This window comes from Chenopodium album, chromosome 6 (assembly GCF_948465745.1).
Source record: "Chenopodium album chromosome 6, dcCheAlbu1.1, whole genome shotgun sequence".
In the NCBI taxonomy this organism is placed as follows: domain Eukaryota; kingdom Viridiplantae; phylum Streptophyta; class Magnoliopsida; order Caryophyllales; family Amaranthaceae; genus Chenopodium; species Chenopodium album.
The window spans coordinates 44696207-44840385 of record NC_137839.1 but is presented as its reverse complement, the minus strand read 5'-3'; the positions used below and the strand labels follow the sequence as shown (position 1 = coordinate 44840385).

General features: G+C 39.9%; 1 long non-coding RNA gene across 4 annotated transcripts; it reads left to right on the top strand.

The window, feature by feature from the left end:
• Positions 1-29417: 29417 nt before the first annotated feature.
• LOC145634858 (uncharacterized) lies at positions 29418-32636 on the top strand. 4 transcript variants are annotated; one of them, XR_014113639.1, is made up of 5 exons: positions 29422-29562; positions 29756-29877; positions 30467-30690; positions 32115-32282; positions 32410-32636. It is a non-coding gene; the product is annotated as an uncharacterized LOC145634858 (long non-coding RNA). The 4 variants fall into 4 exon arrangements; XR_014113638.1 differs by having other exon boundaries at positions 29425-29562; positions 29750-29877; XR_014113640.1 differs by having other exon boundaries at positions 29448-29562; positions 29753-29877.
• Positions 32637-144179: the final 111543 nt, after the last annotated feature.

The following is a 144179-nucleotide window of genomic DNA, read 5'->3' as shown; positions in this document are numbered from 1 at the left end:
GGATTTTTCTTCAAGTATAGAAAACCGCCAAGTAGTCGGCTTTCCTCAAGCATGGAAGGCATTATCGGTAGAATTCTTCAAGCATAGAATGACACCAAATTCATACGTCGACTTTCCTCAAGCATGGAAAGTGTCATCCGGTAGGTTTCTTCAGGCTTAGAAAGCTACTAAACTCATCTGTCGGCTTTCCTCAAGCATGGAAAGCATTTCAACATACGTCATCCGGTGGATTCCTTCAAGCTTAGAAAGCTGCCAAATTCGTTTGTCACCGATACACTGGTGCCAGATACGTATTCTATCCCTTTATTCTTTTATCTATGGAACTAACATTTTTCTGCAGGTATCGGCGTATACAGAGTGATTTAGGATCGCAGAACGTCTTAAATCATTCTCCGTCCCTATCGGCTACTTTGACTATCGTTTTCGAAACTGACGTTTCTACAAACTCAGTCAAAGTGGGGGCTTCTGTAGACACCTAAAAATGTCTCCCCAAAACCAAACCCGATGATGAACAACCTTTCACCGTCACTATTGGTCGGGTTTAGTATTTAATCCCGAGAGTGCTTAAAAAATCGTATTTTATTAAATTCATATTTTTGGACAGTCCATGGATTAGTCTTGATGTTTGGTAAAAGCATAGTTTTAATTTCAGCCCAAACTTATTAATTAATTTTAAGCCCAAACCTTTTTTATTTTATTGTTTTATTATTTATTTTTGGCCTAAACCTTTTATTTATTTTTATTTAATTATTTTCTTATTTTAGCCCAAATAATAATAAGTCAGAAAAAGCCCGAAATTATCAATCGGCACTTATAATACCGAAAGAAATTAGGGTTAAAAATGTATTTAGACGAAAAAACGGGCTGGAATTTCCCGCGCCACGGCAGGTACCTACCGTGTCACGGGAATCCTTCCCGTCTGACGGTGGGATTTCCCGTGACACGGGAAGTCTGCCGTGACACGGGACATTCCGTGTCTTTTCCGCGTAAACCCTTGACGCGTTTTCTATCCCGTTTTCTGAAAATTTCCCGCGTCACGCCAAAAGTGTACCGTGTCAGGGGAAAGTGTGTCGTCTGACGGTGGAGCTTCCCGTATCACGGTACAGTCTGACCGTGTCACGGGATATTTTTTTAGGGTTTTTATCATTTTAGGGTTCCGTGTGCTCCCTCAGCACATTTTCCCTATAAATACCCCCTCATTTCTGATGTACAGGGCACCGAGTAATTCTCTAATTTTATTCTCCTCTCTTCTATGCTTTAGCCTAAACACTAGCCTACCCTTTTCTACTTCAAAATTCCTTCTTCAAGTACTCAAAGGAGTCCATATTTTACTTGAGGTTCTGTCCTTAAACCAAGGCGTGAAAGGTAGAATTGTTTGAGGGTTTGGTCCCAAAATCAACTTTATTTTATTTAAATTAATTTAGTTATTGTTTTATTTATTTCCTTGAAGTTACTAACTCGTTTATTATTTTGTAGTTGCAAACAAACAGAATCAAAGTAAGGATCATGCTCCTTTTATTTTTATTATTTTTCTAACGATTTTATGTTGTTGGAATTGTGATTAATTTGGTTTTAATATTAATGTTATTCTATTGATCACCATGTTGCATGTTAAAGGGAATATGTAATTGAAAATCACGCCTAATAAGATAATTTGGACAACCGGTTTAGGATCCTTTTTAATCTTATTATTAATTGAAGTGATCACCAATATTTTAGAATTATGTTTGCATTAATATTAAACCAATTTAGTTAAATAATAGTTTGGAGCAAATTGAATTATTGTTTGTATGCCTTTGAGATCGCAGGAATCATTTTTCACTATAAGAATCGAGTAGAGGCCAATACGGGCGAATGTGACTCCATGACTCACTTCGTACCATCATCCCCGATCCTCCTTTCGTGGTTCCGAACCATATGGAGTTAGTAATCTCATGGATTATGAATGGGGTGTAACCTTCACGGGTCAATCGTTGTTGCCTATCGTTGTCCCTTATCGTGGTTGCCTTTTATGATCCGTGAACGGTTTACAAGTTCCTTAAAAACTTGTTGGCGGATCCCTACTTTATTTGTCCCTAATCGTTGTCCCTAATCGTAATGTCAATTCCCAATTCCTATAAGTGCCAAGCATATTCACAACATGCTTTTATCGTAGGCGCACTTCGAGCGACGCCTACAATGACTTTTGGGTTGAAGAAGATTCATCAATAGACATCCTCACAAGATCCGGGAGAATGCAACCTCCTGTTTCAACACAATCCATGCTAACCACAAAGCAAGTTCCCATGCCTATCATTGAAGATAATCACATCGTCAAACAGTTCAAGAAGACAAAAGTTGAAATGAATGTATGGAAGTTTCTGGCAACATCTCGAGAACACAGGTTGGCTATAATGAATGCCTTGGAAAAATTAGGGATAGATTTAGTCACCACTCCTGAGGGGTTGGCTAACTTCCTCACGAGTGATCTACCCAGTCCCATCAATTTGATCACCTTTTTCGACAACGATTTACCCCTAGAAGGTGACAAACACTATAAGGCATTAAACCTCACAGTAGTTTGCAAGAGAATGAACGTCCCTATGACTCTTGTAGACAATGTATCAGCCATTAACGTCTGTCCACTTAGAACTGCGAGGATGCTAGGCATAAGGGATGAAGACTTAACCCCGTCAACACAAGGAATAAAAGCCTACCACAACACTCGTCGTAAAGCTCTTGGCAAAATTACCATGAATGTAACGATGGGAGCGATTGAACATGCTACTACTTTCCAAGTAGTATATATCAAAGCTTCATTCAATTTATTGTTGGGACGCCCTTTGCTTCATGACCTAAAGGCCGTCCCCTCATCTCTCCACCAACAAGTAAAAGCCATAGTTGGGGGAATTCCTATCACCATCGATGCTTCACCTATGAGAATCAAGTCTATAGAAAACCCAATAATTAACATGGAGCACGATGAGGATGATGAAGATTTACGGGGCTTTAACGAAGAGGTCTCCTTAATCCAGGAGGATGAAAGGACCCCTCTCTGCCACGACCCCCATTCTAACATGATCGTGAATGTTATTCTGAAGAAACAAGGACATTTTCCTGGGATGACCCTAGGATAGAAGAAAGGAATAGCAAAACCGCTTGAGTCACCTGACCTCCCTAAATTAGATACTTTCGGACTTGGTATCGAACCGACTCAGAAAGATCTTAAGCTAGCCGAGGAAAAATCGAAGGCACGTAGAGACGCTCGCATTCAAAAGAAAGCAATCCAATTGGATCAGTACCCTCTTACACTTAATGGTCAATTCATAAAAGAAGGAGAGGATTATCCATGCTACGAATTTCCCAAACCATTTGTCATAAACGGCATAAAGCAACCGGGATTTGAAATTTTCATGGAAATCTATTTCACAGATGAAATCCCAACTCATGTCCATAAGGAGAAAGCACCCCCATGCTTTGACTTTAATGTCATGGGATTATTATTTGGGCGAGAAAAGGATGAGCCGATATACAAAGAGGATAACTCCTTGCTCATTCAAACAGTCCTACAAAGTGAAAACTTCGATCCATCGAAGCTAATCACTCCAACAAAAGGATCACTACAAGGGTGGCGCAAGACCGTCAAAGTGACTACTCCAAGTGGAAGAAAGATATCCATCACGACAGGGCAAGGACCGATGTTCGAAGAGTCGTCTGAGTCAGAGTCAGAGTCAGAGTTAGAGTCTCTCCCTATAGAGTCATCTAGGTCTTTAGTAGTAGCACCTTCCCCTTCTATCTCTTCTCCTAGAATAGTTAGTGATCAAGTCCCTGAAGACATATCACTCTTTGATGTAATGATCTCAGAGTATAATAATATAATTTCTTCTCCTTACTTCTTGTGTTCTTCTTTGACCCAAGATGACGAGAATTGCTTAACTAACAATGAAAAAGACAAAGAACTTATTAAAGCAATGGAAACACTTGAAAAGAAAACACCGATAATTGAAGAAACTGAGGCGGTTGATATCTCAAATGATTCAACCAATAAAAGAGAAGTTAAAATGGGACTAACACTTAATGAACAAGAAAGAACCGATTTAATTAACTTACTTAAAGAATTCGTAGATGCATTTGCTTGGTCATACGAAGATATGCCAGACATTAATAGAGAAATAGCTCAACACACTATACCACTAATTTCGGGAATGTAACCTGTAAAACAAAAGTTACGTCGAATGAAACCCGACGTAGCTCTTTAATTAAAAGAAGAAGTTCAAAAACAAATAACTGCAGGTTTCATCAAGGTATCAAAATACCCTGAATGGGTCACCAACGTTGTCCCAGTTCCGAAAAAAGATGGAAGGGTAAGAATGTGTGTCGACTAACGAGATCTAAATAAGGCAAGTCCAAAGGACGACTCCCCTTTACCATACATCGATATTCTGGTGGATAACACAACAAATCACGCACTTCTCTCATTCATGGATGGATACACAGGTTATAATCAGATTCTCATGGCAGAAGAAGACATGGAGAAAACAACCTTCATAACACCATGGGGCATTTACTGCTACACGGTAATGCCATTCGGGTTGAAAAACGTGGGTGCCACTTACCAACGTGCGGCGATTGCCTTACTCCATGACATGATGCATAAAGAAGTCAAAGTGTATGTGGACGACATGATTGTAAAATCAAAAGACCGCCCAGGCCATCAACTAGCCTTAAGAAAATTTTTCGAAAGGCTAAATCTAATATGAGGTTGTACCCATCTAAATGTGCTTTTGGAGTCACCTCAGGCAAGCTTTTGGGTTATGTCATAAGCTCTAAAGGAATAGAGATAGACCTAACCAAGATCAAAGCAATCATGTCAATGCCACCGCCCAAAACCGAGAAGCAGATTCGAGGATTTATTGGCCGGTTGCAATACATAAGTAGGTTCATATAAAAATTGACAACGATATGCGAACCAATCTTTAAAAAGCTTAAGAAGAACGTACCGGTAATATGGGATGACGAGTGTCAAAAATCCTTTGAAAAGATCAAATCCTATCTCGCAAATCCTCCCGTATTAGCACCAGCACTTCCCGGAATACCTCTTAGGTTGTACTTAACAGTTACCAAAGAGACAATGGGAGCTATGCTAGCACAAGAAGTAGAAGGCAAAGAAAACGCAATCTACTATCTAAGCAAGAAAATGCTCGAATATGAAGCACGTTATACACCACTTGAGAAATTGTGCCTCGCCTTGGTGTGGGCCACAACCAAGTTAAGACATTACATGCTAGTGCATACCATCTTTGTAGTCTCCCGATTAGATCCACTCAAGTATCTATTCGAGAAATCTACACTCAATGGACGCATATCGAGATGGATAGTCAATTTAGCCCGATTTGATGTAAGGTTTATGCCGCAAAAAGCTATCAAAGGATTTGTGGTGTCAAACTTTCTAGCGGACTTTCCAATAGAAGACTCGATGCCAATTCAAGACAATGAATTTCCAGATGAAGACTTGATGGTCACTGAAGATGATACTTGGACCTTATACTTCGACGGAACCTCAAACCAAAAGGGATGTGGCGTTGGAGTAATACTAGTATCACCTAAGGAAGAGCATGTTCCAATCTCCATAAAGCTTGATTTCGATGTTACCAACAACGCTGCTGAATACGAAGCATGCGTGGTAGGCCTTGAAACAGCTTTGGCATTGGGAGTAAAAAAGTTACGGATATTCGGGGACCCTTCATTAATCATCAACCAAATATCCAAAAGGTGGAAAGTAAGGAGCGAAAGTATGGCCCCTTATCAAACCTATCTAGAAACTCTTACTAATCAGTTAGTGAAGGTAGAATACACATATCTACCTAGGGAATAAAATCAATTTGTTGATGCCTTGAAAAGACTAGCCTCGATGGTTAGGATTCCTACGGAAATCAAGCAAATGACTCTAACTATAGAAAAAAGGCACAAACCAGCATATATTCAAGCTATAAAAGATGATGAAGTAATTCAAGACGTAGAAGAAGAAGAAGAACCGTGGTATACGAATATACTCAATTATGTCACCAAAGGAGAATACCCTCCCCATGCTGACAAAAGAGCAAAACGAGCATTAAGACTCTTGGCTTCCCAATATGTACTCATAGACAACGAGCTACATAAAAGAATACCTAAGGGTCGAGCTCTCTTTTGTGTAGGAAAAAAGGACGCCCAAAGAGCAATGAGGATAGTCCATGAAGGAATCTGTGGAACCCACATAAATGGCAAAATGTTAGTCCAAAAGATAATGCGAGAAGGATATTATTGGACTATAATGAATAGGGATTGCCATCAATACGTAAAAAGATGCCCTAAGTGCCAAATCTATGCCTATTTACAACATGTTCCTCCATCCTTGCTCTACACCTACACGTCGCCATGGCCATTCTCTACAGGGGAATTGACATCATCGGCAAAATCACTCCCCCAGGAACAGGAGGCCATGAATATATCCTAATGCCAATTCATTACTTCACAAAGTGGGTCAAAGCGCAATCATACGCTAAACTCACTACAAAACATGTAGCACTCTTTGTCGAGAGAAATATTATTTTTCGATACAGAGTTCCACATGAAATGATAAGTGACAATGGAACTCACTTTCAAGCCGAATGTAAAGAATTGCTACAAAAATATGGCATTCAACATCATCATTCTTCCCCTTATGGGCCTCAAGCAAATGGAGCAGTCGAGGCAGCTAATAAAAATCTAAAGACTATCATCGAGAAAATGACGGAAAATCATAAGGATTGGCGTGACAAACTTCACTTCGCATTGTGGGGTTACCGCACGTCAATTCGCACATCAACATGAAATACGCCGTTTTCCTTGGTTTATGGAATGGATGTCGTACAACCTGTCGAACTAGAAATTCCATCTCTACGCATCGCGTTAGAAAGTAAACTCGATGAAGTCGAATGGACTAGAGCAAGATATGAAGAGCTAATTCTACTCGATGAAAAACGACTAGAAGCTCTACATCACACTCAATGTTACCAAACTCGTATGGCTAGGCATTTTAATAAGAAGGTCAAGACAAGAAACATCAAAGTTGGAGACTTGGTGTTAAAAGCATTAAGGAAAAATGTTTTAGATCCAAGGGGAAAATTTAGACCTAATTGGTCTAGACCCTACATTGTCAAAACAATCCTGTTAGGAGGTGCAGCAAAATTAACTGATATGGATGGCAATGAGTTCTCGAACATGACAAATCTTGACCAACTTAAGAAATACTACCCATAATTACTTGAGTAGGATACTCAAGCGAGCTACGTTTGGCCTGATCCTTAAGAAAGGATACGTAGGCAACCCTTTACGTGTGCGGCCACTTTATTTTTTAAAAAAAATCTCGCATCCCAGAATTAATAAAAAATTCAACAGAAGATCGACGAAACATCGGCGTCACAAAAAACATTCTGCGGCCAGCCGATGACTGTTAGCGCCAGACGACGGCATCTGTCGCCTGACACAAAACTGCCGCAGCCAGCGCCAGTCGCAGAAGTGTGGCGCCAGTTTACAGTTAAAAGTCTGGGAATATTTCGGTGTTTTTCGGAAAATTTTCGACTTTCGTACTCGAAAAAATTTCTGGAAAATTAATTCTTCGGTTTTCATTGCTTTAATAAAATAAATTTAAAGTAAATAATTTAATTAAAAAGCTGGAATTTCATTAATAAAATAAATTACATTATTGAAGGAATTTAAATAAAGCTTTTATAAATTAACTTTAAATATAAAAAAAAAACTAAGTCTAATAATTGGAAATTAAGCAATGCTCTTAATCTTCTTTCTCTTTCTTAGCCCTTTTCCAATTTTTGTCTGCTTCTTCTTCCTCATCCATAACCTTAGCTAGTAGGCATTCTTTAGAGGACCTACATTCAATATTGGAGTAAATAGTTTCCCCCTCAGCTAGGACTCATGCTTCTTTTCTACCCAAGCTTTCTTTCATGTGGTGTCAGCTTTCCTTTTTCCTTTATCTTTTGCAGTACTCTTCTTCTTAGGCATTATAGGTGTTTTGAACTCGATCCTTTCACCCAAGCGTTCCTTAACAGGAATCACCTTGTCACCTAGACGGCTCTGCACATCAGTTTTACTCTGATTTTTCTTCACGTCCTTTGAGGGCTTCTTCAAAAGCCACTTTTTCACATCATTGGGCAAAGAAGGAGGAACCTTTTGGGTAATTACTTCCCATAAAGGTCTGGCATTCCAATAAGCATCAAATTTGTCTACTTCCTGGGAGACAGGGAACTCGTAGGGACGACGAAGATCACCAGAAGGAATAATCTGAAGTAGGTCGTATTGTCTTTTTACCCTGCAGGGATAATAAAAAGTCATACGGGACAAGATTGGAAGACAGAAGAAAGGTTGCTTGTTGACACCAACCATCTTTTCTATTTTCCACCAAGGGATGACCCACTTGATCGCAAAATTACAAGACTCGAAGACCTTCTTCCATTCATGGCGCCCCATCTTAGAGAAGCGTTTCTTCCTTCTCACGAAGCAATTTGGAGTATACTTCTCAATGTTGTCTGGAGGGCTAATTAACTCCAATCTTTCCATTAGCCACATCTGTAAAAATTACAATGCAAATAAATCATTATTACAGTACAAAAATATATTTTTGATTTCTGTAATTAAAAATATTATTTTTCTCCATGTAATAAAATTGGAGAGCCCTAAAAGGTGCTTTTGGATTTCTCTTTAATTCATCAAGACTAAGGATAGTCTCTCCAACTATTAAAGGCATTGGATTTCTCTCTGATTCAATTTGTTCTAAAACAGTGGATATAATTGATTAACCCTCATTATTTTTACCACTAGTAAGGAAAAATTTATTAAGCATGCAAAACAAGAAAGCCCTTCTTCTAAACACATGGAAAGATTCAGAATAAGGCCTATCAAAATAATGGCGAGCAAATTCTTTCAAATTAACTATGCTACCATCTACTATTTTTGATAGATCTTTGTCTTTTAAATTGAAAAAGAGTTCAAAATCCTTATTAATATTCATTTATTCTAGGGATTACTACAAGATCTAGTGCAGGGAAGCCTAAAATAGCACCAAATTCTTCCGACAAAGGGCTAATTTAATTTCATCATACCCTATTCTAAAGCAATGAGTATCTACATCCCAATATTCTAGAGCGGTATGAATAAAATCAGAATCAAGATCTACCCCTTTGATAACATAAATACCCCCCCAAGTGAAACACATCTAATTCTTTTCTCTCTTTGGCATTAAGAGACCGACACCATTCATGGGTGTAGTTGGTAAAACTTTTGGAGACTAGAGACATGATGTTATTTTTTCTAAAAAGCTAAGAAATATTTTATTTGCTGAAATTATGAAGAGAATCGGCTGGGCAGGGGGCTATTTATGCACAAAATCGGAGCAGTTTTAATCCAGGAAGGATTTGGAGTCAGCGCTCTTTAGCGCCAGACGCCAACTATTGGCGGCTGACGCCAGAGCCTGGCGCTAAACGCTAAGTGTAGCGCCTGGCGCTACACCAAAACGCGTAGTCATCGTACGCGCTTTCTAAAAAACCGCGTTTTCGACTTGATTCGAGTCTGCTAATGACTTTACGGTTTCCTTAACTTTTTCTAAATATTCATTTATTCCTCCCTTTTAATTAATATAGCTATTATATTAATTATATTATTTTTTGATTTTATTTAGACTAACTTCCAAGTTTTTATAAATCCAATATTTTATTTAACTTTTCCTTTTTTCCTTTTTTCTTTTTTTTTTGGGGAAAAAGTCGGATACCCTCCATCAATAATAAAAATGACGGAATTTTTGCGCAAAATTATTTTTTACATTTCCTTGCACACACAAACATGCACATAATAATAATAATAATAATAATAATAATAATAATAATAATAATAATAATAATAATAATAATAATAATAATAATAATAATAATAATAATAAATGAAAAACATGATAAATAAAGAATAAACTCATAATAGTATGAATGTACAAAACATGTCTAATAATGAGCCTAATAAAAGGCAAAGTTCTATACAAAGTCAAAATAAAATAATAAAAAGCACAGGAATAAGCTATGGCGCCGGGGGACGTACACCCATCATCTCATAAAAATGCGTCGTACGAGGAGTAACCTCTCCACCAGCTCCGACTCCAACTCCAGTCTCCTCGGGAGGAGGAAAGCTCAACACTGGACCCGTTCACCCAAGATCAACCTGAGGCTGAGGCTGCGGAGACAGCTGCGATGACGAGCCAACCTCGTACATCCCACCACCTCTAAGAGCCGATGTAGCCTCTCCTTGGCCTACAGGCGCAGCATGTGCACCCTCAGAGGAAGAGCCTGAGCCCTCTACCGCCTCGGTACGAGCAGCCTCAGAACGACCGCCCCGACCTCCCGAACCAGTGCGGCCACGTCTCGAGCTAGACCTCGCCGGATCCCTCCGCGCCTTAGGTCTCGTGCGAAGAAGGAATGAGCTGACCCTGCAAAAGAAATTAAAATCAGAAACAGGCAAAATAAAAGCGGTAATACAAAAATATATGAAGGGAAGACTACCTCCTGAACGGCGTCGTCTCGACGGCAGGTAGCCACGTTCCTCATCCGGACAAGCTGGAGAACTGTCAAAGAAATAAGTTAGTAAACATGCATAACATATATGGACAAAAAGTTGCAAATAAACAAGCTTACCCGAGTCTGGTGACGAGGAATCGACCGCTCCACAAAGCGCTCGCCCTCAGGAGCCGGAGGAATCATCTCCTCAATCGGCCTATATGTCCCATATAGTGGATAGACATACGGGGTGGCACGAACTCAACAGGATCATCCTAACAAGGCAAAAACAAAATCAGTAAAGCTTTACTTGGGGGCTACTTAACGAAAGGTAAAAGCTGAAAATCGTACCACCACATCCTCAGCAAGTACAAGAACTGGAGCTAACAACGGCAGTAGCTCCTCCCCATAGCATCGCCGAGGGATCGTGTAAGATCGCCAAGGGGTACCAGCTCCCTCTGACATGCTCACCAACCTCGTAGCGTTAAACATGTGACGTGGTGGAGAAGCAAGAACGACAAAGGTGTCAGAGGAATGCTGAATAGCAACCCTCTCTCGAAGATACGCAGCCGCTGCATAGGTCCCTAAGAAATAGGGACACTCCGCAGAATACTGCGCGGCTAGCCCAGGAACTGCCAAGTCGACCCACGGTCGGTACATCACCTCAGGCTCCTGCAAAGAGCGTCAATCAGGAAGAATCTATCTAAGGCATCACAAAATGTCAAGTAAGAAAAGAATCATACCGAGATGATCCAATCTCGGACATAGGCAGTGGACATCCCCACACGGCAGCTGCCCCAGGAAGCGCTAACTGGAAGCCTGCGCAGCGACGGTTTGCCGGCGCAGCTGAGGGGAAGTACTCGTAGAACCAGATCTACAAGAAGCAAAAGTTATTAGCAAGTGCTAACTAAAATGTAGAGCTAAACTTTATAGGGAATAAAGTATACCTCTACGACCCTCCAAAAAACCTGATAGAGCAATGTTTCCCGCAAAGGACTGATGCCGACACGAGTCCCGCAACGCTCGAATGAAATCAGCATAGGCCAAGCTGGCCCAGTCGTAAGTCCCGATCCGGTGTAGATCGCGGACGGCAAGAAGGTAGTAAAGCAGCGCCCTACTACCCTTGTCAGGAGAGAACGTCCCTGACAGCAAGATGAGTGCAAAGATGTGCACCCGCTGCTCTCGGGTAGTCGCACCATCGTCAAAAGCCGCTGCTAGAGTCGAGCGGCGAATCCCCCTAGCACTTAACTGAGTCGACTCTACCTCAGCTCGAGCCCGAATAACGATTGAACCCAACAACTCCTTGACCTCAGGAGAAAATACGTCGATCCCACTGTCGAACGGCAGTGGCACGGAGCTAAACTCTAGTCCTGTAATGAGACTGAAGTCGGTAGGAGTGACCATCATCTCACCCTAGGGGAAGTGGAAAGTGTTGGTGGTGTCCCAAAAGAACTCCACCAGAGCGCAGACTACATGATGACCCCCGCTAGAGGCAACCATGGCCTCGGAGGTCTCGAACAGTGCAGTAAGACCGCAAGACTCCCATAGAAGTCTCGTCTGATCGTCTCTGGCGATGTACATCTTGTACAGATCGCCCAAGCCGTCACAGCCGGAACTATGACAGCGTTTCCTCCCAACTGTGATGCCCCGTTTCACCCTCTTAGAGATATGGTGGACGGGGGAAAAGTACAAGGTCCGCTCATCCCACTCAGGGAGTCGGCTGAGCGAAGTGGACGGTTCGGCATCGTCCTCTACGGGCTCATGCTCCCGTCGAACCTCTCGGGACCGTGAACCAGAGCCTCGTTGTCTAGGCATGCTACCTTGTGCAGAATTATCATAAATTAAGGTTCTATGGTATCTAAGGTTCGCCTAGCCGCATGATACTATGTTCGAAGAAAACAGAGCACGTAGTACTAAGATAGAGCATAAATTCAAATTGAGCATGCACGTCATTTTTCAAGCAATCAAACAATTTCTTGCAATACTATAGTAATTATTGTGACAAATTGGACAAGAATTGCTAGTAAAAACATCAAGAACAAGCCACATTGTTTTCCCGACCTTAAGAGGTTCAACAATGGTGATTTTTTTATTTCTTCACCAAATTGAGTCAAACAAGTCTCAAATTACTCCCAAGGAAATATATAAATATAATCAAGCCATTTCATGGCATAAAATTTGATAAACAAAGAGAATTTAGCATTTTAAATTTTGAATTTTCAAGAAATTTGTGGATAAACACATGCAAAATTCATTAAAACCGGTGTGAGTTTGAAGGAAACTTACATAGATCGGGAAAATGGATAGAATGAGCTTTGATTTGCAACAAATTTGAGAAAATTTGGTTGAGAAACGAGCAAGAACAAATCAAACAAAGTTTTGAGAATTCTCGAGCAAGAAACACGAGCAACAGTAGCGGAAATGAGGAAGAGAAGGATATTTAAGGAAAACCCGACTCTAGCGCCAAGCGTCAGGCCTTGGCGTCAGTCGATAGGCTTTAGCGCCTGGCGCTAGCTCTAGCGTCTGGCGCTACATCTAGATAAGTGGCGCTGATGTTATTTCAGCGGCGCTAGAACGTTCAGCCACTCTGTACGGTTGTTCCAATCTTGTGCAGTATATTTTTGGGTTCCTTGGTACGCCAGTTAGCCCCTCTGAGCAATTTAACATGATTTTTAGTAATCGGTTTGGTTACATAAAGTGATCGACCTGATGGAAGATCGTCTCACTTAGCTTAAAGCGCCTAAGCATTGGCTCATCGCAAAAGGCACCGACATACTGGTTCATTCAGAAAGGCACCGACATATTGGTTCATAATTCAGCAAAAGGCACCGACATACATGTACACAAGCAACAAAAGCGCCGACGTACAGGCATAGGGGAAGCAAAGTTCAAGCGAGCTTTTAAAGATCGACAAGCGTAGGTCTTCGGTAATTTTCTTTGGAAAATTATCGCAACAAATGAGGATAGCTTTAAGAGAGGATATCTTCGGCAGCGTTCCCTAGCTTGCGGAAAGTTGTCACAAACAACTGAAGGTGATTTCAAGAGAAATTGTCTTCGATCGTGTTCCGTAAGATGTGGAAGATGGTCACAAAGCGGAAGAGGATCGTTTCAAGCGAAGCAATCTTTGATAGTGTTCCCTGGCTTGTGGAAGATTATCATGATGGAATTGGAGGCAGTTACAAGCGTAGCAGTCTTCAAGCGGGATGGCATTCTCTAGCTTGCAGGAGGTCATCAATACAACAAAAAGCAACAACAAATCGGTTACTTTCAGAGACGTGTGCTCGACGGTGCAAGATACGCATTTCTTAACTCCTCTCTCTGTTTTTGAAAACCTATTTTAAGAAAACAGTCAATCTAGTTTGTTTGGTCCATGATATGGGTCCAATAGTGGTGTAGTTGGATAGGGCTTTAAAAGAGCTTTCCAACGATATATTATAAGTCTAATTCCTATGAATTTTGAGGAAGTTATGGCCAAATTACTAAACTGGGCCAGGTTTGAGCCTTATATGCGGCCCAATGATCTAGAGGAGGGCCTAATATGGATTTATCATTCCTAATGCAATTAGGAATGGTTTTAGTCTTCTAGATTCTTTTAGAAGGTTCTTTTCATTCCTAATTCAATTAGCATTGATAAATTGACTTTTGTTGACTTTTTAGAGTTTTAATCAGAATAAAAGAACGTTTTTGAGGAAAATACGATTTTATCCTCATGTACGGCAATTTCTATCTGATTTTAAGAAAACGCGTCAATAATTAAGTTAGCGGCAAACGCCAGCATTAGCGCCTGACGCTAAGCTTGGCGCCTAGCGCTAGCGTTAGCGCCTGGTGCTAATGTCAGCGTTAGACGCTAACCTCGTTTTACGTGTCAGAACTCTGTTTTGATTTTTTATCTTTTTGGCTGATTTTTTAGCGTTAGCGCCTGGTGCTCTGATTCTCTTGATTACTCTCTCTCTTTCTCTTTTCTAAACTAGCCTTTTCTCAAATACAAAATTCCGCATTCGCAAGACTTAGATACACCTAGCCATATTTGAAGTTGCCTTCGCCCTAGACGTGAAAGAGGTACGAGGCATCCAAGTAAGTACTTTATGTTGGGGTTTGGTGAGTCCGACTCACCGCGGAAACAAACCCAAAAACAAGACCGCACTCGCAATAAATAAAACCATAAACATAATTAAATTAATCACAAGATTAAGATAAGCTAATTACCTTTGACGCGTGCTTCGCTCCAAAATGAGCTCTTACTTGAAAGCTTCAAGTCCCGCTCACACGGAGACCTCCAACGAAGTCCACCCGCACCAACAAAACAGACTAGGTCCAATGTCTTGGGGTTAGCAAGACCCGACTAATAAAATCCGAGTAATTATATTGAGTTCAAAGGTTTTCACTAATTGTGATGCCTTTTCCAACTCTTACTCAAGCATCATTCCCAATGCCCATACTTGGGTATTTATAGGAAATGATGGGAGTATCATTTACTCTCCCATCAATGTGGGATAGTATGATTTTTCCATTTTATTTTAAAGCTAAAAAAAAATTAATAATCAAGCTAGTAATAAATCAACAAGTGGCAAGCTCATGTGAGTGGTTAGGTGAGGACCACTTGGAGAAGGGGGGGACCAAACTTGCTCCCCACTCCCTCTCCCATAACCGGCCACCTCATTCCACACACACTCAAGGACCACAAGCCACATGGCACCCACCCTTGGGCACTAAGGCAGCCAAGGTGGGCTGCCATGTGCTGCTGTCCGTGGCAGCCACGCCCAGCAAGCCCAGCAGGCCCAGCACTCGCATGCGGGCTGCCAGGCGCTGCTGGCTAGCAAGTCCAGCATGCTTGTGCGGGCTGCTGCTGGCCTTGTGCCTTGGCCAGCGCTGCTAGGCAGCAAGCAATGGCCTAGTCATGCTGCCGCTAGCTGTGGCGAGCTGGCGCGCCTAGCGTGCTAGCTGCTACAGCTTGTTGCGGCATGGCTTGCTAGCCATTGCGCGCACAAGGCTATGCCTAGCATGCTAGCACGCACTAGGCAGCGCCTAGCCTTGCGATGCTAGCATGGGTGCGCTAGCACGCACCAGCCAGCCTAGGCTCGGCTTGGTGCGCATGCTAGCCACCATGCTAGGCCATACGCCCTTAGCACTTGGTTTGTTTGGGCATTTCGATGCTAGGAGTATTTTGGTCTTTTGTTGATTTATTACTATTTCTCGTCTCGTCTTTCACTATTTTTCGACTCGACTTCCGACGCTCGGTTTCGACGCTCTAAGCTCGAATTTCCGACGTCTAAATAAATATTACTCGGTCGACTCATTAATTCCTTCCGAATTAATTTGTCGTTTCGGTTTGTTGAATGCTTGGGTGTGACCCGAAGGGTTCAGTCAAGATTAAGCTGTAATATTAATTATTCATTAATATTACTGATCGGAAGCGGCCTCCACCCAGGCATTCTGATCACTTGACCTCACTGAATATATTAGCTTTCTAATAATTCTGAACCCACTAACGGAATAGTACACTTGTTCGAAGGACACCATTCCTTTCAATCTCCCACTTTTCCTCCCGGACAAGTGCGCATTTTGTGTACAGCCTTTTTTCTATGTCGCTTAATGTCTCTTCATGAACTATAAGGTAAGATTTATTTTGTCATCCTTATTACGTCCAAAAGTGTTTCCCGATTCCGAGTCCGACTGTCAATAAACAGATGATTTCTAAAATTCATCCGAGCACGGCCATGCATTTTACAGTCTCGCTCTACGAGAGGCCTTGTATACAACAAAGACATCTTCCCTATTTTAGTAGGGGGACATTCCCAGTCTTGTAATGTAGCTCCTCTTACTGAGAGGACCTAGTGGCCCGAGTGTTGCCGTTATAATCCCCTATAACAGCAGACGTTTGACAACATCAAAGCGAACTAGTACTCAAACAAGAGAACTCACAATACTCATGGTCGAGGAAATAGGTTCCGATAGCCATAATGAGAAGTATACTTATGACAAAATTTTAATTTCTTAAAGTATTCTCATAGGTCGATCCAGTATGGTTCTAAACCAATACCTGTGCAAATGATTTATGACAATCATGTCCTTGTAGCACATGAAACGGTGCTATAAATCAAACTACACACTAATCTCAATCGGTCATTAATCGTCCATCGTTTAAATGACCTTGATTAGGGATAATTTTCGATTATAATATTCAATGTTCACTTAATAGGTGTTTCCTTACCAAGACTGGTCTTTATACCCTATTTTGAATATTCTCATAATCGAATGGACTCATTATTTAATCCTAAACCACAATTAAATAGCATAACGGAGTAATAAAATATTGCATGAAATTTTATATTACTCCAAAACTTGAAAGGTTTTCCTTAGCGTCTTACATTAATTTTTCTGAAAATTAACTAAAACACTAAACAAGGAAATCAAAGCCAGTCTCCTACATGCTTGATTCCCATTGCCTCAACGTGCTTGTTGTGCTTCACTTGAGGCAAAGGTTTAGTAAGTGGATCGGCTACATTGTCATCCGTTCCAACTTTGCAAATTCTGATTTCACCCTCTGATTTCCATTCTCGAGTCATGTGAAATCGCCGCTTGACATGTTTGACCTTCTAATGTTCCCTAGGCTCTCTGGCCTGAGAAATAGCTCCATTGTTGTCACAGAAGAGGGCTATTGAACCCTTTATAGAGGGTACAACATCCAGTTCACCAACGAACTTACGAATCCAAACAGCCTCCTTAGCTGCTTCAGCAGCTGCTAAGTATTCAGCTTCAGTTGTAGAATCTGTAGTTGTACTGCTTTGCGCTCTTCCAACTAAACGCCCCTCCATTTAGACAGAACACATATCCAGATTGCGATTTGAAATCGTCTCTGTCTGTCTGGAAGCTTGCGTCGGTATAACCTTCCACAACTAAATCCTCTGCACCACCATACACCAGGAATTTATCCTTGTTCCTTTTCAGGTACTTTAGGATATTTTTGGCCGCAGTCCAATGCGCCTCTCCTGGGTCTGATTGGTAACGGCTCGTAGCACTCAAGGCATACGATACATCTGGCCTAGTACATATCATGGCATACATGATCGATCCAATAAGCGAAGCATATGGAATCTGATTCATTCTTACCCGCTCATCAGGTGTCTGTGGACACTGCTTCTTGCTTAGGGTTATGCCATGTGACATTGGCAGGTGACCTCTCTTGGCCTCCTCCATGCCAAATCGAGCAAGTACCTTATAAATATAAGTACTCTAACTCAATTCAATCATCCTTTTTGATTTATACCTATAGATCTTGATGCCTAGTATATACTGAGCCTCTCCCAAGTCTTTCATTGAGAAGCACTTTCCAAGCTAGGCCTTTACAGACTCTAACAACGGAAAGCTGTTTCCAATGAGCAATATGTCATCGACATATAAGACTAGGAAGGCGATGTCACTCCCACAGACCTTCTTGTAAACACAAGATTCATCCGGATTCTTGATAAAACCAAACTTACTGATGGCTTCATCGAATCGCAAATTCCAACTTCTGCTTGCTTGCTTTAATCCATAAATGGACTTCTTAAGCTTACAAACTTTCCTAGCATTGTTTTGGTCGACAAAACCTTCAGGCTGTGTCATATACACAGTTTCTTCCAAATAACCATTAAGGAAGGAGGTTTTGACGTCCATCTGCCATATTTCATAATTGTAATATGTAGCAATCGCTAGGAGGATCCGAACGGATTTAAGCATTGCGACTAGTGAAAAGGTTTCATCGTAATCAATACCATGAACTTTTCTGTAACCTTTTGCCACCAATCTAGCTTTGTAAATGACTACATTTCCATCTTTATCGGTTTTCAACTTGAAAATCCACTTACATCGAATAGGTGTATAACCTTCGGGTAAGTCAACCAAGTCCCAGACTTGATTTTCAAACATGGAATCCATTTCAGATCACATGGCCTCTTGCCATTTAGCAGAGTCGGTGCTTGCCATCTCTTGCTTGTAGGTTGCCGGTTCATCTCCATCCATAATCAGGATGTCTTGATTCTCGGTTAATACTAAACCAAGATATCTATCAGGTTGAGATCTCGGCCTCTGAGACCTACGTAGGGTAATGGATTGAGCATTTGCATTGTCGGTTCGACTTTGCACATTTTGATCATTTTGACCTGCGTCAACAGATGCTGTTTGAGCACTTTGACTGTCATTATGATTTTGTTGCTCATCCTCACGAACTTCGTCGAGTTCGATTTTCCTCCCACTTGTCATTTTGGAACGGTGCCCCTTCTCCAAAAAGACACCATCGCGAGCAACAAACACTTTGTTCTCCGATTTATTGTAGAAGTAATACCCTTTGGTTTCTTTTGGGTAGCCCACAAAGTAAACCTTGTCAGATTTGGGATGAAGTTTGTCAGAAATCAATTTCTTGACATATGCTTCGCATCCCCATATCTTTAGAAAAGATAACCTAGGAGGTTTCTTCGTCCATAATTCATATGGAGTCTTTTCTACAGCTTTTGATGGAGCACGGTTCAGTGTTAGTGCCGCAGTTAGAAGTGCGTGTCCCCAGAAAGAGATAGGAAGATCACTAAGACCCATTGTTGATCGTACCATGTCTAACAAGGTTCGATTTCTCCTTTCGGATACTCCGTTCCATTGTGGAGTTCCTGGAGGTGTCAATTCTGAAAGTATACCCTTTTCTTTCAGATGGTCATCGAATTCTTGGCTCAAGTATTCACCACCTCAATCCGATCGAAGGGCTTTGATTTTCTTGCCAAGATGATTTTCAACTTCACTCTGAAATTCTTTGAACTTTTCAAATGATTCAGATTTATGCGACATGAGGTAGACATAGCCATATCTACTATAGTCGTCTGTGAAAGTGATGAAATATCGATGTCCATTTCTTGTGGTTGAGCTCATTGGTCCACATACATCGGTATGTATAAGACCCAATAAGTCACTTGCCCTTTCTCCCAACTTGGAGAATGGTTGTTTAATCATCTTGCCTAATAGACATCCCTCGCAATTCTCAAACGATTCTAAATCGAAAGAGTCAAAAACACCTTCTTGTAGAAGTTTCTTGATGCGTTTGATGTTGATGTGGCCAAGACGACAATGCCACAAGTAAGTCTGATTTGACTCTATGGTCTTAGCTCTTTTGGTATCATTATTCACATTATAAACGTGTTTGTCTAAAGAAACCACATAAAGGCCATTTTCAGAATGTGCAATACCATATAAAAAATTATCGAGATAAAACGAACATTCTTTGTCCTTTACTCGAAATTCAAAACCTTTGGCGTCCAACGCCGAAATTGAAATAATGTTTTTGGTAATGTTAGGAACATAATAAACATTATCGAGTTCCAAAACTAGCCCGGTGGGCAAAGACAAACTGAGAGTTCCTACAGATACAGCACCAACTCTGGCTCCATTGCCGACCCGGAGTTCAATCTCTCCCTTCTCTAGCCTTCTAGCGTTCCTTAGTCCCTGAGAATTGGAACAAAGGTGTGAGCCACATCCGGTATCTAATACCCATGATGTTAAGCTAGTGAAGTTAAAGTCTATAACGAATATACCTGATTCAGAAGCAACGGTTCCGTTCTTCTTATCTTCCTTGAACTTGAGGCAATCTCTCTTCCAATGTCCCTTCTTCTTACAGTAGAAACATTCGGAATCAGATTTAGAAGACGCTACCTTCTTATCCTTGGTAGCTTTAGACTTAGGCGGAAAAGTTTTCTTCTTACCTTTCCCCTTAAAGCCTTTTCTTCTTCTTGCCCGAAAATTTGAACGGCTTTCCCTTTTTAATCATGAGCATATCATGCTTTCCCTCATCCTTGAGCGTTTGCTCAGCTTGCTTCAACATACCATGAAGCTCGGTGAGGGTTTTCTCCATGCTGTGCATATTATAGTTCATCTTGAACTGATCATAGCCTTTGTGCAGCGAGTGAAGAATGATGTCAATTGCCATCTCGGTTGAATACCCCGCATCAAGCCTTCCCATGTTTTCAAACAATCCAATCATTTTGAGTACATGTGGGCTGATTGGCTCTCCTTTCTTGAGCTTGCTCTCAAGGATCTGCCTGTGGGTTTCAAACCTTTCAGTTTGGGCCTGCTCTTGGAACATATTCTGCAATTCAGAAATGATCTCAAAAGCCGTCTCTTTTTCAAAGAAAGCCTTTTGAAGCTCAGGAGACATTGTGGCCAACATGATGCATTTGACATCTCGATTGGCACTTTGCCATCGATTTAGGGCAGCTTGAGTCACCTCCTCATTGGGAGCCTCAGGCATTTCCTCATCAAGGACATATTCCTTTTGCTCTTGCATGAGAACAATTCGCAAGTTCCTTTGCCAATCAAGAAAATTTGGCCCACTCAGCTTCTCCTTGTCGAGAATTGAGCATAACGAGAATTGGTTGTTTGAGTTATTTGAAGACATGATTCTACAATTGAAAGAATTTGAAATGAACATTCATTATACTTAAATAAGATTGAATTCATGCATTTTAATCAAACTTATTTAAAACGTCTTATTCACACATTAAAGATTGTCCCCATTTTAGGTGAGAATAAGTCGATTCCAAGATCCAAAGAAACAAAGAGTGGTTAAGCATGCTTTGGCTTGTCTTAACACTCAATCTCCTAAGGTAAGCAACGCTTTGCTAATGGCTCCAAGCCACTCTTGGTTGAATAAATCGTCGCATCCAATGCTCTCTAAACAATTTATTCACTTTGCCACGACATGTTAGGACTCCATCACTCATATCGTTGAGTATAACCAAAACCACCTTGCATACCCGGTATGCCTTACGTTCCTTGGAGAAGTAGTGATGCCTCGCTTTGGCGTAGCCCACCACTACCCTCGTTCGGTTGGTAAGTGTATTTTGGAATGGCAAGTTTTACTCAATATTTTAGGGACCTAGGGTTTCTATGTTGGTTGATTTAAGTGAACTTAATTAATCATCTCAACATTCGAAATCCTAAACATGCATCTAACATATAATTCATATATATAAACATAAATATATATCGAAAACATAAATAGAGATGCATTTGGCAACTAGCATGACCCCTTGAGATCTTCAAGTCTTCAAAAGGTCTTCATTTGCAACTTCATGGCTTTGTCTTCTAAGAACCCCGTCTTCAAGACTTGACCAAAATATTACAATTGCTAGTATCTACGATTAGGACTAATCTAAATATTAAGGTACAAAAATACTCAACGGTTCGCAGACCGTATTTAGATTTACAAAAAATACATCACGAATCACAGTCCGTATTTTCTATCCTAATCGGGCCCCACTAGTTGCCATTTCATAAAACCTGTGAGAGAATTTACATTCCATTCATCCATTCACTATCTGTGAATGGCCCATGCATTTTACAACGATAAACAAGTAACAATGCATAAAACGCGCGAGAACTAGTAACTAATCTAGGTGGTTAATCCAATTAACACGCCTAATTAAACTAGTCAAAGTTGTTTTAACCGGTTATGGAAATAACTAAGAGACGCTCCCACTAAATTCCGCATCCAACTTAACTAATCCAATTAATTAAGTCGGTGAACCCAAATATTTACCAAAATTAATTTTGCAAATGTCGCTCAAAACCCGAGGCCTAGCCTCCAAAAATTTTAATTAAATAAACAAAATAATTAAAACGACAATTTAAGCAAAATACGTATTCCAAAATGTCTAAGTGCCTAGCACTAAGACTTGGAGTCCAAAAATTACCTTTACTTACATATTAAGCAACGCTAAAATTAACTTTAAAATAGCATCGCCTTAATAACCGGGGTTATTGTGCCAATTATGGGATTGTACGTACCGTACAACAAGCACGTAGTATGCCCATGCGCACCCCCGCAACACCAAGCATGCATGTGGGCTGCTTGTGCTCGCATGCGCTATGCCCAGCCCAGCCAAGCGTAGTAGCACGCACAGCGCGCACAGCCTTATGCTGCTACTGCGCCATGCTGCTGCTTGCTGCTGGCTGGCGCGCTATGCTGCTGGCAGCGAGCAGCAGCCCACGCCCTTCCTCGCACACACAGACGCACAGCACCACGCACCTAAGAACGAAGCGCCCAGCAGCCTCGGCAGCCACATATGGGTTGCGTGAGCAGCCCAGCTGGCCGAGAGCTAGCTCAGGGCTCTTAGGCCTCGTGTTGCGTGCTAATGTTTCGAAAATTATCGATTTTGTGTGTGACATTATAAATCAATTCTAAATTAATTTTAGAATCAATTTTGAGGAAAAATGAAAAATTACAAGTCCATCTTAAATAATTCATCCAAAAGCAATTAACCAAATTTATTTCCAAGAACCATTCTTTAATAAAATTGGTTTAACTTGGTGTAATGAAATAAATTAGGGCAATTCTCACTATTAATTTAATCACTTTAAATTAATCTTGAGATTTTGACAAAATAAAAGGGAGTTGGAAAAAATGAACATAAGTTCAATAAAGACTCCAACTTTAATACTTGTGACTCCATGAAAAAATTATATCTTCCAATATGAAGATAAACCAATTTCAATCACAAGTTTTAAACTTTATGATTCCAATCAACTAAAAAATGATTAAATCAACAAAGTTTAACCAAAATTCATGGAATTTAGTAACTCAAAGTTTCAATCACTTATCATAAATAAAGATTGAATCTTTAGTACTTGGAAGCAACAAAGAACAACAATTTCACACTTAATGCAATTAATTTGCAATTATGTGAAAAAATAAAACCAAACTTTCAAGCACCAATTACTACCAAGTAATCATGCTTAAAGTGGTCTAAAATTGCATATAAATAAAAAAAGAACCAAATACATAACCACCATAAATATGCAATCAATTTTCAAGGTTAGAAAGACTTAAAAATTTTCGTCAAAACGAAAAATCCCTCGAAAAATGCATTTCTGGTCGTTTTTTGGCTAAAAACCGAGTTCTAAAAGGGTAAAACCATTTCCCGAACGCCTTTTCCACCCAAAATTCACTATTTTTGGGTCGAAATCTGGGTTCGAGAGCTGAAGACAGCTCTAATACGAGGTAAAAATTAGAAAAACGAGTTACTAATCTAATTAGCAACTTAAAACCAGAAAAATTAAGCCATAAAAACACCTTGAAAATATTATGATTTTAAAAATAAACGAGCGAGGCTCCGATACCGCTTTTGGGGTTTGGTGAGTCCGACTCACCGCGGAAACAAACCCAAAAACAAGACCGCACTCGCAATAAATAAAACCATAAACATAATTAAATTAATCACAAGATTAAGATAAGCTAATTACCTTTGACGCGTGCTTCGCTCCAAAATGAGCTCTTACTTGAAAGCTTCAAGTCCCGCTCACACGGAAACCTCCAACGAAGTCAACCCGCACCAACAAAACCGACTAGGTCCAATGTCTTAGGGTTAGCAAGACCTAACCAATAAAACCCGAGTAATTATATTGAGTTCAAAGGTTTTCACTAATTGTGATGCCTTTTCCAACTCTTACTCAAGCATCATTCCCAATGCCCATACTTGGGTATTTATAGGAAATGATGGGAGTATCATTTACTCTCCCATCAATGTGGGATAGTATGATTTTTCCATTTTATTTTAAAGCTAAAATAAAATTAATAATCAAGCTAGTAATAAATCAACAAGTGGCAAGCTCATGTGAGTGGTTAGGTGAGGACCACTTGGAGAAGGGGGGACCAAACTTGCTCCCCACTCCCTCTCCCATAACCGGCCACCTCACTCCACACACACTCAAGGACCACAAGCCACATGGTACCCACCCTTGGGCACCAAGGCAGCCAAGGTGGGCTGCCATGTGCTGCTATTCGTGGCAGCCACGCCCAGCAAGCCCAGCAGGCCCAGCACTCGCATGCGGGCTGCCAGGCGCTGCTGGCCAGCAAGCCCAGCATGCTTGTGCGAGCTGCTGCTGGCCTTGTGCCTTGGCCAGCGCTGCTAGGCAGCAAGCAATGGCCTAGCCATGCTGCTGCTAGCTGTGGCGAGCTGGCGCGCTTGGCGTGCTAGCTGCTGCAGCTTGTTGCGGCATGGCTTGCTAGCCATTGCGCGCACAAGGCTGTGCATAGCATGCTAGCACGCACTAGGCAGCGCCTAGCCTTGCGATGCTAGCATGGGTGCGCTAGCACGCACCAGCCAGCCTAGGCTCGGCTTGGTGCGCATGCTAGCCACCATGCCAGGCCATACGCCCTTAGCACTCGATTTGCTTGGGCATTCCGATGCTAGGGGTATTTTGGTCTTTTGTTGATTTATTACTATTTCTCGTCTCGTCTTTCACTATTTTTCAACTCGACTTCCGACACTCGGTTTCGACGCTCTAAGCTCGAATTTCCGACGTCTAAATAAATATTACTCGGTCGACTCATTAATTCCTTCCGAATTAATTCGTCGTTTCGGTTTGTTGAATGCTTGGGAGTGACCCGAAGGGTTCAGTCAAGATTAAGCTGTAATATTAATTATTCATTAATATTACTGATCGGAAGCGGCCTCCACCCAGGCATTCCGATCACTTGACCTCACTGAATATATTAGCTTTCTAATAATTCTAAACCCACTAACGGAATAGTACACTAGTTCGAAGGACACCATTCCTTTCACTTTAATGGTTTAATTGATATTATGATATAAAGATCATGCTTAGATTGTTATTTTGATTCCTAGTATCATGTCTAGGGTAACTTTAATATCAAGTATGATTAAAAGTATGGTGCTTTCTATATATGTTCTTCCTAATATTTATGATTTTAGTATCATGTTAGGTTTAAAGCTTTGATTTTTATTGCTTAGTGACATGCTAGGGTTCGTTATTAATCTTGTTAGTATCATGCCTAGGATCTTGCTATCTTTTAACATGATTATGATTATTTTCATTAATATTATTATTTTTATTATTATTATTATGTTTCTTGATATATTTTTATTTATTGCTTGATCACGCCTTTTATGCATGTTTAAAGGGAATTTGTACCTGTAATCACACTTAATAGGATAATTAATAATCTTGTTAGGGTTAATATGATTATATAGTTCAAGTGATCGCCAATAATAGTTTTATTTGTGCATTAATATTCAACCAACATAGATTAAACAGGTTTAGGGTAAACCTATTGATTGCATGTTAGTCAGAAAGCGCACAGGAATACGATCTGAATAAAGTAGAGGCCTATTATTAGGGCAGGTTCAATCTCTTTTAGGTTGGATTTGTACCTTCATCCCCGAACTACTAGTCATGGTTCAAGACCTATTGGAGTTAACGATCTCTTGGATCGTTAAGGGGTGTAACCTTCACCTCGTGAACGGTTTACAAGTTCCTAAAAAAAACTTGTTGGCGACTCTTTTGCTCTATCTTCTTTCCCTATGGATGCCACCGTACTTTAGTGTATGATATTCCTTACAGCAGGGCTGCTGTAGCCTCTAGGGAACCATTTTCGACCAGGAACTTGGAGAGAGAAGGCCGCGGGCGCGAGTTTGGGGGTTTTCTACTCCACGGGCGCGGGATCTGGGTTTACTTGCGATTTCATTTATTTTCTTCTTTTGTATATATATTGTACGGCCTTCTTTTATTCTATACACATGAAATACTTTAGCTTAGAGTAGTCTCTCTCTAGTATTAGGTTAGATTAGGAGGTTCTCTCTCTAGATTAGGAGTAGTTTTAGAGAGAGAAGGTGAAGAATATCAACGGTGATTGAGAGATTGAAGATACAAGTGTGATAATTGTGTTCAAGATCTCCTCTATTATCAATTAGAATTCTTAACTCTATCTCACCTTATTGCTTTGTTTAATTTCATGTTTGTTTTGTTTAATGTTGATGTTTGATGCTTGATTAGTGTAATTGTTCTTGATATATTGTTGTTTCTTAATTCCTTTAGTTGATTGTTGATAGATGATGATATTTAAGTAGTTGTTGGCTAGGAATTGGGTGAAACTTGAATGATTTTTTAATTGTGATTAATTTGGGAATTGTGTTGATTGATTGTTGAGATTAAAGTGATTAATGAAGGTTTGCATGTGTGTAATTCGATTAGGCCTTGAGAATTATGCTAGATTGCATTGTAATTGCTAATGACACGAACAATCAATTTAGGAATTGCAATTATCGATTGGTTTTGATTGTGATTCTCTTGGTTTTTTATTCATACTGAACCCTAGCTTAACAATTAGAAGATAGCTCTTTGATTCCAGTTAATTGTTCTTATCATTAGTCTTCACAACCTTTGATTAGCATACTCTTCTCAAGTTGTTGCAATTGACATGATTACTTGTTGATCCCCGTTCCTAGTGTTTTATTTCCTTGGTTACTTGTTTAGTTTGTTATTAGTATTCTCTCTTACCTTCGTTTTTTACCTAGCTTAGGCGCATAATTGAAAGTGCTTGAACATTACCGTTCCTTTAGGTTCGACCCTTGACTTGCCTCTATACTCGTATTTAGGTTTGTTAAGTGTTTATAAATTTAGTTTGACCGAGGGAAGATATGATAACGACCTAGTTTTCCCCTTGTTAACTTCCAAGGGACGTATGTTGTTGTGGTGTATCTAGGCGAGAGAATATCTATTTAGCACTCCTTGGAGGCTTTTGTTGTTCCTGCTCTCCCTCCTCGGCATATGTTTGATAAGGCACACCTTAGCGAGTAGGGCGCCAAAGGGCACACCTTGGAGGACTCATGCTCGTCAGGAGCTATGCTACATAGAGGCATTACTGCCTCTTTTGGCTTCATCACCTTCTTTGCTACGGGGAGCAGAGGAGGTATTCTTCATCTTCTGCATTTGTCCCTATTATAGCCCCCGAGTATTGTTTACTCAGTTTATTTTGTAGGATGTGCACGTGGAGTTTGTTGCTCCTCCCGTATCCATCCCTTATAAAGGGATGTATGGCCCCGTTGAGGAGATGATTCCTCTGGCTCCTCCCGATCACCGTTTTATTGAGCACTCGATACCTCGGCACCAGACTTGGGTGAGTCATTTATTTGCCCTTTTCCTTGCACATATGTCTTTGATTGTTACTGACTTGTCTCTTGACAGTTCTCTCCCGAGGTGGTAACGAGGATGGCGAGGGGTTTGGACGCCTTTCGTTACCAACTCGTGAGATTGAAGTTTGAGCTTCCTATCAACGTGACGACATTTCAGAGGTATTTGTCTTATCATTATCTCATTTTTTATTTACACATTTAGCATCTGACATGGTTTACTTTTGTAGGGGCAACCTATTCCTCCTCCAAACACTCGGATGAGACCTGAGGCTAGGAGAGAGAGGTTCGAGTCCAACTCGAGGTGTTGTCGTACCTCTTCCAAGGGTGAGGGTGGACGATCGGAGACGGCTCAAGCTGAGAGATGGTAGGGTTCAGGCTCTTCGTCTGAGGCTGCATACGCTAGGCCAACAGACCAAGGAGGTGTGCCATCGACTCCTTTAGGGGGTGGTGAGACGTACGAGGTTCGCTCGTCGTCGCAGCAGCTGCCGCAACCTCAGCCGTTGGCTATTCAGCATCAGGGTGAGCCTAAATGGGTTGGTCCTACTCTGTCAATCCTAACAGTTGGCGATCTTGGAGCCTGTGAGGGACATACCCCACGATCTACGTTGTTCTTTGACACTTTGGGAGTGCCTCCCCATTTGCGTCCTCGGGCACTATAGTTGAACCTGTATTAATTATTTTTTTTACTTTTAGGACTTTGCTAACTTGTATTATTGTAGGGAATATTTCAAGCATTAACCCCTAGCTTGAACCACACTGTGATCATACACTAAAGTACGGTGGCGTCCAAAGGGAAAGAAGATAGAGCAAAAGAATCGCCAACAAGTTTTTTAGGAACTTGTAAACCGTTCACGAGGTGAAGGTTACACCCCTTAACGATCCAAGAGATCGTCAACTCCATAAGATCTTGAACCAAATAGGGTTCAGGGATGAAGGTACAAATCCAACCTAAACGAGATTGAACCTGCCCTAATAATAGGCCTCTACTTTATTCAGATCGTATTCATGTGCGCTTTCCGACTAACATGCAATCAATAGGTTTACCCTAAACCTGTTTATCTATTTTGGTTGAATATTAATGCACAAATAAATCTATTATTGGCGATCACTTGAATTATAATCATGTTAACCCTAAACAAGATTATTAATTATCTTATTAAGCGTGATTACAAGTACAAATTCCCTTTAAAAATGCATAAAAAGGTGTGATCAAGCAATAAAAATAAATAACTATAATCAAGCAACATAATAAAAATTATAATCATAATAATTATAAATATAAATAATTATAATAAAATAATCATGTTAAAGTATAATAATAAGAGCAAGATCCTAGACATGATACTAACAAGATTAATAACAAACCCTAGCATGTCACTAAGCATCAAAGATCAAATATATAGCCCTAACATGATACTAACAATCATAAATATTAGAAAGAACATAAAAGTTATCATACTTTTAATCATACTTGATATTAAAGTTACCCTAGACATGACACTAGGAATATCATAATAACAACCTAAGCATGATTTCTAAATCATATTATCAATAAAAACCATTCACTAGTAGAAAAAATGCTATTTGTAACGCCCTATTAGTAACTGACATAAATTATGTTAGTTACTACAAGGATATTAGTAACTGACATAGCTAATGCAGGTTACAAATAAAATAACATCAGTAACTGGCATAACCAAAGTCAGTTACAAATATTAGGTTAAAGATAGGCTGACCAATTATTAGTATGGGCATTAAAAAAGCTAGTTACAAATAGCAAGTCAAACTTTATTGACTTAATTAAATGTAATGGGTTTTATTAAGTCCATTTACTTTTTTTTTTTTTTTTTTTTTTTTTTTTTTGAGAGATTAAGTCCATTTACTAATGCAACTACAATTTTCTTTTTTTTTTTTTTTAGAAATTAGGATATTTTTCCTCCTACGGCATACAACCTACCTTATCAATTACTCCATTTTTTCACAACCACCCCTTTTCATTCTCCTCTGAATTTGCTCTGAAGCTCCTCCAAAACTCAATAATGGAAGTTATCAACAAGGTACGTCCTCGATCTCCTCCTAATTTATTTATATTATAATTAATTCTGATCTAACCGATTATTCAAGAAATAAAAATATGAAATTCTAGGGTTTATTTTCGCTTTTTTTTAAAAAAAAATTTAATTTATTGGGTATTAAGGGGTTTCATTACATGAATCTTTCAAATTTGAAATTTGGGTTTCATAGTAGCAGATTGGGGGCGAGAGTTTTGAGCGCAAGTGAGAGTTTCGAGTAGTGGGATGATTCCGAAATCGTAATTCCTCACCATCATTTGAGTTTGCTGGAATTGCTCTTTAGATATGATACTACATCAGGTCAGCCAACCTCTTAGCTATAATTGAGTTATTTATCTAGTAAAAATATTTATAATTATTAGCTGTGTACTTTTGCTCATTATTAGACATGTAATTGTGGTTGACTTATGTGAATCTAGCCTCTGTAGAATTGGGAATTTTAGGTTGCTGAAGGTCTAAATATAATTTTGATTGTGATGAAATATCATGTGAAAGGTAATTAGATGCCGAGATCTCATCGGGGTAAGGTTTGGTTGAATACGTGCACTTTTAAATGATAGGTATAATTATTATGTTCCAAAACATTTATTAAACATGTCTAATAATGTTTAATAATGTTCTTATTTTGCTTATGTTTTCACATCTAATGTTGTATGTTGTGTTTGCACAATAGAAATATAAAAACATAAGAGACTCTTGAAACTAAAACACCCGAGGGGACTATTTAACAGAATGTACCTTTTCCTTCTTACAAGTCTACACAAAATTTCAAGCATTTAGAAGTTCTCTACTTAGACCTCCCAGTTTTGTGTTGGCTAGGGGCTTCCACTTTGATGTCTATTATGTTGTTTTCTTAATGCTAAGTTTGGTATGTGTTTGTTCCATTCAGGGTTTTATGGGAGCAATGATATCAAATTTGGCATTTGTCTTCCGCAACATATTTTCCAAGAAAGGAATGAAAGGGAAGTCTGTCAGTGGGATGAACTACTACGCTTGTCTGTCGATTCTCTCTCTTGTACTTCTCACTCCATTTGCAATCACCGTGGAGGGACACTAAATGTGGGCTGCTGGATGGGAGAAGGATGTTTCTCAAGTTAGACTCAACTTTATTTGGTAATTTATTTACTCCCCATGATTTTCCCCTTATGTTTGCCGTGTGGTTCCTATTTGGTTATGTATGTGATATGGATCTTTGTTTTTTCTTTTTACTCTTCTTGTAGTTAAGAATCAATATTTTGTATTGTATCTTAATTTTTTTGCACATAAGAATTGATTGGTGTAAATACAGTGGAACTTAGTTGTCAGCATGGTTTGCCTTTGTCTCAACATCTTGGCACTATTAACTTATATCCTAATCAAGTACAAGGACTTTGTAGACCTTGTGTTTGCACTGGTTTTGCCCTCTATAGATTTCTACATGTCCTGGTAAAATATCCAGAAGATGGACAAAAGGGTTCTGTAATCGCTCCCTCAATATTATCTACTTAATTGAGGTTGTTTAGAGGTATCTTGACCTGTAAATTTTCATTTCAATTAGAAGAATTCAATCACTTCAAATTAATATCTGAAGTGTTCACATGGTGTGGTCAAATACTCTAATGTGCACAATAGAGTTCTTTCCCGAGTTGGTAAAATTTCCAATTTAAACTATATAACTTCCTAGATTTCTTACTTTTTATATTTTGGTTTTATCCTTATTACTAGGGGTGAGCAAAAATTCAGGGTACCCTGATATGGAACCGGAACCTGTTCGGAACCGCAGGTTCTAAACCCAGAACCTGTTGATCAGGTTTCGGTTCCGGGTAATAAAATTAGGAACCTGTTGCAACAGGTTCCGGTTCCGGGTTATAAAATTTTGGATCTAGAACCTGTAGGGTACCCTGGTAGTACAAGTTCCCTATAGGGTACATGAAACCGGAACCTATATGGTATTAAAAATTCTAGACAATTAGTGTTGGTTTGTTATATTTAAAGTACTATACTAAAGTTGTAAGCTTTTATTGTGATCATCTATTTTAAAAAAAAATAAATTTGTCACAATTTATCAAGTAACTATTAAACTTACTTTGACAGACAGGGTACCTTGTTTAGGAACCGGAACCTGCAGGTTCCGGTTTCGATTCTCAATTCTTAGGAACAGGTTCCGGTTCCGGTTCATATTTTTAGGAACCTGTTGCAACAGGTTCCGGTTCTGGGTCCTGATATTTTTACAGGGTACCCTGCTACGCTCACCCCTACTTATTACTAGGATCTTGTCCGTTGAGTCTTACACAATACCTGTGTGTTGCTAAATTAATTATATTTGTTTCCAAATAATTAATGATTTTGTCATCCTTTTACTACCAAGATGTTGTTGTTGATTTTTCTATATAGGTGGGTGGTCGCCCAAAGTATGTTTTATCACCTATATAATCAAGTATCATACATGCCGTTAATAAAGAATTGGCATGAATTTTGTAAATGTTGACTTGTTTATTTTGTCTTTCATTTCTTAATTATCAAAGAGCCTTGATGAAGAAAATGTTTTGTACATGCAGGTAAAGCATAAAGATGACACATTTTCCTTAACACTCAACTATCAAGAGTTCACAAAGGTATATGTGACCTTGAGTGTTTCTTTGTTAATCTAGAAGAATACCCCAAAGAAGCTCTTCTATGCATGGATGCTGCCATTCATGAGGTATATCAAGCAGCTCTATTATCTGGTAAAAACCTCAAACATATAGGTTTGCTTATTAGAATTAATTATCTCATGATAACACTTGGTGGCTGTTTGAAACAACCCTTTTTTAATTTGGCTTTTGTTTATGTATATATTTCTTTCCCATGCAGAATTATGTCGCAATATCAAGTACTTAGTGTGAACTGCAGCTATCCCATACAGAACAATCAAATTTGTGAAGCAGACAAAAACGTCAAAATTTGAAGGTTGAACATTGTATCAGTTAACTAACTTTTTTTTTTTTCTTGTTATAGAGTATTATTTATTGTGAATTGTGAGAGAAATATTTGTAATTTACAAGTACATCAATTCAATATAATTTACAAGACGTTGCTTAGAGTTGGTCTTATATTGAATAGATTGATAGTTATTAACCATACATGGTCTTTACATTAAAAAAATATAAATGTAGTGTACGAGCGGTGGCAATAGAGGAATTTGCTACTGCTACCATTTTATTATTATTTTTTTAAACAATAAAAACACTATTCGTAACTGGCGTTAGGCTATGCCAGTTACAAATAATACTTTATTTGTAACCGGCATAACTTAGCGCCAGTTACAAATATTATGCTTTCTAACTTGGATAATAGCCTATTTTTAACTAGCGTTAGGTTAAACCAGTTACGAATAGTACATTATTTGTAACTAACATTAGTCGGTTACGAATAATTATCACTAGTTGTAACGGTGGCATTCGCAACCAACAATGTCAGTTACAAAAAGTCAATTTTGCCAGTTACAAATAGCATTTTTTCTACTAGTGATTAAAGTACTTACTTGGATGCCTCGTACCTCTTTCTAATAACAAAATACACACGTTAATAACTTCAAGGAAAATAATAAACTAAACAATTAAATTAAATAATTGAAAGAGAGATTTGAGACCAAACCCTCATAAATTAAACATTTCACGTCTAGGGCGAAGACAACTTCGAATATGGCTAGGTGTTTCTAAATCTAATGAATGCGGAATTTTTATATTTGAGAGAAGGCTTGTTTAGAAAAGAGAGAGAGAGAGTAATCAAGAAAATCTTGATGAGAGTTGGTGAATGTCATTATAGAGAAAATCAACCAAAAAGATAAAACATCAAAAACAGAGTTCTGGCGCGAAAAACCAGGTTAGCGCCAAACGCTGACGTTAGCGCCAGGCGCCAAGCGTAGCGTCAGGCGCAACAACTGGCGTTTTGCGTTGACTAAGAAACTGACGCGTTTTCTTAAAATCAGATAGAAAGTGCCGTATAGGAGAATAAAATCGTATTTTCCTCAAAAACGTTCTTTCATTATGATTAAAACTCTAAAAAGTCAACAAAAGTCAATTTATCAATGTTAATTAAATTAGGAATGAAAAGAACCTTCTAGAAGAATCTAGAAGACTAAAACCATTCCTAATTGCATTAGGAATGATAAATCTATATTAGGCTCTCCTCTAGATCATTGGGCCGCATATAAGGCTCAAACCGGGCCCAGTTTGGTAATTTGGTCATAACTTCCTCAATATTCATCGGAATTGGGCTTATAATATATCGTTGGAAAGCTCTTTTCAAGCCCTATCCAACTACGCTACTATTGGACCCATATCATGGACCAACCAAACTGGATTGGCTGTTTTCTTAAAATAGATTTTCAAAAATAGAGAGTAGAGAAAAGAAATTAAAACTTTCCGCAACACTAAACTTTCCACACTTTCACTTTATTCGATTACGATTCCACGTGAAAGGTACTCATCACTGGGTTTGGTTTTGGGGAGACACAAATGGGTGTCTACAGAAGCCCCCACTTTGACTGAGTTTGGAGAAACGTGAGTTTTGAAAACAAAAGTCAAAGTATCGATATGGACGGAGAATGATTCAGAACGTTCTGCGATCCCAAATCATTCTTGTAATGCTGATACCTGAAAACTAGTGTTAGTTAAACAGATAAAAGAGTTAAGAAACACGTATCTTGCACCGTCGAGCACACGTCTCTAAAGTATCCGATTTGCGGCTGTATTATTGTTTTGATGACCTCCTGCCAAGAAAATGCCATCCCGCTTGAAAACCGCTACGCTTGTAACTGCCTCCAATATCGAAGATTGCTTTGCTTGAAACGATCCTCTTCCGCTTTATGACCATCTTCCACATCTTAGGGAACACGATCGAAGACAACTTCGCTTGAAATCACCTTCAGTTGTTTTGACAACCTTCCACAATCTAGGGAACGCTGCCGAAGATATCCTCGCTTGAAGCTATCCCGATTTGTTGTGATAATTTTCCAAAGGAAATTACCGAAGATCTCCGCTTGTCGATCTTTAAAAAGCTCGCTTGAACTTTGTTTCCGCTATGCTTGTACGTCGGTGCTTTTACTATTTTGAACCTGCATGTCGTTACCTGTTGCTGAATTACGAACCAGTATGTCGGTGCCTTTCCGAATGAACCAGTATGTCGGTGCCTTTTGCGATGAGCCAATACTTAGGCGCTTTAAGCTAAGTGAGACGATCTTTCATCATATCGATCACTTCGTGTAATCAAGCCGATTACTAAAAATCGTGTCTAATTGCTTAGAGGGGCTAATTGGCCTACCAAGGAACCTGAAACATATTGCATAAGGTTAGAACAACCGTACCGAGTGGCCGAATGTTCTGGCGCCGCTGAAATAACATCATCGCCAATTAACTGGTTGTAGCGCCAGACGCAGGAGCTAGCGCCAGGCGCTAAAGCCTATCAGCTGACGCCAAGGTCTGACGCTTGGCGCTAGAGTCGGGTTTTCCTTAAATACCCTTCTCTTCTTCATTTTCGCTGCTGCTCGTCGCGTTTTTTGCTCGAAAATTTCCAGAACTTCATTTGATCCGTTCTTGCTCATTTCTCAACCAAATTCGCTCAAATTTGTTGCAAATCAAAGCTTATTCCATCCATTTTCCCGATCTATGTAAGTTTTCTTCAAACTCACACCGGTTTAAATGAATTTTGCATGTGTTTATTCTCGAATTTCTTGAAAATTCGAAACTTTAAATGCTTAATTCTCTTTATTTATCAAATTTTATGCCATGAAATTGCTAGATTATGTTTATATATTGCCTTGGGAGTAATTTGAGACTTGTTTCACTCAATTTGGTGAAGAAATGAATAAATTGCCATTGTTGAACCTCTTAAGGTCGGGAATACAATGTGGCTTGTTCTTGATGTTTTTGGTAGCAATTCTTGTCTTATTTGTCACAATAATTACTATAGTATTGCAAGAAATTGTTTGATTGCTTGAAAAATGCTGTTACGCTCAATTTGGATTTGTGCTCTGTTTTAGTACTACGTACTCTAATTTTTGCGAACATAGTATCATGCGGCTAGGCGAACCTTAGATACTATAGAACCTTAATTTATGATAATTCTGCACAATGTAGCATGGCTAGACAGTGAGGTTCCATTTCACGGTCCCGAGACGTTCGACGGGAGCATGAGCCTGTAGAGGACGATGCCGAGGCGTCCACTTCGCTTGGTCGACTCCCCGAGTGGGATGAGTTGACCTTGTACTTTTCTCTCGTCCATCACATTTCTGAGAGGGTGAGACGGGGCATTACAGTTGGGAGGACGCACTGTCATGGTTCCGGCTGTGACGACTTGGGCGATCTGTACAAGATGTACATCGCTAGAGACGATCAGCCGAGACTTCTACGGGAGTCTTGCGGTCTTACTGCGCTTTTCGAGACCTCCGAGGCAATGGTTGCCTCTAGCGGGGGTCACCATGTAGTTCGTGCTCTGGTGGAGTTCTTTTGGGACACCACCAACACTTTCCACTTTCCCTGGGCTGAGATGATGGTCACTCCTACTGACTTCAGTCTCATCACAGGACTGGAGTTTAGCTCCGTGCCACTGCCGTTCGACAGCGGGATCGACGTCTTTTCCCCCGAGGTTGAGGAGATGTTGGGTCCAATTGCTATTCGGGCTCGAGCTGAGGTGGAGTCGACTCAGTTCAGCGCTAGGGGGATTCGCTGCTCGACTCTAGCAGCGGATCTCGATGATGGTGCGACTACCCGAGAGCAGCGGGTGCACATCTTTGCACTTATCTTGCTGTCAGGGACGTTCTCCCCTGACAAGGGTAGTAGGGCACTGCTTTACTACCTTCCTGCCGTCCGCGATCTACACCGGATCGGGACTTATGACTGGGCAAGCTTGGCCTATGCTTATTTCATCCGAGCGCTGCGGGACTCGTGTTGACATCGTTCCTTTGGGTCGAATGTTGCTTTGTCTGGCTTTTGGAGGGTCGTAGAGGTAAACCTTATTCCCTATAAAGTTTAGCTCTACATTTTAGTTAGCATTTACTGATAACTTTAGTTTCTTGTAGATATGGTTCTACGAGTACTTCCCCTTAGTTGCGCCGACGAGATCGTCGCCGCGCAGGCTTCCAGTTAGTGCTTCCTGGGGCAGCCGCCGTGTGGGGATGTCCACTGCATATTTCCGAGATTGGATCATCTTGGTATGATTCTTTTCTTATTTGACATTTTGTGATGCCTTAGATAGACTCTTGCCTGATTGACGCTCTTTGCAGGAGCCTGAGGTGCTGTACCGACCGTGGGTCGACCTGTTAGTCCCTGGGTTAGCCGCGCAGTATTCTGCTGAGCGTCACTATTTCATGGGGACCTATGGAGCGGCTGCATATCTTGGAGAGAGGGTTGCTATTTAGCATTCCTTCGATACCTTTGTCGTTCCTGCTCCTCCACCACGCCACATGTTTAACGCCACGAGGCTGGTGAGCATGTCAAAGGGAGTTGGTACCCCTTAGCGATCTTACACGATCCTTGGGCGATGCTATGGGGAGGAGCTACTGCCATTATCAGAGGATATATGGGCCGATCGAGGAGATGATTGCTCCGGCTCCTGAGGACGAGCGCTTTGTGGAGCGGTCGATTCCTCGCCACCAGAATCGGGTAAGCTTGTTTACTTGCAACTTTTGTCCATATATGTTATGCATGTTTACTGACTTATTTCTTTGACATTTCACACGTGAGGTGGTTTCGGCGATGGCACGATGCATAGATGCCTTCCGGAGCCAGCTTGTCCGGATGAGGAACGTGGCTACCTGCCGTCGGGACGACGCCGTTCAGGAGGTAGTCTTCCCTTAATATGTTTTGCATTACCGCTTCTATTTTGCCTGTTTCTGATTTTAATTTCTTTTGCAGGGTCAGCCCATTCCTTCTCGAACCCGCACGAGACCTGAGGTGCAGAGGGATGCGGCGAGGTCTAGCTCGAGACGTCGTCGCACTACTTCGGGAGGTCGGGGTGGTCGTTTTGAGACTGCTCGTACCGAGGCGGTAGAGAGGTCAGGTTCTTCCTCTGAGGGCGCACATGCTGCGCCGGTAGGCCGGGGAGAGGCTAGCTCGGCTCTTAGAGGTGGTGGGATGTACGAGGTTGGCTCGTCATCGCAGCAGCCTCCGCAGCCTCAGCCTCAGGTTGATCTTGGGTGGACGGGTCCTGCGTTGAGTTTTCCTCCTCCCGCGGAGACTGGAGCTGGTGCTAGAGCCAGAGCCGGAGGAGAGGTTACTCCTCGTACGACGGAGTTTTATGTGATGATGGGTATACGTCCCCCGGCGCCATAGCTTATTCCTGTGCTTTTTATTATTTATTTTGACTTTGTACAGAACTTTGCCTTTTAGTTAGACTCATTTTTGTAGACACGTTTTGTATATACATACTATTATGAGTTTATTTTATTTATCATGTTTTTTTTATTTATTATTATTATTATTATTATTATTATTATTATTATTATTATTATTATTATTATTATTATTATTATTATTATTATTATTATTATTATGTGCATGTTTGTGTGTGCAAGAAAATGTGACAAATAATTTTGCGCAAAAATTCCGTCATTTTTGTTATTGATGGAGGGTATCTGACTTTCTCCCCCAAAAAGAAAAAATGAAAAAAAGAAAAAGTCAAATAAAATATTGAATTTATAAAAACTTGGAAGTTAGTCTAAATAAAATCCAAAAAAATAATATAATTAATATAATAACTATATTAATTAAAAGAGAGGAATAAATGAATATTTAGAAAAAGATAAGGAAACCGTAAAGTCATTAGCAGACTCGAATTAATTTAAAAACGCGGTTTTGCAAAAAGCGCGTACGATGAGGCATGTTGGCGCCAGCTGGCGCCACGCATTTTGGTGTAGCGCCAGGCGCTACACTTAGCGTTTGGCGCCAGGCTCTGGCGTCAGGCACCAAAAGTAGCGTCTGGCGCTAAATAGCGCTGACCCCAAATCCTTCCCAGATTAAAACTGCTCCGATTTTGTGCATAAATAGCCCCCTGCCCAGCCGATTCTCTTCATAATTTTAACAAATAAAATATTTCTTAGCTTTTAGAAAAAATAGCATCATGTCTCTAGTCACCAAGACTTTCACCAACTACACCCATGAATATAATGGTGTCGGTCTCTTAATGCCAAAGAAAGAAAAGAATTAGATGTGTTCACTTGGGGGGTATTTATGGTATCAAAGGGGTAGATCTTGACTCAGATTTTATTCATACCGCTCTAGATTATTGGGATGTAGATACCCATTTCTTTAGATTAGGGTATGATGAAATTAGCCCTTTGCCGGAAGAATTTGGTGCTATTTTAGGTTTCCCTGCAATAGATCTTGTAGTAATCCCTAGAATAGATCCATATTATTATAAGGATTTTGAACGCTTCTTCAATTTAAAAGATAGAGATCTATCAAAAATAGTAGATGGTAACATAGTTAATTTGAAAGAATTTGCTCGCCACTATTTTGATAGACCTTATTCTGAATCTTTCCATGTTTATAGAAGAAGGGCTTTCTTGTTTTGTATGCTTAATCAATTTTTTCTTACTAGTGGTAAAAATAATGAGGGTCAATCAATTATATCCACTGTATTAGAACAAATTGATTCAGGGAGAAATCCAATGCCTTTAATAGTTAGAGAGACTATGCTTAGTCTTGATGAATAAAAGAGGAATCCAAAAGCACCTTTTCGGGGCTCTCCAATTTTATTACAGGTAGAAAAATAATACTTTTAATTACAGAAATCAAAAAAAATATTTTTGTATTGTAATAATAATTTCTTTGCATTGCAATTTTTTTATAGATGTGGCTAATGGAAAGACTGGAGTTAATTAGCCCTCAAGACAACATTGAGAAGTATACTCCAAATTGCTTTGTGAGGAGGAAGAAACGCTTCTCTAAGATGGGGCGCCATGAATGGAAGAAGGTCTTTGAATCCTGCAATTTTGCCATCAAGTGGGTCATCCCTTGGTGGAAAATAGAAAAGATGGTTGGTGTCAACAAGCAACCTTTCTGCCGTCTTCCAAGCTTGTCCCGTATGACTTTTTACTATCCCTGCAGATTAAAAAGACAATACGGCCTACTTCAGACTATTCCTTCCGGTGATCTTCGTCGTCCCTACGAGTTCCCTGTCTCCCAGGAAGTAGACCAGTTTGATGCTTATTGGAGCGCTAGACCTTTATGGGAGGTAATTACTTAAAAGGTTCCTCCTTCCTTTCCCAATGATGTGAAAAAGTGGCTTCTGAAGAAACCTTCAAAGGACTTGAAGAAAAATCAGAGTAAAACTGATGTGAAGAGTCGTTTAGATGACAAGGTGGTTCCTATTAAGGAATGCTTAGGTGAAAGAATTGAGTTCAAAACACCTATAATGCCTAGGAAGAAGAGTACTGCAAAAGATAAGGGAAAAAGGAAAGCTGACACCACAGAAAAGAAAGCTTGGGTAGAAAAGATGCATGGAGTCCTAGCTGAGGGGGAAACTATTTACTCCAAGATTGAATGTAGATCCTCTAAAGGATACCTACTAGCTAAGGTTATGGATGAGGAGGAAGAAGCAGACAAAAATTGGAAAAGGGCTAAGAAAGAAAAATAAGATTAAGAGCATTGCTTAATTTCCAATTATTAGACTTAGTTTATTATTTTTATTATTTAAAGTTAATTTATTTAAGCTTTATTTAAATTCCATCAATAAAGCAATTTATTTTATTAATGAAATTCCAGCTTTAATTAAATTATTTAATTTAAATTTATTTTATTAAAGCAATGAAAACCGAAAAATTAATTTTCCAGAAAATTTTTTCTAGTACGGAAGTCGAAAATTTTCCGAAAAACACCGAAATGTTCCTAGAATGTTAACTGTAAATTGGCGCCACCTATCTGCGACTGGCGCCGGTTGCGGCAGTTTGGCATCAGGCGACGGTTGCCATCGTCTGGCACTGATGGTCATCGGTTGGCGCCAGAACTTTTTCTATGACGCCGATGTTCTGTCGATGTTCTGTCGAATTTTTAATTAATTCTGGGATGCGAGATTTTTTTAAAAAATAAAGTGGCCGCACCCGTAAAGGGTTGCCTACGTATCCTTTCTTAAGGAATCAGGCGAAACGTAGCTATCTTGAGTATCCTACTCAAGTAATTATGGGTAGTATTTCTTAAGTTGGTCAAGATTTTCATGTTCGAGAATTCATTGCCATCCATATCAGTTAATTTTGCTGCACCTCCTGACAGGATTGTTTTGACAATGTAGGGTCTAGACCAATTAGGTCTAAATTTTCCCCTTGGATCTAAAACATTTTTCCTTAATGCTTTTAACACCAAGTATCCTAATTTGATAATTCTTGTCTTAACCTTCTTATTAAAATGCCTTGCCATACGAGTTTGATAACACTGAGTGTGATGTAGAGCTTCTTGTCGTTTTTCATCGAGTAGAATTAACTCTTCATATCTTGCTCTAGTCCATTCAACTTCATCGAGTTTTCTCTCTAACGCGATGCGTAGAGATGGAATCTCTAGTTCGACAGGTTGTATGACATCCATTTCATAAACCAAGGAAAATGGCGTATTCCTTGTTGATGTGCGAATTGACGTGCGATAACCCCACAATGCGAAGTGAAGTTTGTCAGGCCAATCCTTATAATTTTCCGTCATTTTCTCGATGATAGTCTTTAGATTCTTATTAGCTGCCTCGACAACTCCATTTGCTTGAGGCCTATAAGAGGTAGAATGATGCTGTTGAATGACATATTTTTGTAGCAATTCTTCACATTCGGCTTGAAAGTGAGTTCCATCGTCACTTATCATTTCATGTGGGACTCCGTATCGACAAATAATATTTCTCTCGATAAAGAGTGCTACATGTTTTGCAGTGAGTTTAGCGTATGATTGTGCTTCGACCCACTTTGTGAAGTAATCAATTGCCACTAGGATATATTCATGGCCTCCTGTTCCTGGGGGAGTGATTTTGCCGATGATGTTAATTCCCCATGTAGAGAATGGCCATGGCGACGTGTAGGTGTAAAGCAAAGATGGAGGAAGATGTTGTAAATTGGCATAGATTTGGCACTTAGGGCATCTTTTTGCGTATTAATGGCAATCCCTATTTATTGTAGTCCAATAATATCCTTCTTGCATTATCTTTTGGACTACCATTTTTCCATTTATGTGAGTGCCACAGATTCCTTCGTGGACTTTCCTCATTGCTCTTTGTGCATCCTTTTTTCCTACACATAAGAGAGCTCGACCTTTAGGTACCCTTTTATGTAGCTCGTTGTCTATGAGTACATATTGGGAAGCCAAGAGTCTTAATGCTCATTTTGCTCTTTTGTCAGCATGGGGAGGGTATTCTCCTTTAGTGACATAATTGAGTATATCCGTGTACCAAGGTTCATCTTCTTCATCTTCTTCGTCTTGGACTACTTCATCATCTTCTATAGCCTGGATGTATGCTGGTTTGTGCCTTTTTTCTATAGTTAGAGGCATTTGCTCGATTTCCGTGGGAATCCTAACCATCGAGGCTAGTCATGCCAAGGAATCAGCAAATTGATTTTCTTCTCTAGGTAGATATGTGTATTCTACCTTCTCTAACTGATTAGTAAGAGTTTCCAGAGAGGTTTGGTAAGGGGCTAGATTTTCGCTCCTTACTTTCCACCTTTTGGATATTTGGTTGATGATTAGTGAAGAGTCTCCGAATATCCGTAACTTTTTTACTCCCAATGCCAAAGCTGTTTCAAGGCCTACCACGCATGCTTCGTATTCAGCAGCGTTGTTGGTAACGTCGAAGTCAAGCTTTATGGAAATTGGGACATGCTCTTCTTTAGGTGATACTAGTAATACTCCAACGCCACATCCCTTTTGGTTTGAGGCTCCGTCGAAGTATAAGGTCCAAGTATCATCTTCAGTGACCATCAAGTCTTCATCTGGAAATTCGTTGTCTTGTATTGGCGTCGAGTCTTCTATTGGAAAGTCCGCTAGAAAGTCTTACACCACAGATCCTTTGATAGCTTTTTGCGACATAAATCTTACATCAAACTGGGCTAGATTGACTATCCATCTCGATATGCGTCCATTAAGTGTAGATTTCTCGAAGAGATACTTGATTAATCGGGAGAATACGAAGACGGTATGCACTAGCATGTAATGTCTTAGCTTGGTTGTGGCCCACACCATGGCGAGGCACAATTTCTCAAGTGGCGTATAACGTGCTTCATATTCGAGCATTTTTTTCTTAGATAGTAGATTGATTTTTCTATGCCGTCTACTTCTTGTGCTAGCATAGCTCCCATTGTCTCTTTGGTAACTGTTAAGTACAACCTAAGAGGTATTTCGGGAAGTGCTGGTGCTAATACGGGAGGGTTTGCGAGATAGGCTTTGATCTTTTCAAAGGCTTTTTGACACTCGTCATCCCATATTACTGGTGCATTCTTCTTAAGCTTCTTAAAGATTGGTTCACATATCGTCGTCAATTTTGATGTTAACCTACTTATGTATTGCAACCGGCCAATGAATCCTTGAATCTGTTTCTCGGTTTTGGGCGGTGGCATTGACATGATTGCTTTAATCTTTGTCGGGTCTATCTCTATTCCTCAACTTATGTATTGCCGCCTATTTTCAAGAGCGCTTCACTAAGCGCCTCAACTTCGTCTGCCTCAGGGAAGAAGCTAAGAAGGCTGGACAACCTTCTCCTCAGCTGGACGCCACACCAACAACCTTAGAGGATGAGGAAAATCAAGTGGCGGCCGGCCATGATGGTGAAGCGGAGAGCAAAGAGGTGCCAGCTGAGGACGCCTCTCCTGCAGCTTCTCAGGATCCCATCCCAGTCCATGATTCAGCTTCAACCCCGGGCGCCCCCTGACTTTCAGCTTTCTCTGCTTTTAAGCTCTATTTATGTATATTTTTCTTGACTTTTTCAACCGCCTTTTCGAGCGGTTTTATGTAAGATATTTTACCGCCTTTTGAGCGGCCCTTTTATTAATTTAGCTTCCAATTTTTGCTTCATACTTTGAACATTTTATACTTAACAAGTTTTTGCATGGTTTTTGCATTTTTGTACACGTACTTTTCACGTTTTTGTATCTTCGTACAAATTGGGGGTATGCCCCTTTATTCGGCGTTCGCCTAGTCCATACTTTGGGTGGTTTGATTGGCTTGGTAGAATTTATACTTTAGGTGGTATGACTTCTACCAAGTTAATCAAATCATAATAATGATTGCACTTGGACTAGGTGGTACGCCAAATCAACACGTTAATTGGCCGTTCAATTGGCTTTATGTGAGTTTGTCCGTTGAAACTATCGCTTGGACGCACTCAGAAAATTCCAAGTGTGATCTCAACTTAAAATTTTCATGTTCGACTGGGCTGGAATGCCTAGGTATGCCCTTGCCCCATTATATGAGTTTCACAGGGTACCTTACCTTTACCGTCCGCATTAATTAAGGGCGGACGCATTCATGTGACTTTTGGGATCAAGTTGCCCATTCTTATTTTATTTAATTTACTTTTGTTCTGCGACCGTGTTGCTATGTTGCAAGCAACCTACTTGCAACTTCCACGCGGCCTATCCGTATAAGTTATGACTGTGCAAATAAGCATAAATTAAATGGAAAAATAATTATAAAAATGTTTGACTTTTTCATTAATTTGTCAAAATTACATTGTCGTGGCCGTACGGCTTACATTGCTCGGTCAACAGACCTAGCTGTATACACAGCTTTTGGCTAAGTAATTAAACATAATATTTCTTCAGATTGTCAGTGTTCCATGTACGCGGGATGGGTCGGCCGTTCATGGCTTCAAGACGGTAAGTCCCATCTCTGACCTCTTCCCTGACTCGATAAGGCCCTTCCCAATTTGGGGTCAGCTTGCCATCCTCATTTGCTCGCCCCACCGCCTCTATCTTCCTTAGGACCAGATCTCCCAATTTTATCGGTCGCTTTGACACTCGGCGATTGTATGCCCTTGTCATCCGAAGACAATAGATTTCGTGTCTAAGCGCCGCATTGCCCCTAGCTTCAGGAAGGAAGTCTAGAGCGGTCTTCATGGCTTCCCAATTGGCCGCTTCATCATATAGCATCACCCTAAGAGTGGGCTCATACATTTCAATTAGAAGGACCGCCTCAGCACCATAGACTAAGAAGAAGGGAGTTTCTCCTGTGGAACTTTTGGCCGTGGTTCGTATGGACCACAACACATTAACCAATTCGTCAGCCCATAAGCCGCCTGCTCTTTCAAGCTTGCGCTTAATTCCATTGGAGATCAATTTGTTGTATGCCTCTACCTGACCATTTGCTTGTGGGCGGCCGACTGAAGCAAAGCAATGAGCTATGCCTTAGTCTTCTAACCATTCTTTGAGTTGAGGCGTTTCGAACTGAGGTCCGTTGTCAAACACCATAGACTGAGGAACGCCAAAGCGTGTAATGATACTCTTCCATATGAAAGCTGAAACATCCGTCCATTTGATGCCCCGGACGGTCTCGGCCTCTACCCATTTTGTGAAGTAGTCTACTGCTACAAACACATACCGCCTCTGGCCGAACGCTGGTATGTATGGTCCTAAAATGTCCATCCCCCATTTGGAAAAGGGGAGCGGACTACTGATGGCCGAAAGGCTGTTGGCGGGTCGATGAATTAATGTTGCGAACCTCTGGCATTTGTCACACTTCTTTACCATTTCCATTGCGTCCGACTTTAAGCTCGGCCAGTAGTAACCCAGGCGGGCAGCCTTTTCAGCAAAAGCTCGTCCTCCAATGTGAGAATCACACTGCCCCTGGTGAATATCATCCAAGACATCATACCCTCTCTCAGGAGTGATGCATTTCAGGTACGGCTTTACAAATGCCTTTTTGAACAACTCTCCTTGCTTAACTTCAAACCAAGCCGCTCTCTTTTTCATCAACCACCTCTCTTTAGGATCGGCCGGGAGTAATCCGTCCTTAAGGTAAGATATGATCCCGTCCATCCAAGTGGAGCTTCTATCAATTGCGTGTACTGGCTCAGCGTCAATACTCCTCTTCTCTTTTACTTCCCAAAACACTGACCTGGGAGTATCACATGATGCTGAGGATGCTAACTTAGAGAGAGCGTCCGCCTGATGATTGGACGAACGAGGGACCTGCTGTAGGGTAAAATGATCTAGGCTCTCAGCCTCCTATTTTACAATCTTCAAGTACTTTATCATGGCCGGCTCCCTCACCTCGAAGTCTCCATTCACCTGGCCGACTACAAGTAGAGAGCCCGAGCATACGTCAATTTTTGTCGCTCCTGCCGCCTTACACATTCTTAGGCCGGCCAAGAGGGCTTCGTACTCGGCCTCGTTATTAGAGGCTTGAAACTGGAATCTCAGGGCGTACTCAAACTTATCTCCTTCAGGAGACTGGCATATAACACCTGCACCGCAACCAGTGGCTGTCGCGCTGCCATCCACGAACACTTTCCAGATTTGATCTCCGGCCGTCTGAAGATCCGGCCGAGTCATTTCAGCTAAAAAATCAGCAAAGGCTTGCCCTTTGATTGCTTTTCTTGGCTCAAATGTAATATCCAAGCCTCTCATTTCCAAGGCCCATTTCAGCATACGGCCGCTTGCCTTTAGCGTTGTAAATGGCTTCTTCAAAGGTTGGTCTGTGTAGACCACAATTGAATGTGCCAAGAAGTATGGCCGCAGCTTTTTTGATGCCATGTACAATGCCAAGCCAAATTTTTCAATGGGGGGATACCTTAGCTCAGCGTTATGTAGAACGTGACTAATAAAGTAGACAGGGATCTGGCGGCCGTCCCGTTCAGCAAGTAGGATGACACTTAAGGAGTGTTATGAGATAGCAAGATAGATGAATAGCTTCTCGCTCTTAAGTGGACTGACAAGCCGAGGCAATGTATGTAAATAGCCTTTTAGCTGTACGAATGCTTCCTCGGCCTCCTCGGTCCACTCAAACATGGCTTTCTTTTTTATGGTTTGAAAGAAATAGCGGCACTTATCCCCTGATCTTGACAGAATCTACCAAGTGCGGCCAAACAGTCGGTCAATCTTTGGACTTCTTTAATTGTCCTTGGTGACTTCATGTCCATGACAGCTTGGATTTTTTCAGGGTTGGCCTCGATTCCACGTTGATCAATAAAAAATCCGAGAAATTTACCGGACTCAACACCAAAGACACATTTCTTTGGATTTAACATCATCTTATGCCACCTGAGTTCGGTGAAAGTTTCTCGTAGATCTTTCAAATGGTCGGCCGACTCTTTTGACTTGACAATCATGTCATCAATGTACGCCTCCATATCCCGGCCGAGCTGATCTCTGAAGACTGTGTTAACAAGTCGCTGAAAGGTAGTTGGGGCATTCTTAAGGCCGAATGGCATAACTTTGTAACAATATAACCCCTGCTCAGTCACGAACGCTGTTTTCTCCTGGTCTTCTTCCCATAACGGAATTTGATGGAATCCGGAGTATGCGTCCATAAAGCTCATCAGGGCATGCCCGGCCGTCGAATCAACCAGACGGTCGATTTTAGGCAGGGGAAAGCTATCCTTAGGGCATGCCTTGTTTAGATCGGTGTAATCTACGCACATTCTCCAAGTTCCATTCGGCTTCTTGACAAGGACCACATTGGCCACCCATTCTGGGTAAATGCATTGCCGAATGAAACCGGTGTCCAGAAGCTTCTTGAATTCTTCTGCGGGCGCCTAATTCCTCTCTTCTCCATGATTCCTTTTCTTTTGACGGACAGGTTTAACGGCCGGATTCACAGCCAATTTGTGCACGGCCAGATCTGGACTTATATCTGGCATCTCACCGACATCAAATGCAAATACATCCTTGAACTATCTCAATAATTGAATTAACTCATCCCCAAGCACACCCAAAGCTATAGTGCCCACACTGACCGTCCGACTTGGTTGATCGGGGTCAAGCACTATATCCAAGTGATTGCCGGCCGGCTGGGGGCGTAGCTCTTCTGGCCGTCCGACAGTCATTAGCTGCTATGCTTGCTCTATCTTGGTCGCCTTACGCTTCTGGCCGACCTGGTGTGTTGGGAGTGAGGTTCCTTCTTCTTTTGGCTCGGATGGTTTTGGTCCGCGCACTGTAGGCTTAACCGCCAACTGATTGCATTCCTTAGCCATCTTCTGACTTCCTTGGATTATACCTATTTTCCCGTCTGTCCTTTCAAACTTTAGCAGCATTAGGTGAGGCACAATGACTGCTTTTGCTGCATTCAGTGTAGGACGGCCGAGTATGACATAATATCCAGTCAGTTCTTTCACGACCAAGAAGCGGACAACCATATCTCTTCCTTCCCCTTTTTCACCCGAATCGGACAGGTAAGTCTATCCGCCCCACTAGGTGGATGACATTCCCTCCAAATTCGACCAGCGGGTGAGTGATGTCCTGGAGAGCATCCTCTGGGAAGCTTAGATTCTTCAAGCCGGCCAGGCTGATGATATCAGCCGCGCTACCCGTGTCTATCAACATTCGTCCGACCTTCAAATTGGCTATCTTCATAATGAATACCATGGGATCATTGTGCAAGGCTTTGACTTCCCCCCGATCGGCCTCACTGATGATTACTTCGGGGAAGGGTTCAACCTTCACTGAATCCATCTGCATCACCTTTCCCAGGCTCCGGGCGTCCTGCTGGATCCCTTTCATAGTGGGACCGCCTGAGGCAAATCCTCCTGATATCACGGCCACAAAGCCTTAATCAGTGTTATTGCCATCATCTTTTTCTTTGTTCTTATCATTCTTCTGTCTTTGTTCGGACGTGTTGTTTGTCCGTGTGTAAGTGAATTTGGACATAGGGGTTTAAAGGGCTTGATGCATACGCTAAATGCATCCGTGATTCCTACGACAGTGAGTTAGTGTACATTCTTTCTCTTTGTTTCTATTTTTTTGTTTCATTTGCCTTTAATAATTCCATCTTGTTCTCTTTTGCCTTAGCTTTGCTCGAGGACGAGCAAAGGTTTAGCTTGGGGGAATTTGATGAGTGACATTTATGTCACTCTTAGGAGTAGTTTTAGAGTCATTTTCGTGTTTATTTTATCTTATTTTCCCTTTCTTTCTCTTGTTTTCTTTTTAATAAAGTTTCTTGTTTATTTGGTAATTTTGGAGCGTTTTAGTTTATTTTCTTTATTTTATTAGTTTTAGTCTATTTTCGTATTTTATTTTACTTTGTTTGCTTGTATAGTTTTTGTTTTATTTTTATTAGTTTAGTTTTATGTCCCTTATTTTCTATTTTATTTTATTTATTTTATTTTTATTTTGTCTTTTGATAATGCCTCGTGTTTTTGTTGTAGGTCGAGTTTGGTGTTTCGGGTTTTAAAGTCGTGTTCGAGTTCAAAGTCCGGGATTTGAGGTGCAAATTTGTTCTAAAGCTGCTGCCCTGTTGCTGCCAGCTTAAACTACACCACACCCCTCCCTTATCCTCCACCACACCAAAACACACAATCCTCTGCTACTGCCCTGCTGCAACCTAATCAACGCACCAGCCCACACCACCAACAACCCACTGCAGCAGCACCAACACAAACAAACCGCAACCCAGCCTGCTTCACCCCACATCAACCAAACCCACACCAATACACCACCAATTTAACCCCTGAACGCAACTCCCCTGCTGCCTCCATAATACACCTCCACTGCCGCAACCAATACACCACCATTCAACCAACCTAACCAACCCGCAACCCCAACTGCAGCAGCAACAGTAGCCGCACCTCAACCACGACGCCTACCACCACCGCAATAAACCTCTTTTAACCACCCAAAACGGCAGCCCTTCACCACACCTGACCCGCAACTACTCAAACCACCAATCAAGCATTTCGGCCCTCAATTAAGCAAAAATCAGATTAAAATTTGATTTTAATCAAGTTCGAGCATACCGTTTGTGGTTCGGTCGAAGTTCGAGTCAGAGACTTTGTGGGTTTCGTTAATCGAAGAGGAGTGGTCGAACATACCCATGGTTCGACCGAACCTACCCCGTAGTTCGACCGAACCAACCCATGGTTCGACCGAACCGCTTCACGAGCTATGCACGCGAGTTTTAATGAAAATTGGACGGCCACGATCTTGGATGCTTGATGAAGATGATGATGATAAGCGGTGATGATTGATTATTTTGATGCGTGGTGATGGTGATCAATGGAGATAGAGCAGCCAATGTAAAGGAGAAGAAGAAGGAAATCGTGGGTCTGATTTGTTTTGGGTGGGAATTGTATTTGTTTTTATTATTTTTCTTTTCTTTTTATTTTTATTTCTTTCTTTTCTTTTAACTTTTTCTTATTTTCTTTCCTTTACTTTTATTTTAGTTTTCTTATTTTATTTTTCCTTTTTATTTTTAGTTTCTTTTCCTAGTTTTATTAGCTTAGTATAAATACCCAATTTTGGGGTAATTAGAAGGAATTCAATAACTATCTATTCTACTCTCTAATTAGTTTTAGGAGAGCTTCTCTCTCTAGGTTTAGCTTAGGATTAGGGTAGTTTAGAGAGAGAAAGTGAGGGTTTCACCATTGTTGAACTTGGATTTTGAAGAAGAAATTGATCATCTTTTCTATAGATTTACATCTTCAATCAATGAGAATCTCTAACTCTCTCTCCTCTATTTTTATTGTTTTATTTTGATTATTATTTTTGTTGTTGGTATTGCTTGTTGATCATGTTGATTCTTGATTATTTGTTGATTAATCTTGTTATTATCATGATTAGTGAGTAATTTCTCCATTAAGGGGATGGTTGTGGTGTAGTTGGACCTTGAGCATGTTCTAGGGTTTAGAATTGATTTATTTGTGATTAAAGTCTTTATATGTTTGATATTCTTTAATCTTCTTGCAAGTGCACATTGTTGGTTGATTAAAGGTGAATCTTTGCTAACAAGAAACGGAAGTTGACTTAGTTAAGGTTCATTACTATCGATTGTTATTTAATAGTACCTCCTAGTATATGGTTCTAATGTGGAAACATAGAGGCTATGTTAGGAGAAGCCTATTGACCCCGGAAGGCGGCTAGATTGGATTCTTTATTTCGATATTCGAGCATGTTTAGTTCATAATTAATTCAATTTCTATGCCTTTGTTTATGTTCAAGTGAATGCTATACCTAAACCATTTCCCTTAATGTTTTATTTCTTGTTTTAGCATTTCTAGACTTTAGTTTATTTTTCTCCTATTCCGGACTAGCTTAATTGTCGATAACATTTGGTGGTGTTTAATCGTTCTCTGTGGTTCGACCCCTATGCTTGCCTTATACTCGTATTAGGTTTGTTTAGGTTGTATAAATTGTATTTGATCTAGGGATAGACAATTGACGACGCGTTTATTCCCTTGTCAAATTGGCGCCGTTGCCGGGGAACGGCTTCCATTACCGTTATGTTATCTTATTGAGACTAGTCCATTGTATACATTTTCTTTTGATTTATTTTTGTTCTCTTTGCTTTGTTTTTGAAAAATGGCACATTTTTCTTTTCCTCAATATGATGATGAGCCTTTTTGTGTCTACTTCCATAGACTTGTGGGGTTTTTGAACTATAATGGTTGTAGTCCTTGTGAAGCTTGTGAGATTTGTTACTATGGCATGAATGAACAAACGAGATATGAGGTTGAAAGTAGGTTTAATGGCGAATTTCAAGCATTATCGGTTCATAGTGCTTGGAGCTTTTTTGTACGGTTTGCTAAGGAAGTACGCAATAGGGCATGTAATGTTGCTAATTTTGATTCTCAATGTGATAATAGTTTTATTAGTGGCATGCATCCCCATGATTTGTCTTGTGATCCTATTTGTGAACCTAGTACAAGTGATTTCAACTCTTTTTCTCGTATTGTTAATAATGAATCTCATTTGCTTGATTATGCCCCCTCTCCCCAATATGATGATGCTCATGTTTATAATGTGAATGATCCTCCCTCCTCATCTTCTTGTTCTTACATGGCTTCAAATGATTTCCCTTATGCTTCTAATGAGTCCTTTAATGAGGGTAATTCTATGGAAAGTTTGAAGGAAGAGAAGATAATGAGGATAATGGAGATGATGGAGAAGTATAACGAGATGAGGGAAGTTGAGAATAGGGAGACGGAAGCTAGAATGAAGATGCTTGAGAGCCAAATTCTCCAACTAGCCAACTCTCAAGAAAATGCCCTTCCTTCTTCTTCTCTTCCCCATATGAGTGAGGATCCCATTAGAGAGCATTCGAGTGATGGTGAAGGAGTTGAAAATGAAAAGAGTGTTGATATTGAAAATCCTAATCCTTCTTCCCATCTTGATGAGTCTCAAGTGTATGTTTGTGACCCTTCAACCTATGAGTATATAGACTCTTTTGAGGTAATGTCCCACATATTTTTCGAGAGTCATTTGAGGACTTATAGATTATTGGATGATTTCATCGAGAACGCTTCTTGGGACTTAGATGAGTTTGAGATGAATCTACCTCCATTCATGCACGATTTTGGGACCTTGGGTTTTGAGATAGTTGAAGGAAAGGTTGTCTATTGTGGTGAAAAGGAGGATAAGGTTGACTCCCTTGGAGTTTTTGAGCTTGAGGGAGGTGTAGATCGTGAGTGCCATTCATTTGAGGATGCTATGATTGATTTTCATGCCCTCATTGGCGATGTGAGACCTTGTGGTGAGGGAGTAGCTACCCCTTTTCCCGTTTCTCATACCCCTTTTTCTCTAAGGTTCGACCACATCCTTCCTTACCCTACTTCTCTCCCTTCCTATCTCAAACAACCTATTGGGAAGCCGCCCTCTATGGATGATTTTCATGTCCCTCATTCCATCATCATTGAGGAAGAGAGGAATTTTGTCAACCAAAAATTATGTGATGAGGATTTGCCTTTTTCCTTTTCTTTCCACTATTCTTTTCCTTCTTCTACTTCTTACATTCTTGAGTTTCCTTTCGATCCTTCTTCTTCTTTCTTTTGGCATCTCCCTCTTCACTTGCGTGCAATGATTTTGTTGCACGTTCTTATTCCGTCATTTGCCTATTTACACCCCCATGAAATGTGTAGTAGTGCATTTGACAAGCTCTTGCGTGCGTTGAATTTTTATTTCCTAGAGCGGTCTCGCTTGGACGTTAAACAAGCCTTTGCGGGAAGTAACCCGTGTTTTATTGCTTTCATTTTCTTTTGTTTTTAGACTAGATTTTCTCACATGGACGTGTTTGTGTTCCTTGCTAGGTACACAACTTGATATACTCTTGCGCATTGGTGATGATCAAGAATCAAGGAAATGTTCCTCAACTTACCTATCATGTGGAATTCAAGCCTTATTTGTAGAGATTATGGCTCATATGAGGTTATTTCGGGTTTTTTGTGTGATTTTGCATTTACCCCATATCCGGTAATATCCTTCTTTTCCCTCTCTCTCTTACTTATTGTGACTTGAAGATCATGTGTTGGTAATGTTGGATTAATTTTTCCTTGTATTCCCCTCCTTGGTTTCATTGTTTATGATTTGAAAGCTTGGTTTCATTCAAGCTTGGGGGAGGGTATTCTATCATGTTTGGTGGGATGTTGATTCATATATGCCATGCACGTGAGTATATGCATTTCCATGTTTTTCATGCTTTTGGAAAATCCAAAAAGATTTTTGTTTACTTCTAGGCAAGTTTAGCAAAGTTGTGTTTTGTTTGTTCTTAATTGGACATTATATCTTTTGGATTTGTTTACTCTTGAATGCCTTTCTTCCTAAGTGGTTAATGTGTGCACGATTTGAGAGTGTCATTGGTTGACTCTAGGATATTACATGCTAAGGTAGCCGGGTTGAGAACTTTTAGGAATCCATAAAGCCCTAGTTCACGGGTATGTGGTAAGATGGTGTTGCTCTCTATAGTGGATTTGGCACCCTTAGTTGGTATTTGCTTAGTTATAATCCCGTGTGAGGTAACATTGTTCTAGCCTTCATCACTTTGTTGTGTGGCGCATTTGGATCCTTACCTATGCATGTCTTGATCCTTGTTTTGACTTATAGCTCCCAAGATCGTGACCGAAGCACTCTAGGGGAGGAATAGGGCACTTCTTTCTCATTTTTTTTTCTTTATCTTCTTTTTGTTTTGTTACAAATTTGATTTTCTATTGTGCATAAACCTACTTGCTAACCAATTTGAGCTTATGTTTCCCGCTCTTGTTTAAACCATGTTACAAACCTAATGACCTATGTTTACCAACCCTCTTAGTTAGTGAAGCATTGGCATGTGAGGTTTGAGTTTTGAGTTGTTGATCATAAACAAGATGCATTTTGAGATTTGGTTAGAGTTGAGCTTGTAAAGAAATATGCAAATTTTTGAAAATCAAGTGAAGTTTCAAGAAAAAGCCGTCCAAAATTAAAAAAAAGGGGCAAGGACAGTGAATAAAGTTAAAAAAAAAATAAAAAAAAAAAAAAATAAAAAAAAAAGAACTAAGTAGTGGAGAGAACGTGGCCCGATTGGTTGGGGCTAGGGTGGATTGAGTCCTAAGTAGTTCTCTATGCTTAGCATGTGTTATGTTTCAATCAACCATTGACATCTTGGAACTTGCATACATTTGTCCATTTAGAAAGGTTTGCATTCATTAGTACTCGTCCTTATTTCTTGTCCATACATGAGCTTGTGTTTCGCTTTTTCTCTTAGTGTTCCTTTTCCTTTTTCCTTTTGTTGCCTTGCCTTGGTTTTTGTCGAGAGTTGTGGGTTAAACCTCTTAGGAAACCCTCACGAGAGCTTACTCGTCCTCTTTGGCGACATAGGGGTTTAAAGGGCTTGATGCATACGCTAAATGCATCCGTGATTCCTACGACAGTGAGTTAGTGTACATTCTTTCTCTTTGTTTCTATTTTTTTGTTTCATTTGCCTTTAATAATTCCATCTTGTTCTCTTTTGCCTTAGCTTTGCTCGAGGACGAGCAAAGGTTTAGCTTGGGGGAATTTGATAAGTGACATTTATGTCTCTCTTAGGGAGTAGTTTTAGAGTCATTTTCGTGTTTATTTTATCTTATTTTCCCTTTCTTTCTCTTGTTTTCTTTTTAATAAAGTTTCTTGTTTATTTGGTAATTTTGGAGCGTTTTAGTTTATTTTCTTTATTTTATTAGTTTTAGTCTATTTTCGTATTTTATTTTACTTTGTTTGCTTGTATAGTTTTTGTTTTATTTTTATTAGTTTAGTTTTATGTCCCTTATTTTCTATTTTATTTTATTTATTTTATTTTTATTTTGTCTTTTGATAATGCCTCGTGTTTTTGTTGTAGGTCGAATTTGGTGTTTCGGGTTTTAAAGTCGTGTTCGAGTTCAAAGTCCGGGATTTGAGGTGCAAATTTGTTCTAAAGCTGCTGCCCTGTTGCTGCCAGCTTAAACTACACCACACCCCTCCCTTATCCTCCACCACACCAAAACACACAATCCTCTGCTACTGCCCTGCTGCAACCTAATCAACGCACCAGCCCACACCACCAACAACCCACTGCAGCAGCACCAACACAAACAAACCGCAACCCAGCCTGCTTCACCCCACATCAACCAAACCCACACCAATACACCACCAATTTAACCCCTGAACGCAACTCCCCTGCTGCCTCCATAATACACCTCCACTGCCGCAACCAATACACCACCATTCAACCAACCCGCAACCCCAACTGCAACAGCAACAGTAGCCGCACCTCAACCACGACGCCTACCACCACCGCAATAAACCTCTTTTAGCCACCCAAAACGGCAGCCCTTCACCACACCTGACCCGCAACTACTCAAACCACCAATCAAGCATTTCGGCCCTCAATTAAGCAAAAATCAGATTAAAATTTGATTTTAATCAAGTTCGAGCATACCGTTTGTGGTTCGGTCGAAGTTCGAGTCAGAGACTTTGTGGGTTTCGTTAATCGAAGAGGAGTGGTCGAACATACCCATGGTTCGACCGAACCAACCCCGTAGTTCGACCGAACCAACCCATGGTTCGACCGAACCGCTTCACGAGCTATGCACGCGAGTTTTAATGAAAATTGGACGGCCACGATCTTGGATGCTTGATGAAGATGATGATGATAAGCGGTGATGATTGATTATTTTGATGCGTGGTGATGGTGATCAATGGAGATAGAGCAGCCAATGTAAAGGAGAAGAAGAAGGAAATCGTGGGTCTGATTTGTTTTGGGTGGGAATTGTATTTGTTTTTATTATTTTTCTTTTCTTTTTATTTTTATTTCTTTCTTTTCTTTTAACTTTTTCTTATTTTCTTTCCTTTACTTTTATTTTAGTTTTCTCATTTTATTTTTCCTTTTTATTTTTATTTTCTTTTCCTAGTTTTATTAGCTTAGTATAAATACCCAATTTTGGGGTAATTAGAAGGAATTCAATAACTATCTATTCTACTCTCTAATTAGTTTTAGGAGAGCTTCTCTCTCTAGGTTTAGCTTAAGATTATGGTAGTTTAGAGAGAGAAAGTGAGGGTTTCACCATTGTTGAACTTGGATTTTGAAGAAGAAATTGATCATCTTTTCTATAGATTTACATCTTCAATCAATGAGAATCTCTAACTCTCTCTCCTCTATTTTTATTGTTTTATTTTGATTATTATTTTTGTTGTTGGTATTGCTTGTTGATCATGTTGATTCTTGATTATTTGTTGATTAATCTTGTTATTATCATGATTAGTGAGTAATTTCTCCATTAAGGGGATGGTTGTGGTGTAGTTGGACCTTGAGCATGTTCTAGGGTTTAGAATTGATTTATTTGTGATTAAAGTCTTTATATGCTTGATATTCTTTAATCTTCTTGCAAGTGCACATTGTTGGTTGATTAAAGGTGAATCCTTTGCTAACAAGAAACGGAAGTTGACTTAGTTAAGGTTCATTACTATCGATTGTTATTTAATAGTACCTCCTAGTATATGGTTCTAATGTGGAAACATAGAGGCTATGTTAGGAGAAGGCAATTGACCCCGGAAGGCGGCTAGATTGGATTCTTTATTTCGATATTCGAGCATGTTTAGTTCATAATTAATTCAATTTCTATGCCTTTGTTTATGTTCAAGTGAATGCTATACCTAAACCATTTCCCTTAATGTTTTATTTCTTGTTTTAGCATTTCTAGACTTTAGTTTATTTTTCTCCTATTCCGGACTAGCTTAATTGTCGATAACATTTGGTGGTGTTTAATCGTTCTCTGTGGTTCGACCCCTATGCTTGCCTTATACTCGTATTAGGTTTGTTTAGGTTGTATAAATTGTATTTGATCTAGGGATAGACAATTGACAACGCGTTTATTCCCTTGTCAACAGTACTTGTTCTTGTTCCTATACTGAGCCGGGCCTCTCAGCGGCTGTGGCTTCTCAAACTCAAACTTATCCTTGATTTCCATCAATATAGAATAACAATCCTTGTTGAATTCAAACTGAGGCTCGTACGCCTTGACCTTCTTGGATTTCTGTGGCTGGCCATCAGCCAACCAGACTTCCTTTCTCTTTTTTCCTTCTTTCTTTTGGCCGGCCGAGTCTTGCTGAGAAGGTTTCTTCTCAGCCCCCTTGGCCGGCGCTTCCGCTTTTGTGAGCGAACAAAAGTCCGCCGCCTCAATATAAGCTTCGGCTTCCCGCAAAACACCTGCGTATGTCCGAATCTTTTTCCTTACCAAGTCAAATTTAAAACCATTGTGCCTTAATCCCCGGAGAAATTCAGAGTAAGCCATTTCGTCCGGTAGATTATGAATTTGGGCTTTTTCTTGGTTAAATCGCTGGACGTACGAGCGTAAGCCCTCATTTTTTTCTTGGACGATTGTCGCCAAGTTAAGGCTAGTCTTTCGAGGCGGTATGTTGTATGAAAAATTTCCCACGAACATCAAACAAAGAGTAGTGAAACAATTGATACAACCGGCCGACAAACTGTTGAACCAATCCTGTGCCACACCTTTCAGAGTGGCCGGGAAAAATTTGCACCAAGTAGCATCATCTACACTTTGCAAGTACATTAGGTTCCTGTACGAGGTGATGTGCTCTTCTGGGTTGCCCGTTCCATCATAAGCTCCCACAAGTACACTCTTCACCTTTGGTGGCTGAGGGGCATTTAAAATATCTTGCGAAAACGGGGGCGGCTTATCTCCCAGAGTAAGTAGGCGCATCTGCCAATCGATGGGTTGCGGTTGCACGGACGGTCCAGCCAGATAGGGAGCTTGTCCGTACACCTGCCCATATGGCCCATATTGTCCGTATGCCTGGGGGTTTGGCTGCATCAAGCCATTGAACCCCTGAGGTTGATATTGCAGTGATTGGGCTGGAATAGGAGTTGGAGCATGGAAGACTGGAATAGGAGTTGGGGTGCGAACTGCCTGACTTCCACTGGAGATGGCCGTGTTGGTATGCTGGGAAAGAGAATGATGTGAAAAATCATCCGGCATTGTCGGGGTTGAGGCCGTGTCAGAGTAGGCAGCGCGCTCCCGCTGCTTATGCCGAAGGTAATCTCTTGCGTCCTTCCATCGTCTGGACGGCTCAGGCTCCTCTCTTTGAGGCTGCCTACCCCTCCCCCCAGCCGACTGCGTTTTCGCCAGCAAGTCAGAGAAATTAGTCCGCGGTACTCTCGAGGACCTTCCAGTCGGCCTTCGAAATGGAGTGTTTCCAGCGTCCGTTGCATGGACTGTTTTGCTGTGTGTCTTCCTTGGAGCCCTCTGTTCCTCTCTCCTGGGCGGCTGCCTAGAGGTAGAGGCTCCGTTTTCAATTTCTTTTCTGAGTTTGTTAAGCGCGGCCTTAAGAGAGGCGGTGGTAACAGGAGGGTCATCAGCTTCTTCAAATGTGGCTATCAGAGGATCGCTAGTACGGATCGTAGGGATTAAATCCTCTACATGTCCATCCTCGCTTGGATTAGGTGTCTGACCGTCTATCGCCATAACGTACGAGTATCCCCACAGACGGCGCCAAATGTTTCGGGTCTTTTTTGGATTTCCTGGGATACTGGTCACGCTCTGCTGGAAATGAGTCGGTCCCACCTGCAAAACAACGAATATTCCGATCAACGAAATATTCGCCTCCGACGATCAAGTCAGTGATCAGAACGGAAAAAGGCTAGAGAGAGAAAGTAGAGAGAAGTTGGAGCTATTTAATGCTCTGTTGTTTTCAATTGTCTGAATCCCCCCTCGTCATAAATGATTGGGGTATTAATAGGGGTGGGACTCGTGCCCCTCTCTAGGGTTTATACCCTAGATTTGCGTGACGTGATTGGCTGTGCAATCAGTGAGTGCCACGTGCTACTCTGGGGGCGCCGTTTTGCGGCTTTCTTTGATATCTCTCGGCATTTGGGCCCTAACGTTATTAGGGTTTTCTGGCATGTTGATTATTAAGGGAACATATGCCCTTAACACATGGCATCTTCCCGTGGCGACACGTGTCACCCTATAACTGGGCCACGTGTCACTATGGGATTGGTCCACGGCCTTAAGGGCTCTGAAATAGGTGGCATCTTCCCGTGGTGACACGTGTCACCCTATTACTGGGCCACGTGTCACTACAAGATTGGTCCACGCATGCGGGGTATTTTTACCACAACACATGTTCTATTGCTCCCGCCGTTATATTCATGGTAATTTTACCAAGAGCTTGACGACGAGTGTTGTCGTAGGCCCTTATTCCTTGTGTTGACGGGGTTAAATCTTCATCCCTTATACCTAGCATCCTCGCAGTTCTAAGTGGACAGACGTTGATGCCTGATCCATTGTCTACAAGAGTCGTAGGGTCGTTCATTCTCTTGCAAACTACTGTGAGGTTTAATGCCTTATAGTGTTTGTCACCTTCTGGGGGTAAATCCTTGTCAGAAAAGGTGATCAAATTGATGGGACTAGGTAGATCACTCGTGAGGAAGTTAGCGAACCCCTCAGGAGTGGTGTTAGAATCTATCCCTATTTTGTCCATGGCATTCATTACAACCAACCTATGTTCTCGGGATGTCGCCAGAAGTTTCCATACGTTCATTTCAACTTTTGTCTTCTTGAACTGCTTGACGATATCATTATCTTCAATGATAGGTATGGGAACTTGCTGTGTGGTTGGCATAAGTTGTGTTAAAACGGGAGGTTGCATTCTCCTGGATCTTTTGAGGATGTCTATCGATGAATCTTCTTCAGCCCAAAAGTCATCCATGGCATATGACACCAAAGGTGGAGGTCCTACCATGTCTTTTAAGTAGACGTCTTCTTCGTCACTGTCCCAAACTCCATTTATACTTGCATCCTCTTCTTATGGAACTTGGACTAGTTTCTTTTCATCAATTATTTTCTGAATTAAATCCTTAAATTTAAAATAGTTTTCGATAGTGTGACCCCCTATACTAACAGTAATATCTATCTGTCCTTTTCAATGATTCGAATGGTCTCGGTTCGAGAGGTTTGATCTCACCACTCTCCGAGAGAATTTTAAACATTTGTATGTATGGGATCCTAATTGGAGTGTAGAGTCTATTACTCTTCTTGGGTTTTTCGGTGACTTGTAAAGGACAATGTTTTGCCTCATAAGTCGTTCCCATGGGTGTGAATTCTCTCTTAGGTTCATCTTTTGGGAGTGGAACCTCGTCATATTTCTTCTGAAGTTCCTTTATAGCCTTGAGAGTTTCACGTAGAAAATGCGATCCTTCCATCATAGATAGTGTGAGCGATTGTATGTCCTCTTTACTTGCTGGTTCTGGAAGGTTATCCGTGGCGTCGAAAAAGATCTCCTCCTCTTCTTCGATGGCATGGATTTCTTTAACAGGTTTGATGAGAGACGAGGGGTCAACCTCGTTTTCCTCATCAGAGATAGCCAAGGAATGAGCTAGAGGCGCATTATCGATACTTGGCTTTTTACTGGCAGGGGGCAATGGTAGCTTGTTGTTGTCGATTAAGTCTTGGATAGCTTCCTTAAGTTTCCATCAACTCTCGGTGAGATGGCCCCTACCTTAGTGGTACTTGCAGTGTGCACTGGGCTTCCAGTTAGCCGACCTCTTTTCGACTGGTGGGTCCCCAAATAGTCTAATGGGAGTTATAAGACCTTTTGCATTTAACCGATCGAATGCTGTGTCATAACTCATTCCAATAGGAGTAAAGTTCCTCCTAAATGGTTTCTTTTGTCCTTGATTATTCATAGCAAGGACTTCCCCTAGGTTAAAAGTGCTAACATTGTTTGAGTGGGTGGTTTTGGAAGAAGAAGGATTGTCGTTCTTCTTTCCTTTACAGCCACTGTTGGAGTTATTGTTGGCAGCTTTTAACTTAGCCAGGTCGTCTTCAATATTGATTCCAATGTCGTAGACGACCTTGAAGGTATGGAGATTATTTTGATACTTTAGATGCTTGGAGTATTTTTCTTGAAGGTTTTTGATGAATAACCTTACAAACTCTTTTTCACTCGGCATCTCGATCATCTTAGCTGAGGTTTCTCTCCATTTGTTAAAGAAGGAGGTGAAGCCTTCGTTCTTCTTCTGCTTGAGGATTTCAAGTTCCCTATGGTCAGTTTCAACTTGAATGTTGCATTTGTATCTATCAACGAAAGCGTTTGCTCTGGACTCCCAGGTGGAGGTATTTTCTTTCTCGAGAGAAAAGAACCATTGTTGGAAAACGGTCTCAAGAAATAGTGAGAACAGAGAGGGGAACACCTTCTTGTCGATACCCTTAATACTCATTATTGTCTCGAAGGCTCTTAAATGAAAATAAGGGTTATCGGTTGCTTTGAATTTTGGGGTGTCGTTGGCATTGAACTTCTGCGGAAGAAGCTCTTTGTCCACCGAGACCCCTTGTGAACTAATCCCTTGAAACTTGTAGTCGCTAGATAGCTTGCTTAAACTTTCTTGCATGAGGTCCATCTGTTATTGTTTCACGGGATCATCGATCTTAAGGGTTAGGAGCTTTAGTGCCTCAGTCACGGTGACCAGTTGGTTCCTAAGCTCATTGACTTCTTCCTGTGTTGCCATTACTGTCCTAGCTTTCCTCTTATGAGCAATGGGTTTGTCGAAAAGTTGGACTTGTACAAAAAGGTTGTCTTTGATTAACCGCCCTTCCTTTCTTGACCTCGCGCTGTAATTTAAACCATTTTGCGTTTTAATTACTTAACTCAACTCGACCTTGACTTTACGATTTTTAAAAAGGAAAAAATAAAAAAATAGGTGCATATTTTTGGCAAAAATAATGTATATATTTTTAGGAACCAAGTATGGTACTTTAAATTGGAGGATTAATATCCGACTTACCCCCCTAAAAAAAATGACGGAAAAAACGCGCATACAAGACTCTCTTAGACATGGTCAAAGTGTGTGTGTTGGTGTGTGCGTTGAGTGTAAGTTACATGCTTGGACTCTTGTGTAGGTTCATGGGACTTAGTTCCTAGACTCAATTAATGACTTAACAAAGTATTATTGACAGTAAAATTTAACCGAACTAATTAGTAAACTCGTTAATTAGACATAAGGTGATGACTCGATCAATTATACGAACTGTCGTCAAAACGACAGGACTGGCGCCTCTCTTTGCAGTGTAGCACCAGACGACAGAGCTTTCACCAGGCGCCACACTCCACAGAGTGGCGCTACAGTTTAGACTTTGGCGCCATTGCTGGAGCTTCAATCTGAAACCGTTTTTGGTGTTATTAATCAACAGGGGTATGCCTAAAGTCGTACTAGGTCAATTCTGGTTAAAATATTAGATTCTAATTACCAAGATTAATTAATTAATTAATTAAGCAAAGTCCTTTTTAGCCATTAAGCAGTTTATTTTGTTCTTAAAGCAAGTCAAACAAACGGTTAGGAAAAATCACATATAGTATGCACAACAAATAATGCGCAATTAGTCAAGTAGGCACAATATGATGCAATGAGTTTGCAACCTAACCATGGATCTAGTTCTCTAAAGTTCGGGATATGGTTTAGTCAAAGAGGGTCCATGGTTAATTGTCCGGATGCACCGCGCGGAAGCCTAACCGTGAAGGGTTGGCGCGAGTGGATGGGACACCGCGAGTTTTAGAAAAAACTCGCTTCCATGGTTTGGTGAATTCAACATTCTCGGATGTACCCTTTGTTGCTCAGAGCGTTCAATCAGGTAGATGGAGCATGAATTCCCAGGGGGTTAAGTCCATATGTAGAACATATACGGGTTTTAGAAAAGTGAGAAAAAACTCAATCAGGAAGTAGGATCGAGCAAACAATGCGAAAAACTGGTCAAAATTAGAACGCATATTTCTGGCTCGGTATTGGAAGAATTTGGCGCCAGCAAACAGAGATTGGCGCCGGGTTTTAGCTGTAGCGCCTGGCGACAGAACTGTTGTCTGGCGCTACAGTTAAAATTCTAGCGCTAATATTATGTTCGCTGACGCTAATTCCTACATGCCTCAGCAGCTTTCTGTGCTCGATAAAATTTTCCAGTTTTACGCAGTGTTATTTCGGTCCTAGTTGTGAAAGGTATTTCTCAAATTTCCTACGTGTAAAATCCTATGTTTTAACTCATTACGGATGGTCTTTCCAATGAGATATTTTTTATGCATATGACAATAATGTTAATTAAAATTACGCACATGAAATACTTAGAACGTTTCGAGTCTCATCCACTCATTCTAAATCATTGTCGAAATAAATTTAAGGAATTAAAATAGAAATCCTCCCCAGCGGAGTCGCCAAAAAACTGTAGGGAATATTTCAATCATTAACCCCTAGCTTGAACCCCACTGTGATCATACACTAAAGTACGGTGGCGTCCAAAAGGAAAGAAGATAGAGCAAAAGAGTCGCCAACAAGTTTTTTAGGAACTTGTAAACCGTTCATGAGGTGAAGGTTACGCCCCTTAACGATCCAAGAGATCGTCAACTCCATAAGGTCTTGAACCAAATAGGGTTCGGGGATGAAGGTACAGATCCAACTTAAAAGAGATTGAACCTGCCCTAATAATAGGCCTCTACTTTATTCTGATCGTATTCATGTGCGCTTTCTGACTAACATGCAATCAATAGGTTTACCCTAAACCTGTTTATCTATGTTGGTTGAATATTAATGCACAAATAAATCTATTATTGGAGATCACTTGAATTATAATCATATTAACCCTAAACAAGATTATTAATTATCTTATTAAGCGTGATTACAAGTACAAATTCCCTTTAAACATGCATAAAAAGGTGTGATCAAGCAATAAAAATAAATAAATATAATCAAGCAACATAATAAAAATTATAATCATAATAATTATAAATATCAATAATAATAATAAAAAAAACCTTGTTAAAGCATAATAATAAGAGCAAGATCCTAGGCATGATACTAACAAGATTAATAACAAACCCTAGCATGTCACTAAGCATCAAATATCAAATATATAGCCCTAACATGAAACTAACAATCATAAATATTAGGAAGAACATAAAAGGCATCATACTTTTAATCATACTTGATATTAAAGTTACCCTAGTCATGATACTAGGAACATCATAATAAAAACCTAAGCATGATTTATACATCATATTATCAATAAAAACCATTAAAGTACTTACTTGGATGCCTCGTACCTCTTTCTAATAACAAAATACACACGGTAGTAACTTCAAGGAAAACAATAAACTAAACAATTAAATTAAATAATTGAAAGAGAGATTTGGGACCAAACCCTCAGAAATTAAACCTTTCACTTCTAGGGCGAAGGCAACTTTGAATATGGCTAGGTGTTTCTAAATCTAACGAATGCGGAATTTTTATATTTGAGAGAAGGCTAGTTTAGAAAAGAGACAGAGAAAGTAATAAAGAAAATCTTGAGGAGAGTTGGTGAATGAAAACGAAGTTTTTAGGAAACTATTTATAGAGAAAATCAACCAAAAAGATAAAACATCAAAAACAGAGTTCTGACGCGAAAAAACAGGTTAGCGCCAAACGCTGACGTTAGCGCCAGGTGCTAAGGCTAGCGCAAGGCGCCAAGCGTAGCGTTAGGCGCTACAGCTGGCGTTTGGCACTGACTAAGAAATTGACGCGTTTTCTTAAAATCAGATAGAAATTTCCGTACAGGAGGATAAAATCGTATTTTCCTCAAAAACGTTCTTTCATTCTGATTAAAACTCTAAAATGTCAACAAAAGTCAATTTATCAATGCTAATTAAATTAGGAATGAAAAGAACCTTCTAGAAGAATCTAGAAGACTAACACCATTCCTAATTCCATTAGGAATGATAAATCTATATTAGGCCCTCCTCTAGATCATTGGGCCGCATATAAGGCTCAAACCGGGCCCAGTTTGGTAATTTGGTCATAACTTCCTCAATATTCATCGGAATTGGGCTTATAATATATCGTTGGAAAACTCTTTTCAATCCCTATCCAACTACACTACTATTGGACCCATATCATGGACCAACCAAACTGGATTGACTATTTTCTTAAAATAGATGTTTAATAACAGAGAGAAGAGAAAAGAAATTAAAACTTTCCGCAACACTAAACTTTCCACACTTTCACTTCATTCAATTACGATTCGACGTGAAAGGTACTCATCACTGGGTTTGGTTTTAGGGAGACACAAATGGGTGTCTACAATTATATGGTTTCAATGTTAGACACATTGTATATACAAATTAATTATGCTTATCTTATCTTTGTATTTTATTTTTCATTTTATGTGTATGTGAGTGTGTGAAAAAAATTGTGACTAATTTTTGCGCAAAAAATTTTCGTCATTTTTATTATCCATGGAGGTTATAAACTAAAAAGAAAAAAATGAAAAAATAAACTTTGACTAATATAAACTAAAATTAATTAAGCTTAAATTAATCGATTTTTTTTTTGAAAAGGGGTCAAAAAACGTAAAGTCAATGTACGTCGTAATGGAAAAAACATATGATTTGCATAGAGCGGAAAAGATGTCGTCGAGCCGACTCTTTGTCGCCAAACACTGACTTCGTCGCCAAACGCTGACCTTGTCGCCAGGCGATAGGACTTGTCGCTAGACGTTGTTCCAGTCGTCAGGCGTTGCACCTTTTTCTCCAAATCCTTTTGGGAAACAAACAATACCAGTTTGTGCATAAATAGCCCCCAAATCTGTCGAATTTTGCATAATTCAAACAGATTAAAATAATATTTACATCTTTAAATCTCTTTCAGCAATCATGTCTAAAAATTTTAGTGAGTGGTGCCAATCTTTGATTGCTAGGGAGAGAAAATAGCTTGATTTCTTTCATCTGGGAGGTATATATGGTATTAAGGGGGTAGACATAGATATAGATTTTCTTCATACCACCTTAGAATATTGGGATCCAGACACCCATTGCTTTAGACTAGGCTATGATGAAATTAGTCCTTTACCAGAAGAATTTGGTGCTATTCTAGGCTTTCCTTCCATGGATCGTGTTGTAATTCCTAATATGAGCGAGTACTATTATAAAGATTTTGAGTGTTTCTTTAATCTTAAAGACAGGGATCTAATAAATAATGTAGATGGAACCGTAGTTAATCTGAAAGAATTTGCACGCCACTACTTTGATAGACCATATTCTGAGTCATTTCATGTTTATAGAAGGAGCGTTTTTATTTTTTGCGTGTTTAGCAAATATCTCCTCAGTAGTGGAAATTGAAAGGAATGGTGTCCTTCGAACAAGTGTACTATTCCGTTAGCGGGTTCAAAATTATTAGAAAGCTAATATATTCAGTAAGGTCAAGTGATCGAAATGCCTGGGTGGAAGCCGCTTCTAATCAGTAATATTAATGTATAATTAATATTACACCTTAAACTTGACTGAACCCTTCGGGTCACACCCTAGCAAATATACGAACCGACTCGACGAATTAATTCGGAAGAAATTAATTCGTCGCCCGAGTATTAAATATTTAGACGTCGGAAATTCGAGCTTAGAGCGTCGAAATCGAGCGTCGGAAGTCGAGTTAAAATAATAAAAGACGAGACACGAAAATAATAAATCAACAAGACCAAAATACCCCTAGCATCGGAATGCCCCGACCAAACTGAGTGCTAGGGGCATCTGGTATAGCATGGTGGCTAGCATGCGCACCAAGCCGAGCCTAGGTTGGCTAGTGCGTGATAGCGCACCAATGCTAGCACAGCAAGCTAGCAGCGCTGGGCCAACACGCGTAAGGTGCAAGGCACTCAGCAAGCAGCCCGCATCATTGATGCGCGGCTTGCTGCCCGAGTGCGTAAGCAGCCCGCACAAGCTATGCTGGGCGTGCTGGCCAGCAGCACCAAACAGCCCGTATGATTGTGCTGGGCTTGCTGGCAGTCGCACATGGCAGGCCACCTTGGGTTGCCTTGGTGCCCAAGTGTGGTGCCATGTGGAGCATTGTGAGGGGAGGCTTGAGATATGAGGTGGCCGGTTTTTAGAGAGGGAGTGGGGAGCATGTTTTGTCCCCCCCTCCTCCAAATGGTCCTCACCTAACCTCTCTCACAAGCTTGCCACTTGTTAATTTATTACTAGTTTGATAATTTTTTTTATTTTAGCTTTAAAATAAAATGGAAAAATCACATTGATAGGAGAGCTTTTCACTCTCTTGTTTTCCCTATAAATACCCAAGTTGGGGTATTGTATCCTTTTCAACCAATCTAGCTATGTATGCATATACATTTCCACATTTGTTAGTTTTCTACTTAAAAACTTATTTGCAATCGATGGGTCTTTCACCCTTTATGCAAATTAATCAAGTTTCAAACATGATTTTCACACATGGAGTCATCTCGGATTTTTATGGCCTCTAACCATTATTCAGAATAGTATGCTTGTAAGTCTTATGTTTATTTCTAACTTAATAGAAAATTTATAGGATTCAATCCAAGCCGTTGGTGAATTCTATACCTATACGGGGCAATTGCATCAACCACCGAGTTTCAAAGCGCTTCTAAAGCCCTTTGATATTCTTGATCTTACTCTAACTTTTCAAAAGTTTAGTGAGAAATGAATTCTCTTTTAAGGCACTTGTAAAGTCCTTTTGAGTATTCTTGATCAAGTATTCTCACGAAGCCCTTTTAAGGTCTTCCGAGATTCTTAGTTTTAGTTTGTTGCTAAGCTCGATGGTCATCGAGTTCATTTTCCTCCCACTTGTTGTTTTGGAAACGTGTTACTTTCCAGAAAGACACCACTTAGAGAAACAAACACTATGTTCTCAATTAGGTTGTGGAGGTAATGCCCATGGTCTCACTTGAATGCTTACAAAGAGACATGTATATTGTCTTTGGGTAAAAGTTCATTGTGAAGAAACAAACAGTTAGCTCCCACTTGAGCTATCTTAGCCTTTAATGAGCCATTAAGCTTCCACTCAACTGCCTAGCTCTTGCTAAGCTGGTGAGCTCCCACTTAGTCACTTAGCTCCCACTGAGCCAATGAACTCCCACTGTGGCTAAGAGTTTTAGACATATACTTGAAAAGACATTTAGAAGATAATTCTATCCATAACTGAATATGGCGTCCTTTCATAGCTTCGACATTTTGTTTAGTATAACATTAGTCCTTCGTGCAAATCTTATGAACTTTATAGGAAGGGATGTGATCCATCATTTTTCGAGTCATTTTTAAATGGCATCGAGGTCTCCATGAAGACACACTATGTTCTTTGTAAAATTTCATTTTCATAACTTTGTGATGGTCACGCTTGGCTCAAGCAAACATTGCTTGATCTAATCTAGACGTTTTGATATCTTTCCAAGTCGATTCTATACTTCACTGAACTCTTGAACTATTCAAGGTCAAGTTCGTTCACATTTGATGAATGTAGCCATATTCTTTCAAATTCTTTGTGCGACGTTGAAGTAAATGATTCCTCTTTAGCTTTCAGAGTCAATTGTCTATACAAAGAACAATAACTCTTTACTTTGTCAGTTTCAAAAAGTAAGACTTGCTTGTCTTAGAACGATTCCGGATCGATTAACTATCAAGAGCCTATCTAATAGAGCCTTGAGTACGTTCTTGTCGATATGACATTGCTAAAGATGTTTGGAACGCAAATCATGCCCATGAATTTGAGCTTTTGCTAGTTTATCATGTTAAGATAATGTTTGTTTATAATCAAGCATTATTGACTCATGGTTTAGACAGCCATGTCATTAAAATAAACTTGCAACTATTTCTCATTGCTTTGAATGTGAGTCTTTCTATGTGTAAACGGATCAGTTGCTGATTATGGAACACACTAACCATTTATTTGTTCCAGCCTTAGCTTAAAGGTCTTTAAACAAAGCATACGACCTTACAACTGATGTAGCACCACTTGCTTCATTCTAAGCTTGTAAGTTGATTAACTTAGCTTATCTTCAATAGTTTGAGGTCACTTTCAAAGTGAAACACTCAAGAAGTATCCGATACTTGTGAAGATAATGAATTGCTAAGTTAACTACAATAATATGAACTCATGGGTTGAAATGGAATCTTATTCCTTTTCTTCGTTCCTCATTTCCTATATTTCTTATCATACTTTATCTCATAATCTTTTAAGAACCATTTTTTTAAGAGTCCTTGACTTTTATACTTTGTTAGGCATAATTAAGCATCTAATGCGCCCTAAAACAAAGTTCCATCTTTTCCTTTAATTCACGCTTGAATTACTACATCAATGAGTCCTACTCATCTATGTATTGAGAGAAAAGATATGTTGGTTGTCAATATTGACAATTTTGAGTTTGCAACTCAATACTTCATGTTTTATCAAAACTACCTAGTATTTTGAATACATGATGTCCAGCCGTCCTTTCAGACTTTGTTATAAAAATTCATTTATGAGAATTGTATTTTAGAAATGCTTTACGTTTTTTTGAGAACCATTCTCAAAGATTTCCTTTACCAATCATGGAAAGCAATACAGTTTGATTTGGAATTCTATAAATATAAGTGCAAAGTATAACCATTTATCAAGTAAATAACATAATAATATAAGTTTGAAAATTAAAAGGTAGTCATGCAAATCTTCAATCTTATTAAACGTCTTATCCACACATTAAAATTGTCCCCATTTGGTGAGAATAAGTCGCTTCCAAGATCCGAAGAAACAAAGAGTGGTTAAGCATGCTTTGGCTTGTCTTAACACTCAATCTCCTAAGGTAAGAAACACTTTGATAATGTCTCCAAGCCACTCTTGGTTGAATAAATCGTCGCATCTAATGCTCTCCCAACAACTTAATCACTTTGCCACGACATGTTAGGACTCCATCTCTCATATCATTAAGTAGAACCAAAACCAACTTGCATACCTGATATGCCTTACTTCTTAGGAGAGGTAATGATGCCTCGCTTTGACGTAGCCCACCACTACCCTCGTTTGGTCGGTAAGTGTTGTTTTGGAATGGCAAGTTTTTACTCAATATTTAGGGACCTAGGGTTTCTATGTTGGTTGATTTAAGTGAACTTAATTAATCATCACAACATTCGAAATCCTAAACATGCATCTAACATATAATTCACATACATAAACATATATATATCAAAAAACATAAATACAGATGCATTTGGCAACTAGCATGACCCCTTGAGATCTTCAAATCTTCAAAAGGTCTTCATTTGCAACTTTCATGGCCACGTCTTCCAAGAACCTCCATCTTCAAGACTTGAACATAATTAAATGAAACTACTAGTATCTACGATTAGGACTAATCTAAATATTAAGGTACAAAAATAGTCAACGGTACGCAAACCGTATTTAGATTTACAAAACTACATCACGGATCGCAGTCCGTATTTTCTATTCTAATCGGGCCCCACTAGTTGCCATTTCATAAAACCTGTGAGAGAATATACATTCCATTCATCCATTCACTATTTGTGAATGGCCCATGCATTTTACAACGATAAACATGTAACAATGCATAAACACGCGTGAACTAGTAACTAATCTAGGTGGTTAATCCAATTAACACGCCTAATTAAAACTAGTCAAAGTTGTTTGAACCGGTTATGTAAATAAGCGCAATTTAACATTTGAAGCTCCCATTAAATTCCGTATCCAACTTAATTAATCCAATTAATTAAGCCAGTAAAACCTAAAATTTGTCAAAAATAAATTTTGCCAATGCCGCTCAAAACCCGAGGCCTAGCCTCCAAAATTTTTAATTAAAATAAACAAAATGGCCAAAAAGCAAAATTAAAACTGAGAGAAAAGTGCATCGACTACCCAAGGCTAGCACCCTTGAGCACTCACACACACGCAAGTGCTGGGCGCTTGCCTAGGAGCCTCGGCCTTGCTTGCTGTGATGCTGTTGGGCTCTGCTTGGCAGCAGGCACTTGATGCGCGTCTAGCTGCAGCTGCCTAGCACTGCTGCTACGCCTTGCATTGTCTTGCACGCCCCTCATGCACCAAGTCAGCACACGGCTCCTCGCACACACGTAGCACCACACGCACCAAGCGCAGCAACCACATGCGAGCAGCCGAGGGATGTACATGGCTATTGTGCCTTGGTTTGCGTGCTTGTGCCTCGGGATTAATTCTCGATTTTGTGTGACATCTCTATCAATTCTAGATTAATGTTAGAATTAATTCATTGACCACAATGAAAATTTAAACAAGTCTAACTTAAAATAAAATTTTCAAAGTGCATCTAACCAAAATAATTCCCAAGAACCATTCTTTAATTAAATTGGTTTAACTTGGTGAAACAAAAATAATAAGAGGGCAATTACTCACTATTAATTTAATTAATTTAAATTAATCTTTATTTTTTGACAAAATAAAAGGAAGTTGGAAAAATGAACATAAGTTCAATAAAGATTCCAACTTTAATACTTGTGAATCCTTGAAAAAATTATATCTTCCAATATGAAGATAAACAATTTTTCTATCACAAAGTTTCAAACTTTATGATTCTAATCAACTAAAAAAAGATTAAATCAACAAAGTTTAACAAAAAATCATGGAATTTAGTAATATAAAGTTTCAATCACTTAACATAATTAAAGATTGAATCTTTAATACTTGGAAGCCTCAAAGAACAACAATTTCACACTTAATGCAATTAGTTTGCAATTATGTGAAAAATAAAACCAAGCATTCAAGCACAAATTATTACCAAGTAATCATGCCTAAAGAGGATTAAAATTGCATATAAAATATGTATTGAACCAATTACATAACCACCATAAATATGCAATTAATTTTCAAGGTTAGAAAGACCTAAAATTTGTCGTAAAAACGATAAAACCCTCAAAAATTGCATTTCTGGTCGTTTTTTGGCTAAAAATCGGGTCCAAATAGGGTAAAACCATTTCCAGAACGCCTTTTCTACCCAAAATTCACTATTTTGGGTCAAAATCTGGGTTCGAGGCTGAAGGTAGCTTAAATACGAGGTTAAAATAAATAATACGAGCTACTAATCTAATTAGCAACTTAAACCAGAAAAATTAAGCCATAAAAATCACCTTAAAAAAATATTATGATTTTAAAAATAAACGAGCGTGGCTCCGATACCGCTGTTTGGGTTATGTAAGTCCAACTTACCACGGAAACGACCCCGACCCAAAGAACCACTAGCAATTAATAAATCCATAAAGAATAACAAATAAACATAAAAGGATGAAATCAGAATTTACCTTTGACGCGTGCTTCGCCCGACCTAATGGGCTCTTACTTGAAAGCTTTAGCTCCGAAAATACCGAGCCTCCAACGGTATCCACCCACAAAGGACGAACACCGACTTTTTAGGTCCGCTACCTTGGAGTTAGCAAGGTCTGAAAAAAAAACCCAAGTATTAATGGATTTTTAGAGTTTTTGCCAAAATCAAATGCTCTTTCTAACTCCCATTCAAGCAAAGAGTTCTCAAGTCATGCTTTGGCTATTTATAAGGAAGGATAGCTTGTGAATTCCACTCATCTTTCAATGTGGGACTTTTTCACTAAAAGATCCCACATGGAAAGATTGATGAATTCAATCCTTAGTTAAATAAACCAAGAAACAAGTAACAAGTGTCACATGGTTAGGTGAGGGCCACTTTCCCACTTGGTCCCTAATGAAATTCACATGCAATGTGAACAAACCATGTGTCACCCAACCTTGAGCCCCAAGTTGGGTTCGGTTAGGTTATTTTATTTTGGCCCGTGTCCATGACCCATCGCCCCGGGTCCACGGCCCTTGCCATATGTGTCGCCACCATTGCGTGTTGCCACCATGGCGCGCTGCCACTAGGTGGCTGCCATGTGTGCTGCCATGTGGCGCTTTGCCATGTGTGCTGCCACGTGGCACACACCTATTGGGCTAGCCTTTCGCGTGGCTAGTATTTTACTTGTTACTTGAAGCATTTTCCCGTCTCGCCAAATCCTAAATTTTGGCTTAACATTTGAGATTCTCCGACACTCGGTTTCGACCCTCCAAGCTCGAATTTCCGACGTCTAAATATGTAACACTCGGGCGACGAATTAATTTCTTCTGAATTAATTCGTCGAGTCGGTTCGTATATTTGCTAGGGTGTGACCCGAAGGGTTCAGTCAAGATTAAGCTGTAACATTACTTATACATTAATATAATGATCGGAAGCGGCCTCCACCCAGGTATTCCAATCACTTGTTCTTATTGAATATATTAGCTTTATAATAATTCTGAACCTGCTAACGGAATAGTACACTTGTTTGAAGGACACCATTCCTTTTAACCTCTTCTTCTTCTTCTTGGACCACTTTATCATCCTCTATAGATTGGATATAAGCCGGTTTATGCCTCTTTTGTATTGTTAAGGGTATTTGCTCAATTTCTTTAGGAATCCTAACCAATGAGGCTAGTCTTGCAAAGGCATTAGCAAATTGATTTTCTTTTATAGGTAGATATGTGTATTCTACCTTTTCCACTTGATTTGCGGGAGTTTCCAGGTAGGTTTGGTAAGGGGCCAAGCTTTCACTCCTTACATTTCATATTTTGGAAATTTGATTGATGATCAACGAAAAATCCTCGAAAATTAGAAGTTTCTATACTCCTAACGCCAATGCTATTTCGAGGCCTACCACGCATGCTTCATATTCTGCAGCGTTATTGGTAACGTCGAAATCTAGTTTTATAGAGATTGGAACATGTTCTTCCTTAGGTGATACCAATAGTACTCTTACACCACATCCCTTTTGGTTTGAGGCTCCATCGAAGTAGAGAGTCCAAGTATCATCTTATGTGACCATCAAGTCTTCGTCTGGAAAATCATTGTCGTGTATAGGTGTGGAATCTTCTATTGAGAAATCTGCTAAGAAATCTAAAACCACGGATCCTTTAATAGCCTTTTGGGGCATGAATCTTACATCGAATTTGGCTAAGTTGACTATCCATCTTGACATTCGCCCATTTAGTGTAGATTTCTTGAAAAGATACTTGAGTGGATCCATTCGAGATTGTAGACACCTAAAAATGTCTCCCCAAAACCAAACCCGATGATGAACAACCTTTCACCGCCATAATTGGTCAGGTTCAGTATTTAATCCCGAGAGTGCTTAAAAAATCGTATTTAATTAAATTCAATTATTGAATAGTCCATGGATCAGTCTTGATGTTTAGTCAAAGCATAGTTCATTTTTAATTTCAGCCCAAACCTTTTTTTTTTTATTATTTATTTTGTTTTAGCCCAATTAATAATAATAAATAAGAAATTGCCCAAAATTATCAATCGACACATAAAATGATGAATGAAATTAGGGTTAAAAATGAATTTAGACGGAAAAACAGACTACAGGCTCCCGCGTCACAGCATTGTCCACCGTGTAACAGGAATTTGCCCCATCTGACGGTGGGATTCCTCGTGACACGGTGCCTCTGCTGTGACACGGGGCAATTCCGTGTCTTTTCCGCGAAAACCCTTCACGCGTTTTATTCCCCGTACCCTAAATATCTCCTGCGTCACATAGCTGTCCACCGTGTCACGGGAATTTTCCCCGTCTGACGGTGCCAGGAACCGTGTCACGGTGCAATTTTTTAGGGTTTTTTTATTTTTTATTTTTTATTTTTATTTTTTTTTATCTTTTTAGGGTTCCGTGTGTTCCCTCAGAACATTTTTTCTATAATTACCCCCTTATTTCTGATGTACGGGGCATCAATTAATTCTCTCTTTTTCTCTCCTCTATGCTCTAGCCTAAACACTAGCCTACCCTTCTTCTTTCAAAATTCCCTCTTCAAGCACTCCAAGGAGTCCATACTTTACTCGTGGTTTTGTCCTTAAGCCAAGGCGTGAAAGGTAGAACTGTTTGAGGGTTTGGCCCCAAATTAAATCTATTTAATTTAATTTAATTTAATTTATTATTTTTCCTTGAAGTTACTAACTCGTTTATTATTTTATAGTTGCAAGCAAAAAAAATCAAAGTAAGAATTATGTTCCTTTTTATTTCTATTATTTTTCTAACGATTTTATATTATTGTATTTGTTGTTCCAATATTAATGCTTATTTTGTTAATCACCATATTACATGTTTAAAGGGAATATGTAATTGAAAATCACGCCTAATAAGATAATTTGGACAACCGATTTAGGTTCCTTTTTAATCTTGTTATTTAATTCAAGTAATCACAAATATTTTAGAGTTATGTGTTGCATTAATATTTAACCAATTTAGCCTAACAATAGTTTGGAGCATATTGAATATTTTTTTTGTGTGCCTTTGAGATCTCAGGAATCACTTTTCACTATAAGAATCGGTTAGAGGCCAATACGGGAAAAAGTGAGTCCATGACTCACTTCGTATCATCACTCCCGATCATCCTTTTGTGGTTCCGAACCATATGGAGTTAGTAATCTCATGGATTATGAATGGGGTGTAACCTTCACGGGTCAATCGTTGTTGCCTATCGTTGTCCCGTTATCGTGGTTGCCTTTTATGATCCGTGAACGGTTTACAAGTTCCTTAAAAACTTGTTGGCGGCTCCCTACTTTGCTTTGTTCCTAATCGTATTATGTCAATTCCCACTTCCTATGAGTGCCAAGCATATTCACGCATGCTTTAACGTAGGCGCACTTCGAACGACGCCTACAATTTGGCGACTCCACTGTGGAGGATTCTTGGTTATTTATCGATTAGAGTCATCGTTATTTAACTAAAATGAGTGGATGAGACTTTAAAGATTCTTGAAAAACATTCCTGTGATTAATTTGGCATTTTTGCATAAGCATAGAAGTTTTAACGTCGCATTTAGGTCTGTCCCGTAGGAAAGATTGAATAACTTCATTGCGTACGAAGGAAAATAGGGCAGCAGTCAGAATTTCTAATTGTCGTGCCACGGCTGAATCTACCGTGTCATGGTGCATCACACCGTCTAACGGTGTGCAACACCGTGGCAGGGTGCTCTCTGCCGTGTCATGGCAGCCCTAAAATCAGTCAGGTGGCTTGTTTTCTCTTCTCACAGTCAACTTCTTTTGATTTTTCTGAAAAAACGTGTGTGTTCTACATGCGTCTTAGCCCCGAAGGATTTAAGCTCTATCAACCCAAAAACGATCATGGAAATAAGGGTTCATCCGAGTTATTAAATTCACCCAAACCATGGAGTCGAGTTCGATTTCATCACGAACTCGCGGAGCCGCCCGTTGGCAAACACCCTCAAGTGAGGCTGCCTTGCTAACGCGTACAAACTCTCAACCATGGTACCCTTTTTGATACCCAAAGATTGACCAATAGTTGAACATAGTTCTTGACCTTAGGTTGCGAACTCTTTTTACATCATCGTGACTAAATGCTACATGGTTTATTTGGTGCTAACCCCCATGTGTTTGCTCTTTTTGTTTAACCCATGACCGAGGGTTTTTATTTCAACATAGTAATTAGTAGGGACTAAAAATTGATTAAAACTCAGAAATCACTCGAATTTAGGCCTGGAATTGCGCACCGTGTCACGGCAGGTCTATTTGATGCTTTGTCTCGTTTTCTCTCTTTTTCTCTTTTTCTCTCTTTTTTTAATTAATTCTCTCTTTTTCTCTCCTCTATGCTACATGGTTTATTTTATGCTTTGTCTCGTTTTACGGTGCACTGTACTATGTCACGATAGCCAGCACCGTGATACGGTGCCCAGGATTTTGTCCGGTCAGCTTTTTTTGGTCTTTTTGCATGCTTATGTTGTTTGTATGTCTGGTTTGATGTCCTGTCTAGCTTTACGGTCATAACACGTGTCCTTAACCTTCATTTAATCACTCATATGTCGTGTTCACACACTTTTCCGTTAGTCGTGCACCATTTCATGAACGTACTTTAGGGTGGTCTTGTGTCGTCTTTTTTTGTTTCGTTTTTTTTTCGGAGTAACTCGGATGGTATCCTCCAAAACTTTTTTTTTTAAAAAAATAAAGCAAATTTTAAAAAAAAAAAACAAATAAATTTTTTTCTTTATTTTCGGATTGGTCGAGGTTAAGTTTGGTCATTAAAGGTGTGTTTGTTTCGGTGTCACAACACTTGGTTAAGAAGCACGGGTAGATTGTTACGGTTCGAGTTAATACCTCAACAACCTCTTATACCAAATAGGCGTACAAGGAAACCACCATAATCATCTCCACAAAGTCCGTCTCTAGTTTACTTTCAACCAATGGCTACTAAGGAAGATATCGAGAACATCAATAAGACCATTGAGATGTTGTCTAACATGATACAAACACTCACCACTAAAGTCAACACGGTAGAGCAAGACAATCAAAACAATGTCACTGCCGCTGCGATGGACAAGATCAAAGAACAGATGAGTAAGTTCTCTGAAGAATTCACTTATGTGGAGCAACCTGTCCCCTCTTCGTCCGTAAGGGACAAAATTCCTGAGAAGTTTTCCACTAATAATCCGCTGTTCCACTTGAAGGCCTTTTCTACGACCATGGCTCTTAAGGGACTAGATGTGACACTCTTCCCTACTGTGTTCCCTCTTTCCTTGTAGCATGCCTGTCAAAAATGGTTCTACTCTCTGGAATCAAAACATGTTGCGACCTGGGAGGATGTTACCGAAAGCTTTATGAACCGTTACAAGTGTAACATCCAAGCCAAGACTTCTGAACGTGAACTCTCCATTCTCAAACACAACGAGAATGCAGGCTTCACTACTTACCTAAGCAGGTGAAGAGAAACAGCTGCGCCCTTGGTGGATCCTCCAAAGGATAAAGAGATGGTTCGCCAGTTTATTGCAAATTTGACTCATAAATACAAGCAACACTTGAAGTTTCTGCCTTTGAGTACCTTTGAAGCTGTGTACGATATTGGAATCAATATCAAAGATTAACTGATGAAAACTGCAGGTAGTAACAATAATAACAACAGTTGGAAAAACAAGAAGAATGACACTCCTTCTTCTTCGTCTTCCAAGCCCAATAATGCTACCAACAATGTCAATGTCAATGATGTGCTGGCTCTTGATGCTCCCCCTAAAAGATTCCAAAGGCAAAGGAGGGTTTACACGCCTTTAGGAATGACTTATGATGCTGCTTTTGATTGCTTCCATAGTCAAGGATTGATTATGCCAATTGGACCTTTTCCAGAACCTCGACCAGAGAATAGATCTGCTAGCTATGACCCCAATGCTCATTGCAAGTTTCATCAAGGCAAGGGTCATACTACTGAGAAGTGTTGGAGGTTGAAGGATGCGATCCAAGACCTGATTGATGCTAATCAACTTCATGTCCCTCAAGGGGGAAAGAAGCCTAATATTCAAACATGTCCTCTTTCTGATGCTTTGGCTATCATGGGAGATGAAGTCTCCTTTGATCCGTCAATACTCATTCAACCTGTGAATGAACCTCTGCCGGAAGTTGTATTTGTCTCAAACTATGAAAAAGTAAATTGAATTTGGGATAGTGACGATGAAGACGTCTATCTCAATGATATAGCCTGTTTGTCTCTTGGCACAACTGAAAATGTTTGGAGAGACCTTGAGGTCAAGGTTCTCACCAGAAATGGACGGTTTCAACAGCCTAGTCCACCTCCACCGCAATCACAACCAATAGTTGATCCCATCGACCCTGTGAACAACGATGTGGTAAAAAAATTACAAAAGACCAAGGTGGAAATGAATGTATTGAAGCTTTTTTCGACCTCTCACGAGCATCGAAAGGCTGTGATGAATGCTCTGGTGAAAATAGGAGTTGATGATGATATGACTCCTCGTGGACTGGTCAACTTTCTCACTACTGAATTGCCAAGTACCAACAATCTGATTTCTTTTTCTGACAAGGATCTGCCCCCGGAAGGGGACCAACATAACAAGACCTTACACCTCACTGTGGTGTGTAGGCAGATGAATGTCCCCATGAGCCTGGTTGATAATGGCTCTGTAATCAATGTATGCCCACTCCGCACTGCAAAGATGTTGGGCATAAAGAATGAAGAATTGACTCCCTCTACTCAAGGGATTCGTGCTTACGATAATACTTGCCGTCAAGTCGTGGGTACTATCATGCTAAACATAACTACTGGAACCATTGAACGTCGCACCAAGTTTCAGGTGGTGGACATTAAGGCTTCTTTTAATCTGTTGTTAGGTCGTCCTTAGCTTCATGAGCTAAAGGCGATCCCATCGTCGTTGCACCAAAAAGTGAATGCCATAGTTGGAGGGGTTCCAATTACCATTGATGCCTCCCCTATGCGCATTCAAGTTATCGATACTCCCATCGTCCACGTCGAACATGATGAGGAAGATGAAAATCTCTAGGGGTTTTCGCTGGATGATGTTCTCATAATCGAAGAAGAGGAAAAGTGTCACCTTGAATTTTATCCTTATTCAAATACCAATGTTAATGCCGTTATGAAGAAGTAAGGGCATTTCCCTAGAATGACGCTCGGACTCAAAAAGAAAAGGAAAAATTGATGGGAATAATCCCACCTTTTGAGTGTTGAAGATTAATAATCCCACCTTTGGGATTCTTTTTAATAATCCCACCTTTGATATCAATTCACTTTAAATAGTCCCGGGTGACCAGTGACCGGTTGAAGAGGTAATTTTTTTTTATTAAGTTTATTTTACACGTGTCACAATTTGATTTGTCCCAAATTCAAAAAAAAAAAAAAAAGACCACCTAAGCTACACCACAACCACCACCATCCCCTCCACCCCACCACCCAAACCAAAAACCACCGCCACCACTAACCGGACCCGAAACCAAACCACCGTACCGCTATCCACCCCAGCCAACCCGACCCTAAAACCACCTTTGAAAATCAACCCACAAGCAACCCCGTCTCCCCGCAACTAACCTTCGTCACCACGCCGCTCCGGCCAGCCATCCTTAACCCAACTCCGACCTTCTCTGTCCCCTATTTCCGGCGCGCCGATCTTACCTGTCCCCCATTCCCACCGCGCCTTCCTCCCCTGACCTCCATTCATGTCAAAAACCCACCAAATAAACCCAAAACTACCTTCCAATTTAATAATCGAAAATCCACCAAATCGAAGCCGGAGAAAAGGGAGGGAGGCCGAGATCGGGACGGAGGAAGGGGAGGGCTCGGGATTGTGGCGGAAAAATGATTTTCAAGGGTTGTCGGATGCTTGGTTTTCGATGGTTTTTGTGGCGGTGGAAGGGAGGTTGGTGGTTCGCGGGAGGCGGAGAACGGGCATCGCCGCTAGGGGAGTCGATTTGGGCGATCGGCGTTGTTGGGTGGCTAGGGCTGGGCAGTTGATTGGTGGCGGGGAGGGTGGTAAGGGGTTGGGCAGCTGATTGGTGGTGGGTGGTGGGTGGTTTTTTTTTTTTTTTTTTATAAAATATCAAACTTTTTTTTAAAATGTATTTTATTTATTTTTATTTTTTTAACCATTCATAGGCCGCCACGTGTCAAATAACCTGTTATAACAGGTTACTTGACCTGTTGGGACTATTTAAAGTGAATTGATATCAAAGGTGGGATTATTAAAAAAATCCCAAAGGTGGGATTATTAAAAAAATCCCAAAGGTGGGATTATTAAAAAGAATCCCAAAGGTGGGATTATTAATCTTCAACGCTCAAAAGGTGGGATTATTCCCATCTATTTTTCCAAAAGAAAATGGCTGAACTTTGGGGCCATCTTGGTGCACTTAAGAAGGATAACTTTGGCTTGGGATTCAAACCAACAAAAGAAGATGTGAAACAAGCTCTCATGAAAATGAAGGCTCGCAATAATGCTCTAATCATGAAGACAGAAATGTCCATGGACCCATATCCATTCACTCTCAATGGCCAGTATATCAAAGAAGGGGAAAACTTCCCATGCTATGAATTCTCTGAGCCTTTCGTCCACAATGGGAAGCGTGAGCCAGTGTTCGAGATGTTCCTTGATTGTGACTTCGTCGATGAAGGCGATGAACTCCTCACAATTGAGAAACCAGCTAGTCCAAGCTCTGATGATATGAACATTAATCTTCTTTTTAGACTAGAAAAGAATGAACCCAAGCCTGTCTGCAATGATGATTCCGAGCTCATTCAAGCTGTTATATCAAGCAAGGATTTTGACCCCTCTGAGTTAATCGTCCAGGCTGATAATGTTTCAAAGGGAGGGCGCAAGACGGTGAAGATCACTACGCCAAGTGGAGAGAAAATGGAAGTGACCGCTGGCGAAGGTCCTATGTTTGATGAATCTAAGTCGTCTGGGTCCGAGTCCAAGTCTAAGGCTAAGTCTGTAGACGAGTCTTTAAGATCTGAGGCCAACCCCCTTTCTGCTATAGAGTCTAATGCTAAGTCTCTTGTTGAGTCTCCTCTTTCTATCCCAAATAATTCAAGCGAGGTCATAGCTGACCTTGCCCTCCTTGATGTAATGACCAATGAATTCAATGAAATGAGTACCTTTGCTTACGATGCGTGTCATTTCCCTAACCCTGATCAATATTGCTTTGCTAATGATAAAAATGACAAAGAAATAATAAAAGCAATGGAAGAACACGAAAATAAAACAACAATCATTGAAGATACAGAAACAGTTAATATTTCTAATGATACGACTATCAAAGAAGTAAAAATTGGATTAACACTAAGTCAAGACAAACGCAAAGAGCTAATTAACTTGCTTAGTTACTTTGTTGATGTATTTGCTTGGTCATACCAAGATATTCCAGGAATTGACAGGGATATAGCTCAGCATACAATACTACTCATTCCAGGTATGAAGCCTATCAAACAAAAGTTGCACCGTATGAAACCGGATTAGCTCTCCAAAATCAAAGAAGAAATTAGAAAGCAATTGGCTGCAGGTTTCATCAAAGTATCCAAGTATCCAGAATGGATAGCAAATGTGGTTCCAATTCTGAAGAAGGATGGAAGGGTCAGAATGTGTGTTGATTATAGGGACCTCAATAAGGCAAGCCTGAAAGATGGGTTCCCTCTACCTCACATTGACATTCTGGTCGATAACACAGCAAACCATGCACTCCTATTGTTCATGGACGGCTACACCGGATATAATCAATTATTAATGGCCGAGGAAGACATGGAGAAAACAACATTCATCACACAATAGGGTACATATTGCTATACAATAATGCCATTTGGGTTGAAAAACGCGGGTGCCACCTACCAAAGAGCAGCCACAACATTGTTACATGATATGATGCACAAAGAGGTGGAGGTATATGTTGATGATATGATCGTCAAGTCAAAAGATAGCCCAGGGCACATCATTGCACTTCGCAAGTTCTTTGAAAGACTCCGCAAGTAGAACATGAGATTAAATCTAGCAAAGTGTGCATTCAGAGTCACGTCAGGCAAACTACTTGGATATGTGATAAGTTCTCGAGGGATTGAAATAGATCCCACAAAAGTCAAATCGATCATGGCCATGCCACCACCCAAGGAGAAAGAAATTCGAGGCTTCATTGGAAGGCTGCAATATATAAGTAGGTTCATATCAAAACTCAGAGCAATATGTGAACCTATATTCAAAAAGCTTAAGAAAAATGTCCCAGTCACATGGGATGATGATTGCCAAAAAGCTTTCGATAAAATCAAGAGTACCTGGCAAACCCACTCGTGCTAGCGCCAGCAATGCCTGACTTTCCTCTTCGACTCTACCTTACGGTCACAAGAGAAACGATGGGGGCAATGCTAGCACAAGAGATCAAAAGCAAGGAGAATGCAATTTACTATTTAAGCAAGAAGCTTCAAGGATATGAGACACGATACACACCACTTGAAAAGTTGTGTCTCACACTTGTGTGGTTCGCACAGAAAATTGATATGTCCATTTTATATAATGTTTTACCCCTGTCCCTTAGTCGTTATTAGTAGTGTTTTTGGCTCTTTCGGGCCACTTTTATTACTAATTTGTGTTTTCTAGTGTTTTCGTAGTTTTAGTTGTATTTTACAGGAAATTGCACTCTTGGAGCATTTTCCCGGGCTTTATGGATCAACTATGGAAGCTAGAAGGACATGACCACTTTAGGAGCCCAGGATCGGTGAGAGCCGGTGATTAAGGGCTCAGTAATTGGGATCCCGAGGTATTCGGACCGAGTGTTCAAGACCTAAGGAGGAAATCCGGATTGGGCCGAGAAATCAAGCCCAATCGAAGTCCAAGCCTCAAAGTGAAGCAATCGCTCGATCGGGCAACCTCTAGCACAACCGGGCGCGGCAAGGCAATGGTGCTGTGCGTGCTATAGCGCGCCCGATCGTGCGAGCATCTAGCATGATCGGGCGATGCTGCTGGTAAGGAACACGAAGAAAAAGGCGCGCCCGATCGGGCGGCTCTTTGCCCGATCGGGCGCGCGTTTTTAAAAGACCTGATTAGTTTAGCCTTAATTTTTGTTTTAGAAAAACGTTTAAGTACGATTTTGTACGGATTTTTTATATTACCTTCTTTCTTAGACTTTCTCTCTCTTAAATTCTCTCTAAACTTTTGTTCTTAATTCTTCCATTAATTCCAGATTTCTTTTTGGTAACAATTTCTTCTATTTTAATTTCAGCTATCTTATTTACTTCTTTGATTATGCTTTTATTTATTTATTTGATTAGTTTAGTTATGATGATGTGTGAGTAGTTTAATTTCTAGGGTTTATGGGGATGTAATAAATGATATGAAGGGGTAATTTTGTGATTGTTAATTATCAATGCTTGGTTGATTTCCTATTGATAGTTTTAATGCTATGCAATTAGGTTTGGCCTGATTTAATTGTATGAGTTTAGCAATTTTAATTCGAGATTCGACAGATGAGAATTGATATTTAGGCTTAGTTTCAATAGGCGGATTAATTTATAAATGGTTAAGTCGAGATTCGACATATGAGATTTAACACCGGTAAATTAACTATGTGATTATAATACGTAGCAAAAGCCCTTTATAATCTGATTAACTAATGCTTGATGATTGCTTATTGTGAATTGCCCTGGAATATTGTTTATTAGTGAACCTATGCCCTAGGACTTTAATATTTGATTTTCTCCCTACTTTATTCCTTTCGACTTTATTCTTCGTAGTTTTGATTTTATTCAGAAAAATATTGGTTACTTCGATAATTTAGATTATATTAATTAATTAGGAGTAAAAAGACCTGTTTCCCTGTGGAGTTCGACCCTACTTCCCTATCTACTTTAGTTAGAGGACTTAGGTAACTATTTTTTATTAGGGGATACGACTTTACCCTGTCAAAATTTGGCGCCGTTGCCGGGGAAACGACTTTATTTTTGTTTTCTGATTATATTTTTGTAGTCTAGATTATCCCTTTTTTGCCTCAGAGAACGTTCGTTCTTTGAGGCAATTCTCAATTTTGTCTTTAGTTCTTTGTTTATGCCCAGGTGTTCCAGATCAGGTTACATCCCTTTCGACCCTGAGATCGAGCGTTCTTTTCATAGGCAAAGGAAACTTTATAGACAAATTCTGGAGGGTTCTGAGGAGGACAACGGTCGAAGAGATCCTCCCCCTGATTCTAGTGACACAGATGTTCCTTCAGATTCAGAATTAGAGATGACGGCCCAGAACAAACTCAGTGACTACTCGCAACCGAAGCTCATAGATTTCCCGCACCTTACTCCCACTCCGGCTCTAGATGGAGTTCAATTTGAGATCAAGCCCCAATTTATCACTATGATAGAGAGGAAGCAGTTCAGCGGAGCTAAGGGTGAAGATCCTAATCTTCACATCGTAGATTTCTGCCAATATTGTAACACCATTAGACAAGCCGGGGTCACGCAAGACCAAATCAGGGAGATTCTTTTTCCTTTTTCATTATGTGGCAAAGCTAAATTATGGTTTAATGGTTTGAATAGAACTGCACTTGGTATTACTGACTGGGAAACTCTTGCTTTGAATTTCCATAATAAATATTATCCTGCAGAGAGAACAGCGGTGCTAAGGAGTGTTATTCAGAACTTCACTCAAGAGGCCGACGAAACGTTATATGAGGCTTGGGAGAGGTTCAAGGATCTACAAAGAGAGTGCCCCCACCACAATCTAGCACAATGGCAATTAATCCAAGCATTCTATAATGGACTTGGAAATTCTTCTAGATCAGTGTTAGATTCGGCAGCTAGTGGGAGGTTCATGAATTTAAATGTGGACGATGCAGGACAGGTTATCGAAGACATGGCAATAACAATTCCCAATATGGGAATCCGAGAGGGTTTGCAAATAAAGATGTCGATTCCGTATCCTTTTTGCAAGATCAATTAACATCTATTTGTCAAAAATTAGATAATCTTACTACTGCTCCTAACTCTGTAGCTAATGTTTTTGCTGTTGCTAACCATGAAGCTTTTTGTGAAAATTGTAGAATTGTAGGTCATTGGGAGCAAGATTGTAGGAGCTCTATGGAACAAGTTAATGCCTTTCAAACCTATAGGCAGAATAACCCCTATTCCAATTCCTACAATGCCGGTTATAAAAATCATCCTTATCTTTCGTACCGGAGCACCAATGTACAAAATCCTCCACCTCCACAACAACCACAACAGCAAACCCCACCACAACAAAAAAACTATTATCATCCTAATTCCGGCCAGAAAAGCCAAGCATCACCCTCATCAGCTTCCGACCCTGCCATGACAGAAATTAGAGCAATACTTGCCAATATGCAAAAGAATATGGAGAGTAGGGATGCGCAAATTGATTCTATCCTAGCCCATAATAAAATCATGGACAATCAAATTGCACAACTTTCATCTACCCTACAATCCCGTCAGCAGGGTGCTCTACCATCACAACCTATCCATCCTACAGATCATGCCAATGCAATCACTCTAAGGAGTGGTTCGCATTATGATGGACCTCCTATGCCAAAGGAAGATAGACCAGTTCCTGATCTAGATTCCTCTATACCAAACGCTAATCCTGCTAGCCCTGCACGGCTACAAATAGATACTAACCCTGCTAATGTTTCTGTGCAGGGTAAATCGTAGGATAAGGGAGGAGATGTGCAGAACTCGGTTATCAAACTTCCATTCCCTAATAGACAATTGAAGAGTAAGTTTGATAAACAATTCGGTAAGTTTTTAGAGGTTGTGAAAAACCTGCAGGTAACAGTTCCTTTTACTAACTTAATCACTCAAGTTCCTGCTTATGCTAAATTTATGAAAGACATTGTGACTAGGAAAAGGGCCTTTAATGAAGTAGAAATTGTAGCTTTCACAGAGGAATGTAGCGCTTTATTGCAAAACAAATCCCCTCCTAAATTAAAGGATCCCGGTAGTTTTTGTATCCCTTGTCATATTGGGAATGTTTTTATTGATAAAGCTTTGTGTGATTTGGGTGCTAGTGTCAGTGTCATGCCATCGTCTGTATGCGCTAAACTTAATATGGGAGAATTAAAAGTTACTAATATAACTTTGCAAATGGCAGATCATTCGGTAAATTACCCCTTAGGTATTTTAGAGGACGTACCTGTCAGAGTTGGTAAATTTTTTATTCTTGTTGATTTTGTTGTTTTAGACATGGCAGAGGACACACAAATACCCATTATATTAGGTAGGCCTTTCCTCCACACTGCAGGAGTAATTACTGATGTTAAAAATGATAAACTAACCCTTTCTGTAGGTGACGATAATGTTACTTTCAATTTAGGGAAGGTTTTGAAAGGGCCTATGTTAGAGGAAAATTGTTGCTACATTGATATAATTGATATAATGGATGATATTTGTGATGATAGCTTGCGACATGTTCTTGCGAAGGATCCCTTAGAGGAAGTTCTCTACGGGAATTTATCTAGCGACAATGCAAGCGTTTGGGGTAATGAGGTACAGGATATTGAAAAGGCTCTTTCCTTAAAAGAGTTAAGCCCCAAGGAAACAATGAAGGTAGTAAATTTAGTTAGGAATCAAAACCTGCAGAGGTCAAGAAACCTGAGCTAAAACCTCTCCCTTCTTATTTAAAATATATTTTTCTGGATGAACAGGAACTACACCCCATGATCATCAGTACTGCACTTACTGACCTACAAACTTCCCAACTTCTAGGGGTTCTCAAAACCCATAAGAAGGCTATAGGGTACAATATTGATGATCTCAAGGGTATTAGCCTTGACTTTTGTATGCATAGGATACAACTAGAGGAAAATTTCAAGCCCTTCATTCAACCCCAACGAAGATTAAATCCCAACATGCAGGAAGTAGTCAAGAAGGAGGTGATGAAATTACTTGATGCGGGTATTATCTATCCTATTTCTGACTCCAAGTGGGTAAGTCCTGTGCAGGTAGTGCCAAAGAAGGGTGGGATGACTGTGATAACAAATGAAAAGAATGAATTAATTCCCACTAGGACTGTAACAGGGTGGCGTATGTGCATAGACTATCGTAGATTAAATATCTCCACTAAAAAGGATCACTTCCCCCTTCCCTTTATAGATCAAATGCTTGAGAGGTTATCCAATCATAAATTCTTTTGCTATTTGGACGGATATTCGGGATTTTTCCAAATTGGATTCACCCTGAAGATCAGGAAAAGACTACTTTTACATGCCCTTATGGCACTTTTGCATATTGTAGAATGCCCTTTGGTTTATGTAATGCACCCGCTACCTTTCAACGTTGTATGATGAGCATTTTTTCTGATTTCATAAAGTCTATTATGGAGGTCTTTATGGATGATTTTAGCGTATATGGTTCTTCATTTGATTCATGTTTAATTAATTTCGCTAAAATTTTGAAAAGATGTGAAGAGTGCAACTTAGTTCTTAATTGGGAAAAATGTCACTTTATGGTGACAGAGGGAGTAGTCCTAGGTCATATTGTATCTGATAAGGGCATACAAGTAGACAAGGCTAAAATATCAGTGATTGAGCAATTACCTCCCCCAGTTAATGTTAAGGGAGTTAGAAGTTTCTTGGGTTATGCGGGGTTTTATCGCCGCTTTATCAAAGATTTTTCTAAAATTGCTAAACCACTGACACAGCTTTTGCTCAAGGATGCCCCATTTATTTTTACTGACGAGTGTCTTGAGGCTTTCAACAGGATTAAGCAGGCTTTGATATCGGCACCCATCATATGTGCTCCCGATTGGAACCTTCCTTTCGAGATCATGTGTGATGCAAGTGACTTTGCGTTAGGAGCCGTGCTCGGACAGAGGAAGGACAAGGTTTTGCATGCTATTTATTATGCTAGCAAAACTTTGGATGAAGTCCAAGTCAACTATGCCACTACGGAAAAGGAGTTTCTTGCTGTTATTTATGCTTTAGAAAAATTTAGATCATATCTTGTTGGTTCTAAAGTTACTGTTTTTACTGATCATGCAGCATTGAAATATTTGATATCTAAGGCGGAATCAAAGCCAAGGCTGCTCCGGTGGGTTCTCTTGCTCCAAGATTTCAACATAGAAATCAAAGATAAAAAGGGAGCAGAGAACGTAGTGGCAGACCACTTGTCACGTATCAGGTATGATGAGGGTAAGGATTCTCTACCTATAGATGATTCTTTCCCTGATGACAACCTATAAGCAGTTGTAGAGCAACACCCATGGTATGCAGATTTCGCTAATTATTTAGTGGGTTGTACTCTACCTATTGACTTGTCCTACCAACAAAAAAAGAAATTCCTTTCTGATGTTAAACATTATTTTTGGGATGATCCTTTTTTGTTTTTTGAGTGTGCAGATGGATTATTTCGCAGGTGTGTTCCCGAGTGGGAAGTCCACGGTGTGCTTACTAGTTGCCACACCTCACCATATGGAGGACATCATGGCCCCACTAAAACAGTGGCCAAGATTAATGAGTCAGGTTTTTATTGGCCTGCAATGTTTAAAGATGCTAACATGTTTGTGCAGGCTTGTGACTCTTGCCAGAGGATTGGCAACATCTCGCGGAGGCATGAGATGCCCCAAATAGGAATTCTAGAAGTTGAGATTTTTGACGTTTGGGGTGTTGATTACATGGGACCGTTCCCTTCTTCAAAAGGGAGCCGTTATATTCTTGTCTCCGTAGATTATGTATCCAAGTGGGTTGAAGCCATCGCCACTCCTACCAATGACGCCAAGGTCGTCCACAAACTTTTTAAGAAGACCATCTTTCCAAGATTTGGTGTACCAAGAGCTATAATAAGTGACGAAGGATCTCACTTCCATAAACGGAAGTTGGACACCCTCCTCAAAAAGTATGGTGTCTACCATAGGACAGGTTTAGCCTACCACCCCCAAACTAGTGGCCAAGTTGTGGTTTCCAACCGTGAGATCAAGGCCATTCTAGAGAAGGTGGTGTCAAAATCAAGGAAAGATTGGAGCGACAAGTTGGACGACACTCTTTGGGCATACAGAACTGCATTCAAGACCCCTATAGGTACTACTCCGTATAGACTCGTGTATGGAAAAGCATGTCATCTCCCGGTCGAATTGGAATATAAGGCATATTGGGCTATTAAGGAGCTCAATCTAGATGCCAAACTAGCGGGAGAAAAGAGGTTACTTCAACTTAATCAACTCGATGAGTTTAGGTTGACGGCCTATGATAGTGCTCGAGTCTACAAAGAGAAGACGAAGAAGTGGCACGACAAGATGATCCTTTCGAGAGAATTCAAGGAGGGTGATAAAGTGTTACTATTCAACTCACGACTTAAACTTTTCCCAGGAAAGTTAAGGTCAAGGTGGTCGGGTCCTTTTATCGTAAAAAAGGCCAACAAATTCAGTTCTGTGGAAGTTTTGGACGAACATGGTAACGAGTTCAAGGTTAATGGCAAAAGACTCAAGCTATATCATGAGGGGGCTACAATTGGTGCAGCTGATATACTTCACCTAAGTGGTTCCGATTCACTCTGAGTTTCACTGTGCTAAGAGGGTCGTGCGGGACCTAGATAAACCAGCGCTTTGCGGGAGGCAACCCGTATTTCTTGCTTTCTAGACTAGTTTTCCTTCTTATTTATTTTTTTTATTTTAGAGAGGCGAGGAGAGTGAAATTTTACCGTTTATAAGTGTTTTTGTACAGGTATAGGTTTAAGAGGTCGAAAGACTTAGAAAAATTTGAAGACGAAGAAAAGCTAAGGAAGTCTGACTGGGCACGGGCCCGATCGGGCGGAGCTCGCCCGATCGGGCGCGCAAGCAAGGCAAAATTCAAGCCTTAATTTTGTCCGATCGGGCAAGGTTGCCTGATCGGGCGCAAATCGAGTGAAGGAAAGATATGTCGGGCGAAGCTCGCCCGATCGGGCGAGTAAGACGGCGAAATTTTCGTTCGTGTTCGCGCCCGATCGGGCGGATCTCGCCCAATCGGGCGCGCAACTATGGATCTGGAAATAAGGATTATCCGCCCGATCGGGCGCGCCTATTTTGGCCGTCCCCTTTAAACTTCTCTTCTTCTTTCTTTCCTCACTTTCTTCTTATTTCATCTTCTTCTCCATTACTTTCTCTCTCTAAAACCTCCATTTTTACACCTTCAAACTCACTTATTTTTCAAGATCATCTCCAATCCTTCCATCAAAACTCAAAATTTTTTACATATTTTCAATCCTTTCATCTTTCTCTACAATCTACACCCAATTTCTACCATTTTCTCTCAATTTTTTCTAAACCCTAAGAGAGAGAAACCATTCAATTCCTATATTTTCTAATCTCAATGGCTTTCAAGAGATCAATAACGGTAAGGGGGGGGAAAGCTCAAGGCAACAAGAGGCGAGAATTGACCCAGATTTGCAAATTCCGGGATGGGAGAGGGTGGTCATCACCACCTGTAGACACCTAAAAATGTCTCCCCAAAACCAAACCTGATGATAAATAACCTTTCACCGCCACTGTTGGTCGGGTTTAGTATTTAATCCCGAGAGTGCTTAAAAAATCGTATTTTATTAAATTCATATCTTTGAAAGGTCCATGGATTAGTCTTGATGTTTGGTAAAAGCATAGTTTTAATTTTAGCCCAAGCTTATTAATTAATTTTAAGCCCAAACCTTTTTATTTTATTATTTTATTATTTATTTTTGGCCCAAACATTTTATTTATTTTTATTTTATTATTTTCATATTTTAGCCCGAATAATAAAAGTCAGAAAAAAGCCCGAAATTATCAATCGGCACTTAAAAGCCGAAAGAAATTAGGGTTAAAAATTAATTTAGACGGAAAAATGGACTGGAAGTGACCGTGTCACGGTACAGTCTGACCGTGTCACGGGAACCCTTCCCGTCTGACGGTGGGACTTCCCGTGACATGGGAGGTATGCCGTGACACGGGACGTTCCGTGTCCTTTCCGCGTAAACCCTTAACGCGTTTTTCATTCCGTTTTCTGAAAATTTCCCGCGTCACTCCAAAACTGTACCGTGTCACGGGAAAGTGTATCGTCTGACGGTACAGTCTGACTGTGTCACGGTACAGTCTGACCGTGTCACGGGATACTTTTTTAGGGTTTTTATCATTTTAGGGTTCCGTGTGCTCCCTTAGCACATTTTCCCTATAAATACCCCCTCATTTCTGATGTACGGGGCAACGAGAATTTTATTATTCTTATTTTCTCTCTTCTATGCTATAAACCTAAACACTAGCCTACCCTTTTCACTTCAAAATTCCTTCTTCAAGCACTCAAAGGAGTCCATATTTTACTCGAGGTTCTGTCCTTAAGCCAAGGCGTGAAAGGTAGAATCGTTTGAGGGTTTGGCCCCAAAATCAACTTTAGTTTTATTTAATTTAATTTAGGTATTGTTTTATTATTTCCTTGAAGTTACTAACTCGTTTATTATTTTGTAATTGCAAACAAACAGATTCAAAGTAAGGATCATGCTCTTTTTATTATTATTTTTCTAACGATTTTTATGTTGTTGGAATTATGATTAAATTGGTTTTTATATTAATATTGATTCTATTATTTATTTTGATCACCATATTGCATGTTTAAAGGGAATATGTAATTGAAAATCCCGCCTAATAAGATAATTTGGACAACCGGTTTAGGATCCTTTTAATCTTATTATTAATTGAAGTGATCACCAAATTTTTAGAATTATGTGTGCATTAATTTTGAACCAATTTAGTTAAATAGTAGTTTGGAGCAAATTGAATTATTGTTTGTATGCCTTTGAGATCACAGGAATGCTTTTCACTATAAGAATCGAGTAGAGGCCAATACGGGCGAATGTGACTCCATGACTCACTTCGTACCATCATCCCCGATCCTCCTTTCGTGGTTCCGAACCATATGGAGTTAGTAATCTCATGGATTATGAATGGGGTGTAACCTTCACGGGTCAATCGTTGTTGCCTTCGTTGTCCCTTATTCGTGGTTGCCTTTTATGATCCGTGAACGGTTTACAAGTTCCTTAAAAACTTGTTGGCGGCTCCCTACTTTATTTGTCCCTAATCGTATTATGTCAAATCCCACTTCTTATGAGTGCCAAGCATATTCACACATGCTTTTAACGTAGGCGCACTTCAAACGACGCCTACAATTTGGCGACTCCACTGGGGAGGATTCTTAATTATTTATCGATTTGAGTGATCGGTATTTAATTAAGATGAGTGGATGAGACTGGAAAGATTCTAGAAAAAATATTCCTGTGATTAATTTGGCATTTTTGCATCTGCATAGACGTTTTAACGTCGCATTCAAGTCTGTCCCGTAGAAAAAAATTGGATAACTTGATTGCGCGCAAAAGCAAACAGGGCACCAGTCAGATTTTCTGACTGCCGTGTCACGGCAAAGTCTGTCGTGTCACGGCAGTCCTAAAATCAGTCCAGTGGCCTATTTTCTTTTCTCACAGTCGACTTCCTTCATTTTTCTGAAAAAACGTATGTGTTCTACATGCGTCTTAGCCCCGGGGGATTTAAGCTCTATCGACCCAAAAACGCTCATGGCAATAAAGGTTCATCCGAGTTATTAAATCCACCCAAACCATGGAGTCGAGTTTGATTTCATCACGAACTCGCGGAGCCGCCCGTTGGCATACACCCTCAAGGGAGGCTGCCTTGCTAACGCGTCCAAACTCTTAACCATGGTACCCTTTGACACCCAAAGCTTGACCAATAGTTGAACATAGATCTTGACTCTAGGTTGCGAACTTTTTTTACATCATCGTGCCTAAATGCTATGTGGTTGTTTGGTGCTAACCCTCATGTGTTTGCTCTTTTTGTTTAACCCATGACCGAGGGTTTTTTATTCTCACATAGTAATTAGTACGGACTTAAAATCGATTAAAATCTGAAAAAATCACAAAATTGACCTGGAACTGCGCACCGTGTCACGGCATGTTCTGTCGTGTCACGGTGAACAGTGCCGTGACACGGGAAAGTCTACCGTCTGACGGTAGACTGCACCGTGTCACGACAGTCTGCACCGTGACACGGTGCCCAGGAAAGTGTCCTGTCAGTCCTTTTCTCGATTTTTGTGCGAATGTTGTGTCCAGTTTTGAGTCGTGTCTAGCTATACGGTCAAAACACGCATGTCGTGTTCACACACCTTTTTGCGTTAAGTCGTGCACCACTTTTTTTATCGTATTTTAGGGAAGTCTTGTTTTTCTGTCAAAAAAAAAAAAAAGGGGAAAGAGAGACTCCCGTGACACGGGAATTTATCCCGTCTGACGGGAGAAATGTCCCGTGCCACGTCACCCCCTGTCAAAAAAAAAAAAAAAAGGGAAAAAGAGACTCCCGTGACACGGGAATTTATCCCGTCTGACGGGAGAAATGTCCCGTGTCACGGCAAAAAAAAAAAAATGTCAAATATTCCCGTGACACGGGATGCTATCCCGTTTGACGGGAAAAGTTCCCGTGTCACAGCAACACAAAAAAAAAAAAAAAAAAAAAAAAGAGCGTCAGTCAAGTCTTCCGTGTTAATTTGGTCCTCGCGTCAGTCATTTTGGTTATTGTTCACATGTCTAGCCATACGATCATACCACGAGTCTTATAACATCATTTATCACTCACGAGTCAAGTATAGTCCACACACTTTCTTTATGTTCCGACTCGAGTCGTGCACCAGGTCGTTTATGATCGTATATTAGGTTCATGCACCCTTTTTTCGTCATAATAAAAAATGAGTGGAGTTTTCTCACCTGTTTTCAAATGTCTATTTTTTTTTCTCCTTCCTTTCCTATCTTGAGCAATGAGTCAAACAATTAAGTGAATTATTTTATTTCAAATACTTGTTCAAGCAACAGAGATAGATTAATACGGTTCGAGTCATTACCGCAACAATCTCTTAGATCTAATAGGCGTTCAAAGAGAACTTTGCCATCTCCATTACTCATCGCCTTTCAATGGCCACTAAAGAAGATATTGAGAACATCAACAAATCAATCGAGGCACTGTCTGCCATGATGCAAACCCTTACCACTAGGGTCACTACCATGGAACAAAACAAGGTCACTGTTTCCACCCTTGACAAACTGAAGGAACAAATGAGTAAGATTTCTGAGGATTTCACTTATGTGGAACGGCCTCCCACTCCTTTGAATGTGAAGGACATACTCCCTGAAAAATTCTCCACTGCTGATATTCCAAAGTTCAAGCCTACTGACAATCCAATATTCCATTTGAAGGCGTTCTCTGCAACCATGGCTCTTAAGGGATTGGACGTAACACTCTTCCCTACGGTGTTCCCTCTCTCCTTAGAACATGCTTGCCAACAATGGTTCTATTCCCTAGATGCCAAGCGTACTGCGACTTGGCAAGATGTCACCGAAAGTTTCATGAATCGTTACAAGTGTAACATTCAAACTAAAACTTCTGAACGTGAACTCTCCATTCTCAAACAGAAAGAGAATGAAGGCTTCACCGCTTACCTGAACAGGTGGAGGGAAACAGCTTCACTCTTGGTAGATCCCCCCAAAGAAAGAGAGATGGTTTGCCTCTTTATTCAAAATCTGACTCATAAATATAGGGAACATCTCAAATTTCTTCCACTGAACACTTTCGAAGCTGTATACGACATCGGCAACAATATCGAGGATGAGCTAATAAAGATTGCTGGTAGTAACAATAATAACACTTGGAAAAACAAGAAGAACGACCATCCTTCTTCTCGTCTTCTAAGCACGAAAATACTACCAACAATATAAGCCAAGTTGATCTCAATGAAGTGTTAGCTCTTGATACTCCATTGCCCAAGAAGAAAAGAACTTACACTCCTTTAGGAATGACTTATGATGCGACCTTTGATCGCCTTTACAGTTAAGGCCTGATCACACCTATTGGGCCATTTCCAAAGCCAAAACCTGAAGAAAGGAGCGCCAAATGCAATCCCAATGCCCATTGCAAGTACCATCAAGGAAGGGGCCACACTACGGAGCAATGCTGGAATTTGAAGGACGTCATTTAAGACTTGATGGATGCAAATAAACTTCCTGTCCCTCCAGGCGGCAAGAAGTAATGAATACAAGGCACACAGATCCTTCAAGATTTCATGCTTTTTTTATTCTTTTGTTTCGACCCTCTCCCCCAATAAGTCTAGCATAGGTTTCCGTTATCCATGTGTCTATGTGTCACATTTCTTACCTTCTTCGTAAATGAGCATCTCTTTCTTACATTCGATCATGTGATTAGCAAAAAAAAAAAAAAAAAAAAAAAAAAATTGCCGAACTAAACACAAGGTACACTAATGATTTGAGGCACCTTTGCAACCCTGTCATTCCCCATTAACCACTCAATCACATATCCAGTTCTTCATCAACCACTTTGAGCCTCGTCTAACGTTTGGCCTTCATTTCTTCAATCCACATTCACTCAACCCTGGGATTTGAAGATGTGTAATTGTATAACATTCAAAAAGCAAGTAAAAAAAAAAAAGTAGCAAAGCAAAAATAAAACAATGTCTAAAGGCAAGTGTTCCAATGTCTTTGATATGAACACGTCTCAAATTGCGTCTCTCATTGAGTGCTCGGTACCGTGCCTGAGAAACATGAATGCTAAGTGAGTGATGGACCGCATGATCTGAGATTGCCTTCATTGATTCAAAAGAATGGAAAAAAAAAAAGTTCAATGCAAAAAAAAATGTGTTGAAAATAAACTTGCAAAATTCAAAATTTTCAAATTCACAATTACACATCTTGGGGACTTCTCTCGGGTCTTGAGCCTTTTACCTCTTTCTTCCTTAAACCATCAACTTAACCACATTACAACCCTTGAAAGACCTCTTTGAGGTGTACATACACTTGTGCAAAGTTCGGTTAGAGCTACGTTCGGCCTGATTCCTAACGGATACGTAGGCAACCTCACATCGAGGTGCGGCCACATTCATATTCATATCCATGCATGATCGAGTCAAAGAATATCCAATGCTTATCCCTACCCATTTAGAGCTAGACTTGGGGGCTTGAACCTAAATCACATTAGCTTACCCAGCCTGAAGAGTCATCATCTTTAACTCTTCTCACATCTCTTTCCATCGCTATAACCCTTGCAGCCAGCCTTAGTATCACATTCATACACTTAACTCACACATCCATATCCATATCAATCATCCTTCCCTTTAAGATCCCTTTATCATGAAATCTTGTTTCAACACTGTGCATGCTTCATCATATTTAAAGACAACATTCAGTAGAAGAAACATTGCATACTTCCTTAGCTTCCTGACCTGAGCAATGTTCATTGTTTCGCATAATGTGCTAAGAAACATTTATATATAAATGATTTTTAATCATACAAAGCATATCGTGCTTAGCTCCTTCACCTAAGCAACGTTCATTATGCAATAATCACTATACGTGCTTAGCTTCCAGACCTAAGTGACGTTCAAAATCGCTTCTTTACACCATATATGATGCTTAGCTCCATGACTTAAGTCCATTCATCTATCGTGTCACATGATGTAATTGTCCTTAGCCTCCTGGCCTAAGAGCTTGCATCATGCATACATTATTTTCAGGACAAGCAATTCAATCCATACGAATCATTTCGTCTTGCTCAAGGAGGAAGTTCAAAACTTCTCTCCCTTTTCATTATTTTATTTTGGGAAAGTTCAAAAAACTTTTTCCAAGTTTTCATTGAAGGAAGTTCGAAAATAAAAGTTCAGTTTTCACATCTTTCTTTTTCGGGAGAAAGTCGGTACCCTCCACTCATGACAAAAATTGACGGAAAATTTTTGCTTTTGCATCTTCGTTTGCTTGTGTCTGCACACACACATACACACACACACACACACACACTCACAAGCCATACACATGTCATGTCACATCAAGTCAAACTTGGTCAAGTTAGTGGTCAAGTCAATCACAGTATATACGAGTCCATTGGCAAATTTATTTTTGCAGTTCTTATCTACAGCCCACGTCTGGGAACAAACGGACCATCTACAGCCCACGTCCGGGGACAAGCGGACCATCTACAGCCCACGTCCGGGGACAAGCGGACCACCATCATTTCATGACGCAAGGTTCTCGATACACAGAGACTTGCAATCTCATCATCTTTCGACTTTCCTCAGGCTTGGAAAGCGTTATCGGTGGATTTTTCTTCAAGTATAGAAAACCGCCAAGTCGGCTTTCCTCAGGCTTGGAAAGCGTTATCGGTGGATTTTTCTTCAAGTATAGAAAACCGCCAAGTCGGCTTTCCTCAGGCTTGGAAAGCGTTATCGGTGGATTTTTCTTCAAGTATAGAAAACCGCCAAGTCGGCTTTCCTCAGGCTTGGAAAGCGTTATCGGTGGATTTTTCTTCAAGTATAGAAAACCGCCAAGTCGGCTTTCCTTAGGCATGGAAAGCATCATCAGTGGATTTTTCTTCAAGTATAGAAAACCACAAAATTTCTTTGTCGGCTTTTCTCAAGCATGGAAAGCATTATCGATGGAATTCTTCAAGCATAGAATGACACCAAATTCGTTCGTCGACTTTCCTCAGGCATGGAAAGTATTATCCGGTAGCTTTCTTCAGGCTTAGAAAACTGCCAAACTCTTCAGTCGGCTTTCCTCAAGCATTGAAAGCGTTTCAACAAATGTCACTCGGCGGATTCCTTCAAGCTTAGGAAGCTGCCAAATTCGTTTGTCACCGACACACTGGTGCCAGATACGTATTCTATCCCTTTACTCTTTTATCTGTGGAATTAACATTTTTCTGCAGGTATCGGCGTACACAGAATGATTTACGATCGCAGAACGTCTTAAATCACTCTCCGTCCCTATCGGCTACTTTGACTAACGTTTTCGAAACTGACGTTTCTACAAACTCAGTCAAAGTGGGGGCTTCTGTAGACACCTAAAAATGTCTCCCCAAAACCAAACCCGATGATAAATAACCTTTCACCGCCACTGTTGGTCAAGTTTAGTATTTAATCCCGAGAGTGCTTAAAAAATCGTATTTTATTAAATTCATACCTTTGAAAGGTCCATGGATTAGTCTTGATGTTTGGTAAAAGCATAGTTTTAATTTTAGCCCAAGCTTATTAATTAGTTTTAAGCCCAAACCTTTTTATTTTATTATTTTATTATTTATTTTTGGCCCAAACATTTTATTTATTTTTATTTTATTATTTTCTTATTTTAGCCCGAATAATAAAAGTCAGAAAAAAGCCCGAAATTATCCATCGGCACTTAAAAAGTCGAAAGAAATTAGGGTTAAAAATGAATTTAGACGGAAAAATGGACTGGAAGTGACCGTGTCACGGTACAGTCTGACCGTGTCATGGGAACCCTTCCCGTCTGACGGTGGGACTTCCCGTGACATGGGAGGTCTGCCGTGACACGGGACGTTCCGTGTCCTTTCCGCGTAAACCCTTAACGCGTTTTTCATTCCGTTTTCTGAAAATTTCCCGCGTCACTCCAAAACTGTACCGTGTCACGGGAAAGTGTACCGTCTGACGGTACAGTCTGACCGTGTCACGGTACAGTCTGACCGTGTCACGGTACAGTTTGACCGTGTCACGGTACAGTCTGACCGTGTCACGGGATACTTTTTTAGGGTTTTTATCATTTTAGGGTTCCGTGTGCTCCCTCAGCACATTTTCCCTATAAATACCCCCTCATTTCTGATGTACGGGGCAACGAGAATTTTATTATTCTTATTTTCTCTCTTCTATGCTATTAACCTAAACACTAGCCTACCCTTTTCACTTCAAAATTCCTTCTTCAAGCACTCAATGGAGTCCATATTTTACTCGAGGTTCTGTCCTTAAGCCAAGGCGTGAAAGGTAGAATCGTTTGAGGGTTTGGACCCAAAATCAACTTTAGTTTTATTTAATTAAATTTAGTTATTGTTTTATTATTTCCTTGAAGTTACTAACTCGTTTATTATTTTGTAGTTGCAAACAAACAGATTCAAAGTAAGGATCATGCTCTTTTTATTATTATTTTTCTAACGATTTTTATGTTGTTGGAATTATGATTAAATTGGTTTTTATATTAATATTGATTCTATTATTTATTTTGATCACCATAATGCATGTTTGAAGGGAATATGTAATTGAAAATCACGCCTAATAAGATAATTTGGACAACCGGTTTAGGATCCTTTTAATCTTATTATTAATTGAAGTGATCACCAAATTTTTAGAATTATGTGTGCATTAATTTTGAACCAATATAGTTAAATAGTAGTTTGGAGCAAATTGAATTATTGTTTGTATGCCTTTGAGATCACAGGAATGCTTTTCACTATAAGAATCGAGTAGAGGCCAATACGGGCGAATGTTACTCCATGACTCACTTCGTACCATCATCCCCGATCCTCCTTTCGTGGTTCCGAACCATATGGAGTTAGTAATCTCATGGATTATGAATGAGGTGTAACCTTCACGGGTCAATAGTTGTTGCCTTCGTTGTCCCTTATTTTTGGTTTCCTTTTATGATCCGTGAATGGTTTACAAGTTCCTTTAAAACTTGTTGGCGGCTCCCTACTTTATTTATCCCTAATCGTATTATGTCAATTCCCACTTCCTATGAGTGCCAAGCATATTCACACATGCTTTTAACGTAGGCGCACTTCAAACGACGCCTACACCACCCAAGAGCAAAAACAGAGGATGCTTAACCTCATTACGAGGCAGGTAATTCCCACTCGTTTTATTCATCACCCCACCCTTATTAGGTTAGGAATTGATAAGCATGTAGAAAAATTATTCAAGGGAGTTGGCATGAGTGGTTTCTTTAACATGCATTATGATACTTATGATTATTTAACCTTAGAATTCGTTTCTAGTTTTAATGTCATAAAATCAAATGCTTTAATTTCTCATGTTCAATTTCGATTATTCAATAATGATGTTAGATTGACATTGAATGAATTTGGTAAACTTTTTGAGTTGAAATCGGATAGGCCCCTTGAACCGCCCTAAGACAACATTGCTGTTGTCTATCAATCCCTTACGGGGGATCCTAATTTGAACCTCCAACATGCTAAGGGCACTTGGATACAACATCCCGTGCCAAAGATTTGACAACGGTTTGTTGGCCTTACCATTTTTGGAAGGCATGAACCCGTCAATGTTAGGCGGGATGAGCTTGAATTACTAGGGTCATACATGATCCCTAGGAGTGAAAAGCTCAATATAGTCCATAAAATGGCCAACCACTTCCAACGGGTGGCCAATGCGGCCGAGGCGGGTAGGTCTAGGGTACCCATTTACTTTGGTGGCCTAGTTACACACATAGCGGTCAAACACCTTAGCTTTGTCCCTAACGATGACGGTAAGGTAGCCGGCCCAACTATTATGGACCTACCCTATCTAGGTGGCCTTAATTGGATTAATGTCATGGGAGGGGAGACTTGGTGGGTGATTCAACGGGAATCGGGTAGGAGGGATAATGCTTTCACTTTACCCCACCCCACCTTGACCAAATTTGAGAATGGGAAGCCTTCTTACACTTTCGAGCTTAACGGTTGAGGTGAGGTGCAACAACCTCACCCTTCACCTCAACCCCATCACTCTCCCATTGACCACTCACCTCCTCACCATTCACCACATTATCCACCACCTCCACCCTTTACATACGATATTCCCACTTCCTCTATCAACTACAACATAGACCCCAACACCCCTTATGACTTCTTGGCTTTTAAGAGCCAATTAGATAGGATTGAGATGGGGCAAGGGCGAGTTGAGGGTATGGTTAGGGATATTGACACTAGAGTAGGGTCTCTAGATAGAAGGGTAGGGTATGTGGAGAGGAACCTAGGGAAGGGTTTATACCCCATGTATGATGACTACGCCCGTCGGGGGGCTATTCCCCCCGATTCACTTGTCCCTGATTGGTTCCAATATCCGCAAGGTGGATATACGAACCCAAGTGCCTTTGGTACCTACGTCGACTACTCATCGGTTCATGGTTATGGGACCGATGTACCTTTTGGTGGGATTGGGGAGAATGTGGACCCTAACTACTTTGCAGGTGGTTTGGGTTATGGAGGTGGTGGCTCTAGCCATTGAGGAGCCGGTACTAGCCACGGAGGGGGCTATTCGAGGATGGATGAGGATGAGGAGTAGGCTACACTTCCAAGTCAATGAGGGCATTGCTTGATTTGGCTTGGGGGGGGTGTTCTTTCACTTGGTAATTCTCTTCCTTTTCTCTTTTTATTTTCTTTCTAGTATAGTTTTTATTGCTTTCCTAGTGTAGTTTTTATTGCTTTCTTATATATGAAAAATACAAAAAATTGAAAAATAAAAAAATGAAAAAATACGTTCCAATGAATTATGAATCATACTTCCTTGTGCCGCATACTTGAGAAAATTTGTTTTGATTCTTGGTTATTGATAATGAGCATTGTGGATTTGTTGGTCATGATTTGAAGTTTAATTGCTTGGATTCCTAAACATGAGTCAATTTTGCCAACTATTTGTGAATATAGTGCTTGACTAGTTGATTTGGTTAGGAAATGTGTGATAGTTCCATAATTCATGGTATGTCAATGAATTTGAGTATTGATTTGCAACTATGAGTAGTGTTTCATGACTTATTATTATGCACATGAGGAGGACGAAGGCGTTCATTCTTTTAGGTAGCCTTCAGAGTATTAGATACATTTGTTCCCTTCTTGTTACCCATGTTGTTGCTTGTGCCCGTTTATTGTTTATTTAGCCACATTACAAGCCTATATGAGCCCCATTGGTTACTAGTCCCAAGCTTGGCTTGGGGGAGCTATTAGTTGGTGAGGTGAGGGAGTTGTGGTGTGCATATCATTTGCACAATGTGGGAATAAAAGAAAAGTTATTATTCTTTGATTTTTTATTGGAAAATATTGATATTGTGTTTCAAAGTTGAATTTTCCAATATGAGTTAAAAAGAAAAAAAAAAAAAGCAAAAGAAATTTTTTTATTAATGCTCAAATGTTCTATTTGAAGGTTGTTCAAAGAAAAAGAAAAAAAGAAGAAGAAAAAAATTCAAGTAGAAAAAAAAAAAAAGAATGAGTTCAAAGTTTGTTTTTCTCTCAAAGTTCTACATTATCATATTTTTATGAGTGATTATTGTAAGTGTTGGGATTGTTTATTGATGAGTGACATTTATGTCACTCTTAGGGAGTAGTTTTAGAGTCATTTTCGTGTTTATTTTATCTTATTTTCCCTTTCTTTCTCTTGTTTTCTCTTAATAACATTTCTAGCTTATTTTGGTAATTTTGGTGTGTTTTAGTTTATTTTCTTTATTTTATTAGTTTTAGTCTATTTTCCTTTTTTTATTTTTATCTTATTTGCTTGCGTAGTTTTAATTATTTTTAGTTTTAGTTTTGTGTCTCTTATTTTCTATTTCATTTTATTTATTTCCATTTTATTTATTTTTATTTTTATTTTATTTATCCCAATTTCTCCTCGGTTTTGTGTGTAGGGGTTCGGGTTTTATGTCAAATGAGTTCGGGTTCCAAGTTGAGTCAAACACAAACCGCAACCTGCTGCCCCTTATCCTTCACCACACTCCTCCTCTCTTTTCCCCTTATCCTCCACCACACCAAAACACCATTTCCACCCTCACCTCACAGCAGCTCCCTCGACCAGCCTGCAACTCCGCAAACACCAACAACCCACTGCAACAGCCACCGGTTGCCAATCCCTAACCAATCCAACTTCCAACCACCAGCCTTCATCCACCTTCGCGCAACCCCTGCTCACCCTCACCTTCAACCACCAATTTACAGCCTGCAAAACCAACCCAATTACCACCAGCCGCGCCTCCGTTCTCAACCACCAACAACACCAACAGCAACACAATCACCCCGCATCACCAATTCGCACAGCAACAGCCCCAAATCAGAGCAAATTCGATTTCAATCGGGTTCGGGCAAACCGTTGGTGGTTCGGTCGAAGTTCAAGACATAGACTTTGTGGGTTTCGTTAATCGAAGAGGAGTGGTCGAACATACCCATGGTTCGACCGAACCAACCCCGTAGTTCGGCCGCACCAACCCATGGTTCGACCGAACCGCTTCACGAGACTCGCACATGATGTTTAATGAGGAACGAACGATTGAAGCTTGGTGATGGCCGTTGATCTTTGATTTGTGATGATGATGTGCAGTGATGATGGATTTTGATGAATGGTGATGATGATAATTGAAGCAACCATGAAGGTGAAAGAAAGGGGAAATCGGGTTGCTGATTGTTTTGGGGGAATGTATGGGTTTTGTTTTCTATTTTCTTTTTCTTTTATTTTTTTTATTTCCTTTTTCTTTTTTTTCTTTTCCTTTTCTTATTTCTTTTATCTTTTGTTTTGTTTTCTATTTTTATTTCCTTTTTATTTTCCTTTTCTTTCATTATTTTATTTTCCTTCTTTTATTTTTCTATTTTTCCTAGTTTTATTAGCTTAGTATAAATACCCAATTTTGGGGTAATTAGAAAAACATGGAATAAACAATTATTCTACTCTCTAATTAGTTTTAGGTTAGGTTAGGATTAGTCTTCTTTGGTAGAGAGAGAAAGTGAGGTTTTCTTCATTAATGAACTTGGATTTTGAAGAAGGAGCTTGTTCAATCCTTTGTAGACCTTCATCTTCAATTAATGAGCAATTTCTTACTCTCTCTCCTCTATTTTTATTTGTTTATTTTGATTATTATTTTAGTTGTTGGTATTGCTTGTTGATCATGTTGATTCTTGATTATTTGTTGATTAATCTTGTTATTATAGTGATTAGTGAGTAATTTCCCCATTAAGGGGATGGTTGTGGTGTAGTTGGACCTTGAGCATGTTCTAGGGTTTAGAATTGATTTATTTGTGATTAAAGTCTTTATATGCTTGATATTCTTTAATCTTCTTGCAAGTGCACATTGTTGGTTGATTAAAGGTGAATCTTTGCTAACAAGAAACGGAAGTTGACTTAGTTAAGGTTCATTACTATCGATTGTTATTTAATAGTACCTCCTAGTATATGGTTCTAATGTGGAAACATAGAGGCTATGTTAGGAGAAGCCAATTGACCCCGGAAGGCGGCTAGATTGGATTCTTAATTTCGATATTCGAGAATGTTTAGTTCATAATTAATTCAATTTCTATGCCTTTGTTTATGTTCAAGTGAATGCTATACCTAAACCATTTCCCTTAATGTTTTATTTCTTGTTTTAGCATTTTTAGACTTTAGTTTATTTATCCCCTATTCCGGACTAGCTTAATTGTTGATAACATTTGGTGGTGTTTACCGTTCTCTGTGGTTCGACCCCTATGCTTGCCTTATACTCGTATTAGGTTTGTTTAGGTTGTATAAATTGTATTTGATCTAGGGATAGACAATTGACGACGCGTTTATTCCCTTGTCATTTATGATGATTAGAGTTGTATTTGGTGGTTTTGTTGGAGTTAGTTATGTTGATGGAGATGTATGATCATCATTTATTTTGATCATGGGTTTATTAGGATTTGGCTCCCTTACTGCATAGCTTTTCTCTCACATAATCCTAAATTTATCCAACCTTTACCCTAGCCTTACATTACAAGCTTTAAAGACCTTCCGACCTTGTGCATAGAAGTTATGTAAATGTGAAAGTGTTGTTTATCAATGCAAGTTATGACTTGGCATATTTCGAGTCGACTAGTAGGATGAGTGTAGACACCAAAATGTGTCTCCCCAAAACCAAACCCAGTGATGTGTACCTTTCACGTCGAATCATAATCGAATGAAACGAAAGTGTGGAAAGGTCTAGTGTTGCGGAAAGTTTTATTTATTTTCTTTTCTCTTCTCCCTGTTTTTGAAAACTTTATTTTAAGAAAACAGTCAATCCAGTTTGGTTGGTCCATGATATGGGTCCAATAGTGGTGTAGTTGGATGGGGTTTGCAAAGACCTTTCTAACGATATATTATAAGCCCGATTCCGATGAATATTGAGGAATTTATGGCCAATTTACTAAACTGGGCCCGGTTTGAGCTTTAAGTACGGCCCAATGATCTAGGGGAGGGCCTAATATGATTTATCATTCCTAATGTAATTAGGAATGGTTTTGGTCTTCTAGAACATTCTAGAAGATTTTATCGTTCTTAATTCAATTAGGATTCTTCAGAGTTTTAATTAGATCAAATAGCATTTTCGACTGAAATTATATTATTTTATCTTCCAGTACGGGAAATTTATCAGATTTTCGAAAACGCGTTGAAAGCCGGTTTGGCGTCCAACCCCAGGCCTTGGCGCCTGGAATCAGGATTGGCGCCAGACGCCAGCATTGGCGCCTGGCGCTAGCCACTGGTCTTGCCGCCAATGAGCCAGGGCTGGCGCCAAATTAGTTTTGTGGTCTTCAGACTCTGTTTTGATAAATTATCTTTTTTGGATGATTTTCTCTATAAATATCGTATTAAAAACTCCGTTTTCATTCACGGATTATCAATATTCATTCACCAAGAATCTTCAATTCTCTTCTTAAAATCTTTCATTCTTTCTTTTCTAAAACTTTGTCTTCTCGAATACAAAATTCCGCATTCACAAGATCTAGAAACACCTAGCCATATTCGAAGTTGCCTTCGCCCTAGACGTGAAAGGTTTTAATTTCTGAGGGTTTGGTCCCAAATCTCTCTTTCAATTATTTAATTTAATTGCTTTGATTATTATTTTTCCTTGAAGTTACTAACGTGTGTATTTTGTAATTAGAAAGAGGTACGAGGTATCCAAGTAAGTACTTTAATTGGTTTAATTGATTTATGATGTAGATATCATGTTTAGATTGTTATTTTGATTCCTAGTATCATGTCTAGGGTAATTTTAATATCAAGTATGATTGCTATGATGCTTCCTATTATTCTCTTCCTAATATTTATGATGTTAGTATCATGTTAGGGTTAAAGATTTGATTTTTATTGCTTAGTGACATGCTAGGGTTTGTTATTAATCTTGTTAGTATCATACCTAGGATCTTGCTATGCTTTAACATGATTATGATTATTTCAATTATAATTTATTTTTATGATTGATATTATTTTTATTATTCATGATGGTGATTATTTATTTATTATGTTGCTTGATATGTATCATATTTTATTGTTATTGCTTGATCACCTTTATTGTATGTTAAAGGGAATTGGTATTTGCAATCACCCTTAATAATATATTAATAATCTTGTTAGGGTTAATTGTGATTATAATTTCAAGTGATCGCCAATAATAGGTTTATTTGTGCATTAAATTCAACCAACATAGATTAAACAGGTTTAGGGTTAATCCTATTGATTGTATGTTAATCAGAAAGCGCACATAAATACGAGCAGAATAAAGTAGAGGCCTATTATTAGGGCAGGTTCAATCTCTTTTAGGTTGGATTTGTACCTTTATCCCCGAACCCTTATTTGGTTCATGACCTTATGGAGTTGACGATCTCTTGGATCGTTAAGGGGTGTAACCTTCACCTTGTGAACGGTTTACAAGTTCCTTAAAAACTTGTTGGCGACTCTTTTGCTCTATCTTCTTCCCTTTTGGACGCAACTGTACTTTAGTGTATGATCACAGTGGGGTTCAAGCTAGTGGGATTTTAAAGGCTTGAAATTATTCCCTACAGTTTTTGGCGACTCCACTGGGAAGGATTTCTATTTTAATTCCTGAATTTGTTTGGGCAATGATTTAGAATGAGTGGATGAGACTCGAAAAGTTCTAAGTATTTCATGTGCGTAATTTTGATTAACATTATTGTCATATGCATAAAAAGGTTCTCATTGGAAAGACCATCCGTAATGAGTCAAAAACATAGGATTTTACACGTAGGAAATTTGAGAAACGTCTTTCACAACTAGGACTGAAATAACACCACGCGAAACTGGATGATTTTATTGAGCACAGAAAGCTGCTGAGGGATGTGGGAAGTAGCGTCAGGGGCCAGAGCTTGGCGCCACACTTTTTGCCGTAGCGCCAGACGCTACAGTTAAAAGTTGGCGCCAGTCTCTGTTTGCTGGCGCCAATTTCCCCCAATACCGAGCCAGAAATATGCGTTCTAATTTCGACCGGTTTTTCGTATTGTTTGCTCGATCCTACTTCCTGATTGAATTTTTTCTCACTTTTCTAAAACCCATATGTGTTCTACATATGGACATAACCCTCTGGGAATTCATGCTCTATCTACCTGATTGAATGCTCCTGGCAACAAAGGGAACATCTGAGAGGTTGAATTCACCAAACCATGGAAGTGAGTTTTTTCTAAAAACTCGCGGTGTTCTATCCACACGCGTTAACCCTTCACGGTTAGGCTTCTACGCGGTGCATCTGAACAATTAACCATGGACCCTATTTGACAAAACCATATCCCGAACTTTAGAGAACTAGAGCCATGGTTAGGTTGCGAACTCATTGCATCATATTGTGCCTACTTGATTAATTGTGCATTATTTGTTGTGCATATATATCCTATGCTCCTCCTAGCCGTTTGTTGATTTGTGTTGAGATTTAAATTAATGACTTAAAGAGCTTTGCCTAATTAATTAATTAATTAATTAATTCGAGTCCATAACGTTTTTTTTTTCTTGTAATCGGAATTGACCTAGTACGACTTTAGGCATACCCCAGTTGACTAATAATACCGAAAACAGTCCCGGATCGAGGCTCCAAAGTTGGTGCCAAAATCTGAGCTGTAGCGCCACTGTATGGTGTGTAGCGCCAGACATTTACTAAAAAGTCTGGCGCCAACCACCATATTGTGACGCCAGTCCTGTCGCTTGGCCGACAGTTCGGATTATTTGTCGAGTCATCACCTAGTGTCTAATTAATCAGTTTCCTGTTTAATTCGGTTAATTTTGCCGGCAATAATGCTTATTTGAATTAATATTCGAGTTTAGGCACTAAGTCCCATGGTCTTACACAAGAGTCCAAGCATGTCACTTACACTCAATACACACACCAATACACATGTCTTGACCATGATTAAGGGAGTCTTGTGTGCGCGCGTTTTTTTTTCGTCATTTCTTTTAGGGGGGTAAGTCGGATATTAATCCTCCAATAAATAATAGTACTTAAGTTCCCTAAACACATGTACATTATTGCTCCCTAAAAATATGCATACTTTCTTTTTTTTTTTTTTAAATAAAAGCCATAAAGTCAAACTGATTCGAGTCAAGTAATTAAAACGCAAACTGGCTTAATTTACAGCGCGTGGTCAAGAAAGGAAGGACGATTAATCAAAGATAACCTCTTTGTACAAGTCCAACTTTTCGACAAACCTATAGCTCGCAAGAGGAAAGCAAGAGTTATAATGGCAACTCAGGAAGAAGTTAATGATCTCAAGAACCAACTGGCTACTGTAACTGAGACACTGAAACTTCTCGCACTTAAGATCGAGGATCCCGCGAAGCAACAACAAATGGACCTCATGCAAGAAAGCCTAAGCAAGTTGTCCAGTGACTACAAGTTTCAAGAACTCACATCCCAAGGGGTCTCGGTAGATAAGGATCTTCTTCCGCAGAAGTTCAATGCCAATGACATCCCAAAGTTTAGAGCAATCGACAAACCCTACTTCCATCTAAGGGCATTTGAAACAATAATGAGTATCAAGGGTATCGATAAGAAAGTCTTCCCTTCTTTGTTCTCGCTATCTCTCGAGACCGTTTGCCAACAATGGTTCTTTTCTCTTGAAAAAGAAAAGACCTCTACCTGGGAATCCATAGCAAACGCTTTCGTCGATAGGTACAAGTGCAACGTTCAAGTCGAAACTGACCATAGAGAACTTGAAATCCTCAAACAGAAGGAGAATGAGGGCTTCACATCCTTCTTTAACAAGTGGAGAGAAACCTCAGCTAAAATGATTGAGGTACCCAGTGAAAAAGAGTCTGTGAGATTGTTCATTAAAAATCTCCAAGAAAAATATTCAAAACATCTTAAATATCAAAACAACCTTCATACCTTTAAGGCTGTTTATGATATCGGGATTAATATTGAAGATGACTTAGCTAAATCTAAAGCTGCCAACAATAACTCCAACAGTAGCTGGAAAGGAAAGAAGAACGACAATCCTTCTTCTTCCAAAACCGCCCACTCAAATAATGTTAGCGCCTTTAATCTGGGAGAAGTCCTTGCCATGAACAACCAAGGACAAAAGAAATCGTTTAGGAGAAACTTCACTCCTATTGGCATGAGTTATGACACCGCGTTTGATTGGCTAAATGCAAAAGGTCTTATAACTCCCATTAGACCATTTGGAGATCCACCAGTCGAGAAGAGGTCGCCTAATTGGAACCCCAACGCACATTGCAAATATCATCAAGGTAGGGGCCACTCTACTGAAAGCTGTTGGAAGCTTAAGGAAGCTATTCAAGACTTAATTGACAGTAGCAAGCTGCCGTTGCCTCCTGCCAGTAAGAAACCGAGTATTGACAATGCACCTCTAGCTCACACATTGGCTATCTCCGATGAAGAAAGCGAAGTTGACCCCTCATCCCTCATTAAGCCTGTCAAGGAAACCAATGTCGAAGAGGAGGAAGAAGAGACCTTTTTCGATATCGAAGATAATCTTCCAGAACTAGCAAATGAGGTAGAGATACGAATACTCACACTGTATCTGAGGGAGACGTCGCAACTGTTACGTGAAAATCTCAAAATTTTGAATGAACTTCACAAGGAATATGATAAAGAACCTAAGAGAGAATTCACACCAGTAAAAATGACTTATGAGGCAAAATAATTTCCCTTACAAGTCACCGAAAGACCCAAGAAGAGCAATAAAGTTTATACTCCAATTGGGATCCCGTATGCACAAATGTTTAAAATGCTCTCCGAGAATGGCAAGGTCAAACCTCTCGAACCGAGAAGGACAGATAGATATTACTGTCAATACCATCATTCAGGAGGACACACCCTAGAAAACTGCTTCAAGTTCAAGGATTTGGTGCAGAAAATGATTGACAGAAAGGAATTAGTCCAAGTTCAACAAGAAGAGGATATAAATGTTAATGGATTATGGGACAGTGACGAAGAAGATGTCTATCTAAAAGACATATTAAGACATTCACCTTCTGTATCATACACCACGGACGACATTTGGGCTGAAGAAGATTCATCGATAGACGTCCTCACAAGATCCAGGAGAATACAACCTCCCGTTTCAACACAACCTATGCCTATTGTACAACAAGTTCCCATACCTATCATCGAATACAATGACATCGTTAAACAATTCAAGAAAACAAAAGTGGAGATGAATGTATGGAAGCTTCTGGTAACATCTCGAGAACATAGGTTGGTTGTGATGAATGCCTTGGATAAAATCGGGATAGATTCTGACACTACTCCTGAGGGACTAGCTAACTTCCTCACGAGTGATCTCCCTAGTCCAATTAATTTAATCACCTTCTCTGATAAAGATTTACCCCCGAAAGGTGACAAGCACTACAAGGCATTAAACCTCACAGTAGTCTGCAAAAGAATGAATGTTCCCATTACTCTTGTAGACAATGGATCGGCTATTAATGTCTGTCCACTTAGGACTGCAAGGATGCTTGGCATAAAAGATAAGGATTTAACTCCGTCCACACAAGGAATAAGAGCTTACGATAAAACTCGACGTCAAGCTCTTGGCAAAATAAATCTAAATGTGACGGCAGGAGCAATAGAACATGCTACTACTTTTCAAGTGGTAGACATCAAAGCCTCATTCAATCTGTTGTTAGGACGCCCTTGGCTCCATGACCTAAAGGTCGTCCCTTGATCTCTCCACCAACAAGTGAAAGCCATAGTTGGAGGAATACCCATCACTATTGATGCTTCGCCAATGAGGATCAAATCAATAGAAAATCCAATCATCAACGTGGAGCATGACGAAGATGATGAAGACCTATGGGGCTTTAACGAAAAAATCTCCTTAATCCAAGAGGATGAAAGGACATCTCTTTGCCACGACCCCCATTCCAACATGATTATCAACACTATGCTAAAGAAACAAGGACACTTCCCTGGGATGACCTTAGGAAAGAAGAAGGGGATAGCAAAATCGATAGAGTCACTTGGCCTCCCTAAACTTGATACTTTCGGACTTGGTTTCGAACCGACTCGGAAAGATTTCAAGCGAGCCCAGGACAAACTGAAAGCACGTAGGGACGCTCGCATTCAAAAGAAAGCAATTCCAATGGATCAGTACCCTCTTACGCTTAATGGACAGTTTATAAAAGAAGGAGAGGATTATCCATGCCATGAATTTCCCGAACCATTTGTTGTAAAAGGCATACGACAACCAGGATTCGAGATTTTCTTGGATTGCTACTTCACTGACGAAATCCCAAATCCCGTCCACAAGGAGAAAGCACCCCCATGTTTTGACTTTAACGTCATGGGATTACTGTTTGGGCGAGAAAAGATTGAGCCAGTTTATGAGGAAGATAACTCCTCACTCATTCAAACGGTCCTACAAAGTGAAAACTTCGACCCCTCAAAGCTAATTACTCCAGCTGAAGGATCACTGCAAGGGTGGCGCAAGACTATCAAGGTGACCACTCCAAGTGGGAGGAAGATATCAATCATGACAGGACAAGGGCCAATGTTTGAAGAATCGTCAGAGTCTGAGTCTGAGTCAGAGTCTTTCCCTTTAAAATCTTCTGAGTCTTTAATGCCTCCCCTTCTTTGTTCCTCTCCTAGGATAGTTAATGATCCAGTCCCTGAGGACATATCACTCTTTGATGTAATGATCTCAGAGTATAATAATATCGCTCATTCTCCTTACTTCTCGTGTTCTTCCCTAACCCAAGATGATGAACTTTGCTTAGCTAACGATGAAAAAGATAAAGAATTTATTAAAGCAATGGAAACACTTGAAAAGAAAACACCAGTAATTGAAGGGACTGAAACAGTTGACATCTCAAATGATTCAACTCATAAAAGAGAAGTTAAAATCGGACTAACATTGAATAAACAAGAAAGAACCGATTTAATTAACTTGCTTAAAGAATTTATCGATGTATTTGCTTGGTCATATGAAGATATGCCAGGCATCAACAGAGAAATAGCTCAACACACTATACCATTAATTCCAGGAATGAAACCTATAAAGCAAAAGTTACGTCGAATGAAACCCGACGTAGCACTTAAAATAAAAGAAGAAGTTCAAAAACAAATAACTGCAGGTTTCATCAAGGTATCCAAATACCCCGAATGGGTCGCCAACGTCGTCCCAGTTCCAAAAAAAGATGGAAGGGTAAGGATGTGTGTCGACTATCGAGATCTAAATAAGGCAAGTCCAAAGGACGACTTCCCTTTGCCACACATCGATATTCTGGTAGACAACACAACAAATCACGCACTTCTCTCATTCATGGACGGATACGCAGGGTACAATCAGATTCTCATGGCGGAAGAAGACATGGAGAAGACAACTTATCACACCATGGGGCACATACTGTTACACGGTAATGCCATTTGGGTTAAAAAACGCAGGTGCTACTTACCAACGTGCAGCAACTACCTTGCTCCATGACATGATGCACAAAGAAGTTGAAGTATATGTCGACGACATGATTGTGAAATCAAAGGACCGTCCAGGCCATCAAGTAGCCTTAAGGAAATTTTTTGAAAGGCTAAGAAAATACAATATGAGGTTGAATCCATCAAAATGTGCTTTTGGAGTCACCTCAGGCAAGCTCTTGGGGTACGTCATAAGCTCTAGAGGAATAGAGATAAATCCAACCAAGATTAAAGCAATCATGTCAATGCCATCGCCCAAAACCGAGAAACAGATTCGAGGATTCATTGGCCGGTTGCAATACATAAGTAGGTTCATATCAAAACTAACAACGATATGTGAACCAATCTTCAAAAAGCTCAAGAAGAACGTACCAGTAGTATGGGATGACGAGTGTCAAAAAGCCTTTGACCGGATCAAAGCCTATCTCGCAAATCCTCCCGTATTAGCGCCAGCACTTCCCGGAATACCTCTTAGGTTATATTTGACGGTTACCAAAGAGACAATGGGAGCTATGTTAGCACAAGAGGTAGAAAACAAAGAGAATGCGATCTATTACTTAAGTAAGAAGATGCTCCAATACGAAACACGCTATACACCACTCGAGAAATTGTGCCTCGCTTTGGTTTGGGCCACAACTAAGTTGAGACATTACATGTTGGTGCATACCGTTTTCGTGGTATCTCGATTGGATCCACTCAAATACTTGTTCGAGAAATCAACACTCAATGGACGTATTTCAAGATGGATAGTCAACTTAGCCCAGTTCAATGTACGGTTTATGCCACAAAAAGCTATTAAAGGATCTGTGGTGTCGGACTTTCTGGCAGATTTTCCAATAGAAGACTCGACACCAATACAGGACAACGAATTTCCAGATGAAGATTTGATGGTCACCGAAGATGATACTTGGACCTTGTATTTTGATGGAGCCTCAAACCAAAAGGGATGTGGTGTCGGAGTGCTACTAGTATCACCCAAAGAAGAACACGTCCCAATCTCAATAAAGCTTGATTTCGACGTTACCAACAATGCTGCTGAATATGAAGCATGTGTGGTAGGCCTTGAAACAGCTCTGGCATTGGGAGTAAAGAAGTTAAGGATATTCGGAGATTCCTCTTTAATCATCAATCAAATATCTAAAAGGTGGAAAGTAAGGAGCGAAAGCCTAGCCCCTTACCAAACTTATCTGGAAACTCTTACCGATCAGTTAGAGAAGGTGGAATACACATATCTACCTAGAGAAGAAAATCAATTTGCTGATGCCTTGGCAAGATTAGCCTCAATGGTTAGGATTCCCACGGATATTGAGCAAATGCCTCTAACTATCGAAAAAAGGCACAAACCGGCGTATATACAGGCTATAGAAGACGACGACCCAGTCCAAGACGAAGATGAAGAACAAGAAGAAGAACCATGGTACACAGACATTCTCAAATATGTCACCAATGGAGAATACCCTCCTCATGCTGACAAAAGAGCAAAACGAGCCTTGAGACTTTTGGCTTCTCAATATGTACTCATAGACAACGAGCTACATAAAAGGGTACCTAAAGGTCGAGCTCTCCTATGTGTAGGGAAAGTGGATGCACAAAGAATAATGAGAATGGTCCACGAAGGAATCTGTGGAACTCATATAAATGGCAAAATGTTAGTCCATAAAATAATGCGAGAAGGGTATTATTGGACTACCATGAATAGGGACTGCCATCAATATGTAAAAAGATGCCCTAAGTGTCAAATTTATGCCAACTTACAACACGTTCCTCCATCTTTGCTCTACACCTACACATCACCATGGCCATTTTCTACATGGGGAATTGACATAATTGGCAAGATCGCTCCTCCAGGGACAGGAGGCCATGAATTTATTCTAGTAGCAATTGATTACTTTACGAAGTGGGTCGAAGCACAATCATATGCTAAACTCACCGCAAAACATGTAGCACTCTTTATCGAAAGGAATATCATTTGTCGATATGGAGTCCCGCATGAAATGATAAGTGACAATGGAACTCATTTTCAAGCCGAATGTGAAGATTTGCTACACAAATATGGTATCCAACATCATCATTCGTCCCCTTATAGACCTCAAGCAAACGGAGCAGTCGAGGCAGCTAATAAGAATTTAAAGACTATCATCGAGAAAATGACAGAAAATTATAAGGATTGGCCTGACAAGCTTCACTTTGCATTGTGGGGTTATCGCACGTCAATCCGTACGTCAACAGGAAATACACCATTTTCTTTGGTATATGGAATGGATGTCGTACAACCTTTCGAACTAGAAATACCATCTCTACGTATTGCGCTAGAGAGTAAACTCGATGAAGTCGAATGGACTAGGGCACGATATGAAGAATTGATCCTACTCGACGAAAAACGACTAGAAGCTCTACACCACACTCAGTGCTATCAAACTCGTATGGCTAGACATTTTAATAAGAAGGTCAAGACAAGAAATATCAAAATAGGAGATTTAGTATTAAAAGCGCTAAGGAAAAATGTTTTAGATCCAAGGGGAAAGTTCAGACCTAATTGGTCTGGCCCCTACATGGTCAAAACAATCCTGTCAGGTGGTGCAGCAAAATTAACTGACATGGATGGCAATGAATTCTCAAACATGACCAACCTTGACCAACTTAAAAAATACTACCCATAATTACTTGAGTAGGACACTCAAGAGAGCTACGTTCGGCCTGATTCCTTAGGAAAGGATACGTAGGCAACCCATTACGGGTGCGGCCACTTTATTTTTCGACATCTCCGCGTTCCAGAATCAACAAAAAGTCAACAAAAGTCGGAAAAGCAACTGGCGTCACAGAACAGAGCCTGGCGCCAGCAAAAAGCCATTAGCGTCAGACGACGGTATTGGCGCCTGGCGCCAGACCTCAATAGCTGGCGCCAATCTGCAATTATTTACGCTAATTCAGTAATAAAATCTGGGCGAATTTCGGTTTTTTTTTTTTTTTTTCGGAAAATTTTCGACTTCCGTACTCGAAGAATTTCTGGAAAATCAATTTTTTCAGTTTTTCATTGCTTTAATAAAATAAATTTAAAGTAACAATTAAATTGAAAGCTTAAATTTCATAAAATTGCATTGTTAATGGAATTTAAATAAAGCTGAAATAAATTAACTTTAAATAAAAATTAACAATCTAATAAATCTAAAGCTAAGCAATGTTCTAGTCTTTCTTCTCCTTCTTTTCCCTTTTCCAATTCTTTTCCGTTTCCTCCTCTTCATCCATTACTTTAGCCAGTAGGCATCCTTTAGAGGACCTACATTCAATTTTAGAATAGATTGTTTCTCCTTTAGCTAGCACCCCATGCTTCTTTTCCACCCACGTCTTCTTGTCTATAGCTTTCCTTTTCCCCTTGTCTTTAGTAGTATTCTTCTTCTTAGGCATTGTAGGTGTCTTGAACTCAATTCTTGCACCTAAGCGTTCCTTGGCCGGTGTCACCCTGTCACCTAGACGATTCTTCACATCGGTTCTACCCTGATCAATTGAAGACTTCTTCAACAACCACTTCTTTACATCATTAGGTAAAGAAGGGGGGAACCTTTTGGGTAATCACTTCCCTTAAAGGTCTAGCGCTCCGGTAAGTGTCAAATTTATCTACTTCTTGAGATATGGGATACTCATAGGGAGGACGAAGATCCCCGGAAGGAATATTTTGAAGCAAGCCATATTGTCTCCTTACTCTGCAGGGGTAATAATATGTCATGCGAGACAAGCTTGGAAGACGGCAGAAAGGTTGCTTGTTAACACCAACCATCCTTTTTATTTTCCACCATGGGATGACCCACTTGATAGCGAAATCACGTGATTCAAAGACTTTCTTCCACCCATGGCGCCCAATTTTAGGGATGCGCTTCTTTCTTCTCACAAAGCAAGTGGGCGTATAACTTTCAATGTCGTCCGGAGGGCTAATTAATCCTAACCTTTCCATTAGCCACATCTGTAAAAAATTCCAATGCAAATAAATTAATATTACAATACAAAAATATATTTTTTGATTTCTGTAATTAAAAATATTATTTTTCTACCTCTAATAAAATTGGAGAACAGCGAAGAGGTGCTTTTGGGTCCCTTTTCAACTCATCTAGACTAATCATAGTCTCTCCAACTGTCAATGGCATTGGATTTCTCCCTGATTCAATTTGTTCTAGCACAGTGGTTATAATTGATTGACCCTCGTTTATTTTACCACTACTAAGACAATATTGATTAAGCATGCAGAATAAAAACGCCCTTCTTCTATATATGTGAAAAGATTCAGAAAGCGGTTTATCAAAATAATAGCGTGCGAATTCTTTTAAGTTCACTGCATTGCCATCTACTATTTTTGATAAATCCCTTTCCTTCAAGTTAAAGAAGCGCTCGAAATCCTTATAGTAATATGCATCTACCCTAGGGATTACTATCAGGTCTATTGCAGAGAAGCCTAAAATAACACCAAATTCCTCTGGCAAAGGGCTAATTTCATCATACCCTATTCTAAAACAATGTGTATCAATGTTCCAATATTCTAAAACGGTATGTATGAAGTCTATGTCCAGATCTACCCCTTTTATGCCATATATTCCCCCCAAGTGAAATAAATCCAATTCTTTTCTTTCTCTAGCATTGAGAGATCGACACCATTCATGAGAATATTGGGTGAAGGTTTTGGTGGCTAAAGACATGATAATTATTTTTTCTAAAGGAGAAGAATAATTTTTTCGCTGGAATTATGTGAATAATCGGCTGAGCAGGGGGCTATTTATGCACAAATTGCGAGGAATTTCAACCTGACTAGAATACGTAGTCAGCGTCAATTGGCGTCACACACCCAAAATTGGCGTCACCCATCTGCTATTGGCGCCACACGCTAGAAATAGCGCCTGGCGCCACGAGCCACAGCTGGCGCCAGCTGGCGCCAAGTCAGCGGACAGCCGCGCGTGCTCAGTTTGCGTTTTTATATTAAATTAGAGTCGGTTAATGGCTTTATGACCCCGTTTTAATTTCTTCTAAACATTTTTCTATCCTTTTATTAATTAATTAACTATAGCGATTATTTTTAGTTAATTTTTATTTTCTCTTGAGTTTATATTAAAATTCAAAAATCAGCCTTTTTCTCCGTTTTATTTTTCCTTTTGGGGGAGAGAGTCGGATAATATCCTCCATCAATAATAAAAATGACGGAATTTTTGCGCATAATTGTCATCACATTTGCACACACTACATAATAGTAGATAAATTAGCAATAACAGAATGTACAGAGTGTCTAAATAACAAGTCAAAGGCAAAGTTCTATAAAAAGTCAAAATAAAATGCATATACAGAAGCAAACTACGGCACCGAAGGACGTAGGCCCATCATGCCATAAAACTGCGCCGTCCGAGGAGTCACCTCTCCACCAGCTCCGGCCTCAGCACCAGCTCCAGTCTCCGTAAGAGGAGGGAAACTCAAAACAGGACCGCTCCAGCCAAGGTCAACCTGAGGCTAAGACCGCGGAGGCTGCTGCGATGACGAGCCAACCTCGTACATCCCACCACCTCTGAAAGCCGAAGTAGCCTCTCCTACCGGTGCAGCAGGAGCACCCTCAGAAGAAGACCCGGAGCCCTCAGCAACATCGGCTCGAGCAGCCTCAGAACGACCACCTCTACCTCCAGACAAAGTACGACGACGTCTCGAGCTAGACCTCGCTGGCTCTCTCCGCCCCTCAGGCCTCGTACGGGTGTGAGAAGCAATCGGCTGACCCTGCAAAAAGAATTAAATCAGGAACAAGAGAAAAAACTGAAGCCATAGTGCAGAAATAATAAGTAAAGAAAAGTTACCTCTCGGACAGCGTCGTCTCGACGACAGGTAGCCGTGTTCCTCATCCGAACGAGTTGGCTCCGGAAGGCATCTATGCATCGTGCCATAGCCGAAACCACCTCACGTGAGAACTGTCAAGGAAAGTCAAGTCAGTAAAAATGCATGATAACTAAATACAAGATTCTGAATTAGAATTATACTTACCCTAGTCTGGTGACGAGGAATCGACCGCTCCACGGAGCGCTCGCCCTAAGGAGCCGGAGAAATCATCTCCTCGATCGGCCCGTACATCCCCTGGTAGTGGATGGACATACGGGGTGGCACAAACTCAGTGGGACCATCCTGCTAAGACAGAAAGAAATCAGCAAGGTATTACTTGGGGGCTACTCAGCGAAAAACAAGAAGTTAAGAATCTTACCCTCACATCCTCGGCCGGCACGGGGGCTGGAGCTAACAAAGGAAGTAGCTCCTCAGCATAACTCCGCCCAAGGATCACATGGGACCGCCAGAGGGAACCAGAATCCTCAACCATGCTCGACAATTCTCTCTCGTCGAACATGTGACGTGGTGGAGGAGCAGGAACAACAAAAATATCGGAAGAGTGTTGTTTAGCAACTCTCTCTCCTAAGTATACAACCGCTCCGTAGGTCCCCAAAAAGTAGCGACGCTCAGCAGAGTACTGTGCGGCTAATCCAGGGACTGTCCAACCACCCCATGGTCGGGATACTACCTCAGGTCCCTACAAGAATACCAATCACATAAGAACATGCCTAAAACGTTGCAGAAGAGCAAGACAAACACTAAAAGTCGTACCGAGATGATCCGACTCCGGACACGTGCAGTAGGCAGGTCCACATGGTGGCCGCCCCAAGAGGCTCTCACCGGATACCCCCTCGGCGATGGTCTCGCCGGCGCAATGGAAGGAAAGTACTCATAAAACCAGATCTACAAAAAAGCTAAAGTATGAGTAAATGCTGCCTAACATATAGCGCTAAACTTTATAGGGAATAATGTTCACCTCTACGACTTTCCAGAAAGCAGACAGAGCAACGTTCGTTCTAAAGGACCGGTGGCGACACGAGTCCCTCAGTGCGCGAACGAAGTCAGTATAGGCTAAGCTGGCCCAATCATAAGTCCCGATCCGCTGGAGATCGCGAACAGCAGGGAGGTAGTAAAGCAATGCCCTACTACCCCTGTCAGGGGAGAATGTCCCTGACAACAATATCAGCACAAAGATGCGCACCCGCTGCTCTCGGGAGGTCGCATCGTCATCAAGAGCCGCTGCCAGCGTCGAGCGGCGAATCCCCCTAGCACTGAACTGAGTTGTCTCGACCTCAGCTTGGGCCCGAACAACAATCGGCCCCAATAGTTCCTCGACCTCTTGAGAAAATACATCGATACTGCCGTCGAATGGCAGTGGCACAGAAGAGAACTCCAGTCCTATGATGAGACTGAAGTCTGTAGGAGTGACCATCATCTCACCCCAAGGAAAATGAAAAGTGTTGGTGGTATCCCAGAAGAACTCCACCAGAGCACGTACTACGTGGTGACCCCCGCTGGAGGCAACCATAGCCTCGGAGGTCTCAAACAGGGCAACCAATCCGCAAGACTCCCATAGGAGTCTCGTCTCTCGATCTCTGGCGATATGCATCCTGTACAAATCGCCTAGACCATCACAGCCAGAGCCGTGATGCCGTGTCCTCCCAGGCTCAGTTCCCCGTCTCACCCTCTCAGAAATGTGGTGGACAGGGGCAAAGAACAAGGTTTGCTCATCCCACTCTGGGAGCTGACCAAGCAAAGTGGACGGTGTAGTGTCGTCCTCCACGGGCTCATGCTCCCGTCTAGTGTTTCGGGACCGTGAACCTGAGCCTCATTGTCTAGCCATGCTACATTGTGCAAAATCATCATAAATTGAGGTTCTATAGTATCTAAAGGTTTGCCTAGCCGTATGATACTATGTTCGCAAAAAAAATAGAGTACGTAGTACTAAAACAGAGCACATATTCAAATTGAGCATGACAGCATTTTTTCAAGCAATCAAACAATTTCTTGCAACACTTTAGTGATTATTGTGACAAATTGAACAAGAATTGCTAGCAAAAACAACGAGAACAAGCCACATTGTTCTTCACGACCCTAAGAGGTCCAACAATGGTGGATTGCTCATTTTTTCACCAAATTGGGTCAAACAAGTCTCAAATTACTCCCAAGGCAATATACAAACATAAACAAGAAATTTCATGGCATAAAACTTGATAAACAAAGCAAATTGAGCATCATAAGTTTCGAATTTTCATGAAATTCGTGAATGAACATGCCAAAAATTCATAAAAGCCGGTGTGAGTTGGAGGAAAACTTACATAGATCGGGAATATGGATGAGAAGAGCTTTGATTTGCAACAAATTTGAGCGAATTCGGTTGAGAAACGAATGAGCAACGATCAATTGAAGTTTTCGGACTTCTCTCGGGCTGTTTCGTGACGAACAGAGCACGAAATAAAACGGAAAACCGTTTTTAAAGAAGAATCCGTGCTGGCGCCAGTCCCTAGGCATTGGCGTCACATTCTGTGCTTGGCGCCAGACGCCAATATCAGCGCATGGCGCTAATGATATAAATCTGGCGCTGATTGATTTTCAGCGACGCCAAAGCAGTCAGCCACCTGATGGGGTTGTGCTAGCTTTCTGCAACATATTTTGGGTTCCTTGGTACGCCAGTTAGCCCCTCTAAGCAATTTGACATGATTAAGTAATCGGCTTGATTACGTAAAGTGATCGACCTGATGGAAAGATCGTCTCACTTAGCTTAAAGCGCCTAAGCATTGGCTCACTAGCAAAAAGCACCGACATACAGGTTCATTGGCAAAGAGCACCGACATACAGGTTCAGAGCAGAAGAGCGCCGACATACAGGCATAGCAAAAGCAAAGTTCAGGCAAACTTTTAAAGATCGACAGGCGTGGATCTTCGGTATTTTCCTTTGGGAGATTATCGCATCAAGTGAAGATGACTTCAAGAGAAGATGTCTTCTGCATCATTCCCTAGCTTGCGGAAAGTTTTCACAAACAACTGAAGGTAATTTCAGGGCGAAATTGTCTTCGATCATAATTCCTGAGGCATGGAAGATGATCATAATGCGGATGAGAATTATTTTAAGAGAAATAATTTTCGATGATATTCCCTTGGACGTAGAATATTATCATAGCGGAGAGGATAGTTTCAGGCGAAGCAATCTTCTAATTGGAAGCAGTTACAAGGCGTAGCGGTTTTCAAGCGGGATGGCGTTCTCTAGCTTGCAGGAGGTCATCAAAAAAGCAGCAACAGCAACAATCGGTTACTTTCAGAGACGTGTGCTCGACGGTACAAGATACGCGTTTCTTAACTCTCTTATCTGTTTAACTAATGCTAGTTTTGCAGGTATCGGCGTTACAAGATTGATTTAGGATCGCAGAACGTTCTGAATCATTCTCCGTCCCTATCGTTACTTTGACTTTCGTTTTCGAAACTTGCGTTTCTCGAAACTCAGTCAAAGTGGGGGCTTCTGTAAACACCCAAATGTGTCTCCCCAAAACCAAACCCAGTGATGAGTATCTTTCACGTCGAATCATAATCGAATGAAACGAAAGTGTGGAAAGGTCTAGTGTTGCGGAAAGTTTTATTTCTTTTCTTTTCTCTTCTCCCTGTTTTTGAAAACTTTATTTTAAGAAAACAGCCAATCCAGTTTGGTTGGTCCATGATATGGGTCCAATAGTGGTGTAGTTGGATGGGGTTTGCAAAGACCTTTCTAACGATATATTATAAGCCCGATTCCGATGAATATGGAGGAATTTATGGCCAATTTACTAAACTGGGCCCGGTTTGAGCTTTAAGTACGGCCCAATGATCTAGGGGAGGGCCTAATATGATTTATCATTCCCATTAGGAATGGTTTTGGTCTTCTAGAACATTCTAGAAGTTTTATCATTCTTAATTCAATTAGGATTCTTCAGAGTTTTAATTAGATCAAATAGCATTTTCGACTGAAATTATATTATTTTATCTTCCAGTACGGGAAATTTATCAGATTTTCGAAAACGCGTTGAAAGCCGGTTTGGCGTCCAACCCCAGGCCTTGGCGCCTGGCGCTAGCCACTGGTCCTGCCGCCAATGAGCCAGGGCTGGCGCCAAGTTAGTTTTGTGGTCTTCAGACTCTGTTTTGATAAATTATCTTTTTTGGATGATTTTCTCTATAAATATCGTATCAAAAACTCCGTTTTCATTCACGGATTATCAATATTCATTCACCAAGAATCTTCAATTCTCTTCTTAAAATATTTCATTCTTTCTTTTCTAAAACTTTGTTTTCTCGAATACAAAATTCCGCATTCACAAGATCTAGAAACACCTAGCCATATTCGAAGTTGCCTTCGCCCTAGACGTGAAAGGTTTTAATTTCTGAGGGTTTGGTCCCAAATCTCTCTTTCAATTATTTAATTTAATTGCTTTGATTATTATTTTTCCTTGAAGTTACTAACGTGTGTATTTTGTAATTAGAAAGAGGTACGAGGCATCCAAGTAAATACTTTAATTGGTTTAATTGATTTATGATGTAGATATCATGTTTAGATTGTTATTTTGATTCCTAATATCATGTCTAGGGTAATTTTAATATCAAGTATGATTGCTACGATGCTTCCTATTATTCTCTTCCTAATATTTATGATGTTAGTATCATGTTAGGGTTAAAGATTTGATTTTTATTGCTTAGTGACATGCTAGGGTTTGTTATTAATCTTGTTAGTATCATGCCTAGGATCTTGCTATGCTTTAACATGATTATGATTATTTCAATTATAATTTATTTTTATGATTGATATTATTTTTATTATTCATGATGTTGATTATTTATTTATTATGTTTCTTGATATGTATCATATTTTATTGTTATTGCTTGATCACCTTTATTGTATGTTAAAGGGAATTGGTATTTGCAATCACGCTTAATAAGATATTAATAATGTTGTTAGGGTTAATTGTGATTATAATTTCAAGTGATCGCCAATAATAGGTTTATTTGTGCATTAAATTCAACCAACATAGATTAAATAGGTTTAGGGTTAATCCTATTGATTGTATGTTAATCAGAAAGCGCACATAAATACGAGCAGAATAAAGTAGAGGCCTATTATTAGGGCAGGTTCAATCTCTTTTAGGTTGGATTTGTACCTTCATCCCCGAACCCTTATTTGGTTCATGACCTTATGGATTTGACGATCTCTTGGATCGTTAAGGGGTGTAACCTTCACCTCGTGAACGGTTTACAAGTTCCTTAAAAACTTGTTGGCGACTCTTTTGCTCTATCTTCTTCCCTTTTGGACGCCACCGTACTTTAGTGTATGATCACAGTGGGGTTCAAGCTAGTGGGATTTTAAAGGCTTGAAATTATTCCCTACAATGAGCGTTCATATTTTCTATATACACGAGAGTGTGAGTTGGGAGGGCATTGTTCACATTAAAAGGGTTTGGTTGGAGAGCGATCGAGTACATCTTTTACTCGCCACATAAATGATAGTTGAGTGTGTGAGCACTAGTCTTGAATTCTATATGCTCTTGTGGTTTGCTCTACTTGACAATTGTTGGGGAGGAAGGGTGATTAGATGAATAAGATTGATTGATGTTGAAGCATGTTCATTAGATTTGCTTTGAATCGTTGGTGCTTGATTTGATTATTGGGGTGAAGTATGTTTTATATGTTCATTGATGAGCTCTTTGCTTAGGGAAAAGCAAAGGTTTGGCTTGGGGGAGTTTGATATGTCCATTTTATATAATGTTTTACCTCTGTCCCTTGGTCGTTATTAGTAGTGTTTTTGGCTCTTTCGGGCCACTTTTATTACTAATTTGTGTTTTCTAGTGTTTTCGTAGTTTTAGTTGTATTTTACAGGAAATTTCACTCTTGGAACATTTTCCCAGGCTTTATGGATCAACTACGGAAGCTAGAAGGACATGACCACTTTAGGAGCCCAGGATCGGTGAGAGACAGTGATTAAGGGCTCGGTAATTGGGATCCCGAGGTATTCGGACCGAGTGTTCAAGACCCAAGGAGGAAATCCGGATTAAGCCGAGAAATCAAGCCCAATCGAAGTCCAAGCCTCAAAATGAAGCAATCGCCCGATCAGGCAACCTCTAGCACGATCGGGCGCGGCAAGGCAATGGTGCTGTGCGTGCTATAGCGCGCCTGATCGTGCGAGCATCTAGCACGATCGGGCGATGCTGCTGGGAAGGAACGCGAAGAAAAAGGCGTGCTCGATCGAGTGCGCGTTTTTAAAGACCTGATTAGTTTAGCCTTAATTTTTGTTTTAGAAAAATGTTTAAGTACGATTTTGTACGGATTTTTTAGATTACCTTCTTTCTTAGACTTTCTCTCTCTACTTAGAATTTTTCTCTCTCTTAAATTCTCTCTAAACTTTTGTTCTTAATTCTTCCATTAATTCCAGATTTCTTTTTGGTAACAATTTCTTCTGTTTTAATTTCAGCTATCTTATTTACTTCTTTGATTATGCTTTTATTTATTTATTTGATTAGTTTAGTTATGATGATGTGTGAGTAGTTTAATTTCTAGGGTTTATGGGGATCTAATAAATTATATGAAGGGGTAATTTTGTGATTGTTAATTATTAATGCTTGGTTGATTTCCTACTGATTGTTTTAATGCTATGCAATTAGGTTTGGCAAGATTTAATTGTATGAGTTTAGCAATTTTAATTCGAGATTTGACAGATGAGAATTGATATGTAGGCTTAGTTTCAATAGGCGGATTAATTTATAAATGGTTAAGTCGAGATTCGACATATGAGATTTAATACCGGTAAATTAACTCTGTGATTATAATATGTAGCGAAAGCCCTTTATAATCTGATTAACTAATGCTTGATGATTGCTTATTGTGAATTTCCCTGGAATATTGTTTATTAGTGAACCTATGCCCTAGGCCTTTAATATTTGATTTTCTCCCTACTTTATTCCTTTCGACTTTATTCTCCGTAGTTTAGATTTTATTCACAAAAATATTGGTCACTTCGATAATTTAGATTATATTAATTAATTAGGGGTAAAAAGACCTATTTCCCTGTGGAGTTCGACCCTACTTCCCTATCTACTTTAGTTAGAGGACTTAGGTAACTATTTTTGATTAGGGGATACGACTTTACCCTATCAAAAATAAGACATTACATGCTCAGTCATACAGTGCATGTCATGTCCAAGATAGATCCTCTCAAGTACTTGTTCGAAAAGGCAACATTCAATGGCAGATTATCAAGGTGGATAGTCAACCTTGCTCGGTTTGACTTGAAATTTTTACCACAAAAAGCCATCAAAGGTTCTGCGGTTTCTGACTTCCGAGCAGATTTTCCACTAGAAGAAGATGAGTATGATTTCCCAGACAAAGATCTACTCATGACTGAAGACGATAGCTAAACTCTCTATTTTGACGAAGCTTCAAACCAAAAGTTTTGTGGTGTAGGAGTCTTGGTTGTGTCACCAAATGAAGAGCATATCCCAATTTCTATGAAGCTCGACTTTGATGTCACCAACAATGCCGCAGAATACGAGGCATGAATCTTGGGATTAGAAACAGTTGTGGCCTTGGGAATTAAGAAGCTCATAATCTAGGGTGATTCGTCACTAATCATTAACCAGATCTCCAAGAGATGGAAGGTGAGAAGTGAAAGTCTCGCTACGTATCAATCTCATCTGGAAACTCTCACAGAGCAACTAGATGAAGTGGAATATACATACTTGCCTAGAGAAGAAAACCAGTTTGCCGACGCACTGGCTGAATTAGCATCAATGGTGAGAATTCCAACGGACACAATCAGAATGTCGTTGACCATAGAAAGAAGATATGAGCCGACTTATGTTCTCGCACTTGATGATGAACAAGAAGCACAATAAGAAGATGAAGAACCATGGTATACATATATCCTTAATTATGTGACAAAGAGATAATACCCTCCTAATACTGATAAAAGGGCACGCTATGCTTTGAGGCTCCTGGCCTCACAGTATGTGCTCATCAGGGAGGAACTTCACAACTACACTAGGGAGAAATCTCTTATACATAGCCAAGAAATAAGCACAAAAAATTATGGAAAACCTTCATCCCGGCATATGTGGAACGCATATGAATGCTAAGATGTTAGTCCAGAAAATTCAACGACAAGGTTATTATTGTACTACTATGGAGAGAGATTGTCACGGATACGTCAAAAATGTATGAAGTGTCAAATCTATGCAAATTTACAGCACGTTCCACCTTCGCTTCTCTACACATATACTTCTCCATGGCCTTTCTCTACTAGAGGTATCAACACCATTGGAAAGATAATGACACCAGGACAGGGGGGCAAGAAATTCATCCTCGTAGCAATCGACTATTTCACCAAATGGGTCGAAGCTGCCTAATATGCTAAGTTAACAGCAAAACATATAGCTCAATTCATTGAGAAAAATATCATATGCCGCTACGGGGTACCTCATGGGATGATCAGTGATAATGGAACGCATTTCCAAGCCGAGTGCACAGAACTATTATAGAAATATCATATCAAGCATCACCGATCATCACCCTACAGGCCACAAACAAATGGTGCGGTCGAATCGGCCAACAGAAATATGAAAACTATCATCGAAAAGATGACAGAAAATTACAAAGATTGGCCAAGTAAGCTACATTTCTCCCTTCGGGGTTATCGAACCTCTATTCGTACATCAACGGGGCCTACCCCTTTCTCTTTCGTCTATGGAGTTGAAGCTATACAACTAATAGAGCTCGAAATCCATTCTCTCCGAATCGCGTTGGAAAGCCAACTAGATGAAGTCGACTGGATTAGAGCAAGATATGATGAACTAGTCTTACTTAACGAAAAACGCTTGGCAGCTTTGCATCATGTCCAAAACTACCAACAACGTATGGCGCGACATTTCAATGAAAAATTCAAGACTAGGAACATCAATGAAGGTGACTTGGTGCTTAAGGAACTTCGCAAAAATGTGTTGGATCCAAGAGGAAAATTTAGACCAAATTTGTCAGGTCCGTACATTGTTAAATCCATTTTGTCTGGCGGAGCAGCACAATTAGTAGACATGGATGGTAACGGTTTCCACAATTTAACTAACTTGGATCAACTCAAGAAATTTATGCCTAGTTGCTGGGGTTCATGACCCGATAGAGCTACGTTTGGCCTGATTCCTTTTAAGGATACGTAGGCAACCCCTCAAGGGGGCCAGACCACTTTAAACAATAAAATCCTTCCTCCGTCGATCAAGTACAACACACAAAACAACAAAATGGAGCTAAAGCGAGAAGAATATTCATTGCGCCAGTTCAACACCAACCACGCCACGTCAACATACACTGTCGCACGGCAGTTTCCACCGTGCCACGGTGGAATTTCATAAAAAAAAAATTTAAAAAATTTTAAAAAAATTGTCGCACTACGGGGAATTTCACTGTGGCAAGGTGGAATTCCAGGAAAAAAAAATTAAAAAAAAAAAAGTTATGCCGCACCACGGGGAGTTCCACCGTGGCACGGTGGAATTCCAAAAAAAAAAAAAGTATGTGGTGAATTGTTCTGTGGCGCAGTAAAACTGGATTTTGCGAATTCTGTTATTTGTTCGACATTTGTTATTATTCTTCCATTGCGTCCGACTTCTTGACTCGGATATATAAAAAAATATAAAGAAAAAGTGACTAGGTCGAACTGTTGTTAGGGCGAAAATAAATATGCTATTTTTATTGAAATAAATGTGACTACATTTATTGGCATCATGCGCCATATTTTAAAAATAAAAATTATAAATCATATAAGCAAAGCAAATATTGATCTAATCCTTCTTCACTTTAGGAACCTCCTTCTCTTTTTCAACTAGGTCGGCCTTCACCATTAATGTGTTTTTTGTAGCCCGAACTGTCACACCCCTAGTCGAACTTTCACCCTTTTCACCTTTCTTAGAATTCTTCGATTGCTTCTCTCTATAATCCATCTTTTCCTTACCCTTTCCTTTCACATAATTCTTCTTTTTAGGCATTATAGGAGTCTTAAACTCAATTCCTTGTGTCCTCATACCTAGACGATCTTTAGGAGGCGCCTTCTTACTTCCAAGACGTTCCTTCACATCAAAGTTGTGTGATCCAACTCGATCTATTCTACTTCTAGGATTCAACCATGCCTTGTATGCACTAGATAAGGGAGGAGGAGCTTGGTTACTTGCAGAAACGGTCCACAAAGGTCTTCCAATCCTCGTACTTGTGAACGTTACTTTCATGCAACAATACTTCACGAGGACTATCGTTATAGCGTGGAACTACTTGTTCAAGTCCATATTGTCGCATCAATCGAGAAGGACAATAAAAAGTCAACTTTGAAATACAAGGAACGCGACAATACGAAGTATCATTCGTGTCAACCATCCTAGTAAGCCTTCACCAAGGCACCACCCACCGAATGGAAAATTCTCTCTTTGCAAAGAAATTCTTCCAATCATCATATGACATTTTCACATAGTAATTCTTCTTCATGCGGACTAGATCGTTGGGACCATATTTTTCAATATCGTCGGGGACTTCAAAATGTTCTAAACACTCCATCAACCAAATCTGCAAAATAAACAAAAACAAATGCAGAAAACCACCGTGTCACGGCAAATATGCACTGTGACACGGTGCCTGTTTTGTGTCACAGGGGCTACTCAGAGCGCGTTTTTACCTGCAACAGTACTAGAGAGCCCTTCCTGACAGCTTTTCGGTCAATTTTTGTTTCGTCAAGGTCGCGCAAAGTTTCTCCAAGGCAAGTAGGCATAGGAAATCTCTCAGATTCAACATGTTCAAGCATAGACGCTAAACAAGCATGTCCTACCCTACCGTTTGCAAATAAAAGTTTGCTAAACATACAAAAAATATAAGCCCTTCTACGGTATACATGATAAGACTCAGAGACAGGGCGATTGAAACACAAATTGGCAAGTTTTTCTAAATCTACCTCATTACCACACACAATTTTATTTAAATCTGGATCTGTCAGATTCGGATGGCGTTCAAAGTCTTGGTAATAATACTCATGTAGGGTAGGCATGGCAATGAGATTTCTGGCAGGAAACCCAAAGATGGCACCGAATTCCTCTAGCAGGGGACAAATTTCATCGTAATCAAATTTAAAACAATGTGTTTCTGGACTCCAATAGTCTAAAGCTGCCCCAAGAAAATTATGTTCAATTGCAACATGCCTCAAGGCTAATAAGCCTCTGACATGAAACAATTCCAACTCTCTTTTGTCAGCATTGATCAAAGAATAAGACCAAGACCAGTTGCGCAATGTATTATCAAAATTCTGAGACATTATTATTGAAATATGAAATTCTAACTATTTTTGTGTTTCGTAATTATTCATATCACGAATATGATTATCCTATTTTATAACCAAAACGCTTGAAACACTAAAAATTTATCTTCCTACGCGTGCAAACTACACCAAAGCAGAATACGCGCACCGTGACACGGGAATTTCCACCGTGTCACAGGAATTAATACCGCGACATGGCAGCCTTTGCCGTGACACAGTGTACAGTGCCGTGTCGCGGTGCCCACGCGTTTTCTTTTTTTATCCTTTGCTTATTTTTATCCGGATTTTTACTGTTTTATCTTCACCGTTTATCTTCTAATTCTGTTTTTCGAAAGTTTCATTCCTAATAAAATTCTCCATTTATTTTATTTTATTTTTATTTTATTTTTATTTTTTATTATTTTATTTTTGTTTTATTTTTATTTAATTATTTATTTTATTATCTTTATTATTTATTATTATTATTTATTTATTACTTAGCTTTATTCTTATTTCTATTTATCCCTATTATTTATTATTATTTTATTTTTATTTTCCTTTTTCTTTTGGGGAAGTTGTAAAACTTGTCCCGTTTTTTTCTTTTGTATTTATTTTGGGGAAGGTCGGTACCCTCCACTTACGTTTTTTTTCGCGTCATTAATAAACACACAATCAAACACAATGAGTCTCAAGCACACACTAATACACACTAATAAATGCATAAACTGTGAATAATGTACAAAGTGAATCATGATGCATAAGCAGTATCAAGTGTCATCCACCAAAGTACAAAATAAAGACCCTCGGTCAAAAATCTGTAGAACTAGAAGAGTGAGGATCAGTGTCATCTTCAGCTTGTGAATACGGGAACGGTGAACAAAATAGTCCCGCCATAATCTAGGTATGAGGAGTAGTATCCCTACTAGGACCTATCCAACTGGAAAACGTCGTAGACTGACTCCAAGAGGTAGGAAGCGTCGGTGGAGGCATCGTCCCAAACGCTGGAACTGAAAACAAGCCAGGCACCGGTGGAGGAAGCTCCCCAAACATTTGAACTGAGTATAAACCCTACTCCACAGGAGTAATGACTGGTTTGAACTCATGCTGTGAAGGTTGTGAAGATGAAGGCGTGATGATGCAGTACTTCAAAGCGTCAACCAGCTTCATGAATCCCATCATCTCCGGGTGAGTAGGCTGAGAACAAAGCAAAGAAAAATCAGTCACAAGCGGTATTAAAAAGGATGAATAATGTGTCAAAAAGCTTACCGGCTCAAACACATCAAGAAAAGACTCCTACGCCTGTCTGAAACCCTCTGGTGCGTCAGCAATATGATCCTCAGTAATACCGATCGGCCCCGGGTAGCGGACGGATTGAGGCAGGACCTCAATCTTCCCCACACGGCGAACATTCGTCTGAAAATATGATCAAATATAATAATCAGGTTATTCGACGGTTTAGACAAAGACTAGCAACAAAATTCTCAAAAGAAATCATACCTCAGGAAGACGGGGTGGAAGAGCCAAAGAGGGAAGCAAGTCCTGCGAATAATCGCCCTCCATACGCACAAGCTCCTACCAAGGGAAAGTGTAGCGCTCTCCCCTGTTTATCAACTCCCTAAGCAAACGTGAGTCCAGCATCGACTCAGGTGGAGTCAAGGGCACCACTAAGCGATTATCTCTTTGCTGAAGAACAACACGCTCCCCTAGATACCAAACAAAGCATCCAGTACCAAGAAACACAGTACGGTGCACCGAAAGCTGCAAGGCCTCGGGAAGATCAGTCAACCCAGCCCAAGGCCGATACTGGATATCAACAGCAACCTAAAAACAATAAAAAGTTATAATGAATACAATAAATAACGTCAAGTTAGAGAATAACATGCTGCAAAATTAATTCTTACACCAACGGAAGAGGTGCCTCGGCGTAGCAGCCCGCGTAGCGTAGGGACGGACTCCACTCGTGACTCGCCTCGGTCACGCCAGCTAGGTCCGACAAGGAAGTCATGGATCGCTCCACGACGCCGTCGATGGGCCAATCCCGGAAAGTTCTTACGAAACCATAGCTGTAATCAAAAGTAGTCTTTAAGCACATGATTCAAACAAATTAAAACAAAACAAGAAGAAAGATCGTCACCTCTACGACTCTCCATAAACCGTAGACAGTCATAGGGGCCTGGTCATTCATCTGCCTACAACCATGACGTAGCGATAAGAGAAAATCTGGATATCCAAGGCTGGCCCAACTAAAGGATCCTATCTCGTCGATCCTGACCAAAGAAAGAAGGTAGAAAACGAGCGCCCGTGAACTCCTATGAGGAGAAAGAGTCGCGGAAATGAGAATCAAAATGAAGATCCGCACTTGCTGCTCAGGTGATGTCTCATCCATGTCAAAGCCACGGGCTAGAACAGAAGCCAACTCTGATCGCCCGCTCTTAGAACCACCTTGAGGCACCGGCTGAGTCCTGATGTGCTGAACGACCGGACCTAACAAATCTGCTACCTCAGCCGCCCCCAAAGTAAGGTCAGGCATCTGCTATACAACTCGATTGGTGAAGCGTAAACCGCTGATCATGCTAAAATCCAGGGGGGTCACTGTCAACTCCCCCCAAGCAAAGTGAAAAATGGTTGTAGTATCCCAAAAATACTCCAACAACGTGCGAACGATTGTCGGGCCACAACCCCGGGGGCAACGAAACCCTGCGACCGCCGAATAAAAATCTACTAAACCAACAGATTCCCACAAGGCGTTCGTAACAGGATCCCTCGTGATAATCCCATGTAGTTAGGGAACCAAATCTCCAGCTCCGGATCCATGATGGCAAAGCGTGTCATCGACTATGCCGGCAAGTGGACGGTGAGAAACGTGGTTTTCACGGTAGAAAACCAACTCATCTGGCGTCCACAGAGGTGGAATCCACCTGCCCCTACTCGAAGAAGGGCGAAGCTCGGTCTCTAGGGCATCGTTGTCCTTGCCCTCAGGAACTGTGGGAGTGTCCTCCCGAAAAGCCTGACGCCGGCCACGAGTAGAAAGATTGCGATCCTGTTGTCTAGGCATGCTTTTACAAAAATAAAAATCTAAATGCTTAGCATCATTTCCTAAGTTATTTAGTTATTTATTCAAAAACGGCTTAACAATTATCTCAAGCAGCATTTTCTATTATACGCAAAAAATTTACCTCAAGGCTAAAAATTAACAAAATAATGGAATTATTTCTAGTATTAAGTTTCTCCATGATGAAATAATACTATGTTCTTCTAATTGCATGATATTATGTTCTCCATGATTATATAGTACATACACAAAACAGAGCATGTTTCAAAATTGCACAAGAACGATATATCGGCACATCATGGCATATTTTATAAGATCTACAACCAATATATCATCATTTCAAGTGCAAAAGAACAACATGAACAACAAGAACACCATTTCACACAAGTAGTACCAAAAAAGGGTGATTTGCTCAATTTCTCACCAAATCACATAAACTTGGTCTCAAATTGCTCACAAACACACATACATTCATATACATGTCAATTCATAGCAAGAATTTTTACATGGAAGCTAAAAATTAAAAAACCCCCAATTTAATTTTTTTAGGGTTTCAAGAAAGTATGGAATTTACAACTAAATTTGAGACATAAGCAAGGGAAGATTACATGGATCCTTGTGAGAAATCGAAAATGAGAAAACTAGCAAAACATTAGAGAGAATTTGGTGGACATTTGAGCTCCAAAAGCTCGAAAAACCGCGAAAATGATGCAGTACGACAACTGCAACCACCGCGGCACGGGATTCTGCCGCCGTGACACGGTGAACACTGTCCGTGTCACGGTGTACCCTGTCAGCAATGGAGCTCACGCAGCAGCGGTGAAAAGCAGCGGCGATCTAAGACAGTAGCGAAGAAAAACAGTGGCAATATCGAAGCAAAAACGACAAATAAAAAAGGTCGTTCAACAGGACTGGACGCCGTGACACGGTGGTCACCTCCGCGCGCCGGTGCCAGAAACCGTGGCAAGGTGATTTGAGAAACAAAAAAAAAAGGATCGAGAATAGAAGAAGATCGAGAATGAAAATAGTGATAGGAAGTGACAGAAATGGGAAGTAGTGGCTGAAATTTAAAGCCAAAAAAAACGCTACCCCGTTCCCGTGCCACGATTCTCGTCACCACTTAAAGACATTTACGCGCGTGGGACAGTGCTATTATCGTGGCACGTTGATAATTACAGCAGAGAAAAAAAATAATAAAAAGGGGTCCTGCATAACAGAGATTTCCACCGTCAGATGGGGCAATCCATCGTGACACGGGATTGATTCCCGTGATGCGGTGTCCTTTTGTTTGTCCTGCACGCTCCTTCCAACCTTCTGGCAAATATTCTTGCATCTTTAACCAATTTGGAACAATTTTCCGCAACTTTTGGTCAGTTACTTTCTCACCGGAATAGCACGGAAAATTTTAATTGGTATTCAAAGGGTACCAAAATTACCAATTTACCCCTAACAAGCATTAGAGTTGTATTTTTTGACACTTTAAGCGCCTAACATGGTCGGATAGTCGACTTGAGGGTAAATCATCTGTGACCCACGTTCGGGGATAATCGAACCATCATATACTTGAAAATTTGAGCGATTACATCAGTTGTCGGTTTTCCTCAAGCATGGAAAACATTATCGGCGGATTTTTCTTTAAGTATAGAAAACCGCCAAGTTGGCTTTCCTCAAGCATGGAAAGCATTATCGGTGGGTTTCTTTAAGCATAGGAAAACACCAAAATCATACGTTGACTTTCCTCAAGCATGGAAAGTATCATCCGGTAGGTTTCTTCAGACTTAGAAAGCTACCAAATTCATCAGTCGGCTTTCCTCAGGCATGGAAAGCATTTCAACAAACGTCATCCGGTGGATTCCTTCAAGCATAGGAAGCTGCCAAACTCAATTGTCACCGATACACTGTTGTCAGATACGTATTTTATCCTTTTACTCTTTTATCAGTGAAACTAACATTTTTCTGCAGGTATCGGCGTATACAAAGTGATTTAGGATTGCAGAACGTCATAAATCATTCTCCGTCCCTATCAACTACTTTGACTATCATTTTCGAAACTGACGTTTCTACAAACTCAGTCAAAGTGGGGGCTTCTTTAGATACCTAAAAATGTCTCCCCAAAACCAAACCCGATGATGAACAACCTTTCACCGCCATTATTGGTCGGGTTCAGTATTTAATCCCGAGAGTGCTTAAAAAATCGTATTTAATTAAATTCAATTTTTGAATAGTCCATGGACCAGTCTTGATGTTTAGTCAAAGCATAGTTCATTTTTAATTTCGGCACAAACCTTTTATTTATTTTATTATTTATTTTGTTTTAGCCCAATTAATAATAATAAATCATAAATGGCCCAAAATTATTAATCGGCACTTAAAAATGTTGAACAAAATTAAGATTAAAAATGACTTTAGATGGAAAAGCGGACTACAGGCTCCTGTGTCATGGCATTTGTCCACCGTTTTACGAAAATTTTCCCCGTCTGACGGTGGGATTCCCCATGACACGGTGCCTCTGCTGTCCTTTCCGCATAAACCCTTCACGCGTTTTATTCACCGTACCCTAAATATTTCTCGTGTCACGGTGCCCTCTGCCGTGTCGTGGTGCAATTTTTTAGGGTTTTTATCTTTTTAGGGTTTTTTGTGTTCCCTCAACACATTTTTGCTATAAATACCCCCTCATTTCTGATGTACGGGGCATCAATTAATTCTATCTTTTTCTCTCCTCTATGCTGTAGCCTAAACACTAGCCTACCCTTCTTCTTTCAAAATTCCCTCTTAAAGCACTCCAAGGAGTTCATACTTTAATCGTTGTTCTGTCCTTAAGCCAAGGCGTGAAAGGTAAAAATGTTTGAGGGTTTGGCCCCAAATAAACTCTATTTGATTTAATTTAATGTAATTATTGTTTTATTATTTTTCCTTGAAGTTACTAACTCGTTTATTATTTTATAGTTGCAGGCAAACAAAATCAAAGTAAGAATTATGTTCCTTTTATTTCTATTATTTTTCTAACGATTTTATATTGTTAGATTTGTTGTTAAATTTCTTCAATATTAATGCTTATTTTGTTGATCACCATATTGCATGTTTAATGGGAATATGTAATTGAAAATCACGCCTAATATGATAATTTGGAAAACCGGTTTAGGTTCCTTTTTAATCTTGTTATTCAGGTGATCACAAATATTTTGGAAATATGTGTTGCATTAATATTTAACCAATTTATCCTAACAGTAGTTTGGAGCAAATTGAATATTTTGTTTGTGTGCCTTTGAGATCCCAGGAATCACTTTTCACTATAAGAATCGAGTAGAGGCCAATACGGACGAATGTGACTCCATGACTCACTTCGTACCATCATCCCCGATCTTCCTTTCGTGGTTCCAAACCATATGGAGTTATTAATTTCATAGATTATGAATGGGGTGTAACCTTCACGGGTTAATCGTTGTTGCCTATCGTTGTCCCTTTATCGTGGTTGCCTTTTATGATCCGTGAACGGTTTACAAGTTCCTTTAAAACTTGTTGGCGGCTCCCTACTTTTCTTTATCCCTAATCGTATTATGTAAATACCTACTTCCTATGAGTGCCAAGCGTATTCACGCATGCTTTAACGTAGGCGCACTTCGAACGACGCCTACAAAAATACTACAAAGACTGTATGAACGAGCATGTAATGTCTTAACTTGGTTGTGGTCCACACCAATGCGAGGAACAATTTCTCAAGTGGTGTATAGCGTATTTCATACTCTAGTATCTTCTCTTTTCCTTGTACTTATTGTGCGAGCATTGCCCCCATTGTCTCTTTGGTGACCGTTAAGTATAACCTAAGAGGGATTCTTGGGAGTGGTTTTGATCTTATCAAAGGCTTTTTTACACTCATCGTCCCATATGAGTGGCACATTCTTTTTAAGCTTCTTGAATATTGGTTCACATATTGTTGTCAATTTAGATATGAACCTACTTATGTATTGCAACCGAACAATGAGTCCCCAAATTTTCTTTTCAGTTTGGGGCGGTGATATTGACATGACTACTTTATATTGGTTAGGTCTATCTCTATTCCTTTAGACTAATGACGTATCCCAAGAGTTTTCCTTAGGTGACTCCAAAAGCACACTTGGATGGGTTCAACCTCATGTTGTATTTTGTTAACCTTTCAAAGAATTTTCTTAGGGCTACCAAATGCCCTGGGCTATCCTTTGATTTCACAATCATGTCATCTACATAGACTTCAACTTCCTTGTGCATCATATCATGGAGTAAAGTAGTTGATGCTCATTAGTAAGTGTCACCCGCATTTTTCAACCCAAATTACATCACCGTGTAACAGTAAGTGCCCCAAGGTGTTATAAATGTTGTTTTCTCTATGTTTTCTTCTGCCATGAGAATCTGATTATACCCTGCGATATCCATCGATAAATGAGAGAAGTGCGTGGTTTACTGTATTATCTACTATAATATCGATGTGTGGTAAAGGGAAGTCATCCTTTGGACTTGCCTTATTTAGATCTTGATAGTCGACCCACATTCGTATCCTTTCATCCTTCTTCGGAACTGGGACTACATCTGCAACCCTTTCGGGGTATTTAGATACCCTGATAAAACCTCCTGTTATCTATTTTTGTACTTCTTCTTTTATTTTATGGGCTACGTCGGGTTTTATTCAATGTAACTTTTGTTTTACAAGTTTCATTCCTGGAATTAGTGGAATTGTGTGTTGAGCAACTTCTCTATTAATGCCTGACATATCTTCATATGACCAAGTAATTCATCGATAAATTCTTTTAATAGATTAATAAAATCGGCTCTTTCATCTTTATTAACTGTTAGTCCAATTTTAACTTCTCTTTTAATGGTTGGATCTTTTGAGATGTCAACCGTTACAATATTCTTAATTATCGATGTTTTGCTTTCAAGTGTTTCCATTTCTTTAATTATTTATTTGTCATTTTCATTGTTAGTTGATCAATGCTCATCATCTTTGGTTAAAGAATGACACGAAGAGTAAGCAAAAGAGGACATATATTGAATTCAGAAACCATTACATCAAACAAAGTTACATCCATTGGGACTTTATTATTAGCTATTCTAGGAGAAGGTGCTAAAATAGAAGAAGTAGGAGAAGGTGCTATAACTAAGGACTTAGAAGACTCAATAGGGGAAGACTCTGAATCAGATGATTCTTCAAACATTGGTCCTTGTCTGGTTGCTATGGAGATCTTTCTTCCACTTGGAGTAGTCACCTTTACGGTCTTTTGCCATCCTTGAACTAGGTCCTCTTTTAGAGTGAGTTTGGAAGGATCAAAGTTATCACTTTGTAGTAATGTTTAAAGAGAAAATAATTGTCTTTGATATACGTTGGCTCATTATTCGCATACCTAAAGAGAAGTTCCATGACATTAAACTCAAAGAATGGGGGTGCTTTCTCCATATGGATGGGAATTGGGACATCATCTAGAAAATTACTATCCAAAAATATTTCAAACCCAGGTTGTCTTATCCCATTCTTGACAAAGGGTTCAGGAAATTCATAGCATGGATAATCTTCTCCCTCTTTTTTGAATTTTCCATTTAGGGTAAGAGGATAATGATCCATTGGGATTGCTTTCTTTTGGGTATGAGCATTCTTACGCGCATTTGCTTTTTCCCAGGCTCGCTTAAGATCTTCTGGAGTGGGTTCGAAACCAAATCTAAAAGTGTCCAATTTAGGGAGGCCAGGTAATCCAATTTGCTTTGCTATCCCTTTCTTCTTTCCAAGGGTCATTCTAGGAATGTTTCCCTGTTTCTTGAGGATAGTATTTACCGTCATGTTAGAGTGGAGGTCTTAGTGAAGAAGGGTCCTTTCATCCTCCTTAATTAAGGAGACCTCTTCGTTAAAGCCCAAAATGTCTCCGTCATCTTCATCGTGCTCCATATTTATGATGGGATTCTCGATAGCCTTAATTCTCATTGGTGAAGCATCAATTGTGACAGGATTCCTCCAACTATAGCCTTCACTTGTTCATGAAGGGATGAAGGGACGGCCTTTAAGTAGTGAAGCCAAGGGCATCCCAACAATATGTTGAAAGATGCTTTAATATATACCACTTGAAAAGTAGTAGCATGTTCTATGACTCCTGCCATTACATTCATGGGGATAGTTCCAAGAGCTTGGTGGCGAGTGTTGTTATAGGCTCTTTTTCCCTGAGTAGACGGAGACAAGTCTTCATTTTTTATCCCTAACATTCTCGTAGTTCGAAGTGAACAGACGTTAATTGCTGATCCGTTATCTACAAGAGTCATTGGGTCATTCATCATCTTGCAGATTGATGTGAGGTTTAATGCTTTTTTATGCTTATCACCCTTTGGAGGTAGGTCCTTTTAAGAAAATTTGATCAAATTGATGGGACTAGGAAGATCACTTGTGAGAAAGTTAGCCAAACCCTTAGGAGTGGTTTTGGAATCTATCCCTATTTTGTCCAAAGCTTTCATTACTGCAACCTATGTTGATGGGATGTTGCCAAGAGTTTCCATAAGTTCATATCAACATTAGTCTTCTTTATTTGCATAACAACATCGTTGTCTTCTATGATAGGTGGGAACTTGCTGAGTAGTAGGGTTTAGTTGTTGCAAAGTAATGGGAGGTTGCATTCTCTCGGATCTTGTGAGGACATCTATGGGTGAATCTTCTTCATCCCAAATGTCGTCCCTGGATATATTTTGGAGAATGAGGTCTCTTCCATATACTTAAGGTAGACGTCTTCATCGTCACTGTCCCAAACTCCATTAATAGTAGCATCTTTATCTTGTGGAATTCGGACTATCTTTTCATCATCAATCAGTTTCCGAATTAAATCCTTAAATTTAAAATAGTGTTCTACTATATGTCCCCCTGACTGATGATATGGAAAGTAGAACCTATATGTCTTCTTTAGTGATTCAAATAGTTTCGGCTCGAGAGGTTAAATCTTGCCACTCTCAGAGAGCACTTTAAACATATTCGCATAGGTGGTCCCAATTGGAGTGTAAGACTTATGGCTCCTTTTGGGTGTTTCGACTACTTGAAGAGAGAATGGTTTCTTCGTAGTTTGTGTTACCTCTTTATTGACATGTTTATTTCTTTCTTTTTCTGTGCGTTCAAGGATTCTTTTACACATGCCTATTAGTTTCTCTACCGAATATACGAGGAGCAACATATGTTCTTTAGTGGGCGGTTGTTGCATTGGGGACAATTTACTCATGGCCTTGAAGAATACTTCATTTTCTTCTTCAAAGGCATGAGTTTCTTCGACTGGTTTGATCAAAGATGAGGGATAAACAGAATTTTCCTCATCAGAGATAGCCAAAGAGTCAGAAAGTGGTGCACTGTTGATGCTTGACTTCTTGCTTGTAGGGGGCACTGGGAGTTTATTGTTGTTGATCAAGTCCTGGATACCTTCCTTTAGCTTTCAGCCAATTCTCAGTAAGATGGCCCCTACCTTGATGGTATTTGCAGTGTGCATTGGGGTTCCAATTAGCCATTCTCTTTTCGACTGATGGATCCCCAAATGGTCCAATAGGAGTTATAAGACATTTTGCATGAAGGCGGTCAAATGTGGTGTCATAACTCAAACCAATATGAGTAAAATTTCTTCTAAATGGTTTATTTTTTCCTTGATTATTCATAGCGAGGACTTCATTCAGATTAAAAGTCCTAACATTATTTGAGTGGGTAGTTTTGGAAGAAGAAGGATTGTCGTTCTTCTTTCCTTTCCAGCCACTGTTAGAGTTAGCGTTAGCAGCTTTTTTCTTTGCAAGGTCGTCTTCAATAATAATCCCAATGTGATAGACGGCCTTGAAAGTATTCAAATTGTTTTGATACTTGAGATGTTTAGAATGTATTTCCTAGAGATTCTTTATGAACAATCTCACATATTCCTTTCCAGTAGGTACCTCAATCATCTTAGCAGAGGTTTCTCTCTACTTATTAAAGAAAGAAGTAAAACCTTCATTCACTTTTTGTTTAAGTATCTCAAGTTCCCTATGATCAACTTCAGCTTGAATATTATACTTGTACCTATCGATAAAAGCATTTACATTGACATCCCAAGTAGAGGATATTTCGTTGCCTAGGGAAAAGAACCATTGTTGACAAATAGTTTCCAGTGATAAAGAAAACAATGTATGAGAAATTTTCTTATCTATCCCCTTAATGTTCATTATTGTCTCGAACCCTTTTAACTGGAAGTAAGGATTATATGTTGCCTTAAACTTAGGGATGTCACTGGCATTGAACTTTTGCGGAAGAAGTTCCTTGTCCACTAAGACCCCTTGTGAGCTAATGCATGCTTTGGAATCTATACTCATTAAATATTTTGCTCCAGCTTTCTTGCATGAGCTCCATTTGTTGTTGCCTCAAAGGGTCATTGACTTGAAGAGCTATACTCTTCATCAATTCAGTTAGGTTGGCCACGTCCTTCTTGATTTCATTAACTTCTTCTTGAGATGCCATGATCTTCTTGGCTTTTCTTTTCCGACTGATGGGTTTGTCAAAAAGGAGTATGTGAACGAATGTATTGTCTTTAATTAACCGCCCTTCCTTTCTTTACTAAGCGCTGTAAATTGAACTATTTATCTGTTTTAATGACTTGACTCAAATTTGACTTAGTTTATTGATTTTAAAAAAAAAAAAGCAAAAATAGGGTGTATTTTTTAGGATCAAATAAGGGTTAAGACAAGTATGTTTTAAATGGAGGATTAATATCTGACTTACCCCCCTAAAAAATGGTGGAAAAAACGTGCATACAAGACTCTCTAGACATGGTCAAAATGTGACATATTATGTGTGTGCTTTAATGGTGAATGTTAGTGACATAGTTTGACTCTTGTGTGAGACCATGAGATTATGTGCTTAGACTCAAATAAGGACTAAATATGATTATTGTCATTATTAAACCGATTAAACCGTTTTAGAAAATTGATTAGTCGTGAAGACTCGACTAAAAATACAGGTTGTAGTCGGACGACAGGACTGTCGCCAGACGCTAAAGGTCAGTGCCATAAGAGAAGATCTCCGCCTTGCGCTAATCACTAGCGCGTGGCACCAAAGTCCAAATATTTTTGCCTTTACAAGAACATTGATCAGGGACTGTTTCCAGTATTTTACTCTAAGGGACAAGCATAAAGGTCGTACTAAGTCAAGTTTGATCAATTTATTTAGACTTTAATCGTTTATTAATTAATTAATTTAATTAGAAAATTCCTTTAGTCATTAATTAATTTATTTAACTCATTCACAAGTCAAACAAACATTAGGGGAAAACACATATAAAAAATATGCACAACGAATAATGCAAAAGTAGTCATATAGTCACAATATGATGCAATGAGTTTGCAACCTAACCATGACTCTAGTTCTCTAAAGTTAAGGATATGGATTAGTCAAAGAGGGTCCATGGTTATGAGTCTGGATGCACCACGCGGAAGCCTTACCTTTCGAAGGGTTGGCACGTGTGGATGGGACCCCGCGATTTAAACTTGCTTGAACAGTACTAGAAAACTAATCAAAACAAGAAGGTAGATTTCTGGCTCGATATTGGAAGAATTCAGCGCGAGAAAATAGCGTATGTCGCCAGACGCTGGTACTGTCACCAGACGACAAGGCTGTAGCCAGGCGATAGTGCCATCGTTTGGCGCTGATGCTGTTTCCTCAGCGCTAATTCCTACATGCCTTAGCAGCTTTTTGTTCTTGAATTTTCAAGTTTTTTTAGTAACGTTATTTCGACTGTAGTTGTGAAAGATATTTCCCTAGTTTCCTACGTGTAAAAATCCTATGTTTTTTACGCATTACGGATGGTAATTCAATGCAAACCTTTTTATGCTTATGCCAATAGTGTCAATCAAAATTACGAACACGAAATACTTAGAACTTTTCGAGCCTCGTCCACTCCTTCTAAATCATTGGCAAAATAAATTTAAGGAATTAAAATACAAATCCTCCCCAGTGGAGTTGCCAAAAAACTATAGGGAATGTTTCAAGCCATCCCACACCTGAGCCCCACTATGATCATACACTTAAACATGGTGGCATCCAAAGGGAAGGAAACTAGAGTAAAATAGTTGCCAACAAGTTTTAGGAACTTGTAAACTTTTCAAAGGGTGAAGGTTACTCCCCTTAATGATGTAGGAGATCGTTAACTCAAATAGATCTGGAACCATGACTGGAAGTTTGGAGATGAAGGTACAAATCCAACCTAAAAGATATTGAACCTGCCTTAATAATAGGCCTCTACTTTATTCTTCTCGTATTCATGTGTGCTTTCTAACCAACATACAATCAATAGGTTTACCCTAAACCTGTTTAATCTATGTTGGTTGAATATTAATGCACAAATAAAATTATTATTGGCGATCACTTGAATTATAATAATATTAGCCTAAATGAGATTATTAATTATCTTATTAAGCGTGATTACAAGTACAAATTCCCTTTAAACATTCATAAAAAGGTGTGATCAAGCAATAAATAATAAATATCAAGCAACATAATATCAATCATCATAATAATCCCAGTAAAACATATTATTATTTGCAAGATCCTAGGCATGATACTAACAAGATTAATAAAAAAAAAACCCTAGCATGTCACTAAACAATAAAGATCAAAGCCCTAACATGACACTAACATGATATTATGAAAGAAATAGGAAGCATCATAATAAACATACATGATATTAGGAAAGAAATAGAAAGCATCATAATAAACATACTTGATATTAGAAATTTTAGTTAATCCTAAACAAGATACTAGGAAGCAATATAACATCCTAACATGATACTAGGAATCAACAAAACAGTCTAGGCATGATTTCTATATCAAAAGATCAATAAAGCAATTAAAGTACTTACTTCGATTCCTCGTACCTCTTTCTAATAACAAAATACACACGTTAGTAACTTCAAGGAAATAATAATCACACAATTAAATTTAATAATTGAAATAGAGATTTTGGACCAAACCCTCAGAAATATCAAAACTTTCACGTTTAGGGTGAAGGCAACTTCGAACTTGGCTAGTTGTGTCTAGATCTAATGAGTGAGGAATTTTGAGAGAGGGAAGGTTTAGAAAAAGAATAGAGAGGGAGAAAGCTTCTAGCTTTTAGAGGGAGAAAGAGAGAGATGATTGTTGTTGTGAATGATGATTGTGAATAAAACGACCCCTATTTATAGGAAAAATAGCACGGAATCAAAGTAAATCATATTCGGAATAAAAATACCTCATGTCGCCAACGACAGGAGTCAACGTCAGATGACAAGCTCGTCGCCAGACAACAGCTACAGCGCCAGGAGACAGCTGTCAGCACTAGGCGACGACTCTGTCGTCTCGCGCTAATTCGAAAGTACAACGCGTTTTTACACGCGGAATCATATTTTAAACCGGTTACACGTAATTCACGTCTAAGCATATTTAAAATTAGATTTAATAAATATCATTCAAAATAAAACATCTTTAAAATATAATTATCAATCTTAATCACATTAGATTTAAAAAGAACCTTCTAGATATTCCTAGAAGATTGAAATCAATCC